Raw genomic sequence first — 122,594 nt, 5'->3', positions numbered from 1 at the left:
CTTGCCCACATCCCTTAGATCTCCAGACTGCCTTTTCCTGAATGGAACACAAATTTTGCATCTCAATTAATTTCTGCACATCAATCGTTTGGAAAACCATAATCATTTGATTAATTGGCATATTTACTCTTAAACCTGCTGCCCATTTTGCAGCTTCATCTGCCCTGTTATTGCCCAGTGACACTGGATCGTCTTCACATATATGGGCTTTACACTTAATGACAGCTACTGCCTTAGGCATTTGGATAGCTGTCAATATTCCTTTTATATGTTTTGAGTGTGCGACTGGTGTGCCTGTTGCTGTCATAAAATTTCTTAGATGCCATAGAGCACCAAAATTATGTACTACCACGAAGGCATATCTAGAGTCAGTGTAGATATTAGCAGATTTGCCTTTTGCTAATTCACATGCTCTCCTTAGTGCCACCAGCTCCGCCACTTGAGCCGAGTGAGGTGGACCAAGGGGTTCGGCTTCTATGATGTCTTTGTCATTTACAACAGCATAACCTGTACATAACTCTCCATTGTCAGTTAGTCTATGACAACTCCCATCTGTGTAAAATGTCACATCTACATTTTCTAAAAGTTTATCACGTATGTCAGGTCTTGCAGTAAAGGTCTGATTTAAATATTCCATACAATCATGTGCATCAGTATACCTGCAAAACTCACCTTCCGCCAGCGACTCACCTCTCTCCACCCTTTGTGCATCTGGAGGCACATATGGTAAATACGTTGCTGGGTTTAACGTACTGCACCGTTTAATGGTGATGTTTGCAGGTGCTATTAAGGCTAGTTCCCATTTCGTGAACCTAGCTGAGGAAACATGTCTGGTTTGGGCAGAATTCAGCAAAGCAGATACAGCATGGGGTGTATAAACAATCATATCATGGCCTAATACTACATCCTCACTCTTACTGACCAATAGAGCAGTTGCTGCTACACTTCTTAAACACATTGGGAGTGATCTTGCTACAGTGTCCAACTGTGCACTGTAGTATGCTACGGACCTACTGGCATCACCATGTTTTTGTGTGAGGACACCTGCTGCACAACCGTTAGCTTCCGTACAATACAAATCAAAAGGTTTTTCGTAATCAGGTATTACCAATGCAGGTGCTCTTGGCAGACTATCCTTAAAATTAAGGAAATTCTACTCTGTTTCCTATGTGTGTATGACACGATCAGGATTTGAGGAAGAGACTAACGGCCTGATTCAGAGACGGACGCTCTGAACAAGCGCTCGCTCTGAATCAGGGCGGTTTTTAATTTTTTGTGTTCGGCCTCCTGGCCGCTCGCATAGCTGTGGGTGACCACCCACAGCTATTGCGAGTGGCCAGGTTGATGGTTGCGATGGTCAGGGTCTCATGGCCACAAGCCCCAGAGAGCTTCTGGCTCTAATAGAGCCGGAAGCTTTCCCACTGACATCACTGGTGATGTCAGTGGGGCCGCCCCCAAATGGCAGGTGTTCCTTTGGGAATGCCTCCGTTTGACCAGCCACCCCCCCGTCCACTTACCAAATGGGGCGAGCTGTCAATCACCATTGACAGCTCACCCCCTTTGGTGGGAGACCCGGAGTGATGGAGCACACATCGCTAGCTGGGTCTCGCGCATGTGCACGACGGAGCCAGCTCCGTCGTGCGCATGCCCAGTGGGCAAACATCGACCCGGTTGCAAGCGCTCAGCGCTTGCGACCGGGTCTGAATCAGACCCTAAGTCCTGTAATGGCAAGGCCAAAATAGAAAAACCTGGGCTCCACATTCTGCAGTAACCACACATTCCCAAGAAGGTACGGATTTGCTGCTGGTTACGTGGCAGTGTCATGGTCTGTATGGTCTGGATTCGATCAGTAGTCAGATGTCGTAACCCCTGCGTTAGACAATGTATTAAGTATTTAACCCTGGACTGGCATGCCTGTAGTTTGTCCTTAGCAACCTTGTGTCCTGTTTGCGAGAGATGAAGCAATAAAAGTTTAGTATCATTTAAACATGACATAAATGAATCAGAACACAACAATAAATTGTCCACATATTGTATTAGAACAGATCCAATGGCAGGTTGAAAAGATTGTAAACAGTCGTGTAAGGCCTGGGAGAAGATACTGGGGCAGTCTATGAAGCCCTGGGGAAATCGTGTCCTTGTGTATTGTACCCCCCTGTATGTAAAGGCAAATAGGTACTGACAGTCAGGATGAAGAGGGACAGAGAAGAAGGCAGAACAGAGGTCAATGACAGTAAAATGGGTGGCATTTGGTGGGATGTGCATTAGAATGACAGCTGGATTCTTCACTATGGGGAATTGGCTCTCTACTACCTTATTAACCCCTCTAAGGTCCTGTACCATCCTATAACCCCTCCCAACACTCTTCTTCACAGGAAAGATGGGACTGTTGGCTACAGTCGCTGTACGGACTAAAATTCCCTGTTGTAATAACCGCTCAATTATGGGATAAACCCCTATCTCTACCTCCTGTTTTAACAGGTATTGGGGAATTTTTGGAGCTTGCCTACCACTTTTTAGATTTACCATTACAGGAGCTACATTTGCCATCAATCCAGTGTCCTGTCTATCTTTGGTCCAAAGTGAACCTGGTATTTGAGATAAGAATCCATCTAAGGTAGAGCAGATGTTATCTGAAACAGTAGAGTGAAACATTAACCTTTGGGGAGTGTCCAATATATCCTTCACCTCGTGCGCAACTCTCTCTGGGATATCTAAAAATATACCATCAGGGGTACAATAAATGACACATCCCATTTTACATAACAAATCCCTTCCCAGTAGGTTAGTAGGGGCCGCTGCTGCCAGGAGAAAGGAATGCCTGGTATGCAATAGTAACCTCTGCAGATTTGGTTAAAGGCTAATGTTGCACTTTACCCCATTGCTGGTACTGTTTTGCTGGTCACCTGTAAATTAGATGGAGATTTTATCACTGATCTGGTCGCCCCTGTGTCTACAAGAAAATAATGTTTAGTACCAGCTACATCAGTGTTGGCTAACCTTGACACTCCAGCTGTTATGGAACTACATAACCTAGCATGCACTGCTACAGTTTTGCTATTAGGGCATGCTAAAACTGTGGCAGGGCATGCTGGGATATATAGTGCCACAACAGCTGGGGTGTCAAGGTTAGCCAACACTGAGCTACATCAACTATCATTACAGGTTCTTCTCTACTGTCCCCAGTTAACCTGACTGGCTGTAGACTACAGGTGTGACCTGACCCCTAGAGCTGACTATCTTCTTCCAGCAAAGTATTCACTGCTGTGACGTGAGCAGGTGATGGCTGGAATTGTCTGGACTGCTGTGGGTATCTCGGTGTTCCCTGGTTTGGCGTTTCCCACTTTTTGGCTTTACAGAACTTACTTATGTGGCCCTCCTTGTTACATGTATAACACTTTCGTGATTGACGTGTTGTGAAAGGTTGTTGTTGTGTGGGTTGGGGAAAGAGGAAAGATTGTGGTTGTGTGTAGGGATAAGGGTTTGGAGGTTGTATGGGATGATTGTATTGGGGCTGTGTGTGTTAAGAGTGCTGCGGTGTTATTTGCATTCCTTCCAGAGCTTGAATACTAACAGCCATTAGTTTCTCGCTCTGCATTTCTCTCTCCCTAAAGATGTTTTTGTCATGTTCAATTGCAGATTCCCTGAGTGTGTCTACTGTAACTCCTCTCCAACCAGGAAGCAAGGTCTGAACCCTGGCCTTTAGTGTCCTTAAGACCATCCATAAGCACTGTGAATGTCATTTCCCTGTGATGGGTGTTGTCTTTTATATCCTCTATGCCTGTGTAATGGGTAATAGTCTGCAGCGCTCTGATAAAATAATTTTAAAAATGATTTTACTCCAATTAACAATTAATGGGAAAAATACAGCCAATTGGGTGACAATATGGGTTATATTGTCTTGATTATCTGCATCAGTTATGGGACTATCTCCATCCAATACACTGGCCCAGTAGTTTGTACTGCCCCTTCAGGCACCTACCGAGTTGTTACTGAGGTTTAACAGACAGTAACCTCCACTATTTAGGCTTAACAGACAGTAGCCTTCACAATCACATTTTTCAATTCACATACACCTTTTCTGCACAGAAAACAAATAAAACCTTTTCCTTAAATAAAACAGTATAATTCAGAGATTTTTTTTTTTAAACAAGCAATACAATGACCGTTTGAACATGTGGTAGCAATACAGGAAATATGCGGACGCTATTGTGTGACTTACCTCCTAACACAAAACTTTAACAACAAAGGAAAACACACTTTTCCTTCCTCGTCCCTGGTTCTAATCAGTGCTCCTTGAACTCACACAATAACAGGTAGCGGTCTCTCAGCAACAAAGTGGTAGCAAGTATTCGAAGGCAAAGCGTTCTTTCCTGCTTATGGTTCCGTCTACCCTTTTGGTGAGAAACTGATAAACGGATGTTACCGTGTAAATTGGTAGCGTGATTTCACTCGATGAGCCCCCATTTATAAATTCCTAATGATCTATATAGCTAAATGTCGCTATTTAGCGTTTTAAGTCGCACAAGAAATAATTGCTTTCCAGACTTTGAGTGTGGTTCCAAAGCACAAAAAGATATTATTCACATAAAAAGCATTTCGTTCACACTGTGATCTAAATACAATTATTGCAAAAGGTTATACATAAACAAGGTATAGTCGATACATTACGCAAGCGCACCAGTCCCAGTTACAGTCATCAATCCAGAGGTCTGTGGTCATCCAAGAGAATGAATACTAACTGGGACTGGGACATAGGCTATATAGCCTAACAGATCATGATAACAACAATGTAGACAGACAAACATAATTCCATTGGTTCTTGCTCTTGGTCTTTGTAGTACGCTGTAGTTCATAGGACAGTTCACTAGGGGTATGTCCCAATTGTCCAGATTACATTGTCATTCTTTAATTGATTTAAATTAGATAGAGACACTACATTACAGTGTATACATTCTAACCAATAATTTCCTATATTCCATAACCATCGAACGCAAGATGTGGCACCCTCGCTGATAGGTTGAGATATCTGGAAATAAACAGTGTGTCAGTTTAGTACCAAACATGCCATGTCTATCATGTTGTATACCATAAATATTAAATACATGCATTTTACATAATAATTAATAACTTTAATATAAACCATAATGTGCAGGAACCTTTTATGAGTGCGTGTATATTTATGATTATATGTAAGTATGCGTTGTGTGCTAATATTATACAGAAATGGCGGTTAGTGCTCCTGAAGAGGGGATTGGGTGGCACCACTAGCTGCTATCTCAGGGAATGTCCTATAATTCCCAGAATGAATACAATAACACAAAAAGGAGGGAAGCGCTCTGTGGTGAGTGGTTCAGATCAAGTGATGTGTATGTCTATCTAAAGATATCAATGCAGTAAAGTCAATATGAATGATTATTGAAATAACCGGTCTCCAAAGACTTGGGGCTGAAACTTGGTGGTAATGGTACAGTGTCCCAAACAAGAAGGAATGTCAATATTAAGAGAACTAGTGGGAAATAACTTGTGGCTGAATATTCAATATATATTGAGAGTTCCTATATGAACTTGATATGTAGTGATGTTCATGCTTAACCAGTAAGATTAAGGCTTGGTGGGCAAAAACTTTCGGCTGGGTGTTCAGTAACAGTAAAATAGCCTGGTTGTTATTCATGTTGTTCCTCCTTCCCTCAGCTCACGTCACCTCAGGGGATATGAATGCAGTGTCAGAGTGACAGCGACACTATATAGCAGCGTGGTATAGGTAAGAAATTGTACTTACCAAACAGTGTACCTCTGCTGGTCCGTCACTCTTCCACACGTCCTCCGGTGCATGCATGCATGTGAGTGAGGGTTATTAGGAGTATGTGAGATATGGATAGTGAAGATAATTAATATTAAAGTATTGTTTAATGTAACTCCAGTTTACAAAAATAAAGCGATGTACAAAGTACGGCATAAATGGGATAGGATAAAACAAATGGGTAAAGTCACTGTGTAAACGCGTTTCGTCCCTGATAGGGACTTTTTCAAGGGCAAATGTCTCCTGTTGTCCATTCTCCTGTTAAATAGGGATGCCAATTACGGTTCAAAACTCCGGTGTGCAGTGTAAGAGCCGCATTTCCGGGTATCATGTTTGCGCATGCTCAATGCGACTACAAGTGTAGGAGTCGGTGGACATACCTTATGGTTTGTTGATGCCTGTAACTCTGCAGTTCCTCAATGTGATACGGGCTCTACATTTTGGATTTTTAGACTCCATTCGCGGCGACGGCCATCTTTGGTGAGTCTGCTTGTTACTGTATAATCTGTGACGTCAAGCAGCCATCTTGGTTGTGGTTTCTATCCCTCTAATCTTCAATGCATTCATCTCTAGTTTCAATGTATAAAGCGATCTTACTATGTTTCTTTATTTGCTTGGCTTATATCAATGTGCAGCAAATCAGACATATTGGACACATTAGGTACAGTAATGTACTAGTAGATTAATCAGGTGTTGGTCATTTTAAATGTTTATACTAATCCACCTTTTTATGGAGGATAAAGGAGTGCACTCATTCCTACCTATTGGTGCTGATTTCTTCATAATAAATTTCAGTTTGATTTATTTGATAGTATGGATGAGAGGATGTTGCAATGAATATAGTGATCTTATACGGGACCACTTTGTTAGAGACGTATAGTGATTTTACGTCTATTATTATAAATGAGGTGGTCATGATATGTAGCATCTATAGAATGTTTATCTATATAGATTGCTAGAAATCATGGATGTAAGGGTATAGGCGGATGGAATAACCTTCTATATTAGGGGACTGGTGAGCACAGAATCAATAATATTCATATGAATGACATGGACATGTGGATTGGATGATTATTGCACTTTGGGGGTCATTCAGACCCACTCGCGAGCGGCAGTACGCTTGCAAGTGGGTCGATGTTCCCCACTGCGCATGCGCACGACGGAGGGAGCTCCGTTGTGCGCATGCGCGAGACCCGGGAGCGAAGGACTTTCCTTCGCTCGGAGTGTCTCACCAAAGGGGGCGTGCTGTCGATGGTGACTGACAGCACGCCCCCTTTGGTGGGCGTGCCTGCCAGACGGAGGCGTTCCTATGGGAACGCCTACCGTCTGAAACCGGCCCCACTGACATCACTAGTGATGTCTGTCGGAGTGAGAGCCAAAATCACTCCAGGGCTTGCGGTTGAGATACCCGACCACAGGGTTTCACTCGCAAGTCCGATGGTCGCGATGGTCAAGACCATCGCGACCATCTTGTTGGACGCTCGTATATGCTGTGGGTGGTGACCCACAGCTATATGAGCATCCAGGAGGACGCTCCATATTAATGGAGGAGGGCCCTGATTCAGAGTGTCCGGCTCTGAATCAGGGCCTTTATACCTAATTAGTGTCTGTCATGACTGTTCCTACTAAATATATTTCTTCTCAATTATGGACCTAGTTTTTGATGGTCGATTGTCCTGATTCTCATCCACAACTTGCTATACCCCCTTGGCCTGATCAGAGTGAAAATACAGGCTGCTTATTTGGGGGTACCCTAATTAGCAAACAATAATGGTGGAATGTTAGGAGCAAGAGATTTGAGAGCCAGAATTCTGAATCTCCTATAAAAAGTATAGTCACGTATGAGATGTACAGTTAGGTTTGTATCAGTAGTTATACATTATAATTATTATTAGCCTATGGATCAATGTTTAGACCTTCTGGATGTAATGTCTGTAATTCATAAATCCATCGACTTTCTGTACGGTCAATTCTTTCATTCTTATTTCCCCCTTTCCAATTGAATTGAATTTTCTCTATTGCAATGAATTTAAGATCCTTCGGATTACATTCATGTTTATTCCTAAAATGTTCTGAGACACTATGATTTTCAAAGCCTTTTATAATATTGCGGATGTGTTCTCTAATACGGACCTTCAGGGCTCTGGTGGCCCGTCCTACGTATTGTAGCCCACAAGTGCACTCTAGTACGTAGATTATGTTACTGCTATCACAGGTCAGAGTATCCCTGATCTTGTATTCCCTATTCTTTTGATTGGACTTGAAACTGCATGTGGGTCTTGTACCTCTATAACCTAATGTTTTGCAATTGAGACATCTCCCACAGTGGAAGAAGCCTCCTTTTATTGTTGATCCTTCTAAGGTGGTTTGCTGTATATTATTATCTGTTTTGTAGTGATTATGGACCAGTTTTTTCTTTATGTCTGGGGCTTTTCGGAAGACTATATCAGGTTTGTTTGGCAGCAGTGTGTGTAACATGTCATCCATCTGGAGGATGTGCCAGTGTTTCCCAATGATGTTCCTTACCTTCTGTGCCGTTCCTGTGTATTCTGTGATGAAATACACTTTATCTACCTCTTTCGATGTATCTTGTTTTTTGGAATATGTGAGTAGTGTATCTCTAGGTACTGATTCCATGGTTGTATAAGCTTTATCCACTACCCCCATATTATATTGTTTCTCTTGAAATTTTTGTTTTAAATCGAGACCCTGTGTTTTATAGTCTTCCAAATTGGTACAGTTGCGTCTCAGTCTCGTAAATTGTCCTTTCAGAATACCATTAATCCAACTCGGATGGTGATTACTTTGGGCTAAAATGTAACCGTTGACATTAACATGTTTATATTGGGTTTTGGTCTGAAGCATGGAATCCGCCACAAAGATTTCTAGGTCTAGAAATTCTATTCTCTCTTTACTGTATATAGAGCTAAACCTAAGGTTCCTGTCATTCTCATTAATATAGGACAGAAATGTTTTTAAGAATGTTTTGTCTCCGCGCCAAATACAGAGGACGTCATCTATGTATCTCCTCCAGAGGACCAAGTTCGCCCCGAACCACGCATTGGACCAGATGTTAAGATTCTCCCAATGACTCGTAAAGAGATTAGCGTAGCTCGGGGCGAACTTGGTCCCCATTGCTGTGCCTCTCCGCTGCAAATAGAACTCCTCGCCAAACCACATGTAATTGTGTGTGAGTATAAATCTGATTCCTTCAATAATATAATAGATTTGTTCCTGTTTGAGTTCCCCATCCTTTTCTAGAAAGAATCTTATACTGTTTAAGCCTTGCTGATGGTCTATTACGGTGTAAAGTGAAGCGACATCACTCGTTACTAATCAGAGGTCGTCACTCCACTCCACACCCTGCAAGATGTGTAAAACCTGTGTAGTATCTCTCAGATACGCTTTCTGTTTTGTTACATAATTCTATAAAAAATGGTCTATGTATTCTGAAAGTGGTGAGGTGATGGAATTGCCGGATGTGATTGGTCTACCAGGGGGGTGGGTTGTGTTCTTATGGATTTTTGGTAAGTGATAAAAGACAGGGATAACCGGATGTGGTGTGTTTAGAAAAATGTATTCCTGTTTGTTGAAGATACCTGTTGTTTTTCCCATGTTTAAGAGGGACACTAATTCTCTTTGGAAAGTGCTCGTAGGGTCTCCTCTCAGTTTCTGGTATGTATCTTCATCTTCCAAAATCCTATATGCCTCAGCATCATAATCTATTCTGTTCATGATGACGATTCCACCGCCTTGTCGGCCGGTTTCACTACTATTGCCTTGTGCTTCTCTAGTTGTTTGAGTGCTTCCCATTCCTCCCTAGGGAGGTTAGGTCGTTTGCCTATTGTGTTTGGATCTAATTTTCTGATATCATTCAGAACTGCCTTTTCGAATGTTTGAACATAACTGCCCTTCATATGACTGGGATTAAATGTTGACTTAGGGCGTAATGTTGTATGTTTGTATGCATTCTGTTCCGAATTTTTGATATACTGTTGTTTTTGTCTAAAAAATATTTCTTTAAACTTAGTTTTCTAGTGGAACTTTTAAAATCTAAATATGTATTGAACTTGTCAAGTTTGTTTGTTGGGGCAAATTTAAGCCCCTTGTTCAGTAAAGCAATCTGTGGGTTTGTTAAAATGGTGTCGCTCAAATTAAAGATACCTATGGATTGTGTTTTCTTAGCTTGTACTAAACTGGACTTGGATCTTGTTCTATCCTGCTTATTTTTCTTATCTCCCTTGCATCCTCTCCTAGTGCATCTAGTTTCCTTTTCATGGATGTCTCCACCCTGTGTAGTGGATTGGTTGTATTGTTGCCTAATTCTAAAAAACAGTCTCCCCATTTTAAATCTTGTGTGGGGGAGTCTGGTTGTGTGAGGGTGTTTCCTGTGAGTCCTTGTGTCTCTAGATTGATGGATCTTGTGGTGTTCTTAAGCAAATCTTGCCACCCCTTTTCGAATGATTTGTGTGCTATATCTGACAGGTGTTCGACTTCGTCTTCAGGTTCCTCTAAAGAATAAATAGAAAAACTATCCACTGATGATTGATTGTCAGTTGCTGATAGAGGACTATGAATGGTTAAATCTAAATCTAACAAATTGATACTGGGAGTATTTGGTTGTGTGTCTTGTTTCATATGTAATCTTTTCATATACTGCTGATAGGTAAGATTTAGGCCCTCATTCAGACCCGGGCGCAAGTGGCCGTTCGTACGTTCGGCATACGTAAAAAAATATGTAAATTCAAGCACTCGCTCGTATTTTCGAACGCAGCCAAACATCCTCCCTAAACTCTACCGACCCCTCCTCTAACTAACGAGCGTGCCAAATAGCGAGCGTACATCCCCGAAATGGCTTGAAGGGAACGCACGCACAAGTACAAACCGGAAGCGGGACTGTCAGATTTCGATTAACTGCTCATTTATTCTGCCTACCTCCCTCAATCGTATCATGCCAATCAATATATCAATTAGCTTAATTGGTTTTCTGTTTTTTTTTCACAATGCAATAAACTTTAATCTTGTCCGTGTTTGTGTTTACCCGCAGAATACGTACGGCTTAAACATTCGCTTTTATTTCTCAAAATACATGTTAGAGCCAATTAAACAGTTGTTTTATTTGTTTTTAACCACACATATTTTCCGGGGTTCATTTCTTTATTTAAATTTGCTTACACATGTCACTGCATCAAGCCTATCATAACTCTCAAGAGATTTCTGGCCCTGTCGAACACATGACTAACCAATAGAATTGGTCCTGTTAATTACCCAAATACATTAGCCAATCAAAATTATTTTCGGGTCTTTATTAAAAATGATTTTTAACAAATACACCATTGCCATCATGAGAGCCTCGGCATTCACCAGGCGTGAGCTGCTGGTGTTAACCGAGGTGATGGATAGGCGTATCACCAGCCAGCCTGCACGCATCACAAATCGCGAGAAGCGTTCCGCATATGCGGAGGTACGTGGCCGCCTGCGTTCCTTCGGCTCACGCCGCCAGATCGGCCAGCTGGAGCGCAGGTGGTCGGACCTGCAACGGCGGACGCCCCGCTTGCTGGCATGCTTTCGCATGCAGATCGCTGAAAGTAAGTTTTTGGGACTGTGGTTTTCATGTTTATCTTGTGGGCCCTAACTGCGTGTGCATGTTTTCATGTATGTCCTATTTATTCATTGAACTCATATCTGCATGGCCATGTTTTCATGTATGTCCTTTTTATTCATTGTACTCATATCTGCATGGCCATGTTTTCATGTATGTCCTATTTATTCATTGTACTCATATCTGCATGGCCATGTTTTCATGTATGTCATATTTATTCATTGAACTCATATCTGCATGGCCATGTTTTCATGTATGTCCTTTTTATTCATTGTACTCATATCTGCATGGCCATGTTTTCATGTATGTCCTATTTATTCATTGTACTCATATCTGCATGGCCATGTTTTCATGTATGTCCTATTTATTCATTGTACTCATATCTGCATGGCCATGTTTTCATGTATGTCCTATTTATTCATTGAACTCATATCTGCATGGCCATGTTTTCATGTATGTCCTATGTATTCATTGTACTCATATCTGCATGGCCATGTTTTCCGATTTGTGTTGTTATAAATTAGTGTTTACTCGGTTTTGGTTGAAACTAACCACAATTTGTTTCACATCTTTTAGGGGCACAGCGAAGACTACGGCGTCATCGCCATCCAAGACGGCGCTCTCGTCCACTCTCCCCAACCCCAAGCCAACCCTCCACAACCCCAAATTCCCCTATTTCCCCCTCCTCCCCAGCCTGCCCAGACCCTGTGGAGGATATTTCGGGGCTCCTTCCCCTCCATCCCAATTCCCCCTCTCCTCCAACCACCCCTCTTCTAACTACCCCCTCCCCGGAATCCCAAATCACCCCGCCATGATCTTTGGGGAATGGAGGCACCTCCGAGGAGGACGAGGGAGTGGCTTCAGGAGCGGCCGTTATTTTGAACGGTATGTTTTTTTTTTGCTTGTTTGTTTTTTTTGCGCCACAAACTGTTTGGATGTAATCATGTGTCGTTCCCTTTTTTTGTGTTTTTTTGTCGACTTTTTGGGAGTTTTCGAGTTGTCTTTACCTGTTACTGCTGATTTCACCATACACATATCACACCTGTCTGAATCTGATTTTTGGACTTGTAATTTTGGGGTAGACCATTTTGGGGTTTTTTTCGGTGTAATTCTACTTTGGGCCACAATATTTTCATTTTTGGTTAGCTTGGTTTGGCTTCTTTTTTAATGTGGTTTCATTATTGATGTATTAATCCCCACACTTTTCTAACCCACAGAGGAACAGAGGCGTATGGCTGAATTAGCCGGCTGTGTGGGCCGTATGCGGGAACACATCATCGGGCTGCTGGTGGTCCTTGACCATATGTCGGTCCTCCTTAGGAACCAGTTTTAGGTGGGTTTTTTTTGTCAAAATTTAAATAAATTAATATTTTAAACTTAACGTTCTGTCTCATTCCTTGTTTCAAAATCAGAGATTGTTTACACTGACATAAGTAGACTCTTCCAGCAAGGATTTGCAAGTATTGTCACTAAGATTGTGTGTTGTATTTTTTAGGAAAACAGGCACAAGAAACACCTAACAGTAACAATCTGATTTCCCTTTTTTGGTGTTGTCAAAATTATATATTACTACATTTTACATGTTCCTATTTGGGGGGCAAGCTGCTTAGGCCGATATTACGAAGCCAACTGATTGTACAGGATTCCTTTGGGTGTTGGTTTGGACCCAGAAAACATCTTACATTTTAGCTCAACTTGCGTCATTACTGGATTACCCCTTAGGCAAATGTAACGTGTGTGAACCTGGTTACACTTGCTTGTAATGGGCAAAAAAAGGAACAAAATTACACTCTCAAGACATTTATTCACAACGTAACTAAAATAACAAAGTGGTCACTCACAAAGAAAACACACAGTGATAATCATAAATACAACACATACAAAAAACTTAAAAAAATCACACAATGGTTGACGAAGGACCATGCCAACATGATTCCACAAATGTTGCGTTGCAATATGGGTTCCATAATATATTCCCAAAGTTTCCACATGAAGGTTTTTTAAGGGTAACAGGAAGTAGTCATCGTTGGAGTCCCAAAGATTATGAAAACAAACAGAAGATGGAGAAAAAATAAAACAATTAATTAGATGTTCTCATACAAACCGTACCACATTGGGTCTAAACACTGTTGTTTTGACAATAATTACCTAAAATATCTGGCCACCACATCATCGCGTGTGGCCCCCCCACATACTGACCTCCGACCAACCTCGGGGGGGCCCTTCCTCAGGTAAGGCATCCTCTGGCTGCATTGGGACACCACTCCTTATGGCGATGTTGTGAAATATCCCACACAGGACCACAATTTTCGAAACCATATCCGTCAAATACATGAGCTCGCCACCAGAGCGGTGGAGGCATCTGAATTGGCCTTTTAAAAGGCCGATACAGCGCTCCACCACTTGCCTGGTGGCTGTAAGTGCGGCATTAAAATTACTTTGTGGCCCTGGTGTGGGAGCCAAATAATGAGTGAGCAGCCAGGGCGTGCAAGGGTAGCCACTGTCTCCTGTGAAAAAGAAGTGACAACATCAGGATCACTGTGTATCAAGCTTAACATTGTTATGTACTAAAGGTCTCCACTTACCCAGAAGCCACGCATCACCAGCTTGTAGGTTGATTAATTTGTGCCATATCCCTGATTGCCGGATGACGAATGAGTCATGTGCACTTCCTGGTAAGTTTGCATTCAGGGACAGGATCTGGAGGGAGGCATCACATACCACCATTACATTCAGGGAGTGATAGTGTTTCCGGTTGTGAAATATGGCCTCCAGCCGTGCTGGAGGCTGAAGTGGTATGTGAGTACCATCCACAACCTCTATGATGTGTGGGAAGCCAGCTATTTGGTAAAAATTGGCCTTGGCCACACTAAGGGCACCCATATCCAAAGGCAGTTGAATAAAATGATGGAGGTGCTTGAAAAGTGCCTCCATCACTGCCCTCAGGATCCGGGAAAAGGAGGATTGTGAGATGCCCGCCACTATTCCCACTGTTGTTTGAAACGATCCTGAGGCACAGAAATGTAACACCGCCATAAATTGCGTAAGTGGTGGTATTGCTGTAGGACTGTCAATTTGCCGCTCAAGATCACTCTCTATTAATGAGAGAGTGTCTATGATGATTTTGGGAGGAAGACGGTAGCATCTTAAAACCTCATCATTGGGCATTCCAAAAAGGGTGACACGTGTTTGAAATATCTGGGGCCTTGCACGCCTACGATGCCTACGCCTGGGACGAGATTGAGGTTGGTCGGCTTCCGGGAGCATGGCCAGAACAATCCGACCCAGATCAACCTGAAATGGCAAGATTTGAATGTAAGGCTTTTTAACCCCCCCAAAAAATCGATTTTTACTTAGCTTGATGATACCATCCATTGATGCTTACATGCCGGGGTATTGTCATGATACGTGCAAACTGTAAAGAATCACAATATAAAAATACAACAATTTATGCTGGGCATTTCTGTTTCAAAATTTGGTGCAAGACAAAACATAAAAGGGGAGAAACACACATTTGCCCAAAGAGCAAAACGACATTGCGCAGATTACGTCAAATTGGGGCCAAATGTAAGCAACAAATGCTAAAGGGAAAACACAAACAATTTAACGGGTCTGAATAAGCAGTTAAAAATGCGCTAATTAGTTCGCAAATACCAGTCACAATAGAAATAGATAAAAATGCGCTAATTAGTTCGCAAATACCAGTCACAATAGAAACAGATAAAAATGCACTAATTAGTTTGCAAATACCAGTCACAATAGAAACAGATAAAAATGCGCTAATTAGTTCGCAAATACCAGTCACAATAGAAACAGATAAAAATGCGCTAATTAGTTCGCAAATACCAGTCACAATAGAAACAGATAAAAATGCGCTAATTAGTTCGCAAATACCAGTCACAATAGAAACAGATAAAAATGCGCTAATTAGTTCGCAAATACAAGTTCAAAAATACGCAGCTAGAAAAACACAACATTTTAGAAACATTTCTGACTAAGAAAAACAAAGGTTACAAGTGTAACGTCCAACAAAGTTGCGTAAATACAAACATGAACATTTACTAACCAAGTGAAAAAATGAACTTACCAATAGATAATATATAAGTTTCCGGATCAAAAGGTTTTTGGGACAGAGCCAAAAAAAAACCTAACAAAGATGAAATTACGAAAAAATAACGTTACAAAAAACAGGAAAAGAAGGAGACACAAATTGAACAAAAGATAGACTGCCAAAAACGTACCATATAAAGAAACGCCAAAAACAAAACCACCAGAAAAAATGCGAACGGAAAAACTAAAACCAAATTTAGCAAACAAAAACTACTCCCACCAACGCCAACTCCAAAACCCGCCAACAATCAATTCCGACCAACGTAACCTCCAACAATCAACAAACGCCACCTCGACTCGAGACGCCCCAAGCCATAAATAGTGTTTAGTTTCCCGCACAAATTAAGGAGGGATCATAGGAACGCACAATCAATGATGTGGCCGAAAAATAAGGACGCGTGTATAAATACGTCACGAGCCAAACCAAAAATTCTGGTGTATTTCTTGTTTTGAGCTAAGACATGGCTACAGACCAGGGAAACAATGGGCAACAGTCTGGCGGTAAGTATTTCAGGCATTTGGAAACAATGATTAATTTGAAACATAATATAGTGCAAGTTGTGAAGTTTACAATTCTCAACATTTAAACAAATAGGTGAGGAGGATGACATGGAAGAGGCTGCTGGGCCCAGTATTCCGGCCCAAGCTGGCAAAAAGAAAAGGCAGCCACAATTCACAAGAAAGGAGATGGAGGTTTTGGTTCAGAAGTGTGTGGACATCCTGCCACAGGCAGACAGGAATATGAGTGCAAGCCAGAAGTATAGAATGTGGGAGGAGGTAGCCGTTGCTGTCAATAGGGTGGGTGATTATGTCCGTCTAGCCCGGGATGTCAAACGGCGGTAAGTAAACACTTGACCCCCCCTAAAACCAAAACCCATTTAAAACAAAAGGATAATGGTTCCAATTTCACCCAGAGATGGGCCGACTTCAAATATCGCCTGAAGCAAAAACTGGCGGACAGGGCTAGGCATGCAAGGGGGACAGGTGGGGGTCCCACCCCTGTGTCATTGGAGTTGAATGATTTAGAAGAGCTGGCACAGGGGTATATGCAGGCTGTGGAGGTGTTTGGCGTGTGCAACATGGATACGGACATGCCAGACTTTGCAGCTCCTCATGTTGTCCCAGGTAAATATTGTGATGTCACCAACTCTGAAATGTTATTGTGCCAATATGTAGATTCTAATGTGACTCTTTTCTAATTTTTCCAACAGAGACACAGGTGGATGAGTCTGCTCCAGAGGGGAGCCTTGGCCGCAGAATTTCTGCTGGCTCTGCAGGGGAGGAACCAGTACATCCGGCTGAGCACCCTGCAGAAGCCAGTCCAGGGCAATCCCCCTCGCAGGCAGTGTCCCTCCTCACAGAACTCAATTTTAAATCAGATTTCCATACAGAGATTCTGCAGAGGATGGACGCCAGTCTGGTACGGGTGGCTGAGGCCCTGGAGCAAAATGCTGCGGCCAACGTGACCATTGGTCAGGCCCTGGTGGAAAATACCAGGGCCAACATCCGCATCGCCAATGCCCTGGAGCAGCTCGTTCGCCAGCACATGGTGGAGCCGACCTCCCTTCTGCCGGAACATCAGGATCCTCCACCTCTGGCACAACATCAGCCAATCCTCCAAATGTGCCTAGCCCTGTGCCTAGTCCAGAGGCCACAACATCTGCTTCTGGACAGGCCAGCCCGATGACATCCCGGACTCGGTCTGGCGCCCTCCCTCCCCCAGCCAAACGGGGGAAAAAACGTTGACAGCACTGGCTACTTTTCCCACACTCCTTCTGTGCTTGCCCCATATTCCTTTCTGGCCAAAACTTCCCTCTCCTTTCTTGTGAATTGTTTTTAATTTTTAGCTTTACGTTTCCAAAAACTTTTATGTTTTCACAATTATTAAAAATTTTGGAATGAACACTGCAAAAAATGTTTGTGTAAAATATGTGCATGAAATTGTTTTTTTATAGCAATAAATTTGCAAAAAATGTACGACTTTGTATTCTGACATTATTGTAAAAATGGTTTACATTTAATCCTGGCCCACAAGGCAAAAACGCGCAACAACAACATTTTACATGAAAAAAAAAAAGGCCTCTTTAAGGAACGTTTGAAAATTTACGTAAGGATGCAAATTCACCAGGCAAAAGCAAAATGGCCAAAAAAACACAAACATGATGACATTATTGTTACAATAGGCCAAAAACAAAAAATTAACCCCAAAATAAACCCCCACAAATGTACGCAAATTGATTGTGTAATCCTGACATTAGCAGCTATGATTTCCACCTGCGTACGGTTTTGTGCTAACCCAAAAAACTGATTTCAAAACACATACCAAGCCGGTTTTCAATCCAACACTAATTGTTTTTCTGACAAGCCGTGATTAATCGATGCAACATCGTGGAGTGCCGGGACGGAGGAGAAGGCCATCGCCAATGTGGTCAAGTAATCCAGACCCTAAGCTGTGCGAGCATTTTGAAGGGAAAGAGGATCATCCAGTGACGTATGAGTTGGTACGAACACTTTTGACGTTCGCATCTGATAATGTATGTACGTCCCAAAAACGCCTCGCCACGCCTGCGTTTTTCCATCTCCACCCCCGTCAACGCCCAAAAACGCCCTGTTCTGTCAATCACATTTGACATGTCACTTCCTGTACGCTATTTGACGAACGAGACAAATAAAGCTCGCAATCTGCCGTACGCACATGCGCAGTGGTACACCGACGCATGAGCGGTTACTCAACATCGGAACGCAACGAGCGTACTGCTGTTAACGAGCGGCTCTGAATCAGGCCCCTAGTTTCTTGTATATTGGAGTTCTGACTTGATTCCTCTTGGACCCTATAGTACGTCCCTTCGGTGAACGTATCGGTGTATTGTTCATACGTCCTCTTAAGGATTATAAGGGTTTGGTATGATTAGTGTATTTGTTGGTCTTATTTGTTGTTCCTGATTTGGACTTTGGGGTGTTAGGTTTATTGGTATCAACTCTTTTACGAGCCCTATCTTTTTTTGATTTGATTCCAAATTTGTCTCTTAAGATTTTGGATCTCTTAGTATCAATGATTTGTTTTTCTCCCCTATCTATTCTTGTTTTAATCAGACTTTCTAGATTAGTGTAATCAGGTTCCTGTTTGTATGGTTCCAGATCTTTATCTAGTTAATATGTTTATCTAAATCCTCTAGTTCTGAATTTCTTTCTTTAATAATTAGTTCCATTAGCCCAAAAGAACAATCTGTGAAAATTTTGTTCCATTGTTCCATAAAGTGTTTGTTGTTATTATTGTATGTGGGTGCCTTCTTGATTCTAAGGCCTTTCGGGATCAATTGTTCTTTTTGGTACCAATTAAGAATATGTACATCCCACCATACTCTGGTTTCTCTTGTTAGGGTTTTTTCTAGTTCAGTAAATAGATTAAGGAACTCATGACTATGAGGAGTGAGTGGTATTCCTATACTGATGTTATTCAACAATGAATTTGCCCTATCTAATCTGGATATCCTGGAATCTAATAACCCCATTAGATGTATCCCACCTCTTGTATGCGGCTAACCTGAGGACTGGTAGTTCAATGCTAATATTATACAGAAATGGCGGTTAGCGCTCCTGAAGGGGGGATTGGGTGGCACCACTAGCTGCTATCTCAGATAAATGTCCTATAATTCCCAGAATGAATACAATAACACAAAAAGGAGGGAAGCGCTCTATGGTGAGTGGTTCAGATCAAGTGATGTGTATGTCTATCTAAAGATACCATTACAGTAATGTCAATATGAATGATTATTGAAATAACCGGTCGGCAAAAACTTGGGGCTGAAACTTGGTGGTAATGGTACAGTGTCCCAAACAAGAAGGAATGTCAATATTAAGAGAACTGGTGGGAAATAACTTGTGGCTGAATATTCAATATATATTGAGAGTTCCTATATGAACTTGATATGTAGTGATGTTCGTGCTTAACCAGTAAGATTAAGGCTTGGTGGGCAAAAACTTTCGACTGGGTGTTCAGTAACAATAAAATCGCCTGGTTGTTATCCATATCTCACATACTCCTAATACCCCTCACTCACATGCATGCATACACCGGAGGACGTGTGGAAGAGTGACGGATCAGCAGAGGTACACTGTTTGGTAAGTACAATTTCTTACCTATACCACGCTGCTATATAATGTCGCTGTCACTCTGACACTGCATTCATATCCCCTGAGGTGACGTGAGCTGAGGGAAGGAGGAACAACACGAATAACAACCAGGCGATTTTACTGTTACTGAACACCCAGCCGAAAGTTTTTTCCCACCAAGCCTTAATCTTACTGGTTAAGCACGAACATCACTACATATCAAGTTCATATAGGAACTCTCAATATATATTGAATATTCAGCCACAAGTTATTACCCACCAGTTCTCTTAATATTGACATTCCTTCTTGTTTGGGACACTGTACCATTACCACCAAGTTTCAGCCCCAAGTTTTTGCCAACCGGTTATTTCAATAATCATTCATATTGACATTACTGTAATGGTATCTTTAGATAGACATACACATCACTTGATCTGAACCACTCACCACAGAGTGCTTCCCTCCTTTTTGTGTTATTGTATGCATTGTGTGTCTTCATGCAGCGGAAAAGGTGCGCTGTGTGTTTCTATTTATAATTGCAACTGTATATATATGTGCACGCATTGTGGATACCCAGTGATCGTTTAAGTGTGTGTGTGTATATATATATATACACACACATACATATATATATATATATATATATATATACATTCACATATACATATCCACATATATATATCCTCAAACTTTTTATTATTTATTTTACTTCTGTCTGAACTAAAATAATGACAGACAATGGGGTTTTGTCCTGTTCATGGATGGAGCACGCTTTGGCAAGCAATCTGATAATTTTAACAAAAGGCTCTCCTAATACAACTGTTAGTTCTACTTAAATACATCAGCATTGGATACAAGGCCTACATTTGTTAACAATAGCTACACGTCTGGCAATTGTTTATAAATCCAACATTTCAATTGCCACAGACATACTGTGTATATATCTGAAGTAATCACTCACAGTATCTATGTGTATTCTTGATTATTTGTCACAGACATGTCTACAAGACAAGTCTGTCATCACTGAATATATAAAGTCTTTAAATATATATATTTATATGTGTATCCATGCGTATGGGGTATGATAGGATTTTAAACAGTATGCAGTAATATGCAATCGCACGATGCTAATAATAGCATATTAGCATCACACACCATGGTTTCATGCTGACTACGCAAGATGGCGTCGCTCGATATTAATTTTAAGATCTGGTCTCAGCCAATCATCCGGCTTCGACGATAGGTTATCCAAATACCTATTAATATGTGTTTAATAAAGCTCCTAGGGTAATTTAAGTTAGTTCTCCCTTATATGTTTAAGCATGTGTGACAGGGTGATATGACTCATATAACAGTGGGAAAGTATGCCTTAAACTAATGAGTAAGGAAAATAACAAGCTTGTGTAACACCTGGTTTCTCACTAATCATGCGAGAAGAATTTTTGAGCGGGTATAGGTTGCACCATGGAGGATCTGCCTACTTTGTGGGGCCTCCAGGTGATGTGGTCTTCCTGACCCCTTTTTTTATGCTAAAAATAAGAATGGAAGACAGCTGGCCATGGCTCTTAAGATTATCTGTATAAGCATCCAACTAGTTGGCTGCCTGGAATGGAAATATGGTAATGTATGGGAGCAAATGACAATTGACCATTTGTTCCCAAACACCGGAAAACAAACAAAAATGGTGATTCAGACAAATTGGTTACATCAGATTGTTTAAACCACTTTGTCTGAACTACCGTTTTTGTCTTTCTTACTGGCATTTGGGAGCAAATGGACAATTGTCCTTTGCTCTCATACATTACTGGATTTTCGTTCCAACCAGACATCTAGTTGGATAGTTAGACAGATAATCTTAAGGTGTATGGCCAGCTTTAACAAGTTGGAAAAAATCTGGTAATGGTTGAGAGCAAATGACAATCGGCGATTGTCAATGTACTGTATATCTGGTAAGAATTGCTGTGGAGCTTTCCCCCACAATGGAAAAATAGAAAAATAGGTTGTACTTGCGTCTTCTCATCAAAATGTCTCAGCATCAAGTTTTAAGGGTTGTTTTTCCACTTTTGGAAGTTTTTATTTTGCGCTGCAACCAAGATGTGAAACAATAGTACCTTACCATCTTTTGAACTTCTATACTTGTCAGGGTTTAAACAACCTAAACTAACACAAGTTGGCTAAAGGCTCATACACACTTAATGATTCGCTCCATGAGCAATATCGTTAAGTGTTTGCCGGGCTCAATGTCATTAACGACATTGAGCCTATACACTGAACTATATCGTTAACAGTATTGTTCAGTGACATCACCGGCAGCATCCCTGAACATACACAACCTGACGATATCATCAGGTTGACCTGCATGTTCAGGCGATGAAAGACATCGTTAATGATCCATGGTAGCGATCATTGTTAACAATATCTTGCATACACACTTGCCGATATTGTGAACGATAATGAGAACACTTACTACATCAACGTGTTGTTGTTTTTTTCAGCATAATTCACAAAGGAAAATATGCTGGGAAATAGGTTGTGTAGTAATTCCCTAGGTACCACTGGGGCCCCACTCCCTACTCTAGGGATCAGGTTCCAGACTGTGCAAATTAATTATACATATCTTACATTATACTGCACAGGGATATGGTGTATTTTTACAATACATTACTGTTTTTAATCTGGTACATTTTCATGCATACACTAGCATTATTTACTATATATTTTTAAAGGGACCCAGACCATACACTCTCTAATGGTTACCCAAGCCTCTGTGGGCCCTTCATGCCTCAGACCGACACTGGCTACAGCTCCAAATCATTCTGCAATCAGGGCAGTTATGTGTTATATGCATATTATATATTACCTGTGGGCCAATATCTAATGAGCAAGTCACAAAGACATTCTATTAATATTTATCCCACAACTGCTTGGCCCTTAATGAATGCAATAATTTGCTGCCAGGACATAGCACAGGTGCAGCTCATCCATGCTGGGCTATATCTCACACAGGCCTGTCTGGCCAGATCCAACTTCCAGGATGATTACAATCACATATACTTCTTTGCCTGCATTACATTCTGTGAATAAAGATGCGGGTCTCCTACATGTATGGCACATTGAAGCTCCCAAATTCCAAAAAGTTTCCTTTGAAGAACTCCTTGCACTTGATGTATGCACTTTGATTATTCAACCCTAATTTGTATTCACTTCCATCACAGTAACTAACAAAGTCGGCGAATACATACTATTGACGCCGAAACACTCAACCGTTATCATGTTTATTTGCTACCATCATGCATTTCACAAAACCAGTTAATTTGCATTATATTGTAGGCAACATCTGTTTCAAGGATTAAGGTTTATTTTCAACAATAATAGATAAAAATATGAAGAGTGGTCAAATGTTCCTAGGCTAATTCAAGTCAGCTCTCCCTTGTATGTTTAAGCATGTATGATAGGGTGGTACAACTCGTAAAGTAGGGATGGACAATGGAAGCCCATCACTGAGTGGTGAGACAGGCTTCTGTCATCGAATGTTGCAGTGCAATGGCAGCTAAACATCACACCAAAAGTTTTCAATGGTACACCCATCACAATGGTTTAAGCATGCACAATACCCCTGCAGCAAGGCCAGAAGCAGAGTGGACTGTCTACCACTGGAGGATGTGGCCACCAGTGACCTGAGACTGAGTGACGCCATGGCCAGCACTGACACACCAGCAGCAGCCAGGAAGGAGCCAGGGGCAGCGCAGATCTCAGGATTTAATTTTATTCTTTTTTTACCATCAGAAGATTATTGCTTCATTAGAATTTGATAGCGGCAAACATCGGAACACAGCCATCGAATGGTAAATGTACATCACTAGTCATTCGTCAAAAACACTTAAGGCCATACAAAAGTTCCTCAGCTTTCTAAGCACAACATATACGAATCATCAGGTCATGTTCCACTATTGCAGCAACCATCACTGCTATGATCAAAATCTGATTCAATCCTTTAGAGTGGTTATCTGATTTTGAAAACCTGAATTACCCGTTTCTTTTTGCCCCAATATATTAACAAACTGATCTGAACTTGGAATTTGTAGACACAACATACATAGGTGTTTGAAGGGTCCATTTTCTCAGACTTCTGATATTTAAAGAGAAACTGCCTTCATGTGCAGATCTGTATTCCCCAAGATAATTATTTAATACTGAAAGGAATTATGATATATGCAGCAGAGTTAATAGTCATTACGTTAGTATTGAAGAGTTTGGGCATCGACACCAATGGGCACTCATTCCATCTGTGTTTATATATAGACCATAAATAACCTCTAATGTATTGACTTTAGAAAGAATGAATCTCTGCCAGATGAAGTGGCTGGCTTCTTTTTCATATTCAGCTTACTCTTTCACTTCAAATAGGGTGTCAGAATACAAAAGTGGATAAGCTTTCTCGCAGCTTTTTGCAGGTGCACATTTTAGAGAATGTTCGCATTATATTAAGTCATATTTTTGCTCATCTGTAACTGAGGATGTCAGGCTCACTACTTACTGCTCAAGAGCAAGCTACTGTTTATATGTATGTAAATTGGCCATTTGTACTCCCTTTTTGGATAGGCTGCGCTGAGTGAGGTACATGACAGTCTAAAGCTGCATACACACGTAAAGATTTTCTGTCCAACCATCCAACTAGTTCATTGGTTGGAATGAAAATCTGGTAAAGTATGGGAGTAACTGATGATCAGCAATTTGCTCCTAAATGCCAGAAAACAGATGAAAATGGTTGTCAGACAAGTTTGTTAAATGTTTGATCTAAACAATTTGTTCACACAGTTTTTGTCCTTTTTTCGGCGTTTGGGAGCAAATTGCTGATTGTCATTTGCTTTCATACCTTACCAGATTTTCATTCCAACCAATCAACTAGTTGGCTGGTTGGACAGAAAATCTTTACGTGTGTATGCAGCTTTACAAACGGCTAGCCCTTTTACTACCAAACTATTGTTGAGGGATTTGTGACCTTTTGTGAAGAAACATAGAATTAATTAGTTGTGATATTTGTTCAAGGTACTAATGAGTCAACTTACTGGTAAATTAATTTTCTTTCCAGTGCCCAATAGGCCATGGCACACTTATCTATCACTTTGTAGTGCAATTACCACTTTCAAGAAATAACTATACTATTTGGGTGACTTGACAGATTCAGTAAAATGCTTTAATTTTACCCTTGAAGTGTCTTTCATCTGAGGTCTTAGCTTTTGTCTTTATCCAAAATGTATTCTGAATCCCTGAAATATTCTTTCTGGTAGGGGTTTCTAATTTATTTCAAGATTTTAATGGGGTCTTGTGAAAACCTGGAAATAAAATGTATCATTTTCAAAAGCATCACTCACAAACTAACCGACTGAGCATACTAATCAAACATGGATCAGAAACAGGATTTATCCATAATTACCACCATCCTATTTTTTCCTTTATCCACTAGGGGACACTGGAGTTACACTGGGGATGTCCCAAAGCTTCCCTCCCAGGCAGGAGAGCGCTAAGACACCTGCAAAATCTGAGACTAAGGACCACATCAGAGGCAGCAAAAGTATCAAAACTGTAAAATTGTACAAATGTGTATCATGTGGCCACATGGCAATGCTGAGACGCAGTAGCACCTCTGTGAGCAGCCCAAGATGTACCCACCAAGTGCATAGAAAAGCAGGCCACGTAAGACTGATGAATAGCCCAAAGGATTCACCTGGCGATAGTCTGCTTAGAAGCAGGCCAACCACGTCTGGCAGCATCCTATAGCTCAAAAAGGGATCAGATTTACACAGATTCACTGTACGATCAACATAGATCCGGAAAGTTCAAACCACATCAAGTAATGGAGGCGAAACAATGTCAGCCTACAACACAGAAACCACAATAGGTTGATTAATGTGGAAGGCGGAGACCACCTTGAGTAATAAGGCCGGCGTCATGTGAAGCAAAGCTCTATCATCGTGAAAGACAAGATACGGGAAGCGGCAAGACAAGGCCCCAAGCTACGACACCTTATTAGCCAAAGCCGAAAGAAGAACTGTCTTCCAGGACAGGTACTTGAGGTCCACTTTCTACAGGGGTTCAAACACAGCAGACTGTACAAAGGTCAATACTAGATTGAGATCCCAAGGCACAGTAGTAGGAACAAAAGATGGCTGGACTTTCAGAAAGCCCTGAAAGAAGGTTTGAAGCTCTAGAAGGAAGGCCAAACCACGCTGAAATAAGATGGATAAGGCAAACACATTTGTACCTTCAGCAAACAGAGACGTAGACAAGCATCCAGACCTGCTTGCAGGAAAAGAAGAAGACTTTACATCCGGAAGATGAAGTGGAGAACCCACAGAATTCACACTGAGCCACGTAAGACTTCCAAATACTATGGTGATGTGCAGAGGTCACCGGCTTCTGGGCCCAAAGCATGGTAGGAATAACAGCTTCTGTGATATCCTTGCACCTCAGGATAGTGGTTTCAACAGTCGGTAGAAGAGGAAAGGGAGGAAAAAGGCACACCAGATGATACCACCACGGAACAGCCAGAGCATCCACTGCCTCCGCTGCTGGATCCCGCATACTGGAATAATACCTCGGAAGCTGATGATTCTGTCAGGAAGTTATTAGATCTATCTGAGGCCTCTCTCTCCGGTGGACCAGCTGCTGGAACACCTCTGGATGAAAGGCCCATTCCCCAGGATGGAGATCCTGGCGACTGAGATAGTCTGTCACCCAGTTCTCGAATCAGTGAATGAACATGGTGGATATGGCCACAGCATGTCTTTCCACCCACTGCAGGAGGCGGCTCGAATTCCGCATGGCTGAGGGACTGCGAGTGCACCCCCCTGATGATTTATGTATGCCAAAGCCCATTGGATTGTCCAACTGCACTTGAATTGGCCGTCCCTGCAGAAGAGGAGACGCTGCAAGGAGTGCATCATATACTACTGAGCTCCAGCACATTGATAGGTAGAAGCTCCTTCTGGCACGACCGGTGACCCAAGAAATTGGCTGTTCAGCACCACTACCCCCCCAGATGTGGAAACTGGTGTAAGTGGTTAGGAAAATCCAATTCCTGATGCTGAAGCGGGACCAAAGATGGGCTAACATCACAGCCATTACCTTGGTAAACACCCTGGGGGCAGGTGACAGGCCAAACAGTAGAGCCTGAAACTGGTAAAGGCACCTCAGATGGCAAAATGGAGAAATTCCTGGTGTGGTTCCCAAATCGGAATGTGAATGTATGCATTCCTGATGTCCAGGGATAACAAAAATACCTTGTTCTCCAGGCCCACGATCACCGAATGTAGGGACTCCATCTTGAAATGGTGAGACGTCAAGTAAATATTTAAGGATATGAGATTTAAAACAGGTTTGGAGTAAAAGCCCCAAGTGTGCTGATGCACAGGATCTAAAACTTCAGAGACAAGAGGCTTGTATATTGCTTGTTGCAACACCTTCTGCTTCTAAACAGAGACTAGCAGACCCGTGGTGAAGAACCAAATCGGGGGAAAAGAAAAAGTCTATCTTGAGATTGCAAACACAGACATCCAAACAAGTCTGGAACCAAATGTCCTTGAACCGAAAGAGGCAAGTACCAATTATGGGGGCCCCTAGGTGGGATGGAAGACTGTCATGCTGCAGGCTTGTCTACAGGACCGGGATGACAACTTCTAGATCTTCTGCCTCTAGCCGCAGATTGGGTACCTCTGCTTATAACACAGGTTCCCAAACGCGGTCCTCAGGGCCCCCAACAGTTCTGGCTTTAGAGATATCCATGGTTGAGCACAGATAGTTAAATCAAATTGACTGAGGTACCTGTGGTCAACCTCTAAAACCAGAACTGTTGGGGGCCTTGAGGACCGCATTTGGGAACCTCTGGCTTATGGGAAAAAACTGGGTAGGGGCCCAAAAGGATGGTCCCGAATAGGACCTGAGTCTCCGCTGCTGCCCATTATTAAAATCAGACACCGTGCCCTACTCTCTGGAGCACTAGTTTAGTGCTGCGCTAGCGCATACACCTGGGATGTGGATTATATTTTTTTTAAAAAGTAAAAAGGCTGGAGACAGCCTTAGAAGCACCCGTCTCCTTCGGGCACATTATCTAAACTATGTCCACTGGGGTATAGAGGGGGAGAATCCAACTGCAATTCTTATAAATTATTAAAGTGCCAGGCTCCACTCAGTGTCCCTTAGTGGATGAAGGAAAAATTGCAGATGTTGATGTTTTATTTCTTGTTTACAGTAGCTCAGTCTTCATTCAAACCGTTACCGTTCTTGTGTTTATGAATATAGTTGTGCTCCTTTCCCTGTGGTTGACCCTTGTATATTCCTGAAGTATGGCATCTTTGGGTTGTTTAAAGAGGATTTTTTAAGAAGGTGACATATACCCTTAAAGAGTATTTCTATACAAAATTTTGCAATATAGGAAAATTGGTAGAAAATTTTAAATTGGTGAAATGGTTGCCAACAAAAATGATAAAAATTAGACCGCATTCAGCCAAATTTGGATCAAGGTATATTAGACCTTTCAAGATTTACAGAATCAGAAATCCAGTGGCAGGTCCAACTGGAGTTCGCTCCCTTCCATGAAAATCTCAAGGGACTTATTATGTTACAATAATCAATTTTGAGAAGGTACCTGTTAAAGCCACCCTGTAATTATGGATTACAATGAATAGTATGAAATGTTAATTATTCTTTATTTATTCTAGAGCAGTCCAAATACTTGGTGGGAAAGTAGTGCTGCTCCCTATTATTTCCAAGATGAGATTAAGCTGCCCTTTGGGATAAAAAAAAACAAGGGTCCCCTATAGGCCTGATAAACATTAAAACAATAAGTCAAATACTTTATTACCCCTGGCGCTCAGTCCTTCTTAGATATCCAAAATAATCAAAATTGTTAAAAAACAATGTATATATACAAATAACAGTATTTATTTATAGTTTAGTAAAATACAAGGACTGATTGAAAAGTAATGACTGTTTTTTTTTATTCAGAATCAGATGATTCCACAGGATCTGAGCATTTTTCTTTTTCAAAGTGCGTCCTTCACATTCAATAAATTTTTTGCAGCGTTTCAACACGTGCAGTAGACTGTTTTGTGACATCACTTTTAGTGTTGCAGCTGTGGCATTTTTCACTTCATCTGTTGAGAACTTCTTTCCACACAGCTGTTTTTTCAGGGTTGGTAATGCCCAGAAATCACAGGGCGCTAAGTCCGGGCTATATGGAGGGTGTTCCTGTGCTGTCCCATTAATTTCAGTCAGTGCTGCCAAAGCAACAGCAGCAACATATGGTCGGGCATTGTCTTTGAGCAAAAACTACTGTTTCTTCAGCAAATGTGGTCTTTTCTTCCTCATGGCTCCATGCAAATGGGTTTTCAGGACATTTGCAGAGTAGTCATCATTGTCTGTCCACGGAGAACCCAGTGTTGTAGGATCATACCATGCACATCAAAGAACAGCAGAAGCATGACTTTACACACCGAAGGATCCACACAGAATTTTTTGGGTGGAGGCGAATTTGCGTGTTTCCATACACTGGACTGTTGTTTGGATTCCGGATCATAATGACGAATCCATGATTTGTCACAGGTCACATCGATGTTATGAATCGTGTATCCTCTCCGACATTGCAACGGTTTTCTTGCGCGATTAAATTCGTCATCGCATCTGCTCTTCTATGAGATTTCTGGGTACCCACCTGCCACACACGCAATGCATTTCCAGTTCCTTTAACACAATATGTTGAACCCATTCGAATGAGATGCCAAGTGAAGCTGAAAGGTTGCATAAAGTTATCTTTCTGTCATTTTGCAGCATCTACACAGCTTTGGCAATGTTGACATCTGTAACCTTGGTGGATGGTCTCCCACAACGCGCTTAGTCAGTCACTCGCGTATAGTCCTCTTTGAAGTGCTTCCACCACCGATATACTGCAGCATGGATAATTGTTTCTCCACCGTGTGCTTGCCATAACATTTCATGAGTTTCATTTCCGCTTTTTCCAAGTTTAACACAAAGTTCAATCACACATCTCTGACGTAATCTTACAGACATGTCTTCCTCATCCGCAATGACGAAACATATGAAGATCTTCCACTTGCTGTGACCACACAAAGACGACTACGGCAGGTTCAGACACATTAATGTACGATCTTCACAATAACCAGTATAGCGTTGCCACGTCTACCTATGGGACAGAAAAACAGATGTAGTCTCATTATTTTTCAATCAGCCCTCGTACTTAATCAAATTACAATAAAATAAAATGCTGCGCACAGCAAAAAAAAAGTACAAAGTAGAATACTGTATATGCAAATAGTGAATCGTCTCTAATGATCCACTATGAGGCGAGATTAAGACCTCTACCTCATAGTGGATCATTAGAGATGATTCTGCATAATAATAGTTTAATAAAAGGACTTATATCTATTAGTTTGCTTATACAGCCACTCTATATGTTTTATTTTACTATTTGCATATGTTCTACATTGTAACAAAGTTTTTGCTGTGCACTACATTTTATTTTATTGTAATTTGATATATATCCATTCTTTTATAAACATTTTTGATTATTTTGGACATCCAAGTAGGACTGAGCACCAAGGGTAATACACTATTGGCCTAGAACAGTGGTTCCCAAACTCATTCCTCAGGGAGCACCAACAGTGCATGTTTTCCAGTTCTCTTCACAGAATCACAAGTGAAATAGCTAGCTCCACCTGTGGATCTTTTAAAATGTGACAGCCAGTACTAGGAAAAATGGAAACCATGCACTGTTAGTGCTCCCTGAAGTACTGATTGTGTTTGGGAAACACTGGTCTAGAGCACAAGTTCTCAATCTCTGTCCTCTGGGCCCCAAACAGTTCATGTTTTTCAGGTATCCTCAAAGAATCACAAGTGAAATAATTAACTTTACCTGTGGTGCTTTTAAAATGTGTCAGTGAGTAATGAATACCCCTGTGCACCTGCTAGGTGACCTGGAAAACACGAGCTGTTTGGGGTCCTGAGGACAGAGTTTGAGAACCTTTTTTTGATTTTAGTGTAGCGGACTATCTGCGCATGTCTTGGGTTGGAGCGGGTGAAACAAGTTGCAGCCTGACAAAGCTTACCAGCTTCCTCCGCTGGTGATAACTTAAAAAATAGTATTAGTGCTTCTGGTGCATTCTTTCTAGGAGTTAGATGGATGGAATGGGATAAAAAAGGTAAAAAACAGAAAATAGAGAATGTGGAAATAAGAGAAAGAAATGGATATAATCCACTGTATATAATATAAAATCTTTTTAATAACTTTAATAAAAATGTGTAGATTACATTTTTCTAGAAAAGTGATAAAAAGAGGGAACAATTCTCTGATGAAGCCCCAAGGGGGAGAAACGCATTGATAGGAACCTCATAGAGTACACTGAATAAAAGGTTATGTCTAGACTGTACAGGGCTGATGGCCCTGTGACGTCACACCCACGTGACTCGGCCTGAAAGGGGGAGGGGCGGGGATGGTAACGGGGGACCAAAACTGTCCCTTTGCGGGCTCGCTACGCTCGCCATGCTTCGGGCACAGTGGCTCGCCACAGATATTTATTCCCCCTCTATGCCCTAGTGGATGGTAACGCAGGAGCGGTCCAGCCTCCTGCAGCGGTCACGTGGTGTCTACGTCACAGAGGTCCTTTCTCCAACTTGGAAATAGCAGCAACCCTGAATAAAAAGTTATCGCGGAAACAGGAAGCATGGCCGTGCGCTCCACGCTGCGTTCCAGCAGCAAGGAAGGACGCAGAGACTCCGGCCAGCAAAGGCCAGTCGGCGACAGCGGATTTCCACCACCCTATACCGGACCAGGAAACTTTGGAAATGGGACAGTGGCACTGAAACGCACAAAGAAGAACCAGGGTGAGTGCCGTGAACAGAATGAAGAAGTGAAGTCTTTTCATGAGCTGCATAGTTAACCCTCTATTGCAGCTTTTACACACGTTTGTACTTATCTTAAGCTATACCCTAAACTGAGTGCATGTTTATTTATCAATTGCATTTGAAAGTACCAGCAACTTTAGCTGGGGAGTGACTCTTAGCTGCATCTGACAACTTAATCATAGCCATTTAGGAAGGAGAAGCAGGTCTCTGGACTGTTATATTACACCGATTAGGTGGGACTTGTTTAGCTTATTACCAAACACTGCTGGTTTACAGCAAGCTTTGTTTTATGAAATTGTCAATGTTTTATGCATAAATATTAATAACTAGTGGGGCTAATAATAATTAGAATAAGAATAATTTATTCAGAATTATATGATCAAACAAAATGCATAAACAGCAGCAGTGATTTAGGCTGAGCTGTGGTTGCTCAACTAACGTGGAAACACTCAAAACAAAAAATTATATAAATCACTGCGCTAGTGAAATTGATTTCCTTGAAAGATTGCAGAAATATGGATCAGTCGGAACTCAAATAAATGTAAAATCTATTTACTCAAACTATACCATGTAAAATATAAGTAATAACAAAATTGAAAATACATACATATGATTATTTGTTATATGTATACAAAACATTTTTTTAAAACCAGTATTGAATACCGATGAGGCACTAAAGACCTAATGATGTGATTTTAAAATATCAAAGTGCCAAGAAGCCAATACTTGATCTTTTATTTGTTATATGTGATAATAGGATTTTTGGTCAATTTACCATTGAATCCTTTTCTCTTAAGCAGGTTGGGGAACACTGGACCATGGGACTGTAGGTTGGGCTGGAGCCGCCACTTAATGAAATGTAGCTTTAAATCCTAAGCCCCTCCCCCTGCGACCCCCCAATTCCAGTACTTCTTTAAAAGGGCCCGGAGAGGAGTAGCAGAAACTCTGTGAAACTGTTTAGAACAACTAAACAAACCCGTAGGGAAAAAAGATGGTCAAGAACCAAAACCTCACATGACTCAGCGTGAGTGGGATCGCAGTGTTCCCCAACCTGCTTAAGAGAAAAGGATTCAACTGTAAATTGACCAAAAATCCTATTTTCTCTTGCAAGGCTGGGGAACACTGGACCATGGGACGTTCAAAAGGCACGCACAGGGGAGAGAACACTCAGGCTGCCTGACCGGAGAACTGTACGCCCATAGTGAGTGCCGCCGGAGGCAAAAAAGACTAGATAGCCGCACCTGTGCTGTTGAAGTCCTGCGTCACGCTGGCCATAAGATCACCACCGCTCTAGCAGAAGGCGCTGACACCCAGTCTGATGGCGGTCACGCCACACCAGAATAGGCTTCAGTAATGACCAAGCGGATCCAACGCGCAAGGATCTGCTGAGTAGCCGGCCGACTATGTTCCCACGCATCAAAAAGAACCCACAGAGAACAGTGCGGCATACCAAAGATGACATGTCCAAGGAAATCTGTAGAGCTCAGCCCAAATGGGAATTCCAATCCCGGGAATTTGCTGAAAGAGGATGAACCGAGAGGACAATATCCTGTGTATGTACAAGGCCGAAGCAAGTGTCGGTGGGAACATAAAACCTGTACGGAGCAACTTCACAGTCGTCATGAAAGATAAGAATAGGCAGTTTGCCAACCCCAAACACTGAACTATGCCGAAGGAAGGCAATAGCCCTAGGGAAGACTAGCTTACAAGTAACTAACCGATGATCAATTGAATGCAACAATGCCAATGGAGCCGATGAGACCAGATTAAGATTCCACGGCTCCACCTGCGGATGAAACAGTGGCTAAATACGCAGCACACCTTGTAAAAACAGTTTGGACCCTCAGAAGAAGAGCCAAACGCTGTTGGAAAGAAAATGAAAGGGCCAAAGCATGTATTGTACCAAAACGAAGTCGTCAACCGGCCTCCAAACCCTCCAGAAGGAAGGCCAAGAGACGTGAGAGGTGTAAACACATAACAGGTACACCAGCAGAGGTAGAGTTTCCAAACCCGGAGGCAAGTATGATATGGACACAGAGTCCAGGCTCACAGCCTAGTACAGACCCAGAGAGAAAAACCTGCAGTTTTCTCATTCTCAGAAGTCCTGTCATGAAATTAAAGTTTTACAAATAAAAGAAAAAAAAAGTGCTACCTACAAGGGCTGCATTGCAGCCCATCCAAAACGTACCCTACTCCTCAAGATGACTGGAATTGTGGGATTGCAGGGGGCAGGATGTTAGGATTTAAAGCTACATTTTATTAAGTGCCAGCTCCAGCCCAACCTACAATCCCATGGTCCAGTGTTCCCCAGCCTTGCTGCAAGAGAAATTACTATTAATCATATGTATGTATTTTCAATTTTGCTATTACTTATATTTTACATGGAGTAAATATGTTTTAAATTTGAGTTCCAACTGATACATATTTCTGCCATTTCTCAAGGAAATCAATTTCACTAGCGCAGTGATAATATATAATTTTCTGTTTTGAATGTTTTATGCATGCTGGATGAGATCATATGTGTCCTTATGATCATATGACATTTATTAAGTATTCATTGTAACAATCTCCTATAGAGGAAATTGTACCCTCTATCACTTTTCTAGGAAATTTAAATTTACACGATTTTATTAAAAAGTAATTAAAAAGATTTTATATTATATACAGTGGATTATTTCCATTTCTTTCTCTTATTTCCACATTCTCTACTCTTTTCTGTTTTTTACCTTTTTTATTCTATTCTTTTCCACCCGTCTAGCTCCTAGAAAAAGTGCGCCAGAAGCACTAATACTATTTTTGCATAAGAGTTTGAGAACCACAGGTCTAGTATTTAGTGCATTAGAAGGAATATGGTCCAGAAGAAAAATAAGACTAAAAAGCACCATGTACTCAAGTGCTAAACTACTGGCGGAACCACAACAGGGTCCAGTAACCTTCCTACGTATTAATAATCAAGGAACTGGCATGATTATTAAGAATCCATATTGTAGTAGATATATTTCCATTCCGGCTAGGTACAAAGGGGAACTCGCAGGGACAGTGGTTGTGGTAACAGCTTTCCCTGCGCACCATGAAGATTGTGTAAACCAGAAGTTCCCAAACACGGTCCTCAAGGCTCCCCAACAGTTCTGGTTTTAGAGATATCCATGGTTGAGCACAGGTGAATTAATTAGTATCTCAACCAATTTGATTTAACCACCTGTGCTCAACCATGGATAGTTCTAAAACCTGAACTGTTGGGGAGCTTTGAGGAAACTTCAGTTTCTACATAATATTATGGAGAAAAAAAAGCTTGATAGACCCAATTACTACAGCACTCCAGCTGCTGTGGAACTACACATCCCAGCATGCCCTGCCAGTTTTGCGATTAGGGCATGCTGGGACTTTTAATTCTACAACAGCTGCAGGACTGCATGTTGATTACCCCTACTTACCCTTTGTAGGCAAGTGCTAATGGTGCCTAGTACTGCATTCCTTTTGTCTATACTCCAGGCATGTTAGATAGAGTACTCTGGGTCCATTCACGATCTTGATTTATAATCATGTGGCAGTTTAATTCATTGTCTATAGATAACTAATTAACTAGAACTCGACCATAGGGAGTCCTTGAGAGGGCCTAATCTGGTTTATGACTAGGATTATAAAAATAGAGGTGTGAACTGATATTTACCCTACTTCTCTTTAGGAGCTTGAGCGTTGCTTTAAGGATTATAACATCAGAAACCATTATTATTACTTATCATTTAGAGCAGGGATGGGGAAGCTCAGGCCCGGGGGCCACTTAAGGCCCCCCGTATCATTTGGTGTGGCCCTCTGAGCTTTTTTTCTGCTAGCCTCATCTGGCTAGGAGGGTGCCTAGATTGGCACTCTGAAGCAAAAATATATGCAGCAGTGCCACCTGGAGCACCCTTAGGACTCTTCAGATGTTCACACCGCTGTCCTTATAGCTCTCTGGAGCATCCTCAGGATGCTCCATGCATTGCTGTAACCACTGGCGATTGTGGTCCCGCCCCCGTGCGACATCATATGGAGGGGGCATAGCCTGCACCGGGCCCGCAAATAATGTTATACATGTTAAAATGGCCCTCGGACAAAAAAAAAAAAAAAAAAGCTCCCCATCTCTGTTTTGGATTTTGGGCAATAATTATTCTCCTCAGACAACTAACTCAAAATTAAAATTGGAATTTTGGATGAATGTAATTGTAATGATCTAGCTTGTATTAGAACCAATGACCTTTTGCTGATGGAGTCAGCGCTTTAGCCTTTTGAGCCATAGACTCCAGGCATGTTTGACAGAGAATTTGGGGTTCATTTAAGATCATGATTGATATTGTAGGCCCGTATTCAATTTGGAGCGAAAAGTCCGAGGCCGGCGAAAAGTTATCGTGCACGCGTCCCAGCGTATCAAATTCCAAATCGGCGAACACTGGACCCGGCGAAAAATTTTGAGGAAATCAGCCTGACACCCCCCAAAAGATGCTCTGACATGGGAGTTCACTATGAGAACCCCCAAATAGCCCTGCTAAAGGTATTTTGGGATTTAAAATGGTCTCAATAGGAGCAATTTGGCATCCTTGGTGAAGTGATGGAGAATAGTATTTAGCAACTCTTTTGGGAAAATAAGTATTCCCATCAAATTTGGGGTACAGGAAAATGGGTGCAAGCACCAAAAAACGCACCTTCAGCAAACCCCTGCAATCAAAAATACACCTCCCCCATACTTGCAGACACCCCTAAATGCTATTTTGCTAGTTTTTGAATTTGTACCCCCTTTGTCCTTTGTGTTTTTTTTTTTGCGCTCTTTTTGATGCAGTTAGCGGCAGGGGGGTGTCCAAAGGGTGCAGGGTGGTTCCCGCAACATTGCACCACAAAACCCCAATTCTGTACTTTTTCACCTATTACATTGCATTGAGTTATCGCAACAGCGAAAAGACACAATTGAATAGGGGGATAAGTTGAAACCAGCAAAAATGATGTAATCGTCGAAAAAAAGTATCCCCGAAACTTACTTTTCGCTTCTAATTGAATACTTAATACCCTTAGTCTGTTGCACTTTTGATTGTCTATTTGTATAAGTATTTTTATGTGAATATACTTTGAAGATCAGTGTTTGTCACAGTTAAGTTAAAACACTTGTATATAATTGGCAGACAGTTTGATAGGTCTGTTTTACTAATTACACTGGGGAATAGTCAATCTGTTACCAGGGATTTAAGAGTCGATTCAGATTAATTTTGTGCTCCCGATCATGAATATGCCATGGTTACTTTTCAATTGGCTCTAGTTTTTGAGATATTCATCGGACTTTAATATTTATGAAAAATTAAACCGTTAAAAAGATATTTTTTTTTTTATACTGACTAAATTTGTTTCGTAAATGGTTATAAAAAGACACAGGATAATTACATATATAAGAAGTGTTAGGAAGCTATGAGAACAGTTTCTTGTAGGATTTTCTTTTGTATTCTTGTTGCAGGCAGTCCCTCTGCAGACTCCAACAGTAATCGGCCATCATGTGACGATCCTACTTTCCTTGATATCTTTCTTCCATTACCTGAATATCCTGAAGGAACCATTCCCCCTGTACTTTGCTTAAATCTTCTAGATTGGACGGGAAGTGATAAAAATCAGGATTATTACCGATAAATCCCTTTCTCTGATTCCACAGGGGACACTGGAGTTCAAGACAGTGGGGTATAGACGGTGGTAGAGTCTGGCGCTTTAAATAAATTAGCAGTGTGACTGGCTCCTCCCCCTCTATGCCTCATCAGCCCCAGTTTAAGAACTGAGCCCAAGAGGAGACTGAGGACAACAGGAATAAAGAGAAGACGACCACAGAACGGAACAAGACCGACTGAAGGAGAACAGAGGAACCCACTGCAGGGAACACATGCAGTCACACACCATAAGGACCAACAAAACAGGCAGGTATGGAGCGCTGGGCGGGCGTCCAGTGTCCCCTGTGGAATCGGAGAAAGGTATTTATCGGTGAGTACCAAAATCCTGTTTTCTCCTTCATCCACTAGGGGACACTGGAGTTCAAGACAGTGGGGACGTCCCAAAGCCACCCTCCCAGGTGGGAAGTGCAGAGAACTTGCCGACCCTTCGGCCAAACCAAACCAGGACCGCCCAGAACTGGAGGCCCAATGGAAGGCAAGAGCTTAGGTTCGTGTCGTAGAGCCAATCAGAACTCCTTGCTGAACAGTCACAGAATTTCCACCACTTACAGCGTAACTGAATGGAATAACGGCTAGCGAGTGAAGACCCGCAGATGAGAAGCTTTAGAACACCATAAACTCAGCTGAAAACAGACCAAACCGGACTGTAGGGAGCAGAGAACCCCAACCTGAATCCATAGAAGGGCAGTTCCACACTAACAAAACTCGAAAACACCGTACCAGAGTCTAAAACAGAAAGCTGCAAGTCGCAGACAGCAGAATCCCAGTACTGCTGGATATAATCATATAGATAGAAGTGGAACAGGTTCAAGTATGGAGTCCTGTTGTACGACTTTCTTGTCTCCATTAACTAAAGAACCGCATACAGCGGAGTTTGTGAAGGTCCGGCCGACACCGGGAACACGGGGGGGGGGGGTTCATGGCTCCTGACACGCATAAAAGAGCACCTCTCCTGTTCGAAAGGAGAGGGGCTAACTCACAGGATCACTTGCTCATACAGCGCTGCATCGGGGAGCAGGAGCACAGGGCAGGAGAGTGCGCGGTACACCAGAGCTGTCCGCCATTCCCCTAACCAGAGACCCAAACACTGACCACTGTAATCTATGGTGGGTCTCCTACAGCTCCCGCTAATGGCATGGCATTTAGCGCGCCTACATCACCTGCTCTTGTCAGTAGCGCTGTTGGGCTTAGGGAGGAGGACCCGGACGCAGCTGCAACAGGCCCTTAAGATGTCAGCGTTTGCACTGACTTGTGATCAGCAGGGCGCAACATCTCCTCCTGTGACAAAAGGAGGGAGAGCATGTGCTGTTTCCTGTGTGTGAGAAACTGACACTGCGCAGTTTCTTCCACCACTCCCTTGCTAGTCAGGGGTGATGGTCATATTCACCACTGCTGCAGATGGGAGGCTGGGCAGGAGAGGGCGAGCAGGGGACCTGGACACAAGCCGGTTTCAGCTGTGGCGCGCCCCGCTCAGTCCGATGACTCAATAATTTACAGCCCCCCTTCAGGGACGCTGGACACATGCTGCAGTAGCCGTGGCGGCTCCCAAATAGCAGACTGTCACAGAAAACAGTCTGTCTGCCCTCATTATGATTTTAAAAATATTTGAAAAGGCTGGAGACAGCCTGATGTGCTACCGACTCTCGGGCACATTCTAAAAACTGGGGCTGATGGGGCATAGATGGGGAGGAGCCAGTCACACTTCTAAATTATTTAAAGTGCCAGACTCTACTCTACCACCGCCTATACCCCACTGTCTTGAACTCCAGTGTCCCCTAGTGGATGAAGGTGAAATGTACTTTAATACTCATGTTGGCACCTACTTTTCGAAACATTTTAGCATGTTGTGGACTAATTCATAGTTGTCTGAGTTATGAGTCTGTCATTCAAACATTTTTAGGCAATCACAAGGCAGCCATGCTTCAGATTCGGTTTCAGTCATAGACGTGGTAAAATTTGGATCCTTCACCAGTTTCCGTATCTGTGGGCAGTCAAAAATTCTTGCCTTCAATTTTTCAATACTAAGATGGAAATGTTCGACAAATATACGTGAAACAATCGCCTGACTCGTCCAATGCTTTTACAAATTGTTTCATTAAACCCAGTTTGATACAGAGAGGCAGTTCACTGCTACACTTCCTCCCAGCTTTAGTGAGATTTAAATGTATTATGTGTCTCAAACGTGAATACCAGCTACGTTATCACAAATAAAACAAATTCTTGTTATTGTTGAAAGAGGGTAGTTAACAATCAACTTAGTTTTGCTTTTTTAAGTAAAGCAGGCCTAGACTAGTAAGGTACTTCAAATGGACAAAATAATAGAATTTTATAATTTTTCATTCATTTTAAACTGGAGCCAATTCAGCTATAGCGAAGGTCTAATGCGAAAATAGGACCTGCGAGTACTCTCAAATCGATCTTAAATCCTTGGCAAGAATTTTTTTTTTTTTTGTTCGTTCCCCAGTGTTATCTATCAGATACCATTCAGCTGATAGAATTTCACTCAGGATTATTATATCCAAAGTTTTGATTTAACAAGAGTGATTTAAAAAGGACACATTGAGAAGCCAGTATTATTTGCTCACCTTCTGAAGAAACAGTCAGTACATTTTGAAACATGTTAAGGATGGACGCTTCTTTTTGATACACCACCGTGATACTGATCGCCGAGTCTTCTGGAATGCACAAGGAGACCCTGGTGCTAAAAAGAACAAGCATCATTTAAACCTATTTGTAAGGACGGCTCACTGACCTTTAGTGCTGCCCGAGTATTTTAAGCTGCAGCCACAGCGAGTGTAAAGGTCATGCACCAGTTCCAGCGTAACCTGTGAAGCAGCCGGAGCAGAGGATAAAGGGCCTGATTCAGACCCGCTCGCAAGCGGGTCGATATCGCCCTAGTGCGCATGCGCACGACGGAGGGAGCTTAGTCGTGCGCATGCGAGAGACCCGAATAGCGACGGCCAAGCCGTCGCTATGGGTCTCGCACCAAAGGGGGCGTGCTGTCGATGGTGGGTGACAGCACGCCTCCTTTGGTGGGCATGCCGGGGGCGTTGCTGCCCAGACAGAGGCGTTCCCATGGGAACGCCTACCGTCTGGGTCCGGCCCCACTGACATCACTAGTGATGTCAGTGGGAGTGCTTTTGGCTCTGAGAGCCAAAAGCACTCCTGGGCTTGTTGACCATCGCGACCATCTTTTTGGCCGCTCGCATAAGCTGTGGGTGGTCACCCACAGCTATGCGAGCGGGCAGGAGGCCGCTCCGATAAGAGGGCCCTGATTCAGAGCGAGCGCTCTTGTCAGAGCGTCCGGCTCTGAATCAGGCCCAAAGACCGGACCAGTATTCCCCTATGTGATCTGTCGGGAGGAGGCTGGGTAAATATACCAGGACACTTAAATGCTCACAATCGTGCTGCTGCTATTTGGTCTTAAAACATAATTGGAAGCTTTTTTGCCAACACGCTCTGCAATCCAACTCATCTGGATGTGGGTCTAATACTTTTAGTGCTAATCACAGACTCTGCCTATATGTGGAAGGAAAAATAAAAACTCCCTTTATTTCAGCTAAAGCAAATTATATGCTTATCTATAGAGGAACTTGTATCTACATATCCCTAAATGGAGCCTACAGTATTTCTGTTGATAAATTGTTTCATCATTTCCTCTATTGGAGGTTGATACATTTAGGTGGTGTGTCTTTTTGAAGCATAATTGGCTTTTTATTATATATATTTAATGTATTAATTTTGTGTAATAAAATATATATTGTTAAATAGACACAAATAAAAATAAAATAAGTGCCCCCATTGCTATGACATGTTTACACAGCTGGAATGCATTTTCTTTTTAGGAACCCACGCACTAGACAAGTTAAATAAAAAGATAAATCGCCTAACAAAAAAAAAATGCTTAGAAAAAAATAGACTTAATATTAGTTTTTAATAGACAATATAACCATTGAGTACAGAAAACAAAATCAACTGAACTGTTAAAACACAAATGATTTTAAGCTAGTATTGCTAATGTATATTGATCCATCAAAACCTTCAAAATAGACTATTCTGGTTACAGAAATTGAAGAGAAAAATAAGTGTTTACAATCCTGGCTTTTAAAATCCATACCAGCTAAAAAATTATGCTCTGGCTCCTATGGTAGATACTATACAAGAACATAACAGCAGTAAGCATTTTACCTTGAATATGATGTATTTTATTACAAGGATGTTCTAGGAACCACTTGCACGCATATTGTGTCACATGGTTTCTCTGCACCGATTGTAAACAGTAGAACATGGTTCAAGCACGCAAACTCAACATTTGCTCACATTCAAAAAGGGAGTAAACTTAAAACGCAGCTTGATTCAAAAATAAAAGGCATCTTCTTCTCACAGGTATAGAAGTAAAACATAACATACCATAATAGCAGTTTGATATTTAAATTTTGTACATTTTATTATATATCTCATCTGGGCAGGATCAGGAAAGGTGCTTGTTGGGTCTGATGCGGCCAGGTAAAATATAAACCTCACCCTTCTTGGATCATCTCGTGCCTCCTGTATTGAGTTAAGTTTGGAATGCAGAATAGAGGACGATCATCTGGGATCTCTCTTAAGCTGAGTAAACACCTGGCCAGCAGGTCGGCCGGCTATTCTATCTAATGATTGGCAAGTGCATAGACCAATCTTTCAGACAACAGTCATTAGAATAAACTAGTGACGTCATTCAAATGACTTCTGCGGGTGATATATAGGACAGTCGGCCATACAGACAGCCAGAAGAAAAGATATCTTTTCTAGGTATATAGTTAACGGCCGCCCTGCAGGGCCGATCAGATATGTCTGAACGTCTTCGTTCAGACATATCGGGTATACACCCGTCGATATATCGTTCAAGTGTGTACCCGACGGTACACATACATTTGTGAATGTTATCAATACTCTTTTACATAAAGCAATTTACCTTTTAGATTAAATAATAATTAATTCTGGTCTTTTTTGTTACCTTGATAATGTGATTCATTCTGGTCTTTTTTGTGACCTTGATAATGTATCATTGAACCTTTAACCCAGTCACACTGAAAATTCAAAATCACATTGCGATATTTATAGAGACCACCCATTGCCAGGTTTCATTTGTTTTGGAAATGCACTGGTGGATGTTGTACTTGAGTACATATGCAGAGAGGCTAAAACTTCTATAAGTGTTCTACTATTTTTAAAAGGGGAAACTGCCATTTGGACCAGAAAATAAATAATTCCCCACATTGCTATAGTCAAGACAGCTGATTGACGTGGGAACTTAAATATCAAGAGTGAAAAACTTATGGTAATTGTGATTTTTATGCACACTATTAACATGTTAAGTTGGCCAATTTAATACTTGTTAAATGATAAACATTTATCCATCTTGCTTCTAAAGAATAAAAAAAAAAAAATCTAACGTAAAAACATTGGCAATTACAGCAGTAGAAAGTCTTTCATAAAAACAAAATGTTCTAAGTCTTAAGTTGAATGCAAATAAAAGTACAGAAAAGGCTAATGGGGCATCACTCAGTGAAGACCTTTCCGGACAATTCTTCCAGGGAAAATTAGCATTTATTTTACATAGCGTTTATTGGTGTTCAATTCAACTGTAACAAAAAAAACTGTATGTACAGTCCATTTTGAGGAAACATATACCAAATTTAGGCTTGACTTTACATCTATTCTAGCAGAAGTGGCAGACTTATTTTGTCCCTTTGAATAAACTGTAGACTAAGCCACAGTTTTGAGTGAAAGAAACGTGGACCGTGGACGGTCAGATCTCTCCAGCCTCACGTTCTTCAGAGCTATGCCCCGATTTGCCATTAGCACTTTCATAGCTGCGTTTCTTCTGTTTGCGATCACAGTCTCTAGATCGCTCCCTATCTTTTGATGATCTCTCTTTGTCTCTGGAAGACCTAGATAAAACAAACAATTATTAACATTAGTATATTGACAAATTAGTAAGTTTCATAAACATTTGAATATGTAAGATTTCCATTTTGCCATAATTTTCTAAGTATGTACCAATCCAAGTTAAGCAAATTTATTTTACAACTTTTAAACAATGAGGATCAAATAATAGTTTGAAAACGTATGCACAGTGACTACATAAAGATGTGGCATGGCCGAGTTCTTAGTAAATACTAGAGGTGCATTACTCGATCTGTACACAATATAAAAAAAATGTCATATACAAAGAATTGTGTCTTGACAAACTAATAAATGAAAGTCATATGAAACAAATACAAACAATGCAAATACATTGCAATTAAATACAAAAAACAGTTTTCTGCTTTAATTGGAATAATCTTAAAAACAGCATAAATTCATATAAAATATAAGCCACACTAACAAATGAAGTACCATCAGCCAGAAGGGTGAATCCATAATCAGCAGTGGCTCTATAGCAGTGGTTCTCAAACTCGATCATCAGGGTCCCGCACAGGTCACATTTTCCAGGTCTCCTAGCAGGTGCACAGGTGTGTTCATTTTAAAAGATCCAAAGGTGAAGCTAATTATTTCACTTGATTCTGTGAGGAAATTTGGAAAACATGCACTGTTTGCAGTCCTGAGAACAGAGTTTGAGGACCTGTGCTCTATAGTAATGCTGTGGTTAAGTCCTCTTTTTCGAATTCCACAGGGGACAGGGACTATGCTGGATATAGGGCAGGCAGTAGAGTCTGGGCACCAAACAGTTAAAACTTTCACACTTCAGCAGCCCAGGCTCCTCCTCCTATACCCCGCAACCAGCACCAGGCAGGCCAGTCAAGTTAGAAAGCCCAAGGCAGAACCGGGAAGAAGGAGAAGGAAGACCAGCACACGCACAGATACAAAACACACCTGAAGAGACAGGGAAACCAGAAACCGAGGAAAACCCCGCAAGCCAGGTGAGTCAGGGTGGGTGTCCAATGTCCCCTATGGAATTAGAAGAAAAGGACTTAACCAGGTAAGACATGTCTACTTTTCTTCTTCATTCTCCATAGGGGACACAGAGCTACGCTGGGACATCCCAAAGCAATTCCCCTAAGGGAGGAGACGCTCCTGAGATGCACTGAGTAGCCTTCGCCCAAAAGCCACATCCGCGGAGGTGTCAAGAAAAATAAAAATGGCCAAATGTGTGAGAAGATCACATGGCTGCCCTGCAAAGTTGCTCAGCAGAGGTGCCACAACGAGCTGCCCAAGAGGTACCAATCGACCTGGTGGAATGAGCAGTCACCGCGGCCAGGGCAGGACGGTCCGCCGCCAGGTACGCGTGGCGGATGGTTAAACGGAGCCTTCTGGCCAAGGTCTGCTTCGTAACTGCCCAGCCCCGCTTATGGAAGCCATAGAGGATGAAAAGGGAATTACACTTCCGGATATCCCTGGTACGTTCTACATCGATCCGGAGGGCCCTCATAATATCTAAAGAGGCATCCCCTTCAGAAACCTCCGGAGACTGGAAACCCGGGACCACAATGTCCTGATTGAGGTGAAATCTAGAAACTACCTTCAGAGGGTAGCCTAGCCGAACCGCCCGATCCGAATGAAACACCAGAAAAGGAGAAAGACACGACAGTGCACTCCTCCTTTTGAGCTTTGGACTCTGTGGCCCTTCGTTGGCTCACATGGAAAAGACTGAAGAGCCTGAAGCACAGAGGACAAATCCCACAGAGCCACCGGAGGAACAAACGGGGGCTGCACGTGGATGAATGAAAGTACGGACATCAGGCATCAAGGTAATCTGTCTCTGGAAAAGAACTGAAAGGGCAAAAACCTGCACTTTTGAGGATGAAAGGCGAAGACCCTCTTGTAGAAACGAGAGGACTCGGGAAAGCCTGTAGGATCTGGGGTTAAGGCCCCTGGTAGAACACCAGAAGTACGTACGCCAAACCAGATGATAAATTCTAACGGAGCAGGGTTTTCACGCATTCAACATGGTACGAATGACTGACCGTGAAAACCCTTCAAGCAGGGAGCCGCCTTACCTTTGCTTCTCTGTGTGCTGCGAGGACCCGGTCAAGGTCGCTGACCCTCTCGCCAGAGCTGGTGGAGCGGCAGCGCAGGCGTCCTGTAGGACACCCCGGCGCTGCTTACTCATACTGCCTGCCCTATACTCAGCGTAGTCCCTCTGTCCCCTATGGAGGATGAAGAAGAAATTGCATTTAAAATAAAACTTATCTTATGGAAAATACATTTTTGCCCAGGACATTACATCAAAGTTAATGAGAAGTTCAGGAACGGAGTTCCTGCTGAAAAATAGCAAAATAAATAAATACACACTATATGGACAAAAGTATTTGTTAATTATTGAATTGAGGTGTTTCAATCAGACCCGTTGCCACAGGTGTATAAAATCAAGTACCTAGCCATGCAGTCTCCATTTGCAAACATTTATGATACAAAATGAGCTCAGTGACTTCAAGTGTGGTACTGTAATAGGATGCCACTTTTGCAATAAGACTGTTTGGAATATCCAGCAGGGATGAAAATTCACAGTCAACTGTAAGTGATATTAGAAAGTGGAAGCGTTTAGGAACAGCAACTCAGCCTCGAAGCGGAAGATCATGTAAAATCAGAGCGGGGTAAACGACTGCTAGGGCACATGGTGCGTAAAAGTCGCCAACGCTCTGCTGAATCCATAGCTGAAGAGTTCCAAACTTCCACTGGCATTAAATGTAAGCACAAAAACTGTGCGACGGGAGATAATGGAATGTGTTTCCATTGCCGAGCAGCTACATGCAAGCCTCACATCTTCAAATCCAATGTCAAGCCTCAGATGGGGAGGTGTAAACCACACAGACACTGGACTTTGGAGTAGTGGAAACATGTTCTGTGGAGTGACTAATCACACTTCTCTGTTTGGCAGTCAGATGGGAGACTCTGGGTTTGGCAGATGCCGGGAGAACGTTACATGCCTGACTGCATTGTGCCAACTCTTAAGTTTGGTGGACGAGGGATAATGTTATGGGGCTGTTTTTCAGGGTTTGGGCTAGGCCTCTTATCTTCAGTGAAGGGCAACCTTAATGCTTCAGCATACCAAAACTGGACAATGCTATGCTTCCAACTTTGTGGCAACAGTTTGGGGGAAGGCCCTTTTCTATTCCAGCATGACTGTGCCCCAGTCCACAAAGCAAGGACATGGTTTGATGAGTTTGGTGTGGAAGAACTGGATTAGCCTGCACAGAGCCCTGACCTCAACCCCATCGAGCACCTGTCGGCTGAACAGGAACGAAATTGCAAGCCAGGCCTTCTTGTCCAACATCAGTGCCTGACATCATAAATGCTCCACAGAATAAATCTTGTGGACAGCCTTCCAAGAAGAGTGGAAGCTGTCATAGCTGCAAAAGGAGGGACCAACTACATATTAAAGTATATGTATTTGAATACAATGTCATTACAGTCACACACACACACACACACACACATTGTAAACAAAAAAAGTGTTAAACAAATCAAAATATGTTTTATATTTTTGATTCCTCAAAATAGCCCCCTTTTGCTTAGATGACAGCTTTGCACACTCTTGGCATTCTCTCAATCAGCTTCATGAGGTAGTCTCCTGGAACTGTTTTCCAACAGTCTTGAAGGAGTTCCCAGAGGTGCTGAGCACTTGTTGGCTGCTTTTCCTTCACTCTGCGGTCCAACTCATCCCAAACCAGCTAAATTGGGCTTAGGTCATGTAGTTGTGGAGGCCAAGTCATCTGACGCAGCACTCCATCACTTTCCTTCTTGGTCAAGTAGCTCTGGAGGTGTTTCGGGTCATTGTCTTATTGAAAAACAAATGATGGTCCCAGTAAGCACAAACCAGATGGGATGGCATGGCGCTGCAGAATGCTGTGGTAGCCATGCTAGTTAAGTGTGCCTTGAATTTTGAATAAACCACCAACAGTGTCACCAGCAAAGCACCATCACACCTCCTCCTCCATGCTTCACAGTGGGAACCACAAATGCAGAAACCATCCACTCACCACCTCTGCGTCTCACAAAGACACGGCAGTTGGAACCAAAAATCTAAAATTTGGACTCATCAGACCAAAGTACAGATTTCCACTGGTCTAATGTCCATTCCTTGTGTTTCTTGGCCCAAACAATTCTCCTCTTCTTGTTGTTCATCCTCAGTAGTGGCTTCTTCGCAGCAATACGACCATGAAGGCCTAATTCACGCAGTCTCCTCTGAACAGTTGATGTTGAGATTTGTCTGCTACTTGAACTCTGTGGAGACTTTATGTGGTCTCCAATCTGAGGTGCTGTTAAGTAGCAGTTTCTGAGGCTGGCAACTCTAATGAACTTATCCTCTGCAGCAGAGGTAACTCTTGGTCTTCCTTTCCTGGGGCAGTACTCATGAGAGCCAGTTTCATCATAGCGTTTCAATGTATCCTCAAGTGCAGTTGCGAAAACCATCAAAGTTCTTGAAAAATTGGTGAAAATTATGGACTGTCGTTTCTCTTTACTGAGTTGAGTGGTTGGTGCCATAATATGGATTACAACAGTAGTCAAATAGTGGTGTCCACTGTGTACTAACCCTACCTCTGCACAAACCAACTGATTGTCTCAAACACATTAAGGCGGCAAGTAATTCCACAGATTGACTCTTGACAAGGCACACCTGTTAATTCAAAACCATTCCAGGAGACTACCTCATGAAGCGGATTGAAAGAATGCCAAGAGAGTGTGCAAAGCTGTCATTAAAGCAAAAGGGGGCCACTTTGAGGAATCTAAAATATAAAACATATTTTGATTTGTCTACAACATAATGCCATATGTGTTCTTTCATAGTTTTGATGTCTTCAGTATTAATCTACTATGTTGAAAGTAATTTAAACAAAAAACATTGAACGAGAAGGTTGTGTGTGTGTGTGTGTGTGTATATATATATATATATATATACACACACACACACACACACACACATATATACACACATATTACTTTTCAATCAGCCCTAGTGTGTGTATATGAGACTGAAAAAGAAATGTTCAGATCCTGTGGAGTCATCAGATTCTGAATAATAATAAAAAAATAAAAAATAAAAATAAAAGTAGCGTCCTTCACATTCACTAAATTTTTTTCAGTGTTTCAAAAATGATTCAAAGAAGTGAAGTAGACTGTTTTGTGACATCACTTTTAGTGTTGCAGCTGTGGCATTGTTTACTTCATAATTAGTTGAAAACTTCTTTCCGCCCAGTTCTTTTTTCAGAGTTGAGAATGCCCAGAAATTACAGGGTGCCATGTCCAGGCTATATTGAGGGTGTTCCAGTGTTCCCCCATTAATTTCAGACAGTGCTGCCAATGCAACAGCAGCAACATGTGGACGGGCATGGTCTTTGAGCAAAAACCACTGTTTCTTTAGCAAATGTGGTCTTTTCTTCCTGTGGCTCCACACAAATGGGTTTTCAGGACGTTTGCATAGTAGTCACCATTAATTGTCTGTCCACAGGGACCCCATTGCTGTAAGATAATACCGTGCGCATCAAAGAACAGCAAAAGCACAATTTCACACACCGAAGGAATCACACAATTTTTTGAACAGAGGCAAATTTGCGTGTTTCCATAGATTGCGAATCATAAGGACGAATCCACGATTCGTCACAATCGATGTCAGGAAATCTGGTATCCTGTCCACATTTGTGCGGTGTTCTTGCACTATTCAAGTCATCGCGTCTGTTCTGTGAGATATCTGGGTACCCCACCTGGCACACACGCAATGTATTTTCAGTTCCTTTGTCACAATATGCTGAACCAGTTTGAATGAGATGCCAAGTGAAGCCGAAAGTTCACGTAAAGTTAACCTGTCATTTTGCAAGATTTCCGCAGCTTTGGCAATTTTATTTATTTTTTTTACTTATGTATGTTTAAAAAATTTTTATAAAATAACTAAATACATACTTTGACTTGGAACTCCGGTCCCTACTCCTGTCACGACTGCGATGGTGACTGCGGCTACGGCTGCGACTATCTGAACGTGATCTATGACGATGACGTTTATCACGGGATCTGGAACGTGTTTTTCTTTTACGGTCCCGGGAAGAAGAACGAGGTTTGCGTCTTTCTCTGGATCTTGACCTGGATGAAACCAAAATGCACCATTCAATAGCTACCAAAAGGCACACATCCCAAAGAAAAGTATGGTGTCTTAACTGGTACACAAAGTAATACATGTACCAATTAACATTAATGCAGTTCAAACAGCTTTAAAAGGTTTTACTCTGTTAACATGATTTCTAATAATGACCTCCATTTCCAATACTGTTACTTAGTGGGGAAGCCTCTTCTTGGACTACCACTATTTACTGGAACCCTGACTATCAACTTTGCTGCTCTGAGAGAACTAAGCAGCGACTGATCAGATGTAGAAGTTCAAAATGAAGGAAAGGTGATAACTGGAGGAAAACCAACTAATTTTCCAACTGGAGAAATACTATCCCATTTCCATTAATAGTGGTGCTTTGTAAGAAACTAGCTTGGCTTTAGCCTCATGTATTCATTTAGCAGCTTCTTTTTGCATTATCCCTTATTGGCTACATAAGCAATTATCTACAAACCAGAGATAATTTCTCAAAGGGTCTATAGAATATACATACATGCTTTTGCAGTCTGTTCCATCTAGGTTATAGAAGGCTTAATGTAAACATTGCATACTTTGGACTACTCTGTTGTTGCAGCTTGCTTATATTTCCTATTTATAATTCTAAAATCGGCAACTGCACTCTTTCTTGTACAGTGTTGTACACAACTGTGGAGGATTATTTCTTCCCCTATATCCACTTCGAATGTCCTCCTCATCCTGATGCTTAAAGATGGAGGTAGCCTTTTGGATCAAGATCTGAAAACCTATACTTTGTGGAGCTTGGTACATAGGGATCAGACTGCAATCCCCATTGACAATAATGGAGACTGCAATCTGCAGTGGTAGTTAGCCTTTTGCAAGATATTTTTGTGAAATCTCCTACATTAGGCTGTTACATAGCAAAGTTTCTGCGTAATTTTATGTATCCCAGCTTTGTTTTCTGTATAATTTTATGAAAAGGCGGCTTGATAAATAAGGCCCTAAAGCTCATTATTAAACATTTTGTTTTATAATAAATATGCTTTCCTTCTCTCCTGTTGTGAGTGTTACATTCTAAAATATAGGGTACCAGTACTTGAGACGTTGCAGACAGTGCTACCTATAATAGCCCTGATAACGCAGTCAGAAAAAAACCTGTGCCTTAAGAATCATGGCTTCCACATCCACACAAATAAACCCTTGATGAGGTGAATGACTCAAGATAAAGAAAGTCGCCTGGAGACTTCTGCCATCCTGAGATTGTCAGTGTACCACGAACTATAAATAATAACATTCTGACTGAAAGACAAAAGTGAAACAAACGTTGCCAATGATTCACCATACTGAACATCTGCTCTGCACTGAGTAATAATAAACTGACAATATACAAACAGACCAAACTGTTAAGATCCTATAACTCCAAGTGACCACTCCTAATCAACACGAGTGACCCAGTGCCCAATCAGGAATTTTTTAATCACATTTTTCTTACTGTCTACACAATGTCTATCATTTTATTTATATAATATTTTTTTCCTTTACAAGATTATATAGATTCTAAAATTAGATACAATAAAGGTTATTTTTTATTAGAAATATAACGAAACAATAAAAATATAATAGCATTTAAAAACACGGCATTAGCGGAACCTTGCTTTTTGCATTTATACTCTTGAGTGTACCCGGTAGTCTCATTGTGTGTTTTTTTCTTCTGCATATTAGTGTACCACAAACTTTGTTAAGTCTGATGCCATCAGAATCGCTTGAATTTAAATTTTCTTCAGCACCAGCGGAGGCATCGCTACCAGAGGGTACAGGTCAATTGTATTAAAATCCCACTGGACCGACAGTCTACTAAACACACGTCGACCAATTGTCATTGTACAGAACTGCACCACCTTGTGATTAAATACAAATGCCATCATGTTAAGATTTGGCTGGCCCCATTTTTACCAAAAATAGCTGAAACCCCTCCAGATGAAATAACCATACTCCATTGGGTTAGGCATGTCTGCTGAGAAAAACTGCTTCCAAGCTCTTCACCTTAATACGAAAAAAGCAGAGATTGGCAAAATTCTCTGTTCTTTCAGGTTGGATCGCAAGGCTGCATTCGCACGCAGCCAGCCGATGTTTGCATTTTGCGGATGCGTATAAAAAGCAGTGCCAGTGCGCGAACCGGCCATTGCTATTGGGAAGCTATCGCAGTGAGCACGCAGTCTCCTCACACAGTGATTGACAAAAAGTGACCGTTTGAGGGTGGTGATGGTGGGTGGTCACAGAAACGCAGCCGTGCCTGGGCGTTTAAACGCTGTTACAGCGGTGTGCATAATTAAGCCCCTGCGATAGCATACGCTGGCAGAAGTCTAGATGGCGAGAGGGGGTTTAGCAGTTTGTCCGGTAGGGTCAGGTCAACCACAGCTGCGGATGGTTCCGATGTTTTCGCTGACTTGCAGATGCAGGTCATTGGAAGTGGGCAGGCTTTATACAGTGGTGGGCGTTTTGGTATAGAGCTGCGGTTGCATGCGAGATTGCATTCATTAGCATATTGTCGCAGCGAGCGGGGTGCGTGCGTACGCAGCCTTGCGAACCAAACTGAATCAAGGCCCAGTTCTCTCACCTCATAGCATGCAAATTATTGGTTAATGCATAATATTTCATGTACTCTACTGCCATGGCATTGTCGGGCTGAATTTTTATGGCATTTTCTCAAAACTGCTCTACTGTCCTCTGAGGTAGAACATTTAACACTTCGTTCTAACACAAATGCTCAGTTAATTGCCCTGAAAACCGTTTGCAGCCATGAGTTTAGGAAACAAAACCTTGGCACTATCATTATGTTGACGGCAAGAGCACAAAACTGAAAAGGCACTGGAAACTCTGCCAGATTGGAACCTGTAAGTACACATTCCTGATGTTCACCAACACAAGGAACTTGAAATTTATCACCGATTTCATGGGCTCCAAGTTGTGATGGAAGTTCTGATTTTTTAAAAAGTTCTAAATAGTAACCCAACCTTTACTGCCATTCTGGGACTGGAATGACGAGGTTCAAGGAAACTAAATATTGAATGTCCTCTTTGCATCTGTTCTCTGGGAAGACATTCTAATGGTGGCTTCACAGGCATAAAATGTAGCCTGGGTCTATGATTCATCCCACCTAAGTATTTAAAGTAGAAGAGAACCATTGAGCCTGATGTGGAGACTGATATTCAACACAGGAGAACCAGTGTGGGCAATGACAACACCATGCTATCTCTGAAGACTTAGCTGACCAAGTCTGTATTCCCTTCTGTTGTCCATCATAGGGAGCAGAATACTGTCCCCAATAGGAATGTTTTGTCTCTTAGTCTTCCCAAAGGTCGAGAGGGCTGCAACTAAGAATTCAATTTAGGAACATTAATTGCGAGGAAAATGCACCTATTTATTCAATAGTAGGGGATATTGAGGGGAGAGTAGTCAGAACTTCAATAAAAATGTCTTAACATGATCCTACTTCACCTCCATACCTCATGGTTACCCATTAAATGTAAGAGAAAAATACTTAAAAAACCTTTTATATTGTTGTAATGCATTTGCAGACACGGGTGATGCACACAATTATTTTACTCTGGCTCCAATATTAAAAGCTTTAATGCATTAAAATTAGTCTCATGGATAAATATGAATACTTTTGAAAAACAAATAGAATTAAAGCAAATTGGATTTCAGCGACTACTTAAAGATTCTTGTCACACCCCCATAGCAGGATTGATTGACACAGTAGCTTGAAAGGAGAAACTTACTAGCCATTACTACAGAAACATCCTCACCTTTTTTTCAGTTTCTCACGCTCCTCCCTATCCCTCTCCTCTCTGCGTTTCAACCGGTCTTGATTCCTTTTCTCCTGCTTTTCTGCCACAATTCTCTATTATAAAATAGATCAAATATAAACACATATAGATTATATATACACACATACGCACACATACATACACACGCTACCATTCAAAAGATTTGGGGTCACTTAAGTGACACATTAACACTTAAAATTTCCTTATTTTTTAAAGAAAAGCACTTTTTTCAATGAAGATAACATTAAATTAATCAGAAATACACTCTATACATTGTTAATGTGGTAAATGACTATACTAGCTGCAAACGTCTGGTTTTTAAAGGAATATCTACATAGGTGTATATAGGCCCATATCCAGCAACCATCCCTCTAGTGTTCTAATGGTACATTATGTTTGCTAAGCGCGTTAGAAGACTAATGGATGTTTAGAAAACCCTTGTGCAATTATGTTAGCACAGCTTAGAGAAGCTATAAAACTGGCCTTCCTTTGAGCTAATTGAGTATCAGGAGCATCACATTTGTGGGTTCGATTATACTCTCCAAATGACCAGAAAGAGAGAACTTTCATGTGAAACTCAGTCTATTCTTGCTCTTCGAAATGAAGGCTATACCAAGCAAGAAATTTCCAAGAAACTGAACATTTCCTACAATGGTGTACACTACTCCCTTCAGAGAACAGCACAAACAAGAAGTGAGAGGCCCCGGTGCACAACTGTGCAAGAAGACAAGTACATTAGAGTCTCTAGTTTGAGAAATAGACACCTCACAAGTCCTCAACTGGCAGCTTCATTAAATGGTACCCGCAAAACGCCAGTATCAATGTCTACAGTGAAGAGGCGACTCCGGGATGCTGGCCTTCTAGGCAGAGTGGCAAAGAAAAAAGCCATATCAGAGACTGGCTGATAAAAGGAAAAGATTAATATGGGCAGAAGAACACAGACATTGGACAGAGGAAAACTGGAAAAAAGGGTTATGGACAGACAAATTGAAGTTTGAGGTGTTTGGATCACACAGAAGAACATTTGTGAGACGCAGAACAGGTGAAAAGATGCTGGAAGAGTGCCTGACGCCATCTGTCAAGCATGGTGGAGGTAATGTGATGGTCTGGGGCTGCTTTGGTGCTGGTAAAGTAGGAGATTTGTACAAGGTAAAAGGGATTTTGAATAAGGAGGGCCATCACTCCATTTTGCAACGCCATGCCATACCCTGTGGGCAGTGCTTGATTGGAGCCAATTTCCTCCTCCAACAGGACAATGACCCAAAGCATACCTCCAGATTATGCAAGAACTATTTAGGGAAGAAGCAGGCAGCTGGTATTCTGTCTGTAATGGAGTGGCCAGCGCAGTCACCAGAGCTCAACCCCATTGAGCTATTGTGGAAGCAGCTTGATTGTATGGTACGCAAGAAGTGCCCATCAAGCCAATCCAACTTGTGGGAGGTGCTTCAGGAAGTGTGGGGTGAAATTTCTTCAGATTACCTCAACAAATTAAGAGCTAGAATGCCAAAGGTCTGCAATGCTGTAATTGCTGCAAAAGGAGCATTCTTTAACGAAAGCAAGAAGGACAAAATGATTATTTCAATTAAAAATAATTATTTCTAACCTTGCCATTGTCTTTACTATATGTTCTATTCATTAAAGAAAGTTTTCATGTAAAACACGAAATTGTCGGGGGGAACCCAAACTTTTGCTTAAAAAAATATGAGATATGGTAAGAACTTACCCTTGTTATCTCTATTTCTACGAAGTCCATAGGGTTCCACAGGATACCTTGGGGTATAGGTGTGACGTCAGTCGCAGGGCACCAAAGAGTTAAGCTTTCAGCCTCCCAGGATGCACTAGGTCCCCCTCCTATACCCCGCCCCCGGGCCAAGGCACCTCAGTTAGTTACCAAGCCATAGGCCGGAGGAGGAGAAGGAAGAGAGAGAACAAAGATCTGGACACATACAAGAATCACATTCTCACCAGAGGGAGACGGAAAACCGGTGACCAGAGCAAAGCCCATCTGCAGCGCAGGTGCGACAGGGCGGGAGTCCTGTGGAACCCTATGGACTTCGTAGAAATAGAGATAACAAGGGTAAGTTCTTACCATATCTCATATTTTCTACTTCAGGGTCCATAGGGTATCCACAGGATACCTTGGGGATGTCCCAAAGCAGTATCCTTTAAGGGTGGGGACGCTCCTGTGCAGAAAGGAGAATCCGCCGCCCGAAGGAAGCATCCTGAGAGGCGAAGGTGTCAAACCTGTAATACCTCACGAAGGTATGGACAGCAGATCTGCAAGGCTGCTACGTGGTCTTAACTGCCGAGGCACCACGTCGAGCTGCCCACGAAGGACCCACAGACCTAGTGGAATGAGCCTTCAGAGAAGGAGGGACCGGTAGGCCTTCATGAAGATAAGCTTCAGAAATAGCCATACGGATCCAGGCTGCCAAAGTTTGCTTTGAAGCAGGCCAACCCTTTTTACGGAAGCCATAGAGGACAAACAAAGCGTCCGACTTCCTAAACGAAGAAGTGCGGTCAACATAAGTCCTTAAGGCCCGCACAACATCCAAAGAGGCCTCACCCACGGAAAGACCCGGTGAGTTAAAGGCCGGAACAACTATTTCCTCGTTAACATGAAACTGGGAAACAACTTTGGGAAGAAACTCGGGCCGAGTGCGGAGCACTGCCCTGTTCCCATAAAAAACCAAGAAAGGGGGTCTACAAGAAAGAGCCCCTAACTCAGAAACACGTCTGGCCGAAGCAATGGCCAGAAGGAAAACAGTCTTAGCTGTTAGCCATTTAAGATCCACTGAGCCCAGTGGTTCAAACGGCGGTCCTTGGAGAGCCCTCAGGACCACAGCCAAATCCCAAGGCGCCACAGGTGGAACAAAGGGCGGCTGAATGCGGAGAACACCCTGCATAAAGGTGCGCACATCCGGGATTGTAGCAATCCTACGGTGAAACCAGACAGATAGGGCCGAAACCTGTACCTTCAAAGAAGCAAGGCGAAGCCCATGATCTAGTCCCGCTTGCAGGAAGGCGAGAATCCGAGACAGACGAAACTCCCGCGGTGCATAACCTCTCGGTCGACACCACTGGAAGAACGTATGCCACACGCGATGGTATATCCTCGCGGAAGACGGTTTCCGAGCTCGTAACATGGTACGCACCACAGAGCTGGAAAACCCCCGGGACCTCAGCATGGCCGTCTCAACAGCCACGCCGTCAAAGACAGCCGAGTCAGGTCCGGGTGAAGGCAAGGACCCTGAGACAGAAGGTCCGGTCGTAGCGGCAACCGCAGAGGAATGTCCACGGACAGACCCTGAAGGTCTGAGAACCAGTGCCGTCTGGGCCACGCGGGAGCTATCAACAGGAGCGTCCCTCCTTCCTGTTTGAATTTCCGGATTACCCGTGGAAGAAGGGAGACCGGAGGGAACAGGTATGCGAACCGGAACGTCCACCGGACGGACAGAGCATCCACCAGAGACGCCCCTTCGTCTCTTGTGCGAGACCCGTACACCGGCAACTTGTTGTTGTGCCGGGACGCCATGAGGTCGATTTCTGGAAGACCCCACCTGTCCACCAGTAGTTGAAAAACGTCCGGGTGCAGGGACCATTCCCCCGGATGAACGTCCTGGCGACTTAGAAAGTCCGCCTCCCAATTTAGCACTCCCGGGATGAAGACCGCTGATATGGCCGGAAGATTGCGCTCCGCCCAAACCAGGATCCGAGAGACCTCTACGAGAGCCGCCCGACTGCGAGTCCCTCCTTGCCTGTTTATGTAGGCCACGGTGGTAGCGTTGTCCGACTGGACCTGCACCGGGCGACCCTGGAGAAACCGCTGTGCCTGCTGGAGAGCATTGAAGACCGCACGGAGTTCCAAGATATTTATTGGAAGCTCCGCTTCTGTCGGCGTCCACCTGCCCTGGAACAAGTGTGGACCCGAAACTGCTCCCCAGCCCCGAAGACTGGCGTCCGTTGTCAACAGGACCCAATTTGGAACCCAGAACGGACGTCCCTTGTTGAGGTGGGTCGTCTGTAACCACCACGCAAGGGACAGGCGAACCTCCTGGGTGAGCACAATCGTCTGGGACTTCAAAGACTGAGTCAGCCCGTTCCACTTGGACAGGATCAGGTGCTGCAGAGGTCTGGAGTGAAACTGGGCGTATTCCACCATGTCGAACACCGACACCATGGAGCCCAGTAACCTCATCGCCGAGTGTAAGGACACCCGGCGGCTGTGCAGACAACTGCGCACCCTTGACTGTAAAGCAGAGATCTTGTCCTCCGTCACGAAGATCCTTTGCTGTCCCGAGTCCAATAAGGCTCCAAGATGCAGAATCCTCCGAGACGGGATTAGAGTGGACTTCTGCCAGTTGATTAGCCAGCCGTGCCGTTGCAGCAGTGCAATGGTCAGGTCCAAGTGGCGTAACAGGAGCTCTGGAGATCCTGCCACCAATAACAGGTCGTCCAAATACGGCAACATGCGGACTCCCTGCAGCCGCAGAGAAGCCGCCATGACCGCCATCACCTTGGTGAAAACACGTGGTGCTGTTGCCAGGCCAAAAGGTAACGCCCGAAACTGGAAGTGGTCGCTGCGGATTGCAAACCGAAGGAACTCTTGATGGCGCCAAAGAATAGGGACATGCAGGTAAGCGTCCTGTATGTCCAATGACACCAAGTAGTCCCCAGGTTCCAGCGCCAGAATGATGGACCGTAGGGTCTCCATCCGAAACTTCGGGACCCGCAAAGACTTGTTGAGTGCTTTGAGGTTGAGAATCGGACGATATGACCCATTGGGTTTCTGTACCAAAAATAGATTTGAATAGAAACCCTGGCCCCTCTGGGAGAATGGAACCGCCACTATAACTCCAGCCTGGAGCATAGTGTGCAATACCTTCCGCAGCTCCGTAGCCTTGTTCCGGTCTGATGGGAGACCCGTGGTGAAGAAGCGAGCCGGGGGTCTGTGCCGGAAGGAGAGGGCGTATCCGTGGGAAACCACCTCCAGAACCCAAGTGTCTGTCGTAGTGGTCGACCAACACTGGGCGAACTGTAGCAGGCGGCCTCCCACCCTGGGATCCCCCAAAGGGAGGCCCGGACCGTCAGGCCGCAGGCTTGTCATCTGGCTTGGGGGCCGGACGTCTGGTACTCCATGCCTGCTTCCGGGGCTTGACCCGATTTCTTAGGGCCAGCCTGTCGAGGAAACGACTGTGGTTTGGGCCTGCCCTGGGCCCTAGATGACCGAAAGGATGATGGTCCCGAACCAGAAGGAGCAGCGGCCGACGGGAGACAAGCAGATTTGGCTGCCGCCAGCGTGGCCACAATCTTATCCAGATCCGGACCGAAGAGAACTTCTCCGGTAAACGGCAACGCTTCCAGACCTTTCTTGGAATCTGCGTCCGCCTTCCAGGATCGCAGCCACAAGGTGCGACGAGCAGCTACCGCTGCTGAAGAAATTCTAGACACCAGAGTACTAATGTCTAGAGCCGCCTCGTTGATGTAGGTGGCCGAATCACGGAGATTGCCAATCAACTCCGCCTGATCGGCCGGACAGTCGGATTCAAAAGAAGCCTCTAATGAATCCGCCCAGCGCTCCATCGCTCTGGCAACCCAGCAAATGGCCATAGCCGGCCGTGCTGCCCCCCCTGCAAGGGAATAAGCGGACTTCAGGCAGATTTCTACCTTGCGGTCCGTAGCATCCTTAAGGGAGGACATGGATGGCATCGGCAATGTGGCACTACGGACAAGACGGGTCACGTGAGAATCCACCTGTGGAGGGGATTCCCACTTAGCAAAATAATTATCCGCGAACGGATAAGCCACCGCCAGGCGTCTCTGCGGCTGGTATCTTTTGCCAGGTTGTTTCCACGCCTCCTCTAAATGGTCCACCAACTGACCCGAAAGAGGAAAGACTGTGGCATCGCCCTTCACATCTTTGAAAAAGGCATACTTAGATTTAGCCGCTGGGGGAACTTCGTCCTCAATCACCAAGGCTGTGCGGACCGCCCGAATAAGTCCAGGAATATATACTTTGGACTTAGCATCAGCGTCCTTAGTATGGAGAGGTTCCTGATCGTAAGGATCAAGAATCTCCCCATCATCAGACGTCCCTTCGTCATCCTCATAAGGAGCGGACAGAGACGCCACCGGCCTTTTATGAGGCCGCATCACAGACTCCCCTTGCAACACATCCGACAAGTGCTGTACAGAACTCGTCAGGGAGTTAACCCACGCTGGCTCCTGAGAACCCGGGAGCGGGGAAATAGGGAGACTGTGGGGTACCACCAATTGTCGTGGGAACCCCTGCATGGGTGACGACACCACAGACTGCTGGGACAAACCCATCGGAGTAAACGCGGGCTGCGGAGCTAACTGGCCCACTAAAGCTGTTACTAAAGCGGAGCTAACTGGCGGCTCCTGTACCGGTGCTGTAACCGTAATAGGCCGCGCCATGGACAAACACTGCCGGCAAAGGCCCTCCGCGCTACCCTCCCCCTCCGCTAACGGTACTTTGCACGTGGTACACTGTAGCAGGAGGGGAAAATCACTTTCAGACATGATGGCACCACGTATGTGACCTCTCTCACCAATTAAGTATTAAATAGGCGAGAGACCACCCTGCAGCACCGCACCGCAAGGGCTTTAGCAGAAGAACAGGGACAGTAATAAAGCTGACAGTTTAGAGAAGAAAAGTTACAGGCAGCAGCGCTAGCACAGTCACATACAATGCAGAGAAATAACAATTCCTGCACTAACAGCGCTGATCACTCAACTACACAGACACAGGGCCTGGTAGGACACAGCGCTGCATACACAGACCTGACCACAGCGGAGGAGAGGTATGCGGGGGGACCCAGACCACGATGCTTCCGTCCAGCGCTTCCAGCAGCGTTCACCATGCGTTCTGGAGAAGATGGCCGCCGAGGAGCAGAGAGGAGGCTGGCCTGGGGGAGGAGCGCTGCCACAGGACCAGTCGGCAGCATGCAGAGAGGGCTGTGTGCAGCGGGGGAGGCGCCGGCTGTGAGACAGGGAAGGCGCGCTCCCCTGGCATGCATTTAACCCCTGGGACGCCGCAGCGCTACCGCTCTGCTGCGGTCCGCTGTCCCAGGGTGTAGTGGAAGCGCAGGTTGGTCGCCTGGCTCCACGCTGCAGCCAGTCCCCAGGGAGCCCCCTGCCTGGGGACTTAGGACCATGTGATCAGCGGGGACCCACCGCGGGACCCCGCTGCTTACCTCTGTCCCCCTTGAATCCGGCCATGGTCCGGAGCATCTGGGGTCACCGCTAGCTGTGACCCCAGACGCCCACCAGCATCCCCGGATCAGTACCGGCGTTCTGGTACCGGCGGGGTGTAGGGAAGACAGCATGGACGTCAGGACTGACTGTCCATGCTGTTCATCCAGATGTGCAGCCACAGCTGCATGAAGAATAAGCTTCAGGGGCTCTTCTAGCCCCCACTCCAACAGGTGCACCCGACTCCGGCCGGGCACCAAACTAAACTGAGGTGCCTTGGCCCGGGGGCGGGGTATAGGAGGGGGACCTAGTGCATCCTGGGAGGCTGAAAGCTTAACTCTTTGGTGCCCTGCGACTGACGTCACACCTATACCCCAAGGTATCCTGTGGATACCCTATGGACCCTGAAGTAGAAAAAATAAATGTGGCTAGAGAATTAAAGTAGGATACACATCATCATTACTTTAAGTTTATAAAATGCCTGCGTAGTCCCCTGTTGGGGATCCGATCACATGGTTGACAGCTACCATGTTGATGTCCATCAATGCCTCAATGTCAACAGGCACCATGTCGACATGTTCACAATGTTGACATCTGAAATGTTGCCATCTGAAATATCGACATTCTGAAAATGCTGCCGGTTCGGAGACACGGAGAGAGGTAGGGCTAGGCCGTTAGGGAAGTTTAAAGTTCGGCTGTGGGTGGCTTGGGGAATGGTGTTTAGGAAGTAGTAGGGGTAAAATACTCACTGGAACGCTGCTCCGTCAGAAGTCTCCGTCGGAAGTGCTCGTCACATGGGCACGAAGACCAGGAAGATGACACTGCTACCGCCAGGAGCAGGTAAGCGACTGCTGGTCCACCATGAACGTTAGTTTGACATTCTATCATGTCAGCAGTGTAGACATGATTGATGTCGACATGCGTCATGTTGACCTAACACATCACAACTCTCCGTTTTATGACAAATGTATACAGAATGGAAGGTAGTAGACATACCTTTAACTCATCTAATTTCTCACGTATCTCAATGAAGCCCAAGTGTAACTTGCCCCCAAAGTGATCAGCCAGTCTTCTGTCATTGTCATGGAGACCCAAATATGCAGAACAAACTTCACATACTCTCAGTTTCTGCTGCTGAAAGCTGGAGGCTGGCATAGAGCTGCGGTAGATCTCCTGTTTGTAAAATAAGTTAAGAGTCTTTGAATAATTATGCATGACATCCTTCTTCTCTAGTCTCTGGGAACAACTCAATTGGTTTTAGCACGGCCAAAGCTCCCGTCTAAAGTAATGCGATTCCAGAGGGCACCCATTACTTCTTGCGCACACTCCTGAGGTGGCGCGAAGAGATCCGCCCAAAGTCGGTCTTTTGGGTGCCCAAACTCAACACGCCCAGCAATTTAAACAGGTTTAGCGAATCCCGTTGCATTTGGCAGCAACATCCGTGATAAATAATGAGTGCCCGTGACATTTGCAATTGAATATCGCCTGCTGGGCATCCATTACTTACGGATGCCTAAAAACAATTGAATGCCTCCCTCTTTGTTCGCACTTATGCTACTGCACTCGCCAATCCCCTAGCCCAATGCTCTGTGCAGGAGCACAATCTTTGAAAAAGAGCACCTATTTTGAACTCTATGGAAAACTAAAAAAAAAAAAAAAAAAAAAAGAAGTAAAAGACTGGCCTCCATATTCTTGCTCTTCAACAATTGCTCCAAATATTATATAACAATGGCAAACATATGGGTCCAAAAGCAAGTGACAAGTCAACACTTTCACCTAAAGCATAGGTTCACACACTTAGTCCTTCGGCCCCCACAGGTCATGTTTTCCAGGTCACCTAGCAGATGCATAGGTGTAGTCATTACTCAGCAACACATTTTAAAAGTTCCACTGGTGGAGCTAATTATTTCACTTGACTCTGAGGAGACCTGCAAAACATGCACTGTTTGGGGCCCTGAGGACAGAGTTTGACAACCTGTGACCTAGAGAAACAATTAGCCTGACAGTTTAACCCAACATTTCCCTTCCCAAAACCGGTTCTCATAGTCCACTCACAGTCTATATACTAAGGATATACAAAAATGGTGGGTTTTTGCCTTCTGGAAAAAAAAATAAAAAGCCTACACAAAAACAAAACCACCACTTTAAATCTCATGGAAAGGAAAACGCCACTTATTGCATTTCTACCATTATATTTTTGATCTGGGGTCAAAAACACGTTCAGGTACAAGACTGAATGTCAGTAATACCTAAACTAACAGAAAGCTTTCATCACAATATCCATTGTCTGACAGAAGTAGCTACAAATAGACATTCCATATACAGAACATTTCTTTAATTACAACAATATAAAGAGAATAATGAAATTTGAGAGCTAAAGGGCACTAACAAACTAATCGCTTTTCAGCAAATAAGATTTAGGTTTTTAAAGTATGAACATAAATTAATGGTGTTAATTATGTACTTTTACGAGTGTAGAATATCCACAAGAACACACAATTTCTTCACAAGAACTACAAACCTCAGCTTCTCTCTTTCGAATTCTGGTATTTTCAACTTCATCCATCACCTTCTGTGACTCTTCAACATTACCCTCTGCTCCTAGTTGCTCAGCTTTGGCCAGCAGCTTTCCAATCTCTTCATTCAACTCATGTACTCTCTCTGCCTAAACAAGGAAAAAAAGATATATATATATATATATACACACACACACACGAATATATATATATATATATATATACACATACATATATACACACACATACATATATATATACATACATATATATATATACATACATACACACGCTCAGGTCAGATCCATGATTTGTCAAAGGCAGTTTTGTACTGTAGTCTCTGAAAGGATTATGATACAGCAAACATGTATTCTATGAAATCTGAGCATATGTTGTCTTTAAAAAAAAAAAAAAAAAAGTTATATTAGCCCTCTCCTACACACATTAACAGAGTATTATTTTTGTTTCTCGCCCTCTTGGCAAGAGCTCTCACAGATGTGAAGCAATAGATGTGCAAGAATGAAAATAGAATCCGTGATAACTGCTTTCATATCGCAATGCCGGGTCGCACCCGGGATTTTGTACACGGGTCCAGCCCGGCTGATTGCCGGGTCGATGTTGTCACCAAAGACATGTGCCAAGCCAGCGCTTTGAGAGGAGATCATCTCCAAATGCCGGCTCTTCCTTTGCTATGGACAGGACCCGGGTTGCATTGTTACCCCATTCACTCTACATCGCAAGCCAGGTTGAAAACATGTTCAACCCTGCTAGTAACCCGGGTTATTTTTATCTGGGCCCTTTCGCACAGCACAGTAAGCCGGGTTGCTACGCGTTCAGGTGCAATAACCCGGGTTATTGCGGACAGTGTGAAAAGGGTATTACATTATCGCTTGGACGCACCCAAAGATCTCCAATTAATTTTGTGCATGGAATATTAGTGCAGAGTGACGGTAGATCAATTGTGACAAACAAATCTTGCAAGTCTGCATATGGGTAGGAATGCAGTGTCCCCCAGATGGATTCAGAAAAAAGGATTTAAAGGGCAAGTACAAAAATCTCATTTTCTCATTCATCCAAATCTGGGGGACACTGCTCAACAAAGAACATTCATAAGCCGGCTGGAGGACAGGGCACATTCAGACAGACAACCAGAGCGCAGAAACTATCGAGCCGAAACGAACATCCATGGATATAAACGCCGTAAACAAAGAAAGGTGGTGAAAGTGTACACAGATTAACAGTCCGCCACCGAGATATTTGCTCCGAAGAAGAAAAGAAAAAAAAAAAAAAAAAAGACAGGTGGCAGAGTGAGCCTAGTACAAGTGGAATCCAAACCATGGGAGTGCAGCAGTGATCCCAAACACCAAGGAACTTAAGGGCACCAGACACTGCAAGACAACAGACATTAAGTATAGATATTATGTATGAATAAAGAAGCATCCTTAAAAGCTCACACTACCACCAAAAGACCCACACAAACCTGTAAACCAGGGATGGGGAACCTCAGGCCCAGGGGCCGTATAAGGCCCCTGGAACCATTTGGTCTGGCCCTCTGAGCTTTTTTCTGCTAACCTCAACTGGCTAGCAGGGTGCCTAGATTGGCACCCTGCAGCCAGAATCTATGCAGCAGTGCTGCATGGAGCACTCTTAGGACGCTTCAGATGGTCACACCACTGCCCTTATAGCTCCTCAGGGCATCCTCAAGATGATCTGGGCATTGCTGTGATCACTGGCGATTGTGGCGTAGCCTCCGTGTGACTTTACACGGAGGGGGCGTGGCCTGCACCAGGCCCGCGAATAATGTTATATATATATCAAAATGGCCATCGGCAGAAAAAAGGTTCCCCACCCCTGCTGTAAACTGAACTACTGAAAAACCAGAAAGACAACGTGCTTAATCAATGTAGACGAAAAAGGGTCAGGAGCCCAGAAAAACCCAGTCAGTCCATGCTCAGTGACAGGAGCATGGACATCAGAGGCAAAAGTCAAGGAACGTTTTTCTGGACCGTAGTCCTTCCAGTCGATCAAGTATTGGAGATGTCCATAACGGATTCTGAAGTCCAGAATCTTTGCCATTTCGTATTTCACTCCACAATGAGTCTCGACTTTGGGTGCCTTTGGAAGTGCTGAATGAAACCGGTTGAGTATGAGTGGTTTCAATAAAGAAATATGGAAGGGATTTGGTATCCTCTGGAAGGGAGGTAGCTTGAGTTTGAATGAAACCGGGGTGATAACACGCTCAATGGCGAATGGCCTAATGTAGTGGGGCGCAAATTTCATGGATGGAACTCAATCGCAGGTTTCCTGTAGAGAGCCAAACCATCTCCTTACTTGAGACTGGGGAATGCTCTCCTCTTCCTGTCAGTGAACTTCTTGTACCGCTCAGAAGACTTCACCGAGGAGAAGTGGATCTCTTTCCAAATCTTGAAAAAGTGCTGCAAGGTGTGTTCAGCACCTGGAACCTGTGAGGCAAGCAGAGGTTGAAACTCAGGTACTCGAGGATGAAGACCATATGTGGCATAAAAGGACGTGGAACCAGATGAAGAATGGTACTGACTGTTGTGACAAAATTCCACCCAAGGAATTCAGGACAGTTGTCCTGCGAGGAGGATACATGTAAACGAAGAAACCACTCCAGATCGTGGTTGACTCTTTCCGTCAGGCCAGGAGACTGGGGGGTGGTAGGCAGTGGAGAAATCAAGCTGGACTTGAAGTTAAGAACACAAGGAATGCCAAAACTTGGCAACAAACTGCACTCGCCAATCAAAGATGATTTCCAGAGACAGTCCAAGGAGTCTCAGATTTCTTGTATGAATAATTGAGCCAAATTGGGAGTTGACGGAAGACAGGTGAGGGGTATAAAGTGAGCCATCTTGGTGAACCGGTCAACTACTACCCAGATGGTGTTGAATTTGTTTGAAACCAGAAGGTCGGCAATGAAGACCATCGACAGATGTGACCACAGTTGATGTGGAACAGAGAGGAAGTAACTGCCCAGCCTAACACTGTCAAGGCACTTTATGCTGGGCGCACTTGTTAAAAGAGGCAATTAGGCCTTGGACGTCTTTTCTGATAGAGGGCCACCAGTAAGACCTGAAAATTTAATCAAAAGGTCTTTTGTATGCCTGCATGACCTGTGAAGCGGGAAGTTTGAGCCAATGTAGCAGTTTCTTATGTAATGCGGGCTTGACAAGAGTTTTCCCAACAGGTGGTGAGGATTTTACTTCGACTGCAGAGAAGGACACTGGATCAATGACGAGATGCTTCTCAGCGGATGTGTACATAACACACTTAGCGGGTGTACGGTATGGTGCAGGTGACCGCGGCTCCCTGCGGACGGCGCGCCAACCTTAGATTTAAAGGGCCAGACACTTCCCTAGTGACATCACAGAAGGCACCTAAACTCAAGCCCTGCCTATAAAAAAGAAGTCCCTGGGAGCATTCTTGTGCCAGAGTATAGGCTTTCAAACCATACTCCAGCATTCCTGTGTATGACCACATTTCTCGTTCCTGACCTTGGCTTTGTCCGTGACCAGATTTAGTCTGCTTCCTGGTAATGTGCTTGGTATTCCGGTTTTGACCTTGGCTATCCTCCATGACCTGAATAAATCTGCTCCCTGGTACAGTCTTGTCCGTTTGGTTCTGACTGCCTGTGGACTATGCTGTACATCTTCAACGTACTGTGCTCCATCCAGAGCTCACCAGCACCTGTATTGGGGAACCCAGAATGACGGCTGAAACCCTGGTGAACACCACCGACTCCACACCTCAGTAATAGGTCTCGCTAATCCCAAATACTGGTTTGCATCCATTACCCACCCGAGAGTTGAGACAGGGTGTAGTCTCATTTTCTAGCTCCATGGAGCGAGAGAGGGCATCAGCCTTTCAGTTCTGGACACAAGACAATTTGAAGTTAAATTGTGAGAAGAGAGCCCATCTGGCTTGTCTCTGATTCAGACAATGGGCTGTCTTAATATACAAGATTTATGTGGTCTATGAGAATAGAAATGGGATGCACAGCTCCTTCCAAAAGAAAGCACTACTCCTCCAAGGCTAACTTAATAGCGAGAAGTTCTTGATCCCCAATAGAGTAGTTGCACTCAGCCAGAGTAAATTTTATGGAGCAAAATCCACAAGGGTAAATACCAACATGAGCGCGTTGAAAAAGCACAGCTCTGACTCCTACGGAAGAAGAGTCAACTTCCAAGATGAATGGCTGTGAGACATCAGGTCTACTTTTACGAATGAGATTATATGCTCCTCGTAAATCCAATTTGGTGAAGATGGTGGCTCCACTGACTCGGTCAAAAAGCTCTGTGATCAGAGGGAGAAGATAGCAGATTTTATTTGTGATGTCACTCAGACCCCTGTAGTCGATGCAGGGGCGCAAACCTTCATCTTTTATTTATTTTTTTTTTACAAAAAAGAAGCCTGCACCAGTGGGAGAGTTGGAAGGGCGGATGAACCCTTTTTCAAAATTCTCTTGGATATAGTCTGTCATGGCCTTTGTTTCTGGGAGCAAGAGAGGATACATTTGCCTCTGGGAGATTTCCCAGGGATTAAATCAATTGGACAATTCCATTCACGGTGAGGAGGAAGAACAATAACACTGGCAAATACTTGATAATAAGGAGTATCATCCAGATGAGACGGTACTGCAGAGCATACTGAAATAACTTTTTGGAGACAAGAACCGAAGCAGGAAGAAACCCAGGCGGTAATTTGTGAGTTTCTCCAGTCGATTTGAGGATTATGCAGACTGAGCCAGGGCAAGCCCAGAACAATGGAATGCAAGGCCCTGGGTATGACAAGAAAAAATAAAAGTTCAGATTACGGAGCACCAATCTTGACTCGCAGAGGTAGAGTCTGAAGGATAATTTTACCCTCTAGGATGTGGCTTTCATCAGCTGCTGTGAAGTAGATAGGATGAAGCAGAGTCTTGGTTAGTAATGCCCACCACTAGACTAATTCGGATGTGACGACGTTGCCAGCTGCACCTGAATCCAACAGCGCAGAGACTTGCTTGAATCGCTTGGCCACTTGAAGAGACACGGAAAGAATGCAATTGGTTCTCTTTGGAAAGGAATGTACTCCTCCTAACTTAGCATCTCCTTGGAGCGGGCATTTCCCAGGCGCTTGGGACATTTGTTAAGATTATGAGGAGGAGCACAGTATAGACAAATTCACATACGGACACAGTCGGTGTTCTTCGTGTGCTAGGTGAGAAAGGTTGATTTGCATCGGTTCCTCATTGGGAGAAGAAACTGACTGAGGCAAGACTGTTGCCCGAGGTTTAGGATGACTGAATCTCCATCTCTCAATAGCTCATTCTGTATAACTTAAGTCCACCTTGGTGCACAGGAAGATCAAGTCATCTAACTAGTCTGGGAGATCACGAGTAACAAGAACATCTCTTAATTTTGTTGGATAAGCTATTCCAGAAGGCTGCATAGAATACTAAATCATTCCAAGAGAGTTCTGATGCCAGTATTTGAAACTGCACCAGATACTGGCCTACAGAATTTGAACCCTGGCGCAGACATAAGGTCTAAAGATGCAGATGAAAGGTGCGAATATTTGGCGGAATGCAGTAACAAATTCCTTGTAAGATGTTAGGATAGGATACGATCTTTCCCATAAGGGTGAAGCTCAGTCTAATGCGGATCCAGATAATAGGGAGATGTAGGAAAATTGCTGGGTAGAAGCTCAAACTGTATTTCACTTTTTTACATGATTTAGGAAACCCCTGCAATTTTTGGGGTTCCCATCAGGAGTAGGAATGTGCCGACGAGGAAACTGAAACCGGAATGGATGAAGCAGCAGCTCCTGAGCCTCTTAAGAGTGGAGTGGATGCTATCCAGCCCGTTAGTCAGTTCTTGTAGGAACTGAACCACCTAACCCTGTGCCACCTCTTGGTTTTCAAAGCGAGCAACAAGATCAGTTGTAAAGTCAGCGGCTTGTGCTGGATTCATTGCTGGATCCATGGGGAGAGTACAAACCTTCATGCCTGAGGTTTAGATCTGGTCAGAACAGGCGTGGGAGGCTAAAGAGACTTGAGAGGCGTGGATGAAGCTGGGTGGCTTGAGGAGTTATTTGAACTCTATAGGATGACCCGAAGGCGAGGACAGTAAAGTATTGCTTCTGAAGAAGCTGGACGTGCCTGGTCCAGCAAAACGCGTTAAGCGGTTTTGATACAATACCACTACACACTTTTGGATGTCACTCCTGTTTTACTGTGGACCTTTGGACTTTTTCTTCATTTATAGACATCACTACATGATTTGGATCTATTATATAGCTACAAGTGAATTGCCTTTTCAGCCCTACCATCTGCGGATCCTCGATGTTCTTGCCTACAAACGACCACTTGGTAAATATTTTCTATTTGCTCAAGTGGCTGTCCTGAAAGCAAGTCCTAATTACCAGTCATTTCAACTTTAATTTAGGAGTTCTCCTAACTGTTGTATTGCAAATATTCAGCGTGCACATTGAGATTTCCTCATGCTGTTATTATGAATTATAATAAATGTGTTGATATATTGTCTATACATCAGTTTCTCACATTTTTAGTTAATATATATTTTACAAGTGCTGGTTCCTATACATATTTTAATTTCACAGTAATAAATGTCTTTATTGAACAGCAGATTGGAATGGGAACTGGATATATAATACTGAAGAAATGGGCAGAATCGGATTAGGACTAATGATGAATTAAAGAACTTGATTGGTTTGAGGCCATCGAATGGAACCGGTATTTGAAGGTATCGGACGGGACTGATTGAGGCAGATAGACACAAGTCTCTGTGGTAAAACCAGACTGGAGTGTAGATGGAATGGAGACTTAGAACCATACTTGGAACTAGAATCACATGGACTGGAACCGTTGAGATACAGAGTACCTGGGAGCTCAGCAAAGAGCTGTAACTTCAGCAGAGGTGAGGTTGTACTGGCAACAGAGGCCAGTCTGGAAATGGAATTTATAGAGGAGGATGCCCAGGGATTGGATGCCACGATCAGCTGGTCTGGAAGCAGCGCTCTGAGTGGAGGAAGAGCGTCAGGTGAAAGTCCAACATGGCTGCGCTCAGACTGTGGTTTAGGAGGGAACTCTATCCAGCATATCACACAAGCTGCATGCCAGACATGTTGTGAGCAAGGGGCTGCTGAGCGCCACATCCATGCTCAGTGACAGAACACTGAGCAGATGGGGCAGGAGCAGCACAGACAGACCTCAGCACCAACCGGGAGTGATGTGCAGCGTGAGCGGATCTACGTGCTATCAGGGAGTGATGCACAGTGAGACAGGACCTCAGCGCTAGCCTGGACAGACACCAGAGAGGTAAGAAAGTGTTTAAGGGCCGGAGCGTGACAAGGAACTTCTGTATAAAAAGCAAGTTTGTATTAAGTACCAGGTCCCCTCCAGCAACCCATGGTGAGCAGTGTTCCCCAGATTGGATGAATGAGAAATGTAATTAATGGGTAGAATCTAACATGAACAAACAACCAGAGTCACACAGGACCTGGCAGCTCACTCACACCAGGAGTCTTGCGTCACATGGCGTATTGAGGCTAGGTTATCAGGACTTCTGTAGGTCTGTTTTCTAGTTATTAAAAGTAATAAAATGTTTTATTATAGTTCTAAATATTACGATGCACATTCATGTTTTGAGTTGTGGCTTCTTAGAATTGAGAACCATATTGTCCATTCTGTACCATGATATTTGCCCTCTTTAAAAGTCCTATATGAAACACTCAAGGTGACTACCGCTGCATTATCAAGACATCTATTTTTAAAAGATCTCCACAATTCATAGCATAGCCACTGCTTTTTCACTCCAAAATCCACATTGCTTGATTATGACTTTTCTCTAATACAAATGACTCTAAAGGACTACAGAGAATTGCTGCACTGTGCAGGTATACCTTGCTAGTTCCAACTTTATGGAGATATGGCCAATATCAGCCTTCTAAAAATTAACTTATTTAGCATAATATTAAATATGGCTAGCAACGGGTACAAGAAGGTTGACCCACTGCTAAGGCTACAGGGTTGGGACTGTGAGCAAGCCTATTATCGGCGAAAGGCGCACCAGACTGACACTTCCGGGTCATGTGATGCGCACACGTGACTCCGGCTCTCCAACTACACACAGCGGCATGCATTGGCACTATTGACAGCACTGCAGACTACAATCCAGGACCGCACGCTGATCAGGTAAGTGGCGTATACCCCCCTGCACTGCCTAGCGCATCAGGGCAGACGGCCACCTAACCTGACAGCTATTTTTATCACTAACACATACAGTATATTGCTGGACTTTGTCTCTATCTGCAGCATGTCATTTATTATTCATGAGGGACAATTGATTGATTGCTCCTATTATACTTGCCATCTATGTACCTTCATGCTATGCAAATGACCAGTAATATTTATTACTAATTTATTTGGAAACATATCTTTATTAATGAGGTCCAGTCTGGTGTTTTTTTGTGCTTTGTGGTGTCAGGTATTTGAAGTTTTTCTATGTGATGTTTATAAATAATATCTATTGTTGGTGTGTATTACACTCCAACTAATTATTTAGTTTAATTCCACACATGGTGTCTGATCTATTTGATATCTCTATGTACTAACTTTAAGTGCATGCAAGCATACACACATGACTATCTCTCATATAAATGATTGGAAATTTATCCTATTATGAGATAGATACTAGCATTAATAGTGATATATTCCTTTGGATATATTATGCCTAGACTGTGAATTAATTGGCAACATATTATATTGTGGCTAAGGGCACGCATTATTTATATCAACGCAGTATTATCTTGCCTGGCTTTTAACAATCCTCAGTGGAGAATGCATCTCCCTTAATTTGTGTATAACTTATTGTTTGTTTAATGATTCTCAGTTGCTCCTTTTTTTAATATATGCTAAATAAAAGTTAATTTTAGGAAGGCTGATATTGGCCGTATCTCCATACCTATAGTGTGCCCCCACCAAGAGTCCCTTTTTGCTTTTCTTTCTGTGGTTTATACGCTATAAACTGACTCTGGGGAGCTCCAAGGACTTACCTATTGACAGGTCTGTTAGACTGTGGTCTTATGATCCATGACAGGAATATTATGACACGTGTACGTGTGTGTATATGTAAAGTCCTTTATAGGTTTACTTAAGAGATACATCACTCATCATATAACAGCAGAATATTTTCAGTGCGGTCCCATTATATATTCTTTGTACCTAGTTACAACTTTAGTCAGGATATACATTTGTATAGCTTTTATTTTGCACCTATGGGACTCCATAGCACCTGTTCATCATCATTCCATTTAGCATCTGTGGCTATCACTAGGATTGAGTCTTACAGGAGTCCTTGAACTAGAAAGACTTTTATATGATTGCTTGAGAAAACTAAGCTATTAAAGCTGTATTGCTGTGAGGTCTTTGAATTCTGTTATTAGTGTTTTGTTTTTTTAAAGATAACCCTTCCTTCTTGTACACTATTATTGGTGTGTTCACTTACTATAAAATTGTACAAACTTGAACCAAAGATACTATTTTTTTCAATTAGTGCCTTAATTAATACAAGCATCAATAAGACTTGTGTCCCTCTACTTTGTTCTTTTGTTGTTTAAATAGCAGGTTTGCTTCCGCATACTGCTGCTTTTGGTATGTAGTCATGGTTAAAGGGCAGCAAGAGCAGCCTAGGTATGGAGGAAATTCGCAGGACATGCACTGGACAGAATGAAATGTTCCTGCAACCTCAGTGGTAAAGAATAAGGAAGCAGATTTTAGCAGGTGTGCCCTACACCCAAGAAAATGGTCCCTTCATACGGAAAGGTTTCTACAGATGTTGACATGATGGCAACTCGACTGAAACACCAGATGCAGTAGTTACGGCTTGAGAACAGGGATCCGATTTCATTAGACCTATGTTGATACTAGGGGTGAGCGGGTTCGGTTCTACTCGGTTCCGTTCGGATTTAAAAACCGAATCTTATTGGCTATCAGCTGTCACGAGTTTTGGATAGCCAATAAGATTCGGTTTTTAAAACCGAACCCGCTCTCCCCTAGTTGATACCATGGAATTTTTATCTAATTTACCGGTCCCCTCCAGTAGAAATGCTTCCACAGGTTTTAAAGATGATAGCTAGCGATTCTTGTAGCACTCAGAAGTTAAATCCGCCATAGCACCAGTAAAAAAAGATTGCATCCAGAATGGAAGCATATTCACATCCTGTGGAGCAATAGACTGTTCTGGATCACACGTATCACATAGGGAATTTCCCTCTGAACGTGCATGTGTAAATTTTTTTCTTGCATTTAGAGCAAGCAAATATATATTTTGTGATGTTTCTCTGTTGCCATCATATTAATTACAGCCAGGCAACACACTTACAGGCAACACAGGCAATTACAGCCCCCCCCCCCCCCCCAGTTCAGGCCTTTGGGGTAAAGAGGTTAGAAAATTTACGGTACCATCGGCAGGGCTGAGACCACCAGGCCTACTGTGGACAAAAACCACTTGGTCATATCACTGAAAAAAAAAAAAAATCACAATGTTGTTACTCCCAAGCTTGGGACTTGAAACCTCAGGCGTCCCGCTGGAATTTTAGGAACTGGCGCAGGACTGTCCGATCAGTAGGGCACACCTACTAACGCCCTGGAAAAAAAAAAAAAAAAGTCAACGAAGCGCGGTGGCGAGCGACCCAGTACAGCCGGACAAGATGTTCACGAATACTGTCGATTGTGGCTGGCTGCTTTACCGGGCCGCCCAATGGCTTGGTCACGACTCATCTGTGTAGTCAACCTGGGGTCGTAAAATAAGGTTCCACAGAGATCTGAACTCAAATGCTGGATTCAGAGCCTAGAGTGCTCACCAGGATACCCTGGAATCTGACTACAGGTTTTGTATTAGACTGCAGCTGTAATACCTACCCCACAGGTTGTCTGCGGCAAAAGAAAAAGTAATCTACACTCAGACACAGCTCATGAGCGTGTAAGACTACATTAACTGTGAAAAATACAACTGGTCAATAACCTGCAGAGCCTTGACAAAGGTCAGGACCAGACCCCCACAGACCAGACACCAAGGGCTAGACTGTCTACACTAAGGGTCTCATTCAGACCAGCTCGCGAGCGCAGGACGCTCGCAAGCGAGTCGATGGTACCCAAATGCACATGGAGGCGGCTCAGTCGTGCGCATGCGCGAGACCCGGCGAGCGATGAGGAAGCAGTCGCTCGGGGTGTCGCACCAAAGGGGGCGTGCTGTCGATGGTGAGTGACAGCACGCCCCCTTTGGTGGGCGTGGCTGCCAGACGGAGGCGTTCCCATGGGAACGCCTACCGTCTGGGTCCGGCCCCACTGACATCACTAGTGAAGTCAGTGGGAGTGATTTTGGCTCTGATAGAGCCAAAATCACTCCAGGGCTTGCGGCAACGAGACCCTACCGCAGGGTCTCGTCGCAAGCCCGATGGTCGCGATAGTCTTGACCATCATCATGGACGCTCGCATAAGCTGTGGGAGGTAACCCACAGCTATGCGAGCGTCCAAGGGGCCACTCCAATTTTAGGTAGCCCGGCCCTGATTCAGAGCGAGCGCTCTGGTCAGAGCGTCCGGCTCTGAATCAGGCCCTAAGTACACATTAGCAGACAGTGCAGCCAAAAGTTACACCTTATACAGGTGTGACCCAGGCAAAGTCCCAATGCTGTAAAGGTTGCACACAAAACACACCAGACAGGTGGACTAAAAGCAATAGCTCGGTCAGGATTGGAAACCAGGCTTCAACGTAGAGCTGAGCTGATGGTCCAGCAGGTGAACCAGATGAACACCCAGGCAGTGTAAAGGCCCTAAAACACTTTTGTTATACAGCAGGCCCCTGACTTAGAGAATGCAGGGTGGGTGCGCACATTATGTAAACCTACCTAAACCCTGGTGATTACCTCCTAGGTACACAGGGCCAGATTCAGACAAGGACGCTATTTGCGGACGCTCGTTCTTAAAAAGGGTCCGGATATTTAAATTGAGCGCTCACTCTTTGCGGTGTGTTAACGCCTCTATGTCTGAGCGAACGTCTGAAAAACGCGCTCGCTATTTTGTAAAGACGCCCCTTTGCATCACACGTCATCTCCGTTTTTAGATTACCGGGAACATCGAAAGGCATCTGAACTGCTCGCAGTGCTTGTGGTAGGATTTACTTCCCGCTATCACTGCGAGCAGTTCAGGCTAAAAGACAACCAAGTGACGTGGTCGATGACGCTCCATACTAATTATGCACTCCCATTAAACGCCGTTTTGACCGTTAGGCACGCCTGCGTTCGGATCTCCACTCCCCCGTTTTCAAGCACCTTCCCGTTACCACCCACAAACGGTACATTCTGTCAATCAAATTAGCAGCCCCTCGTTGTTTTACGAGAGCACGATTTGCGACTGCAATGACTGGTTTGCGCATGCGCATTGCGAACCATATGCATGCGCAGTTGTGCGAACATCGCTCAGAGCGAACGAGCGGCCGCTTACGAGTGGTTCTGAATCAGGCCCACAGTACCATAGCAGACAACCAGAGATAAGGTCTAGGCCATTTAACCGCTTAATCACCTCAATGTCACTGACAGCTGTCAGAACTAAACGTGGGAGCCTGTAAGACAGTAGGCGGAGCCTCAGCAAAGGCCTACCGCCTTTGGTCCCAAATAGAGAGACAGCCAGATACACATCTCTTGAGAGTATCTTTTATCATGGCATCGGTCATAAGTCAGGCTCTAGCATCCATGCCCTGTTGGTAGGGACAGTAGGAATCCCATTCCTTCATTCATGCGAGTTACTAATCCATTTGGCTACCTTGAGAGTCACAGTTACTCCAGTCACTGTACCGACATAAGGACACAGGCAGTCCGAGGAGAGTATGAAATACAAACATCCACTGATGCTCACAAACTCTGAATGAGCATAGCACACTCCACTCTATGACCCCTGTATTAGCCTCAGCCAGTAGGGTAGACCCTGATGAACCACCCAGGGGAGTATGCAGGAGAGACACTATACACCAGAGGAATTAGTTCTGGACACTTTAAGGACATTTTTTAAATTTTGCATTTCGTCATTATTTTTACATTATAATCACTTCTAATTTATATTCCAATCAAAGTATATGTGAGTATAATCATTACTATTTATTTTTAAAGTTGTCATTTGTCAAATTTCCAGTGAAAATTTCAGTAAAACCACAGTTTTACAGGTATGCTTTTATTATGGAAAAAAAAATATTAATTTTGTGTATTGCTGAAATTGCATATTTCGTTGGATATCCTCCGTTTTTGAGAACAGCTTTGATTCAGGTGAAATCACGTGGTACCAGGCCTGGATTATGGCTTCAATCAGCTCTCTTGTTACTTGGATTTTTTTTGTGATACCATCACTTTAAGCCAGAGATGGGGAACCTCAGGCCCAGGGGCCGTATAAGGCACCTGGAATCATTTGGTCTGGCCCTCTGAGCTTTTTTCTGCTAGCCTCATCTGGATGGCAGAGTGCGGCCAGAATCTATGCAGCAGTGCCGTCCGGAGCATCCTTAGGATGCTTCAGACGGTCACACCGCAGCCCTTACAGCTCCCCGAAACATCCTCAGGATGCTCCGGGCATTGCTGTAATCACTGGTGATTGTGGCCCTGTCTCCGTGTGACATAACACGGAGGGTTGATGCCTGCACCGGGCCCGCAAATAATGTTATATATATCAAAACGGCCCTCTGCAGAAAAAAGGTTCCCCACCCCTGCTTTAAGCCTTGACCAAAGATTGTCTATCGGATTTAAATCCGGACTATTTCCTGGCCAAGGCAAGACAGTGATTTGGTGATCACCGAACCACTTCATGGAACTGTTGGCAGTGTGGCATGGGGCTCCATCCTGCTGAAAGATACACTTCCGTGGGTCACCTTCGAACAAATCGATTGTGGGCAACAGTTTCACCTCCAGCACTGCTTCTTGATACATTTTGGCATTGATATTGCCATCAACGACGGCCAAACATCCCACACCATGGCTGGCCATGCTGCCCCAAACCATCACACTCACTGTGTGCTTCATAGTTGCCGTGGTGCACTCGGGCAAAAGATCTTCCCAGGCCGACGCCGTACAAATTTCACTCCATCACTCCCGAAGATGCTGATTTTGATCTAATCTTGTCCCAGTCTTCTTCTGTCCACTCCTTGTGTGCCAGAGCCCAAACTATACGTTTCTGCCTGTTTCTAGTTTAGATAAGGCTTCTTTCTCTGGGTCCTAGCTTGCAAACCACTGTCAAAGTTTTTTCCGTATGGTTCGGTCACAAACTTGGACACCAGATGTTTCATTATGTCGTTGATGGCTTTTTCAGACCTTTGACAGTCCTGCAGGGCCAGGCGACAGATTCTGCGCTCATCTTGTTTTGTAAGAGTGTGCTTTCTCCCAGTTCTTGCGGCTGATTTTGTCGATCCACTGCTTGCAACCCTTATGCAGAGTTTCCTTACACCTGACTTAATTGCCCCACCACCCAACCACTTCGCAAGTTCTTCGTAGGTATAACCCTTCCTCACGAAGCATCATGGCTTTGCCTCTCTTCCCAGACGACCAGTCAACACATTTTGAGGTATTCAGAACCATTTTAATCATTATTTACACTTTGACTAGAGCCGCAACTAGCTTTGAGGATTGTAAGGCTGCCAGAGTCTGGATGAATTGAGTGCTGAACAAAGCACATGAGTTTGCATGGATGCTGTGTGGGACCTGCTCCCGGATCCTGTCGGCATACTGCCTGCTGTGACTGGTGACAGCCTGCATCTTCACCACTGACAGCGGCTGGTAAGTGTATTTCAAAACCACCTCTCTCTCTTTTCTTTCTCCCACTCTCTCTCTCCATCCCCTTCTCTGTTTCCTCTCTTTCTCTCTCTGACAAATCATGTTGAAATATTAAGTAGAAACATCATAGATTAAAATAAAAACATTAAAGTATTGATTTGGTATAGCAGAATATGAATTTTCTGCATAAATATCAAATAAAACTTTTATTGAAAGTGTCCAGAATTCCACTACTGTATATTGGTATTATTATTACTATTACCAGTTATTTATATATATCGCACACATTCCGCAGCGCTAACCCCCTGACAACCCTCGTACTGTAACAGGGGAGCCTAAACCTCCGTGGGCTGGATCTCAGCAGCAAGAAAGTAAGGTGACAAGTCATGCACCCTGGCTCTCTGTCATGTAGGTACTGGGAAAACCCTCAAACGTTACATAGCACATTGAGAGGGAGAGTGCAGCTTGTACACAGACAGCCGCAGACCCCACAAACACTTAACTAAAACCTGCCACAGTCAGTGTAACCTGATCCCTGTTGACTAGGAGCCCAGAGTCTGGACCTGTGGAGGAGGGGGGAGGGAGGAAAAACTCACAAACAGCTCTGCAAAATAAAACCTTCACAGTAATGCAGCTGGGTAACAAGCATCCTTCCTTGCAACCCTTTTCCAGGCAGGGAAGGTTGCTAGTACCACAGGGGGGAGTCAGGGTGTGCAGCCAGCTCCTCCCCTGGCATCACACGAGTGAACTTCCCCTAACAAGGGAAACCATTGCATATAGCAGCATGTTTGCGACTTCCATTGTGCCAGACGTCACGCACATCTTAATGAAGAGGGGAGCCGCGGATCAACCCGCAAGATGGTGGCGCCATGCTGTGGGTCCCAGCGGGCTCCGGTATGGAGACCCGATTAACAACAGTCAGGGGTGAACGCCGTTCACCTCCCTAGTAGTCCAGCAGTAGTCGGGTCTGCATAGACTCGGCTTTCCCGGCGTGAAAGTGGACGCTTGGAGATGACGTCATCTCCAAGCGCCACTGAAGCCAGACCAATCGGCCGGCTTGCAGTGCACTCCAGGTCATTGTGACCCGGAGTGCGCTGTTCTCACAGCAGGGTTTCACGAGCTAAACCCTGCTATTTACCTGGTTTGGATTGCCGGGTCACTCGACCTGGCGATCCAACCCTCTCCCCTTTTACACCAGGGAGCTGCCTGGGTTAACCCTGCAATAAACCGGGTTTTAGCTCTGGTGTAAAAAGGGAATAAGTAGATTAAAAATAAAGTTAATAAAATAAAAACTAAAGTACAGGACTGCAAAGCAGCCCAAAGAAAACAGCCCAGCTTCCCTGGGCACTTAAAACAAACTGGAGACCACGGGTTGCAGTGGGGAGGAGCTCAGAGGGGAGGAGCTACTCCCTTAAAGTTATACTAGTCTAAATAAGTGCCAGCTCCTTCGGTCCCCACAAGCAACCCCCATGGTCCAGTGTCCCCCAGATCGGATGAAAGAGAAAGAGAATACTTCAGGAAACACACTGCTGAGGTAACAGTGCAGGACAGATGAAGCAATTTCTGGTAGGCTCTCCTCCGTTTTCCACATACATACATACCTAACAACAGTGGTACAGTGAACAAACCTATTGCCAAACATTTTGCTGATAGATAAGAGCAACTAGTTTGTGATGTTATAGTGTATGAGGATTACCACCTGTATGATTAAATACGACTTTGCATATTGATACGTTCGACACAGAGGATCCTCATGGAAATGGGTAATCAACTCCATACTAATAACTAATGTTTTGTAATGAGATATTTAATAAGCACAGATGAGTGAAATGTTTGGATGTCCATATACTCATGGCGAAATGCAGCTCTGTGCAGAAGCAACCCATACAATTTGAACACGTTATAGTACTATTTTCCAAATGGAAGGAAAACGAGGGAAGTTTTCATAATATTTAATATTCAAATTAGGTGGGGCGTGGCATGACAGGCAGGAAATAGAGCGCTGAATCTCCTATAAATGGTGCTATGCTGAAGCTCCGGTGATTCTGGATCCTGTGAAATGCTTTTCTCCTCCCCGCCGTTGTTGACTCTGTAGTCGTTGCACAAGTCTAGTTTTCTGTTTTGGAGTCTGTCGGCCTATTGATCCTGGGCTGGACATGGGTGTCATTACCCCTCACTTTTCTGGGTGGGGTGGGTGAGGGGGTTAGGTAGTTAAGTAATTGGGAGGGGCTCAGTTTGGGGATCCAGATATGCCAGAAGTTGGGGGTTTAGCCATATAGGGTGGGGGGAAATGAGGGGTTCTTATAGTTGCTGCCTATGCTGTAGAGACACTGGTTGATGTGACTTATTTACTTTTGTTTTATTCTTATTGATCTGGTACTGGCCTACTCTACAAACGTTTATTTGAGGAGAGTGTGTGGCCTGGTCTAGTATTGGGTACTGAGGCCTTCCCTTTTAGATTATTTTTATTTTTCATAAAGACCTATATTGATCCCCTCTACAGGTTTGAATTTCTCTTTACTCTATTGGTACTCATCTCTCTCAGTTTTATATTTGTGGCATTTTCAGGCACCAGTCTTGTTGCTATTATCCTATTAAGGGTTTTTGCATTTGTGGATTTCCTGTACAGTATATAAGTTATTACCTGCTCTATTTTAACTTTGGTCGCTACTTTAGTTTTTTTTTATTTCCTTTTATATATTCCCTACTTATCCTGCTGTATACTAGGCCATTGCATATGCAAAATTTTAAATATTGGTTATTTTTGTACTGTATTTGATATTGCATATTTAATGACCCCCATTTTTAATGCTCTCTTCACGTATGCCAGTCCTTTTGTAGTTTATTCTGAAACTAAACGTTTGTTTTGTCTCAAGTGTAGTCTGTTATTTTAGGTGTAAAATGTTTGAAAATTCTTCCAAAAATAAACACAATTAAAGAAATATTATTCAAATTAGGTACCTCATTCCTGTCCCAGCCTGTATACCGTGATTGTATTGTCCCCAATTGGATGATCGAGAAAGATTCTTGTGTTTGGATTATTGACTAAATATGAATATGGTAACAGAACATATTTTCTATCTTCGATTCTTTGTTATAGTGTACACTCACATAGACCTTCAAAAAGGACAGACTTACTTTGGCAGCTACTTCTGCGCTTATCTCCTCCTGAGTATCAGCCAATCTTTTTTTCGCAATGTCAGTCCTCCTGTCACAATCTGCAATGAATGACTGCAAGTGGTCCATTGCCTATAGGTAGAGAAATAGTCCTACAATATTAAATTTTTTAGACATATCACTGGAAAGTCAATATGGCAGAGTCTATAATTAAATTTTATTTGAATTCAAGCCTATGCCATTGAGAATGGGTGAAGCATAGATGCGGAATTAAGTTGAAAGCAGGTTAGCTTTTGTGAATGTGTAATACAAAACAGCAGATAAGTGCAAAGAGATATTATTGCTGTCAATTATGCCACATACTTATTTGCATCTGTTCTGTTGAAATGGCACTAGGTGGTTTGCAATGATGACGCTCAAGCACTTCTACACATTCTTTGAAAGTCCCTTATTTTAAATTACCGAGTTTCTGAACTGCCCCCCGGGTGACCTAGTGGGCTATTTACTGAAGCTTGCTCCCGATTCTACCATTTTTCAATTCCAGAGCTCATGTTGCGTTTATTACAGCTCTGCAGGTTGTCAGCACGGCGCATGACGAAAGCCAACTCATGCCATGAGGGGTAGCCCAATAGTGATCGACATAGGAACCTACACCTCCCAGCAGTGGAGAGTCAGCACTGGGTGCAGACATGAAAGCGTTTGGGTAAACAGTAACCTCAACCCATCCTTGTACAGGTTTGTGCCTATGACATTTTTGGTCTAATTCTTTTGAACATTCTGTATGGTGACGGAAACAGATTGTCTGGTTTGCAGGCATGACCACCAGTTTTTGTATACATCTGCTCCGCCTTGTCAGTAGTTTGTGAAGTGAGTGACTGGCTGACTGAATGTTTCCTACTCTCCAACTGACTTTAAAATAAAGCCTGTTTTCTCTGCTCTCATCTCAGCACAGTAGTTCTGTTACATGTTAGGCATTTTTACCAAGATAAGGATGCTTTTTTACAATTTACACTACCATACAGTAGTTGGTGCAAACCTAAATGTGTGAAATCCCCCCACAGTAATTTCATGTGTTTAGTATCTGAATTGCATATGCGAGAAAAACCTATTACTGCAGCTAATTGAAGTGACCCATTCAATTCATGTTAAGTCACTTTCAGTGTTAGGCAAGGTTGATTCATTTAACAGTTTTCAAAAGCAGGCACCATAATTCAGTAAACCAGACACACACACACACACACACACACACACACACACACACACAATAGGAGCAAACGAGAACAAGATGTGAACTGGACCATTCCAATAAACCAGCATTTTAAGGACAAAGGTTGGTTTCATATGAAAAGGAATTGGAGAAGTGTGGAAGACAGCAAGTCAGATAGTTCTGAAAAGTACACATGTATTATGATTAATGATAAGTACATGGTTAAACAAGGTCAGTAATAGTGAACACAACACATGAAATTGATATTACAGGTTGATTAAAGTTTTCTACAGAGTAAAGCAAATGATTGGCAAGTATTTGGAGGTAAAACTCACATCTAGCTCAAAGAAGAAATCTTGCTGTTTGGACGCAATCTCATAATCTGCCCGCAAGGCCAAGTCATGGACTTTCAAGCATTCTCCCAGATCCATCCTCTGCATAAAAGGGATAAGGCAGAGAAACTTTATAAACAAGAAAACAGCAGATATCAAACAGGTATCCGATTACAACTGTCAGTAATTTGTTAAAGGGGAAAAAAAAAAAAAAACATTATCCCTGCATCTGTGTGCTTGGGACTGGAAATATTTTGGCTCTCATATTTTCCCATATTTGGAATATTTGCATACCATAATGAGATATCTTGGGAACGGGACCCAAGTCTAAACACATAATGCATTTGTGTGTTATATACACCTTATACACACTGCTGGATAATTTTATTTAATGTTTCTAATAATTTTGTGTATTAAACAGTTTGTGTACATTGAACCATCAGAATGCAAAGGTGTCACCATCTCAGTCACGCTAAAAAAAACAAAACTGTATTTCGGAATATTTGGATATGGGAGACTGTGTGTGCTGCCCCTTTTCAGGCACCCTGCTGGCATTGTAGCACTGACACCCTGCAGAGCAGTCTCAGCTCGCTACAGCTGTCAGCTCTTCCCAGCTGCATGGCTCACCCAGCGAATGAATAGATGACGCACGCCATCTATTCACACTGCAGGAGAGCTTGGGGGCATCCCAGCACCTCCGTGAGTGCTGGGCACGCCCTCTGCAGGGATGAAAAGGGGGCGTTTCTCAAGGACACCTGTTTTCTAGTAACCACGTCCTTTTTTCAGACGTGCAAGCAAAGTGCCCCTTACTGACAGCCGCCCTGCCCAACCCTAGAAGGAACACTAATATATTGTAAGCTGCACTGAATTCTTAAGCATAGATGTATAAAGAATAATCTATATATTGTGTCGATTATATTTATGTAGTGTGTTTAAATCCGATACCTTCTTTAAACATTTGGATTGTTGTTTTATAAAAGAGTGGAAATAGGTTTCATTTTATAAAGTCCCATTTGAATGGAGCTAGTCATGATAAACTCAAGAGATCAACCGAAGTCAGTGAGGATTCTGCACAGTTACAAAAGAGTTTGTCAGGAGCATATCGAGCAACTCTCAGACAAAAGGCATGGTAAAATCAACCTTTCACTGTTTTACATAGGATTAACAATCTGGGACTATCATTGAGCTCCTATGCGTTTACTGACAGTAACTTTCCTAGCAAATGAGAGGCTCGTACGAACGTTTGAAACTAAGAGTATTTCTCCAATCACTAAACATTCATTAAAGATATGTAAAAAATACATACATACTGGAAAATCTGCACATTTTCAACACAAATTTAAAACACCGTTTAAAAGAATAGCTGGCAGCTAATTTCTATAATATATATATATATACACATACACACACACACTATATATACTGTAGTTAAATTCTTTATTTTGCATTTTCCCAGAGACATGAATAAGTGCAGAGACCTGTGTAAGGCCAGCAAATTATTCAATGATCATATTAGAATACGAGGCGGTCAGTCGATTAGGTTTACAGAAGAATTTAGAAAAAGAGTGTTAGACTGTTCTAATGAAGCCCCACAGAGGTGCAAGTGCCTTATGCTTTTCACTGTTAATGAATGCTCCCGCTATTATATAGTAATCTGTAGCCACAAATCTGGTGATCTAGGTGATGCATTACCTGATTGGACAGTAAAGTCATTGTTTACAGTTTTGCCAGTATCCACAAGACATGAGAGGCTCCAAAAGTGACACAGGGTAGTACCTGCAAAACTACCAGCTTAACTGTGCAATACTGGCAGAGCGTTAAACTTTACTTTCATGTGTCACTACAGAAGCTGGTCAACATTTATGACACTTTTTGGAACTAAAGAATTGCAGCAATTAGTCCATGCTTCAATTCACTGTCCAACAAAATCACCATATCAACACCTATGTTATTATTATTTTTTTACAGTTTTCCTAAATATCAGTGTTACAACTATCCCTATAATTGTTGATTCACATTAAAGCTGCAATTTTCGTGACACACTATCGGGATTTGTTTTACAAGTTAAAAGATACACAATTGTTAACGGTGTTGTACACTTTTGGACAACCCCTTAACTGAGCCTACTTATAGCAACTAGGAAACTGACAGAGCCACCTAGCATGGGATAAACATTACCAGCAAGCTTGTTTCGTCAGACTGCACCTCTCTATTTAGGAAGTCATTGGCAACACAATGAGGTAAATAGTCATTGTACATAATTAACAACTGCATTTGGGACAATGTACACAATGTGTGCTGTGTCTTACCAACTGTATCCTCCAGTGCAATACAAAAATCTCTCACGTGAATTACTTTATGCTTGTAAAAGTACTGTAGTAAAAAAACAATTAATATAGCAGTGGCTAAATAGATTCAAACAGACACAATCAAATACGTTATGTATACATGAATGGAATAGTATTGATCCACATAACAGTTACTAGCAGTTCACCAGTTATGTTCAGATAGATAGCATTTAATCTCTAAGCCAGTGTTTGCTTATTTAGACATTTGTTATTATTACTGCCAGTTACAAAAGTGCATTCACAGTAGTCTGCTGCTTGTCTGGAATGCCAATAGTGTAGCCTCTAGTGAAACAGCCATGAGTAAAATAAAATAAAAAAATATGATATATATTATACATACACACTTATGCTGGGCAGACACTATACAATTATCTGTCAGACATCTGTCCAATCTGGCTGGCTGGAATGAAAACATGGTAATTTACGGACAAAAATGTTTGTTCACATTGTTTAATTCAAACGAATTTAACCAATTTGTTTGAACGATGATATTTGTCCGTTTCCAGTGTTTGTGAGCAAATGGTAGACCATTTGCTCACAAACACTGGAAAACAGACAAAAATCATCGTTCAGACAAATTGTTCAATTCAAACGAATTGAACCAATTTAAACAAAAGTTTTTGTTCGTTTTCCAGTGTTTGGGACCATGTAGTTGAACGTCATTTGCTCCCATAAGTTACCAGGCTTTCATTCCAACCAGCCAGATTGGACATATGTCTGACAGATAATTGTATAGTGTATGCCCAGCAATACAGGTTTGTCTTCACTCATCTTTGCTCCCGTTACGCCAAACTGCCATTCTCTGTGCACTGGGTGTCTTTTACTGCCGAAAATGCTTCCAAGTGGCAATATGATGTGAATAGGACGCACAAGGAGACAGTGCTGATTCATTTGATATACAGCACTTGTATATCTGTGTGCAACAAAGTCTCTCAATCAACATGCGAAGTGCTACGATGCAGTGGCCGCAGCTTTTTCCGTGCCAAGTTCCGTTTACAGTCTAAGTCGCACACAGATATACAAGTGTTGCATATCAAATTATTTAGCACAGTTCTATGGTGCGTCCTACTAGTTGCATTGTGACAGACATTTTCAGCAAAAAAAAAAAAAAAAAAAACACACCGGACACTAGCAGAGTTGCCAGATCCATCACACCAGACATATCGCGCTGCACGGCGTATTGAGGCTAGATGAGCAAGGACACCTCTGCATTTGTGTGAAAATATAAATATATATCATTTTTTTGTTTGTTTGTTTTTGCACACATACATACACGCACAGTGAATAGGTTACACCATGAATGAAACTGTAAATGAACATACCGTTCCAGAGAGGATATCATGGGGACAGCAATTGAGCAGGTGGCTTTTGCACACTCTTTCATCACTGAACTTGATCCGCTGTCTTGTTGTGTCGCCTGCAATAGAAGATCCAGAATATCCCATATTAGAGAATCAAATCCAAGTTGACTGTGCGCTGGAACATTACATTAGACTAACCTGACGACACTGGGCACGTATTAAACAAAACAAAAAAAACCTGCAACTGCTTCATGGACAGTTGGTCAGATTTTCAATATATAAGAATACATTTCAGTGAGAGATTTAAAGAACAGTCTGATTTTCAAAACAGTTTACAGATACTCTAATGTGGAATCATTCAATTTATGTGGATACCAACTGACACTATATCCATTTCTCTTATTCTCCCACTTGTACAAAACTTTGCAGGTAAGCAGTGGTCAACTGAGATTTTTACTGAAGGAGGACAGTTGTTTTCATCACCATGGTTTCAGTGTTCGTAGACCAAATATCAGAATACATTTAACCACTTAATGTCCACCAATAGGTAGATTGTGTCCTCTTCAACAAGTGGGTCTTCAAGTAATTGAATTGTTAAATAATGGTGCTTCAGTGGCATTAACCAAAATAAAAGAAGTATCTAAACATTTGTGATAGGGAAGGATTTAAAGCATTTTAATTGTTATCTGCACATAACCCAAAAGGATGAAAACATGCCCGTTTCTAGGTGGCAGGATAAAAGCTGTCATACTGTTAAACTATGGGGATATTACAGCATGTTCCAAAGCACTAGAAAACAACGCATCATGGACTATGTTATTCCCCTATTTTCTAAAGCAGACCATTAGCATAAAAGGCTTAGGAAACCGCACACTATAAAAGCAGAAATAATTTTCATGATGAGAACCTTGCTACAACCTCAGCCTTATATATGGGGGATAAATTGTTACTAATAGGGGTGGGTTACAATAGGATGCAGGGTAATAATATGCATACAAACCTGAGAAGTACTTACACTAGCCAAGACCCAGGAATACTGTTAGTGTGTAACATTTTACCAACATTACCCATGTCGTGCTCACTGGACTGCCAAAACTTTTCATGATGTGATCAGCTGGAGCCCAGACAGAATTTCCTATGTTTTTGTTTTCTATGTCCTTTGATGTAGATAATTGAAAAGCAAAAGGGCAATATCCAAACTCACCACTCTTAACTAAAGTTTATAGGCTAAACGTATATTACAAAATAGAGTGCTTCCTCATTATAATGCCAGATTACAACATATGGCAGATTAGTCATTATATAAAAATGTGGCATTATAAAGAGGGTAACACAAAGAATTAGTACATTTTAATGCATGTTTATGCAGAGAACACACCAGGTGGCAAGTAAGGGGGAGTTATAAAGTAGTGCTGCCCATCCACGAGAAGACAGGCAAAAGACTGCACGATTACTACATTGTAATCATGCAGTCGTTTGCTCGTTCAGTGCAGGCACAGCAACCATCTGCTAACATGCTCAACCTGACGTTATAGTCAGGTTGTCCAGCATGTTTGCCCGATGATAGATGTCTAAAACGACCATCAGGAGCGCGCATCGCTGGTCATTTTAATGAACGATTGCAAACGATTAATGGGAGATTGAACGATAACGATATCGTTCAATTTAATCGCCTAGTGGATGGGCAAGTTGAGAACGCTGTAGATTTTTACAGAAGAGAATTGCTGTGAACCTCCACCTGAGTAAACAGCTGCACAATGTATCAATTTTTCTCAGCAGCGTTTGCCTTAAACACCAACCATGCTATTTGTGAACAAAAGGCAGTTTTGGGACTAGTTGGGAAAATACAATAACTGCTTCACTAGATAACTATTATACAAGACTAATTATTTTCTGCTTAGATCACTACAAAGCTGCTCCACAAGATCAAATTCCAAGACATAAATATGGTCTTGGTTGGAAGAGTGTGTAAATGTAAAGAAGCTTCACAATACCATTCATTCAACAGGGCACACTTCAGCACAACAACATTGCAAGGCCTGCATATACAATACTAAGGACAGCAATATATCTACTGCAGGCAGGATGCCAAGGTCTGTCAGTGCTCCAAACCACTAAGGAGCGCTAGTGTAGAGGAATGGAGAAGGCACTGGAAACAAAGTCTAGCTAATCAGAAAGTGTCAGATTAAAAAGGCAGCTTTTATTAGTAAGCTTTGTGCCAGCCACTTAACTGGTCCACGTCCACTGTATTTCCAACAACGCATCATTTGCTACACTTAGAAAAAGCAGTGTGTACTGGATAAGTACAGAGAAACATCTGTGGTCCTGATTATATTTAGTGAACAAAGCTACCAATAATATTCACAAACGTAGTACAAGATTTGGGAATCTGTTCGAAATATATACAGGCAAGGTAAGTTCTTATATAGAAAACAATGGGTTTTACAGCCAAGTAAGGTTTCACCATCATTAGAGCACTATATTCAAAATACATTTTTTATTTTTTTTTTAAATACATTTTTCTCCATGCTGCCCATGCCAATCCTCATTAATTGTCATCAGCACTCCTCACGGGGACTGTGGGACAAGTGCCTGATGTTACCACTAAGCAGCAGAGATACCTTATTCATCTTTCTGGTGTTTGGAAATGTCTGTATATTCTGTTTCCAGGTAACATAATCCCATACCCATATATCTAGCGTTTCTCCATGCAATGGATTTTAAAGTTAATTCAGTGAAATATGATTCTTCAAAGATGTACAAAAATTGTACAAAAGTCTCACTTAATTATTCCTGAAAGCAAGTACCACTACAATAGTGTTTATAGGTAGACAGCCAAGCTAATGTAAATGGATCCATTTATTTATTTTCCATCTTTTGGGGGCTTGACTCAATTCAGCACGATGCTGTATGGCTCTGGAAGGTAGCTTCTGGAGCTATTCAATTCAGCGCGGTTTGGACCGACAGTTGAAGCCCGTATTCAATTTGAAGCGAAAAGCCGAGATCTGCGAAAAAGTATCGCCGATTGCGACTTTTCACCAGTTGCAAACTTATGTCCGTATTCAATTGCAAACACTTTGCGCGTACGCGAAAACGCAATGCACTGTAATAGGCGAAAGATTTGCCTCTGAATAGGTGGAGAAAAAAAGTGCAAAATCGCTATTTTGGGGTGCACAGGTGGGAAAACCACTCAGCATACTTGGGACAGCCCCCAAAGCATAACAGTCAAAAAAAAAAAAAAAGTGAGGAACACCCCAAAAAAGCACTTTGAAAAAGGGGTACAAACAAAAAAAAGGCACGAAAGAGACTTTTGGGGGGTCTGCATGTATGGGTGAGGTGTTTTTTTGATTGCAGGCGTTTGCTTTAGGTGTGTTTTTTAAGTTTCTTATAACTTCACTCTATCAACTTATAAATATGCTAGCACCATTTTCAAGTACCACAAATTTGACAGGACTACTTATTTTCTCCTAAAAATACTGCTTTATGCCATTCTTCACCACTTGTGCAAAGACGCTAATTGTGTGAACTCAAGTACGCCAAACTGTTTCATTAGGGCTAAATCGGGCACTACTACATTGATCCCCAATGTTTCCACATTTTTTGGGGGGGTCGGAGGGGGTTTCAGGATGATTTCCCCGATTCTGACACCACTTTTTGCCTGTCCTGCCTTTGTGTTTCTCCGTTTTCGCATCTTTTGGAATTGAATAGTGCATGTACGCGCCCGATAAGTTTCCGCAGCTAAAATATGCTATGTAGGCGAAAACTCCGGCATGCAAAACTATCGCGTAAGCAAAACTAATTGAATACAGGCCTAAGTCGGAGAATGTTGGTTGTCATGACTTAACCTGGGTGTTTAGTCACAAAAAACGCATTCTCCGACTAAAGTACCGGGTACGAGGTTAGCGTTAGAAAACAGCCTTGCTACCGGCACTTTAGTTGGATTTTTCCTCACACCCTCAAGACCAAACAGTGTGCCGAATTGAATAGCTCTGGGTGTTCCCTACCGGGGTTATTCAGCATTGTGCTGATTTTAATTGTGCCCTTTGATTGTATATAGTTTTTAAAGTAAAAAAAAAAACCCTCCAAAATCAAAGTACTAATGTAAATATTTATCTTTTTCATATCATTTGCCTTTAAAAAAATCTGAACAAATTCCATCTTTCATAGGGCACGATTCAATTGAACAGCACCGGGAAGGAGCTCCTAGAGCTATTCAATTCAGCGCGTTGCTTTGATGGAGAATGCCGGTTCTCGCGCCTTAAACATGGTGTTTAGTCGCGAGAACAGACATTCTCCCACTAAACTGTCCGGCGCAATGCTGTTTCCGCGGCACTAAGAGCAGAACAAACCATTGCGCCTGTAGTTTTGTCTGATTTCTGCTCGCACCACAAGAGGGGTGCAAAAAGAAATCCTTAGTAGGGCTAAACAGCGTTCTGAATGGAATACCTCTGAAAGCTCCTTCCCGGCGCTATTCAGTTCGCGTTGAATTGAATTGAGCCCATAGAGGACCAATCGGAACAACAGCTCAACCATACAGCATCTCCAAGTTAGTTTTGGATGGGGGCGCACCAAGTACATCTTATATGATACAATTTGTTCACAAATCAATGAAAGCATAGGTTTACAAAATAGCATTTATTAGGCTCTTAAACGTCCTTCTAAATATTTGGGGCATTTCAATTAGTGGAATTGCACATCGCAGCCACCAACAACCCTAATTTTTCCTCGCAGCCCATAGAGGTGAGCAGGAAATGTAGCAAGGTTGAGTGTAATGTAATAAGCAGATATATACACAGTTGGACCACCGTGGCCCATCACTGCTATTTGAATTGGACCTTAACAGTTTAGCCAGAGTGGAATATTTATTACATAATGAGATAACCTGAGGGATTACTTACAAATGTCTTTGGACATACAAAAAGAATGTACTTTACTGATGTAAATGATACACCTGGATTAAGAAATGCATGTCAGTTCTACAAATGCCCAGCAAGCTATTTATTCTATCAATTTGCTGGCATATTTAAATATAGACTTGGGAGTAATGGTTCCTTCAACTTTAAATAACTGTGAAATTTAACAGAGCCAAACTTGCAGTTATCTAGAGAATATCTGTGTACAGATTTGTCAATCCCACCCTCTGGCATGTTTAGTGATGTCACAAGCACATACACTGCCATACTAGGTTTGATATTTAAGATTTTTGACCTGTAGCAACATTTTTTTACGCATTGTGTAATGGCTGTGGGATGTGAATTAAGGAAAAGGATTCAAAACTAATCAACTTTAAAGAGAACTGCAATGGAAAGTTAATATAAAAATGAAAAGTGTGTTCTATCGTCATGCACAAGAATGTAGGTTATTAGGATAAGGTGGCCTTTCATTTATTTAATCAAATGATTGCTTCATACAAATTTTAACATCCAGCAATCCATAGCTCAGCTTGTAAATTATGATATATATATATATATATATATATAAAAAAACAAAAAACCCTCAAGCAGGGGGGAGGTTTCGAATTAAGAGAATAGCTATTCTACTCAGATGGGAAGTTATTTTTCTTCTTCAGTCTCCATGGCAGCCATTACAGTGGGCTAGTCCTCCAGCTCCCTAATTACAGACAGGAAGTTTTTCCTACAGGGACCTCCCACTTGGGGTACATAAGCTAGCTCCTCCTGTTCTCGTGTCTTTTTTCCTGTCTCTAGACAGAGTAGGGATGTTTGTTATTTTCCGAAGGACTTACCTCTTTTTCATACCCAGCTATGTGACGTTCAAGCCACAGTCTGTGGCAGTGCGGTTCCCCCGGGGATGTGGGACATGTGGCTGGCGTGCCGTTCTCTCAATGTAGCGGCTGCGCCATAGCAGAGTTTACAACAGATTTGTATAGGACACGGCCAGTGGAGGCTGATGACGCGATCAACCAGGAGGCATTGCGGCTCTTACTACGCAGGCATTATTAAGGGCTATTAAAATGGCGCTGTGCACCGGAGAGGCATCCTGTGTTTTTTCTGCCAAGCAGATACTGTAAGTGCAGACATGGAACAGGAGTCTTCCCCCCAACAGCCGAATAACGCCCAGATCGGGTAAGTCCTTATTAGATGGATGCAGATTTCTAATTTAGCCTAGGGTAGATAATAGTATGGTTTTATTATTATTTTTTTCTGCAGTGTGCCCAATTCAGTAGAGCACAAGAAGCAGCTTTCCAAAATGAAACCCATGAATGTTAAATGTGCAGCATGTGAGACAGCATTTTCTGGAAGTCAGGATGTGGCTTTATGTAACGATTGCAAGCATAAATTTCCATCTGTTCAGAATCAGCAAGTTACTCAGATTCAGGATCTTATGGAATGGATGAAAAAGTATTTGGCCTCTAAAGAGGAATTTGTAACCCTTCATGGGTCGAAGATCAAGATCTCAGACAAGTCTTGAATATGAGGAGGCAGAATCCTTTGAACAAAGTGTTATGGAAGGATTGGAACATATATCCAGTGATGAGTCTGGTCAGATTCGGGAGGAAACAAGATCTTTTAATATGGATATTATAGAAATAATGTTGAAAAATATTTATAAATCTCTGAAATATAAGGATGTGCCTGAAGGCAATGAACAGGATTTATTGTTTGAAGATAGAGCAAAAAGAAAAATACTGTTTTGAAATCTTTTCTTCTAAATCCGTGTGCATATTAGCACTCCATAATCTTAAAGCTCTGGACACAGAAGCAATTGCTACACCAGATCTTAAACGAGACAGCTGAGGAAACGTGCCCCTTTTTAAGAGAGATTTCCATTGTATCCTTAAAAGAGACTCCATCCTCTAAAGGAATAGTTGTTTTAGACAACATTTCTGCAACCGGAGCATCCACTTTAGGAATAATGCACCATTTAAGAAACTCATCATCCCTTACAGGATACATACTATCAATTCTGGCCAGACTTCCCTGTCTTTTATCCAGATTCTGACATTCCTTTAACACAATTTCCTTCATGACCTTATGTACAGAAAAAACTATTACTTTTTGCTCTATCTTCAAACAATAAATCCTGTTCATTGCCTTCAGGCACATTCAGATTTCAAAACCGTATTTGTTAAAAAAAAAAATCTGGAGATAATGCAGAGAGCAGTTGAATATTTATGTGAAGCCTTTTTGGATGCGAGACCTTTTACTGCAAGATCCATGGCTGCAAGGAGAGCGTTGTGGCTTTATTCTTGTTCTGCTGATGCTCATTCTAAAAACAGATTAACAAATTTACCATATGGAGAGGTCATTACCGTTTGGAAATAAAATAGAAGCACTGATACAGAGGATAACAGGTGCCCATCCACTAGACGATTAAGTTGAGCGATCTTTATCGTTCGCAAAAAAAAAAAAAGACCAGCGATGCGCGTGCCCCACTGATCGATAAGACATCTATCATTGTGCAAACATGCTGGACAACATGACGATATCGTCAGGTTCAGCATGTTTGCAGATTGATGACCCTGCAATGAACAACTGCTCTTTCAGTGCAGGCTCATCACAGACTGACAAACGACTGCACGATTACAATGTCGTAATCGTGCAGTCGCTTTTACATCTGCAAGTGGATGGGCACCTTAAGTTACCACAAGAAAAGTGGAGGAGATATCTGGTGCAGACCTCTAAACAACAGTTTAAGGAAGCACAAAGTTACAGGCCAAGGAGACCGTACAATAGAAGATACGCTACAGGCATGACAAGACAGTTATTTCGTCAAACCCAGGGTAGACCTTGTGGATGAAGACTGCCTAAATACAGTCCCTCACCAGATTACCAGTAGGGGGCAGACTTAAAATTTGCAGAAATATTGAAAAAGATTACCCAGGACAGATGGGTTTTACATAGATAGAATTCCCCAGACGGGACAGATTTGTGATCTCAAGAACTCCAACCTCAGAATTAAAGATCCTAAAAGAAAGTATAAAGGAGTTAATCAGTTTACAGGCCATAAAACAAGTACCTCAGATGGAAAGAGGGAAGAGCTTTTATTCTCAAATGTTTCTAAGTAAGGAAACCATCGGGACAGTTCAGAACAATATTGGATTTAAAGAGACTCAAACAAGTTTCTTCAGACAAGATGATTTCGGATAGAAACTTTAGAAAATCTCCTCTTCAAAATTGTTTTTAATGTCTTTAGACCTGAAAGATGCTTACTTCCACATTCCAATCTGGCATCAACATCAGAGCTATTTAAGATTTTGTATCCTGAACAATCACTTCCAATTCACATGTCTACCATTCAGTCTGGCTTCATCCCCAAGAACTTTCACAAAGGTCTTGGCAGTACTAACAGCCTATCTACGAAGACAGGGCCCATCAATTTGGCCATATCTCGATGACATCCTGATTTCAGGAAAAACAATACAAGAAATAAAAGGACAGTCGGGACCAAATTTGAAATCCATGCAATTAAGTGGCTGGGTATTAAATTGGAAGAAGAGCAAATTGGTACTAGTTCAACAGCTACAGTTCCTGGGGATAGAGATAAATACTGTTCAATACGAGATCACACTCTCGGAAGACAGATACGAAAAGATTAAAAAAAACTGGTTAAAATTTGTCCTAAAATGCAAAAGAATACAATTACGTACAGCTGTCTCTCTTCTAAGAATAAGGTATTCAATCATAGGGCATACCATGGGCAAGACGGGGGAATGAGAGATCTTCAGTGGAATATACTAAAGTTCACCCGCAGAGGATTACCTCTACATCATTACGTAATGCTGGAACAGCACACAAGGAAGTCCCTAATGTGGTGGTGAACTTTGAAGAGAAATGTGAGATCAACATATTTAGCAGAGCCACAGTACCCAAGACCAACTACAGATGCAAGCTCAACAGGCTTGGGATCACGTCTACTACATCTAATTGCACAGGGACAGTGGTCTCCACAGGAGAGACTACGATCATCAAATCTAAGAGAAACGAAGGCAGTCTGGAATGCAATGTTTTTCGAAGAGCAGATCAGATATTCTTATTTGAAGATTCTGTCAGACAATATCACAGTAGTAGCTTACTTGAATCGCCAAGGTGGCACCAAAGGCCAAAGTCTTATGGAAGAAGTAAAGAACATTATGATTTGGGCAAAGAGGCATCTTCAGTCCATGTCCCAGGGGTAGAAAATGTGAAAACCGATTTTCTGAGTCACAAGGAGATTATAGCAGGAGAATGGGAGTTAAATATGGAAACATTTCAAGAAATAAATGAAGAGATTTGGGGTACCCGAAATATATGTAATGGGAACAAATCTGAATGCAGAATTTCCTCAGCCTTTCTCCAGATACCAGATGAAGGGGACTCAAGCAGTAACGCACTATCGATAAGCTGGAGTTTTCACATAGGTTACATATTTCCACCTTTTCCCTTGATACCTCGAGTTCTGAAGAAAATAAGAGAGGAACAAGTGGAGATAGTAGCAGCGTTACCATATTGGCCAAGAAGAACCTGGTTTCCAACAGCGCTGAGGATGTCCGTAGAGGAGCCTTGGGTATTTCCAGTCAAAGGATCGTCTGAGTCAGAGACCTGTTTTTCATCCAGGAATAGAAGAGCTCAACTTAACGGTATGGAGATTGAGTGGTCGTTATTAAAACAAAAAGGACTTTCAGATCAAGTTATTACAATTCTTCTAGAAGCAAGGACAAGAGTCTCCTCAGAGGTATATTATAAAATATGGAAGACATTTTTGGTCTGGAGAAGGGCAGTAACTGACCCTTTGAACGTAGAGATTCCACAGGTCTTACAATTTTTGTATGACGGTTTTATGAAGGGTCTGGCAGTGGCAACTATTAAGGTGCAGATTTCCACTCTAAGTGTACAAATGGAAAGAAAGTTGTCAGAGGAAACCTTAATTAAGAGGCAATAAAAAAAAAAAAAGATTTGACCACAAATAAGATCTTTGGTAGCCCCTTGGGATTTAAATCTTATACTAAACGCGATGATGGCGGCTCAGTTTGACCCGTTAAAAGAGGTGGCTTTGAAATATGTGACATGGAAGATAGTTTTTCTAATTGAAATGACATCTGCTAGGAGAGTTAGTGAACTACAGGTCTTATGGGCAGAAAAACCTTTTCTTAACATCTTTCCTGACAGAGTGGTGTTGAGAACTAATCCTGCTTTTCTTCCTAAAGTGGTTTCCATTTTTCATTTGAAACAGGAAATTGTTTTACCTAATTTTTTTCCTTAGCCAGAAAATGAAGAAGAAAGGAAACTGCATAAATTGGATTTAGTAAGAGCTCTTACTATATATTTGGAAAGAGTGAAGGATATTAGAAAACCAAAACATCTTTTGGTTGTTCCACTGGCGTCAGGAGAGGCTGTGTGCCAACCAAGCAAACTATTTCCAGAGAAGTAACTGTCTTCATATATAAAAAGGAAGGACGCAGAGTTCCAGAAATCATAAAGGCACACTGTACTAGGACGATGTCAGCATCATGGGCAGGAAAGGCTCAAGCATCAGCAGCGGACAATTGCAAAACAGCAACTTAGTCCTTTATACATACATTTTCAAGACATTATGCTTTACATATTGCGGACCCTCACTTCAAGCAGCCTTAAATAGATTTGCATCAGATTTGGAGTCTTGACTATATTTTTATATAAATATATATGTATATGTATCTGGCCCACCCATTATATAAGCTTGGGTACATCCCACTGTAATGGCTGCCATGGAGACTGAAGAACAAAATTACGAATGATAAAACTTACCGATAATTCAGTTTCTTCGAATGCTCCATGGCAGCCTTAAGATTGCCCTCCCTTGGTTGTGTTTTTTCTACAGAGAAGGTGATGAAGACACCCTCAAAAAGACACAGGGGAACAGGAGGAGCTAGCTTATGTACACCAAGTGGGAGGTCCCTGTAGAAAAAACTTCCTGTCTGTCATTAGGGATCTGGAGGACTAGCCCACTGTAATGGCTGCCATGGAGTATCCGAAGAAACTGAATTATCGGTAAGTTTAATTACATTGTTGTTTTGCCATAATTTAGAAGAGTCTTGCTTTTGGCTACATAATTTGTAGAAATTGGGAGGAGTGTATTTTATATGACATGTACCTTCTTAGGGAGCAATTCAATTGTTTTATCGCGCCCGATCTCCCATCTAACGTAACAGGAGATCTGGGTGCCATTTTCAATTGTTTTGGAAGCCCATGCCTTATCGTGCACATGGTTTCCAAATAGACCGGGTTTAGCCACATAAAATGGCTCAACCCATCTCAGTAGGATGCGAGCAGAAATGTGTCCACCTGCCATTATTTATGCCTTAACGGAGCAACAATTGAAATGCTCCATCGGGTGCCCACTAGTGTCAGCCACAGGTGAAAATAGTTGAATAGCCCCCTTGAAGTGGAAAAAAAAAAAAACTGGTCTGGCAGAGTTAAACGTATTAATCCTCAATCGCGATGAATAAATTGTAATTTTTATGCATTTTTTGTTTTCAGGCAAACATTAGGGCGATTCAATTCAGCAGGAGTTAGTGCTGGAAGGAAGCTCCCAGAAAACATTCACTTAACTGTTTCCCGTCAGAGTAAACATCGCAGTGAAGTCGGAGAACGACAGTACTCGCGACTTAACCTGGGTGTTTAGTCGTGAAAACCAGCATTCACCGACTAAAGTGCCACCCGCAAGGCTGTTAGCGCCACGCTAAACTGGAAAACAGCCTCGAGCACTTTAGTCTGATTTCTCCTCGCACCCCCAGGAGGGTGTGATCAGAAATAGTCAGTCGAACTAAACAGTGCACTGAATTGAATAGCCCCCTAAAATTTCATGTTTTACCAGGATCATCTCACCATTTGTTTAATTTTAAGATTTTTTTTTTACTGCAGGGACAAAAAGGACCGTAAATTAGAAGTTAATTATGCAACAGTTCATCAATTCCTGAAATTAAATGCATACAACCAAATGAGATTACACATGTTAACAGTGTTGCTATGTAGAACTGTTAAGAACTTTTTTTTTTTTTTTTTTTAAATAGTCAGAAGTCTGAAATCCATTGAAGTTCTTTTCCTTGGTAACCCACTCTTGATCAAATGTGTTTACTGAAAGTAAGGCATGTAGACCTGTGTCCTTTTCTGTGTTCAGTTTATATAGATAGTTTAGCTCGGTTTGGGCCAGCAGCTGCAAGAATTAATTTTCCCTTTGGATTACACAACTGCGTTTCGTCCACATTCATTAACACATCTGAAAAGTTTGTTATAACTCACGGCTCGGCGAATGCGGGGCCTTTCTGATACTCCCTTGCGGATTGAAGTAGGCAGGCATAGATACATTGAACCTTTATAAATAAAACAAGGGGGCCAGATTGTTCAGTTTGTATAAAATACATTGCTTCTGCCAGCATTTTAACACAGTATCAAGTACATGTTGATCCAGACTTTATGAAAAACATAAAATAAAATAGCTATAGTTATTCCCTCCTAACCCCATTTTAACAATTTCCAGGCATGTAGTTTCACCAATGGTAGAACTTTCAGTCAATATATTAAATTACAGTTAAAATATTATAGTTGTCAGTTACTAATTTGGTGTAAAGTACAAACATTACTTTTTAAGTCTGAGAGACCGCCAAAAAAAAACAAAACAAAAAAAAACATTACTATAAAAAGACAGTTAAATTTAAAAAATAATAATACTAAAAAAAATATAATGTATTCATTGTTATAGAAAAATAAAATTAACGTTCTGGAGAGGATCTTCATATGCTATAAAGAAAAAAAGACCCAGAGATAGTTCAGTCTTTACTGTGCACACAACCCACATTTGTGAAACTACATACATGGGCATTTACATAAATCATGCATTGATTGACAGTGTGTACACCCTCACAAAATTGTTAAACCCATTTATTAAAGAAAACAGAAGGCAGGAATCACAGCACGAGTTCCAAATCAAAACCAAACCATAAATGATAAAAAGTTACCAACCACCACTGGTAAAGGGCTACATGAAAATAAAAAGGCTTAAGGTGCGTACACACGGTGCGATAAAAATGCACGATATGAACAATATCGATCATATCGTTATTGTTCATATCGTGCATTTTTAGGTGCCTTCCAACCCACCAACGACCTGCGGGCACATATGGACGATAACAATATCGTCCATCAGCCGTGCATGCAGGCCAACCTGGTTGATATCGACCAGGTTACATAGGGACCGAAGGTCGCTGGCCCATCGTTGGTGGTGTGCTGTATGATCGATATCGATCATCCAGCACTCCGGAAAGGTGCAGGGAGATCGTTCAGCGATATTGTTATCGCTGGCGGTCATCCCGTGTGTATGCATCATTCTACAGGGAAATATGAGTTAATAAATCTGTTTCAAGAATTTTCTATGAATAATTAGAAAGCTTTAAAAGGTAACGCCCATCTTGGACATCTGATGAACCACACTCGTGGGCACATAACCACCAAGTTTCTTTCAGTCCTACAACTTTACTGCACTAAATAAAAAACAGGTGAGGTTTGTGAATCTCAGGATGTGGTCTCTGCTGCATGGAAGACACAGGTGTGACACCACTTCAGAGATACTGAAGAGAGAGGGCCATAACCTAAGAATAAGGTAATGCCAATGGAATTGCCATGGTAATCTTTTTAAGGTATGTGCAGACAGGTATTTTGAAGGCGATTAATTTTTCCACTCCTTCCCTTGTCTACACTGGCAATTTCCATGGGCAAATGTCTTGTTTTATTAAATTGATGCTTAGTCTCCTCTGCATTTTATTAGTTTCTGGAAAAACTCTGGCAATAAAACCAGTATTTATTAGATTAGCAGACAAATGTCAACATCTCTTCTGCCTCTAAAACTGGGTACACTCTAAACGATGTGTGCACCCAGCGATGTCGCTGACAATCCCAGCGCCGACATATTGTTCCCTGACCTTACATGCAGTACATAAGATCAGGCGATGAGCCAACAACCACACAGGAGAGCGCACTACACATTTTTAACGATTTGTCATTCCGATGTGTCAGAATCAGTCAAATCATTAAAGATATCGTGTAGTGTGTAGGGGCCTTAAGTCCAACTTTCCTTCAATTCCAACCAACCGTCAATATAGATTACAAACCACCACTACCTAAACATATCTGTCATTAAACAAACAGACATTACAACCAGAATTTCAAGAGAAGATGATCACCTGTTTTTGGACACTAGCAGGGTTTCTATGTGTCACCCTGTACTAATATAACTTTTTAAAACTATAACATCTTCTGAAAGACATACCCAGGGCATCTGGAATGCATCTTCCTTTGTCACAAACTAGATTATATATTAATGTTCACTAGTCAGCACAACAGCAGTGTAAATAGTTATCTCCTACAATGTAAAAAACACATTTATTTGAAGTTAGTTCTGCCAACCTTGTGTACAAGATAACATCTCAATATCAAATGAGGGTTTAAAACATTTTAAAAAAGTGTGAAACTTCAGTTAGAATCAGCTAGGTTAGCCGTTAACAGATATATGCTTGAATACTAACAAATTGCTTTAAAACACAACTTCCAAAAAAAACGTAAGGCTTCATTGGAAGATCCACTACTCAAACACAATGACTCAAGTGCAACAATTGTGGTTTTAACAGCAAACAAAAATTCCACTGGCACACTAATGATATATGGTAGTTACATGTTGTTGCAGTAAATTACACCCGTTTTGCAAAACATACAAATAGTGACAATTTCAAATCATTAACATTAAAGAAGCAAAAAAGGATATTTACTAGACTACCATGTAAATAATGAGGAAGTTCTAACTATGGGAGATATGTATCAAGCCTCCTAAAAGTGGAGAAGTTGCCAATAGCAACCAGCTTCAAGCTAGCATACATTGTTAAAAAAAGGCATATGTAGACGCTGGGGCAACTTCACTGTTTTAGAAGACTTGATTCATCTCCCTGTTATGTTTAGAAATATGAAATTGGAAGAGTAACTGGACACACCATCAAAGTTGGCAGAATCGCATGGAAAACACAAGCACTTGTTTGGGAACAACTGTATGAAGGAACCAGCTACCATTACATTTGTTCTCACTCCTCTACTAAAGAGAACACACTATATACCAGACGTGATAACGCAGATAAGCCCATATGGTTTGGTCGGATGTAGCAGAGCTGTGCTGGTTTCCCACCTTCCTTATCACGGTGATAGACGGGGTTCATGTTTACGTGTTGTGCTCTGGGGCTGCTACAGGGAGCGCCGCACTGTCAGTCACACCCACCCACCGATGACTCCGGAACAGACAGCACACACACAGTAATACAGACAAATGAATGGAAAAGCCACAGACTAGGTGACGCCAGCGTATAACAGGCGGTAACGTAGGCCATGGCTTACCGTCCCTAGAGGTCCCCATCAGCTGGTCCAGCATGGCGCGCATTTGGGCCTGAGCCGACATTATGTGGCGGAAGGGAAGGATCAGTGTCCGACGACAACTTGCTGTTCCGGTCCCCTTTCCTTGTCGGTGGGTCCTCCTATTACCCGCGGGAATAAAACAAGGCTATAGGTAACCGGTCCGCTCCTCACACAGCGGCCGGCGGCGGATACAGGACAGGAATCAGACGACAGCTCCTCTCGCGAGAATATACAAGAGTCATTCGCTTACGGAGCAACACAAGCGTCAGCCATTGGCTGTGGCTCGACTTTGAGTCTGTTCCAGTGAGTGGGCAGTCATTGGTCACTAGGTACATAAAGCCCGCCTCTTTTGTGCTGTGTGAGCGTTCATTGGCTGCTGGATGAGGCGGTGCCCATTTGCTCTGGGTTATTTCTTTTGCAGACTGTACATAGTAGTAGTGAAAGATATATATCCTCTTCAGTATTAGTACAGTGAGGGCGGAAGTATGTTTCCATGCCCAAACAGTCCACCAAAAAAAGAAACTAGTTATAGTTAGGGCAGTGTTTCCCAAATACGGTCCTCAAGGCTCCCTAACAGTTGCAGGTTTTAGAGCTATACATGGTTGAGCACAGGTGTTAAATCAAATTGATTGAGGTACTAATTAAGTCACCTGTTCTCAACAATGGATATCTCTAAAACCTGAACTGTTGGGGAGCCTTGAGGACCGCGTTTGGGAACCTCTGAGTTAGGGCTATTTCACACACACCAGTTTTCACTGACCAGCAAAAAAAACATCCAAAGCCGGCCGTTTTTTTTTGCCAATAATGGGTGCCTTTCACATGTAACGGCTTTAAGCAGTTTTTAATGTTGTGGTTTGTTATTTTAATGTAGGCATGCGCAGCAGCAGCAGTGGATTTGTGAATGGGTACAAGCTCAGAAAAGCCGGTGTGTGTGAAACAAACATAGCAAATTGTGCTTCACTGACTTGCAGTGATGGTACAGACACAGCAGCCGTCCTTGCCAGTGGATATTCATGGCTGTAACACGGTGACCGTGCCGTCTGAAAGGACCCATCTGTTTAAATAAATACTTTATTAAAATTACTACACAGCAAAAAAAGGCAGGTTTTTTGCTGGCCGGTGAAAACCGGCGTGTGTGAAATAGCCCTAAGGCCAGTTTTACACACCACGGTTTACTCCGTCCGGCAAAAAACCTGGTGGGTTTAAACCGTTATTTAACTTCAGTGGATGTATAAAATATATCAGGGCTTCCACGAACACGGCACGGTCACTGTGTAACAGCCGTGAGTACCACTGACTTGGACAGCTGCCTTCCACAGTTTCAGTGTTGTAGATTGAAAAGAGATTTTTAACACATGGAAAAAACATCACACACGGCACAAAACCGTTGTGTGAAAGGGACTTCTCTGGAAAAAAAAACGTCATGTTTTTTTCTGCCCGGAGAAAACTGGTGTTTGAAACTGGCTTTACTGTACAGTATACAGTACACACTCACTGTCTGGGTGAGAAAGCGGACTTCCTTTTCCTTCTCTGGTGGTGTGTACTTTCTAGCAAGCTGAGGCCTTTGCAGCACAACTTTCTACGCTCTTGCTATTGTCAGTTAAAAAAAAATGCTAGAGGTGGATGCATCTGCAATCCGAATGTATAGGTGTACCCTCCAACATTTCACAGCTAGAAAAGGTACACTTGAAACAACAGAAGAGGTGTGTTTTTACCACCCAGGAGCGTGTCAGCTAGAGGAAGCATATCTTTCCCCACCCATGGGTTGTGTCTTTCTCTACTCTCATTTTGGTGTGGCTTGGAGCCGGTAGCAGAAGAAAGTAAACAATCGATGCGGCTTTGAGAGCCGATGGTGCTGCTTGGTGCGGGATGCAGAAGAGAGTACAATCGATGCGGCTTTGGGAGCCGATGGTACGGCTTGGAGCCAGTAACAGAAGGTAGTACACAATTGATGCGGGCTTGGAGCTGGGTGCAGAAGAGAGGACAATCGATGCAGCTTTGGGAGCCGATGGTACGACTTGGAGCCAGTAACAGAAGGTAGTACACAGTTGATGCTGCTTTGAGATCCGATGGTGCGACTTGGAGCTGGTAACAGAAGAAAGTACACAATTAATGCAGCTTAGAACCAGTACACAAGTTTGAGCACTAGTTTGTTTACTAATTAGAGTACTGCGTCCATAAGAGTTAGTACACAAGTTTGTGTACAAGTTAGTGTACTGCGTCCATGAGAGTCGGTACAGAAGTTTGTGTACTAGTTTGTGTGCTGCGGTTACAGAGCTAGTACACAAGTCTTTTGAGAGCCGACGGCAGCACGGAAGCTGCTAGTGTGGCTAGGGAGCCGTAGGAGAGGCAGGAGAGCCGGTAGCAAGGTTATACTGCTGGAATACCCTTCCACAAGGTGATACAGAATGCAGATGTTGCGGCTGAGCCGGAAGGACCTACAGGAACGCTATAGTCGGCGAGGTGCATGCCTCCCAACAATTCATCTTGACTACTCGGGACAAGCGCGCGCTCCCGAAAAGGGGGCGTGGTCTACAAGTAAAGGTGCATGGCCTATCGGCACGCCCAGTGATCATCACTAAGGGGCGTGCCCAGCATCTCAGAGATGCTGGGCTGCCCCCGGGCTTCCCTCTGTACTGTAAATAGATGCTGTGCACATGCGCACAGCATCTATTCTTGCTCTTCATACACGCTGCTCTGCTATGCAGAGCAGCGGTGTATGCTCCACCAACTTCCCCCCCACCGGTGGACACTGCGGCCCTCGTATGGGACAGTCCCATAAAAACGGAACTGTCCCACTGAATGTGGGACAGTTGGGAGGTATGGAGGTGGCAAAAGGCCAGCATCTACAAATAGGAAGACAAACCAATCACGCTGTGCTATGGATAACATGTGACCTCCTGAGAATTGTGCAGATCACCTAGCAACTGAGGGAACCGGAACAACAGCGTCATGAGACGGTAAACTGCTAGAAAGAGACGAGTCGTGGCCGCGATTTGTGCGACCTTGTGGGTGTTACCTCAGCCTGTTATCATCTAGGGTCTCAAAGCTGCAACCCGGCTTTCTAGCTGTACCTCGGCCCACTAGGCCGCAACTCAGTCTGTTACCATCTAGGCTCTCAAAGCCGCATCCCAGCTATCAGCCGCACCTCAGTCTGTTACCATCTAGGCTCTCAAAGCCGCATCCCAGCTATCAGCCGCACCTCAGTCTGTTACTATCTCGGCTCTCAAAATCGCATCCCGGCTGGCAGGCTGCACCACGGCCCACAAGGCTGCATCTCAGTCTGTTACCATCTCGGCTTTCAATGCCACATCCAAGCTGTGTAGCCGCACCTTGACCCACAAGTCCGCACATCAGTCTGTTGCCATATCGGCTCTCAAAGCCGCATCCAGGCGGTCTAGCCGCACCTCAGTCTGTTACCATCTTGGCTCTCAAAGCCGCATGCCATCTGTCTAGCTGCACCACAGACTATGCATCTTAATCTGTATCACCTTGGCTCTCAAAGCCGTATCTCCATCAGTCGCATAACATCTAGTGGCCCTAGGTTAACCGTGCAAGCCTCTACTATCTTGAGTTAAGTCGAGGCAGCCACCTAAGTACCGGTGAACGTTTCCAGTTCTTTGGGAACAGCAGGTGACTGTTATTTCTGAAGACCTCGTCTGAGTGTTTCTAGAGGTCTTGCACAGTGAGTCCTAGGTGACCGTAACAGGAAGTTTGATAGGATGTAAACACCATGAGAAGTTGGTCAGCCTTGTTTGAGGGAATAATATTTTCTATCAATACATCAATCATTGAAGAAGTGGATGTCAATCTAACTTTGGAATCGAAAAAACAGCAGCAGCCTTCAAAACAGGAGCTGGGAACTTTTGTTTCAAGTAATTCTGTGACTTCTCAAAAAATTAGTTCTGAGAATCCAGCAAGATTTTCCTACCTTATCAGCTGAGTTGCAGAGAAACCAATTAATAAAGCTTCATCAGACTTTTGTAAATGTTCAGTGACAATAATATCAAGTAGGTTTCTGCTGTTTTCCACAATAACAGAAGGTTGCATCAAGCATCCAAACAAATCTAGGTAAAGCTTCATTATAGCCGAGTGTAGCCATTGTACCACTAGATGTTCACGTTGAAGCTGTGTGTTAAACTTCTCAAATCTGGGCATAACTGCATGCAAAAACAAAATAAATAATTTATAGACAGGGTTCTTGAAAATCTTTACCAGTCCTCTCTAACTGGCCATAGGGAAAGTCTTTTGTCCATCTTCTGTCATTTGGAAGAAGGGGGTTCATCAGTGTCTTCATCAAAGTGGGTAAAAAAATAGCAGTGAAGTCCATACCAATTGGAAAGGACACGTTCAAGTGTACGAGACATACTTAACCATCGAGTAGACACATTTTAGCAATTTTCTTATCATTTCATTGCAAAATGAAATATCTTCTCTTAGCAACTCCTTTTGGCACTTTTATTAAAATGGTAAGAAACATCTACTAGAAAATCTTGTAGATCAAATGACAAAGCCTTTGCTCCCTGTTTTGCAGCAATATATGAAAGGTGGCAAGTACAGCCTACTTCATAGATCTCTCCACTTGTACGTTTGTCCTGGAGCAATTTAAAGACACCCCTATGCTTGCCTATCATGACTGATGCATTGTCTGATACAAATGCTGCACAATTGCTGAGACTAAGGGCTTAATACACTACGAAATGCAACTGCGATATGCACGCACTTCATCTGCAATAGTATGCTAATTCATTGCGATCTGTTTAGCAAGACTGCAAAAACATTGGTACAATAGAGTACCATCGCAGCCTCTCACACACTTGCACAAGCCCTGACCTTACTCAAAAATTGCTAACTTTTTATTTTTAGATTGTGGAAGGAAAACGGAGTACCCGGAGGAAACCCACACAAACACAGAGAATATACATGCTTCACATAGGGAAGAGTAGCGGCTCAAGAGGTGGAGCTGCGATATAGTTCAAAATTCAAATAGGGGAGTCACACCAACTGCCAGTTAGTCCTGTCCAGCAATGTTTGACAATGTTTGGAATGGCAGTTGGTGTAGCTCCTTTATTTGAATTTTGGACTGAGCTTCAGCCCCCCCTCTATACTCGCCACTGGTCAGGGCCATGGTGGGAATCAAACCCACAACCTCATGGAGGAGATACCCCAAGCAGAAGACTGGGGAGCCGATGAGCACATAGGAGCTTAAGGTTAGTTATAGTGCTATTATAGGTGTCTACAGAGAAAAGGGGGAGAGTTTTGTTTGGAGGGACAGGGGAGTTGGGAAGTGTCAGAAAAAAATAGCAATTCAAATAGTGAGAGTGACATAGGAGAAGATTTATTAACAAGAGGGGTCAGTAATGTAATGAAGGGTATAGAGGGGTCTGTGAGTTGTAGTGTAGTGTACAGAGGGTTCCGTAATATAGTGGTGGGTATAGAGGGGTCAGTAAAATATTAATCCCAAATACTTAGTACACTATTAACTTAAGACACTGAATTACAGGAAAAAGTATACAATCTGGTTAAAAAAAGGAAAGGTCAGAGGTCTGATATGAGTGACCAGCACCATGCCCTGTACATGTATCGTTATGCTTAAACTGCGATATGTTCCATTTTTTGTATGGATGGGTAGGGGCACCAAAGGCAATTTTTCCCCTGAGCTCCGCTTGGTCTAGAACTGGCCCTGTTTAGGGCCTGATTCAGAGACGTACACAAACCTGATGGTTAGCGCACATCTTCGATGTTTTTTACTCTGTGCATGCGCAGGACCTGTTCTGTACATGTGCAGAATGGGTCCGGCGATACCGCACGCAGTTCCCCCAAACCTCTGCCTGATTGACAGGAGCGTATGGGGGGCGGTGCAAAGGCGGGTGAGATCCCAGAAATGGAGGCATGCCGTCCCTGTTTTCTGGATGTGCTGGGGCCAGGGTCTGCGTTCATGAACGCAGACTTCCTGGCCTTGCAAGCCGCCAGGACCCAGGTCAGGCTGCGGTAAACTTCAACTACCACAGCGTGGCCAAAGGGTCAACAATCACAACCGATGGTTGCGATTGTTTCAATGGTGATCCCAGGCTGCGGCCTAGGTCGCAGTGCTGTAATCACGCAGATACAGCAAGGAGGTGTCTGTTTCCTACAGACACCTCCTTCTACATTAGCATTTGAGATGGACGTCATTGCACAGCCGCTTGTGTGCGGCTCTGCAATTCTGTCCATCTCTGAATGAGGCCCTTAGTATTCAGTATTTAAGCATGTCATTGACACACAGGATGCTAAACTTAAAATACAGAAATAAAATTCTCTTATGCACAATCAATCCTTCCTCTCATCATGTTGCAGCCCTGCACATATCCTCCTGCAGACAGAGGGCCTTATTCAGACCCGTTCGCTAAGCTGAGAACGCATGCTATGGGTGATTATCGCACATTTGCGTATGCGTCCAAGTACCATGCGTGAACCAGTCACTGCCGCCGGGAATCGTGCGCTCATAGTACACAGACTGGACGCTACTTTGAGTGACAGCGCCGTTTGTGGGTGGTAACAGGGGAAGGTGCTTGTGAACAGGGGAGTGGTGCTGCAAACGCAGGCGTGTCTGGTCGTCCAAACAGAGTTTTATGGGTGTGCATAATTAACAAAGAAGCGTCATTGTACACGTCACTTGGTTGTATTTCAGCCTGCAGTGATCGCTGTGCTTGCAGTGAGGTAGGGTCTACCTCAAGCGCTGTGTGCAGCTCCGATGGCTCTCGATGTCACCGATTAATCACACACTTCCTGGAGATGAAGTGTGCTATGAACAAAAGGTGGGCGTCGCTCACTGCCGTCACTCTCTACAGCATAGAGGGCGTCGATTCACCAGACAGTGCGATCGCGGCATTTGCATACCCGACCCCTTTTAGCTGCCTGAGAGCGCAGTTTTAGCGTCCGGGTCTGAATGAGCTCCAGAGTTCTAATTAGTGCATGCAAAGGCTACACAAGACACTGCATACATATACGGAGGGGGTTTGCAATTCAATAAGGTGAATGAAAATGGACGCAGTGATTTCTATTTCTATAGAAATCACTGCATCTTTTTTCTCGCACCTCCAGAGCAAGTCTGATTTTTCCTAAAATCGTTAATTTAAGGAAAAATCAGCAGGACTTGATCTGGGACCCCAGCGGCACACCCCTCTGAGCACTAATAAAGCTATTGGAAGTTTCCAATAAGCTTAATTAGTCCTTAATTACTCACCTTCTGAAGCGGTGTCTTCTGCATCCAGGGTCGGTAGCCGGGTCTTCTGCAGCAGGGTGAGTATGTGAGGGAGTGAACCCGGTGTGTGTGATCCCCCCCAGTGACAAGATGGAGGGGAGGCCACTGGGAGCTGCGGAGACCCCCGGACAGGTGAGTACTATTATTTTTTTTTTACGTGCCGCAGAGTTTTCAACTCTGAAAACCTTGCAACCACTTTTTGTTTCTTATTGGATACCGCAGGCATCAGGAGCGTGCATACCCATGGTAATCCAAAATTGGGTGCGATGGGCGCAAGCTTTTTTACCTCGCTAAACCTTGCCCCCAATTGAATATGCCCCGTAGTGGCACAAAATACTCATATCATTATTTACATACACAAACTCCTGCTGTACTCTGGGGTGTAAATTTACTAAAGTGATAACTTTTAAAACTCACATCTAAAAACTATGTTGCCCATAGCAACCAGATTCTAGCTATTATCTTCTAGAAGGTGCTAGTTAAATGTTAATTAGAATCTGATTGGTTTCTATGGGCAACATCACTTTTAAAACTCACTTCTAAAAACTCTCACTAGTAAATTTACCCCTGAGAACTTTCTCCTAACCTTATTTATTTTCTAAGATGAAACTGGTAAAATGTATTTTTCTTTAATGCAGACAGAGTGAGCCTGCAGGTGTTTCTGTTGTAATGCGATCCTGATTTATCTTCCTATTTTTTCCTACCTGTCCTCTCAGACTCTGGTCACTGAATATGATGAATTTTAACTGCAACAGTCACAAGTAAAGTTACATAAACAGTATACACCTCCTTCTGTACACCGGGACGGGCGTCATGACGTCATCACGCAAGTGCAGACTGCAGAGAACCACGGAGGATGGAGCCGCCTGTCACTCAGCATTGCTGATAGAGTCTGTGTTCCCACAGCGCTGGTATAGAAATCGGGATATTGTACACACCCGGTACAAAACGGTACAGCCCCTGTTTGCTGGTACAGACCATTAAAAAACGGTACTGTACAAGCTAAAACGGTATAGTTGGAGGGTATGGTGTAATGTAGAGATGTGGCTTTATAGTGTTACTATTAAATGCGACTTACGCATCACCCTATTTCTACATTATAATAAAGTAACTGAATGTCATAAACAAAAAAGAGAATAGTGCCTTCACAGTTAATGCTAAAGTAGGATAATTAAATACAAACATATTTTGCTTTCTCCTTTAAACATAAAGGCCTGATTCTGAGATGTATGCAATGCTGATGTTAACATAGTTGAGCGATTCTTTGCAAATGAACGTGCGCGATAATTTCTGAAACCCCCCACGGTGCATGAGTTACACAAAGGTGCTGTTCTGATCGATTCAGACAGTATAAGAAATGTGGCCATTCAGTGGGCGTATTTTGGGAGTGTCGCAGGCATGTCAATGAAAATGGCTGCACTCCCAGACGCACAGCCACAGGTATTAGAGGCCATGGTCAGATGGAGAAACTGCACTTGCCATAGCAATGGTGCAGGTTTCGATGGTGCAAACCGATGGTGGAGTAAAATGATGCACCAGTTGGTATTATAGTGTAACAGGGTCGGGGAACTGGTACCATCTACTGGGGTAGATGGCAATGCGCAGCAGCTGAGGAACCACACAAAGGACCTCATTCAGAGCCGCTCGCAAAATGCAAGCGCTCGCTCTGAATGAGGGCGGCCGCTTCTCTGTAAAGAGTCGGCCTCCTGGCCGCTCGCTATGCTGTGGGTGACCACCCACAGCTGTACCGAGCGGCCAGGTTGATGGTCAAGACCATTGCGACCATCGGGGCTTGCAACGAGTGATGTCAGTGGGGCCGCCCCCAAACGGCAGGCGTACCTTCGGGAACGCCTCCATTTGGCCAGCCACCCCCCACCCCGCCTACAAAACGGTGCGAGCTGTCGATCACCATCGACAGCCGCCCCTTTTGTAGTGAGCCCCAGAGCGAGAGAATTTCTCTCTCGCTTCGGGGCTTGCGCACGCTCAGTGCGGCCACTGCGCGTGCACAGGGCCTCAACATCGATCCGCTTGCGAGCGGGTCTGAATGAGGCCCAAAATCCTTTGGTCTGGTGCAACTGGCCTCAGCCAGTTTTATTATGCAGCAAAACAAAAATAAAGAGAAACAAACACCTTGCCGTCTGGCACTAACTAAACACAAAAGTGATCCTAGCTCACTAATAAAACAAGGTACAAGAAGTTTTACCAGACATCGTTCACCTGGTCTCAGCAACCTTTTTCTCTCAGAGAGACACGAAAAGACTTTCCTTTCCCCAGGCAGTGTCTCCCCATACTGATCAGCCTGACAGCCTTAAAACACAGTCACACAGCTGAAAGCCCTAATTAGCCTCCCAAGAAGCTCCTAACACATTCATCTTCCTAGATTTCAAAACACATAGTTCAGGAATCTAGGGCAAATATACCTGCCTTCCACTATGATGCCAGTGACCTTGTGACATATGCCCCTCACCTGTTTCGACCCAGGGGGCAGAACACTTGCAGCCCCCAAACAAAATATGCGGGACAACGCATCTGCACTAGCCAGTTGGGACCCAGATCTATGTTCCACAGTGAACGTAAATTCCTGCAAGGCTAAAAAAAAATCTCGTTACCCTGGCATTTTGGCCTCACTTTACTGACATCCATTTTAATGGGTCATGATCCGTTATGAGCTTAAACCATCTGCCCAAGAGGTAATACCTCAAAGTGTCCAATGCCCACTTAATGGCCAATGCCTCTTTTTCAATAATAGCGTACCTTGAGTTTTCTCGTCAGATAAACAATGGGGTGCTCCTCCCCATCCCAACTTTAGGACAACACTGCTCCTACCCCTACTTCTGAGGCACAAACTCTTTAGAAAAGTCTGGCTTTGTGTACACCGTGTTGAAGTCAAATAATTGAATATGATCACTTAAAATTATTATCTGACAATCTGGTCGTCTATAGTCTGATGTTGAGTAAACCACAACACTACTTTGCGTCGGCACAATCCAATGCGTACAAATGCGAATCCACCACACACATACACTGATGCACATTACGCACACACATAGACATATGCGTACACATAGACACTCGTATGTGTATCCACATGCGTACAGATAGACGCTCACGTGCGTATTCACATACATACATACGAACATTTCCTATTCAATGCATAGACGCACGCATATGTATAAAATGGTTCCTATTCACAATAGTTACTAACCAGAGTTATTAAAAGGTATTATTAATTAATAATGATGATGTAATATGTACTTAAACGAGATCTAAGGTTTAGAACAAGGTGGACATGTCATGTTTGGTATCACACTAAATCCCTGTTTATTTGCAGACTTCCGTTCCTATCGGCAAAGGAGTCGCATCTTGCGTCCGCTAGTTATGGATGATAGGGACTTATTGCATTGAATGTTAGTATCTATATGCAGTGTTGTAGCTAGTATTAACCAGTTGTTCGGTGGGAAACTACACAATGTGATCGTTTGAGGACTAAGACATACCTCTGATACCGTATGAATCAACCAATGACCAGATTATCCTGAAGCAAGAACAAATGGAAACCTGTCAACTAGTTTTTTTGTTAACATAGAACTCTGTAAGGTATATAAGCATTGACCCGACCCCAGTGTACAGACATCCTCTTTGATGATCACAGACTTCTGGATTGATGACTGTATGCTGGGACCAGTGCGCATGCATATGTATCGGCTTGTACTATTATTGATTGCTTTTTACTCTAATTGTTAAATCTTTCATCGTGTTACTTTTTCTTTACATAAATAACTTTTTGTGCTTTGGAACCACATGATTGGACTGGAAAGCAATGCTTTCTTAAGCGACTATTAGGAATCAATACCCGACTGTGTACACAAAGCCACTTTCAATACCTGAAATGCTTCTTCAGCCTCAGGGCCCCATTTCACCAGGTTAGACTGTTTCCCTTTTGTAAGGTCTGTTAGTGGCACTGCTGTGGTGGCAAAATTTGGGATAAACCGTCTGTAGTACCCAGTGATCCCTAAAAAGGCTTTAACTTGTTTTTTGTTTACAGGACGGGGCCAGTTTTGTATAGCTTAAATTTAGTTTAACTGGGGCTTAATCAGGCCTCTCCCTATGTATTGATCCTCTTCCATTGCTAGGCAACATTTCTTAGGGTTGGCTGTTAGGCCGGCCTTCCTAATTCTGTCCAGTACCGCCTGTACTCTGACTAAGTGAGATTTCCAGTCTGGACTGTGGATTACCACATTGTCCAGATAGGCTGCTCCATATTGTCTGTGGGGTTTCGAAATTCTATCCATTGTACGTTGAAACGTTGCTGGGGCACCTAGCAACCTAAAAGGCAATATCTTATACTGAAATAGCCCTTCTGGAAGAGAAAAAGCAGTTTTTTCTTTCGCCCTATCAGTTAATGGTATTTGCCAATAACCCTTTGTCAGGTCCAGTGTGGTGAGATATCTGGCTGTCCCTAGCCTCTCTATCAACTCATCCACACGGGTCATGGGATACGCATCAAATTTGGAAACTGCATTTAATTTACGAAAATCGTTACAGAAGTGTAGGCTGCCATCAGGCTGCGGAATCAGAACTATGGGACTGGACCACTCACTATTAGACTCCTCGATGACACCAAGCTCTAGCATATTCTTATCCTCTTTAGAGACAGCCTCACGCTGTGCTTCAGGAATTCTATATGACTTTAGATTGACCTTAACTCCTGGTTCTGTAATGATATCATGCTTTATTATGGCCGTGCAGACGGGCAGTGCTGAAAACAAATCTCTGTTCCTAATAAACAACTCATTAGCCTCATTCTTTAGAGCGTCTGACAGGGTTTCGGACACTTTTACTTCTGGAATCAAAGGGACTAAAGCTACTGGTGGGCTAGGTTCAGCTAACAGAGCTAACCTATCCTTCCAGGGTTTTATAAGGTTAACATGGTAAATTTGTTCAGGCTTCCTCTTGTCTGGTTGGTATACTTTATAGTTAACCTTACTCACTTTCTCCCTGATTTCATACGGACATTGCCATGTAGCCAAACACTTGCTTTCCACCATGGGTATCAAAACAAGCACTCTGTCCCCAGGGGAAAATGTACGTACCCGTGCATAACGGTTATACACTCTCTGTTGGGCTTGTTGGGCCTGCTCCATATGTTCTTTGACAATGGGCACCACGGCCGCAATCCTATCTTGCATCTGAGACACATGTTCAAATACACTTTTATAGGGTGTGGGTTGTCCTTCCCACATCTCCTTAGCAACATCTAGCAACCCTCTGTAATGTCTTCCATACAACAGATCAAAAGGAGAGAATCCTGTAGAAGACTGTGGTACTTCTCCAATAGACAACATCTAATATGGCAACAAATAATCCCAGTTTTTCCCATCCTTGTCAACAACCTTTTTTTAGCATACTTTTTAAAGTTTTGTTGAACTTCTCTACCAACCCATCTGTTTGAGGATGGTAAACTGAGGTTCTCAATTAAGTAACTTTAAACATTTTGCATAACTCCTTACTAATTCTAGACATAAAGGGGGTACCTTGGACAGTTAAAATTTATTTTGGTATTCCCACCCTGCTGAAAACATGCACCAGCTCTCTAGCTATACCCTTGGTTGACATATTACGCAAAGGGATTGCGTAAGGATATCGAGTAGCATAATCCACTATTACGAGGATATACTGATGTCCCCGAGCAGACTTTAACAAGGGCCCAACCAAATCCATGGCTATCCAGTCAAATGGGACCTCTATAACAGGCATGGACACTAGAGGACTCTTGAAATGGGGTCTAGGAGCATGATACTGGCACTCAGGGCAGGAAGAACAGAACTCAGACACAGCTTTATTCACCCCAGGCCAAAAGAACCTCTGCAAACCCTCTCAATGGTCTTTTCAGCCAGTAGGTGTCCTGTGGTGATATGACCATGAGCAAGGTCCAACACAGTTCTTCTATATGTCTGGGGAACAACAAGCTGTACTATCACATCCCTCACCCCTTTTTGTCACTTGATACAAGAGCTCATTGTTAAGGGCCATGTGTGGAAATGTAAGCCTGCTATCTAGGTCCAACAACCTTCACATTTTCTCTGGCTTTTATCAAGGTAGAGTCCTCTAACTTTTCAGATGCAAACAAATCCCTTCTCACTTCAAGGAGAGGTATGCTTTCAGCCCTGTCTATCACCTCTGCCTCCTCTGGAGGAGGTACCTCACTTTGCTCCTCATGATCTACCACTTCCCCAGCCATACTAACAAAATGGCAAGTGTCTGAGGGTTCCCGGGTCATGCCTGCAGCCAGCGTATCACCAGGACGGTCCACTGGCTCTATGCTGTTCACCTCTGTGACCACACGGGACTTCCAGAATTTCCAAAAATGGGGAAAATCTCTCCCTATTATAACATCATGTACTAAGGAAGGGATCATTTCCACATTATCCATAGCTGAACCACAAGGGGTCTCAATATTCACTTCAGCAGTGTTATAATAACGGGTGTCACCAGGTATGCAAGTTACACCAACAGTTGTTCACTGGCCCTTTAATGCATTTACCAACCCATCTTTCACAAGGGTGATTACACTTCCTGAGTCCAACAATGCCTTTATCCGGTTACCTCCCATAGCAATCTTGCACATTTGTTTTTTGGACTCAGCTGAAGGTGCAACTGTACAGGCTAACCTGGCAAAGAAAGACATTCTGCGCCGTTCAAAGACAGCATTACATTGCATAGGTTCCTGGCATACCACACCTAAAACATTTAATCACATAACTGTTAAGTCTTTTAGGCATGTGAAACCTTTCTGGCCCCACTGACCCATCTTTGAACTGAGCACTTTCAGTCTCTTCAGTTTTAAGTTCTCTTAAACGTCCAGGGACCATTTTCCCATGGAACAGTCTTACCAGGTTTCACCGAAGTGCACTGTTGTGGATCTAGGGGCCGCTGAGGTATAGCCAATAGTTCCTCGGTTGCCAGATACTTTTCCACCATCTCCACTATCTGGTTAGCTGTCTTAGGATCCCTGTGACTCACCCACTTGCGTAAAGCCATGGGCAAGGACCTAAAGTAACGGTCCATGATAACTCAACCATCTGGGGTCCGGTTAAAGTCTCGGGTTGTAACCATTTTTTGGTCAGATGGATTAGGTTGTGCATTTGTGAGCGGAGAGGTTTATCCATGTAGTACACCTAGCGATGCACACGTTGCGCTCGGACCGAAAATGTAACTCCCAGGCAAGTCAGAATTTCTGCTTTTAGCTTTTCATAGTCCAAAGCATCTGTCATGCTTAAGTCAAAGTATGCTTTTGAGGCTTGCCCACTTGCGTAAAGCCATGGGCAGGGACCTAAAGTAACGGTCCGTGACAACTCAACCATCTGGGGTCCGGTTAAAGTCTCTGGTTGTAACCATTTTTTGGTCAGGTGGATTAGGTTGTGCATTTGTGAGCGAGGAGGTTTGTCCATGTAGTACACCCAGCGATGCACACGTTGCACTTAGAACAACAATGTAACTCCCAGGCGAGTCAGAATTTCTGCTTTTAGCTTTTCATAGTCCAAAGCAACTGCCATGCTTAAGTCAAAGTATGCTTTTGAGGCTCGCAATCCAGCTCACTGATCCTTAGGCCAACTCTCCCGCTCGGCAGTCCTCTCAAAGGTAGTCAAGTATGCCTCCACATCATCAGTCTCTGTCATTTTTTTAAGGAAATGGCTTGCCCTTATGGAGCTGGAGGTGTTTTGAACATTTGGGGAAGCATTTAGAGGCCATGCTAAAAAATGCTGCACCACCTCTTTTAGAACCTCACTGTCCTCGTCCTGTCGCCGCCGTGCCTCCTCAACCTCTAGTTGATGTTGCCGCCGTATCTCCTCAATCTCCAGTTGCTGTACCCTAGAGGCTTCTTGCTGTACTGCTGTTGCTTGTAGCAAGGCCTTGACAATATCCTCCATGTTGTTGGGTTTATCCAGCAATTTTATAGCCACTTTCACCCAGGACATGTATCAGTACTGGTTTCCAGAAAAAAGGAAGGTCTGGCCCTTTAACTGAACCAGATTCCACAACTCTGCAGGCAAATCACCACCTGGACTTGCTTCTGTGTGTAAAGGCCCCCATACATCAGCAATTGATTGCAGCAATCGTGCAATTTGCAATCGATTGTGTATAAAGATCTTAACCTTTTTCAATTGATTGCAGATTGCAGAATTGCCACAATCGATTGAAAAAGGGAAAGATTTTTATACACAATCAATTGCTGATGTATGGGGGCCTTCAGGCACCACAGCTCCCAGTCTATCACACTGTGAAAAAGCCTCTGCAGGGTATTGCACCTGCAGTTTTACTCTATGCCACATTTAATTTCAGTCCAGACAGACACAGACCTGCTTTCTGCAGAACTCTCAAAGATGCTGCTGTCTTCACCTATGCGCAGACCACTGTTGTCCGCATTCTCCACCACATGTAACAGGGTCGGGGAACTGGTACCATCTCCTGGGGTAGATGGAATTGCGCAGCAGCTGGGAACCACACAAAGGGCCTTATTCAGAGGCGGTCATAGGATGCAAGTGGTCGTTCTGAAACAGGGCGGCCGCTTGCATCCTGAACGGCCGCCTCCATGACGGTCGTTAGGCTGTGGGTTAACACCCACAGCTCTAACGACCGACAAGGGTGATGGTCGCGATGGTCAAGACCATCGCGACCATCGGGGCTTATGACGAGACCCTAAGGTAGGGTCTCGTCAACCTTAAGCCCCAGGGAGCTTCCTGCTCTGATCGAGCAGGAAGCTCCCCACTGACATCACTGATGTCAGTGGGGGCGCCCCCAAATGGCAAGTGTTCCTACTGGAACGCCTCCGTTTGGCCAGGCACGCCCCCGGTCCACCCAGAAAATGGGGCGAGCTGTCACTCATCATCGACAGCTCGCCCCGTCTACGACAAGACCCCTAACGACGGATCACGCGTCGTTAGCCAGGTCTCGCGCATGCGCATGATGGAGCCGGCTCCGTGGTGCGCATGCGCTGTTGGGCAACATCGAGTCGGTCGTGAGCGCTCAGCGCTCACGACCGACTCTGAATGAGCTCCAAAGTCCTTTGTTCTGGTGCAACTGGCCTCAGCCAGTTTTATTATGCAGCAAAACAAAAATAAATAGAAACAAACACCTTGCCGTCTGGCACTAACTAAACACAAAAGTGATTCTAGGGCCTGATTCAGACCCACTCGCGAGCGGCTGTCCGCTCGCAAGTGGGTCGACCATCGCGACCATCACAATGCACGCTCGTATAGCCTGTGGGTGGTGACCCACAGCTATACGAGCGTCCAGGAGGACGCTCCATGAAAATGGAGCCCGGCCCTCATTCAGAGCGTGCGCTCTGCTCAGAGCGTACGGCTCTGAATGAGGGCCCTAGCTCACTAATAAAACAAGGTACAAGAAGTTTTACCAGACATCATTCACCTGGTCTCAGTGACCTGTTTCTCTCAGAGAGAGACGAAAAGACTCTCCTTTCTCCAGGCAGTGTCTCCCCATACTGATCAGCCTGACAGCCTTAAAACACAGCCACACAGCTGAAAGCCCTAATTAGCATCCTGTGAGGCTAACAGCCCAAAAAGCTCCTAACACAATCATCTTCCAGAGCAGTGTTTCCCAACCTCGGTCCTCGAGCCACATCAACGGTCCAGGTTTTAGTGATATCCATGCCTGAGCACAGGTGGTTAAATCAAAATAATTGCAGTACTAATTAACACACTTGTGCTCAAGTATGGCTATCCTTAAAACCTGGACTGCTAGTGTGCCTTTGAGGACCATGGTTGGGAAACCCTGTTCCAGAGGTTTCAAAACAGATAGGTCAGGAATCTAGGGCAAATATACCTGCCTTCCACTATGATGCCAGTGACCTTGTCACAATAGATACTAAAAATGGGCGTCTCAGTCCTTGCACCTTTGGGCAAACAGATGTACACTGGGGAAGGAGATTGTAATGACAATTGCATAAACTCGCAGATGGACGACCGCCAATATACGCTGCTGTGTGCGAGTCAGAATCAGGTTAAACATGGGAATTAGTTCAAATGGTTAAATAATGCGAATAGAAGATATTGTCAGCTGTTGGAGTCCGTATCTAATCAGTCAGAAACAGGGAGATAGTCCTACATCATCATTAAACCAGCACCCACAAGTGATACCTCTTACAAAGCATATTTGCAGATGTGTTCTCATCAAATTGTGTTGCAATGTGAGAAACTCTTATGGTGCATACACACGGTCAGATTTTTCCTTCAGATATGAACGATAACGATTTAAAAATCGTTCAGTCGTTCATATCTGAAGGAAAATCTGACATATCTGACATGCCTGAACGATGGACGATTTACAATGCGCGTTCCCGTTTGTCAGATAACGATATCTGACATCTGATGTGTTTGCAGTCAGACTTGGACGATTCCATTCATTTTAATGCAGTCAAAAATCGTTCAATCGTTCAAATCGTTCAAAACTTTGGTAAAATCGTTCAAATCGTTCAATCGTGACCATGGGGGTCACACACACTGGATAGGGTCACACACACATGACAGGGGGGTCACACACAGACATGATGGGGTCACTAGCTCACACACACACACTGACAGGCATGACAGTGCTCTCACTTAAGCTGGGTACACAGTGACATATATATTGGCCGATCAACTGATCGGCCAATATAATTGGTGCCCGTCGGCCAGTGTGTTCCAGCGATATGGCTGTGAACGACATTTGTCACCTGAAATCCTATAAAACTAGAAATATATAGAGAGGAACAGCACAAAACATATGTGACAAATAAATATATAAAAATATATATAAAGAGAATCCAATAGGGTATTTCTAAAAAGTTATAACATTTATTCACATTAAATATAAAAAGATGTATAATGCGATTACATATCAATAAAATAAATGTAGAAATAAAACCAGTGAATATGAGGACCCGGCCAAAAAGATTGTGAAAGTCTGAGTCACTTGGAAGTTCATATATAACTGTACCTAACCTGCAGGTAGGTGGAATCCATGCATGTTACCGTGTCCAATTTAAATGGCAGTGGGATGCCCGGGGTGTGTTGCTTGTACTTGCAGCTCTGTGTAGTCCCTCCTGGGCATCCAATTTACAATAAATGGCAGTGGGATGCCCGGGGTATGTTGTTTGTACCTGCAGCTCTGTGCAGTCCCTCCTGGGTGACTCCTGTGTACTGCTGTTAGTAATACCTCTTTTCCACCAAAAACCGGGGTCCGACCTGGGTTTTCAGACATGGTTCCAACCCAGGTCAGACCTAGATGAGACACCGTTTACACAGCACCATCGATCTGGGTTATTCTCAGGTCAGCCCCGTTCACACTGAACCTGGGTCTGCCCTGCTAAACTTGTGAGGTCATAAAAAGTGGGAGGTGAAGGCTCCACAACCACCAATCAGCTCATTTTAGGCATGACCCAGGTCGGATAACCCGGGTTTCGGTGTTTATACTGCACCATTACCCAGGTCCATCCTGGGTTCCGACCCTGGTAGCTACCTGAGTTGGATTGCCGGGTCACTTGACCCAGGAAAAACCCAGGTTTTTGCTCTGGTGTAAAAGGGGTATAAGATGGAACTTTAGTCGGTCCAGCTGGTATAGTATTGCAAGATCAGATCACTTTGGTCTATTTTTGTAGCCAATGTTAGGTAATGTCTTGTGATGAAGTCCACAAAATCACATCTCCGTGTATGTGGGAGCAGCATATAACCACAGCTCTATGATGATGTTGGTGAATGTAGCCTAACCATTACAGGCTAGTGAGCACCACTGCATGCTCCAACTTGCTACTGCTGTCCAGGCCAGGGGCTTCCCAATTATCCACCACAGGTGATCGCAGCTTCTGTTTTGTTCTTTTTTGATTGTGTACATTATTGGTTTAGTCCTGTTTTTTGGGCAGGATTATGACAAAATTGGGCTTTTGAAACATACCTCTTTTTTGCGCCATTGATATACTTTACCTTTTGACTGGGTCACCATCAGGGGGGGACAGCCGGGCCCGGAGAGAGAGCAGGGGCATGGATGGTAGCATTGCAGATATGCACCTGCAACCAGAGAGAAACAAACAGCGCTGCCGCTGGCACTTCAGATATATGGCACCAGCCACGAGCAATCACAATTCACGGACCAGTAGCCAATCAGGAGCGGACTGCCGGTCCGCAAGCTGTGAATGGCTTGCGGCTGGCACCATATATCTGAAAATTGCCAACGGCAGCATTGTTTGTTTCTCTCTGGTTGCCGGTGCATATCTGCCCTGCCAGTCCAACCAAGTTGCGATTCTTGCCATGTCCAGTGGTGTACCGGGAGAGCCCCCTGAGCAGCCAGCCCTATACTATGAGGGGGCCACACTGGGAGGGTAACACTGAGGGAGAGAGGTGCGAAGGGGGGAACCACACATACCGATTGGGAGAGGTAGGGGTCACACTGAGGAGGCAGCACGCTTAAGGGAGTGGAGGGTAGAGGGGCAGGGAAGACAGTTATGTGATGAGGGGGCCTGGGGGGGCCCTGCCCTGTCTATTTTGTCAGTACCGGGCCCCATAATTTCTGGTGGTAGCCCTGCCTTTTGATATATTCCCTGCTGTATATCCGCTATGAGTGATTGCATCCAATATCCCCGTTATGCTGCTCCAGCCGCCTATTGCTCCTTCCACCAGCACTCATTCATAGAACGTGTTATTCCTACATTTATTTTATGGACATGCAATTGCATTATACATATTTTTATATTTATTGTGAATAAATGTTGCAACTTTTTAGAAATACCCTATTGGATTCTCTTTATTATATTTTTATATATTTATTTCTCACATATATGTTTGCACTGTTCCTCGTTAATACGATCGCAGCTGCAAAAATATGACAATAGTTGAAAAGCTTACCCAGGCATAGGGACGCTTACCTGGCGAAAACATCAGTAACATCAACGCAGGTCGGGCAGTCATTGCGGCAGGTCTGACCTGTCTCAAATACTGCACCTCTCCTTGCATGCAGAGAGGTCTCATGCTGCGAAAGCAATCACAATGGCTAATTAAGGCGCGCCCATGGAACGGCGTTTAAGTGGTTAGACATGCCTGCCTTCCTCAAATGCTGACCACATGACATTCACTTTGCAAATGATTCCTATGTGCGTACATAATTGCAAAGCGATTGCGACGCGTGTCCAGTGCGACTTACATGTGCAATGGCAAATAATCGCCCGATCTGTGTAAATCGCAGATTTGTATCCGCTTCTGAATCGAGCCCTCAGACACATTTGAGATCTCAATGAGTTCTAATTAAGGGGGTCATTCAGACACGGTCGTTAGCGCCGATGCGCTCGGACCGGGTCGATGGCCCCCCACAGAGCATGCGCACGACGGCGCCGGCGCCGTCGTGCGCATGCGTGAGACCCGCTACGACCGACAGCGCCGGTCGTAGCGGGTCTCGATCCAAAGGGGGCGAGCTGTCGATGTTGATTGACAGCTCGCCCCATTTGGAAGGCGGGCCGGGGGGGTGGCAGCCCAAACGGAGGCATTCCCATGGGAATGCCTACCATTTGGGGGCGGCCCCACTGACATCACTAGTGATGTCAGTGGAGAGCTTCCGGGTCAGACAGAGCCAGAAGCTCTCCGGGGCTTACGACAAGGGAGAACCTACCCTAGGGTCTCGTCGTAAGCCCCGATGGTCTCTGACCATCGCGACCATCACCGGAGCAGTCGTTAGAGCTGTGGGTGTTAACCCACAGCCTAACGACCGCAACAGAGGCTGGCGGTCAGGATGCAAGCGGCTGCCCAGTTTCTGAGCGACCGCTTGCATCCTCCGACCGCCTCTGAATGAGACCCTAAATGTCAAGCCTGTTTTCCTATGTGTGGACTGCTAAACACAAAGAAGTTTTTGTTATTGAAGATCTGCATCGGCAACAGTTTCCAGTATATAACAAATATGAATATCTAATGATCTATACACCCTAAAAGTCGCTATTTAGTGTTGTAAGTCGCACAAGAAATAATTGCTTTCCAGACTT

General features: G+C 43.3%; 1 protein-coding gene and 1 non-coding gene across 5 annotated transcripts; one reads left to right on the top strand and one right to left on the bottom strand.

Moving 5' to 3' along the window:
• Window positions 1–20,992: 20,992 nt before the first annotated feature.
• Window positions 20,993–21,142, top strand: LOC148532250 (U12 minor spliceosomal RNA). The gene has a single exon (XR_015877763.1). It is a non-coding gene; the product is annotated as a U12 minor spliceosomal RNA (small nuclear RNA).
• A 19,998-nt stretch (window positions 21,143–41,140) lies between these two features.
• On the bottom strand, window positions 41,141–101,616 carry LUC7L2 (LUC7 like 2, pre-mRNA splicing factor). 4 transcript variants are annotated; one of them, XM_088468013.1, is made up of 10 exons: window positions 101,314–101,616; window positions 98,182–98,252; window positions 85,985–86,079; window positions 82,318–82,416; window positions 80,797–80,907; window positions 62,835–62,978; window positions 61,310–61,486; window positions 53,078–53,172; window positions 49,109–49,285; window positions 41,141–43,158 (listed from the first exon to the last, which is right to left on the bottom strand). In XM_088468013.1, exons 2-10 carry the CDS (start codon window positions 98,237–98,239, stop codon window positions 43,017–43,019), a joined length of 1,098 nt encoding a protein of 365 aa, XP_088324139.1. In that variant the 5' UTR covers window positions 98,240–98,252; window positions 101,314–101,616; the 3' UTR covers window positions 41,141–43,016. The 4 variants fall into 4 exon arrangements, with proteins under 4 accessions (XP_088324139.1, XP_088324140.1, XP_088324138.1 ...); XM_088468014.1 differs by lacking the exon at window positions 101,314–101,616 and adding an exon at window positions 101,244–101,260; XM_088468012.1 differs by lacking the exon at window positions 98,182–98,252.
• Window positions 101,617–122,594: the final 20,978 nt, after the last annotated feature.

The sequence above is a fragment of the Taudactylus pleione genome, unplaced genomic scaffold (genome assembly GCF_031769625.1).
Source record: "Taudactylus pleione unplaced genomic scaffold, aTauple2 ptg000080l, whole genome shotgun sequence".
In the NCBI taxonomy this organism is placed as follows: domain Eukaryota; kingdom Metazoa; phylum Chordata; class Amphibia; order Anura; family Myobatrachidae; genus Taudactylus; species Taudactylus pleione.
This window is presented reverse-complemented; position numbering and strand designations above follow the sequence as displayed.

Bases quoted from the DNA above. Each gene is read 5' to 3' on its own strand.
- LUC7L2 (XM_088468012.1), bottom strand. From the start codon at position 101,374: ATGTCGGCTCAGGCCCAAATGCGCGCCATGCTGGACCAGCTGATGGGG. The intron at 80,908-82,317 runs GTGAGTTTTACC...CTCTACCTATAG, and splicing joins ATTTCTTCTTTGAGCTAGAT to GCAATGGACCACTTGCAGTC. The intron at 49,286-53,077 runs GTGAGGATGTTT...GGTTTCATCCAG, and splicing joins CGTGAGAAACTGAAAAAAAG to GTCAAGATCCAGAGAAAGAC.